The sequence below is a fragment of the Lycorma delicatula genome, chromosome 1, assembly GCF_047948215.1.
Source record: "Lycorma delicatula isolate Av1 chromosome 1, ASM4794821v1, whole genome shotgun sequence".
Classification (NCBI taxonomy): Eukaryota; Metazoa; Arthropoda; class Insecta; order Hemiptera; family Fulgoridae; genus Lycorma; species Lycorma delicatula.
In genome coordinates this window covers 193,884,246-194,028,424 of record NC_134455.1, presented here as the reverse complement: position 1 = coordinate 194,028,424, position 144,179 = coordinate 193,884,246, and the positions used below count along the sequence as shown (strand labels likewise).

The following is a 144,179-nucleotide window of genomic DNA, read 5'->3' as shown; positions in this document are numbered from 1 at the left end:
CTGATTTCAATTCTTAGGATATTAGTCTTTAGTATTACTATATCCAATTAGTGATGAGACAGATTGAAAATAATCCTTTTTTACAAGTACCTTACTTGCTAAAATAAAAATGTCGTAAATGTCTAAACGGTTGTTTACCAGTGGGAACGGTTTTTTCTTAAACATTGCATTTAATAAGCTTCAAAATCATATTTAGAATGATTGCGAAAATGATGTTTAGAATGATTAAAAAATTAAAATTAAAAAAAAAAAAAACATTTTAATTCTCACACGGCTAATCTTCATAATTTTGCCAATGATGAAGAGAGAAAAATATGATTAAAGCAAAGGAAACTTTAAAATATATTTTGTACCTAAATTTGGTTGATAATTTTTTATATTAGTATTTATATTTAAACTCAAGCTCAATGGCATAAAATAAGAACCAATTTTGTATTGAAATAGGTATCGAAAATGTTTAAATCTATGAATCCAACACGTCTCTATGAGAAAAATAAAAGTTACATACGAAATACACGTGTAATTGCATATACCCTACGAGTAGAATTTCATATGTAATATGAAATATGTATTTATTACATAAATTTTATGATCTGTTATCAAAATAACATTAATAGGATGTTTAACAAAACATTAATACATCGATTATTTTTGGGATTTTTGCGGCGATTATCTGATCGACTAATTATACTAATAATTATACTTTTAATTAGTTTTTAAAAGTATAATTATTCTCTACTTAAACTTTAATCTGACTAATGCAGCAATCATATACCAGAAATGTGTGCTTCTAAGGTGGTGAGGGGGAACTAATTAAATTCTTCCAAGTATAGTCCGTTTTTGCAATGTACTATGGTGAGGGTTAAACAAAATTTAGGGTTGATAATATAGAGAGGCCTTCCTGTGGCTTATTTTCCTGTTGGTTAATTTATTCTTTGGCTTAAATTATTTCATTTAGATATTAAATATTCGTAACTTTTGTTATAATTGCTACTTACTAAACCGTTTCCTAGCTACTTTACATTATGTTGCTAGTTCTTTTTTAAAAAGTTTAGTCATATTTAGTATTGTTCATCTTCGAAAAATATCTCCTACAAAAAGAGGCTGAAATATCATAATTCTGCAGTAAATTAACGATTTAATATTGATCGCAATTGTGTATTCGGGATAACAACAACGTACTCGGTTTTTAGCTCATTTGGAAAGTGATTTGTGATTTCAGGATAAAAATGATCACGTCCTCGCACAGTACATTGCAATGTACTATGAGAATAGTGATATTTGGGGATGACCCGTGGAGTTCAGAGGGTGTTATTGCTTAATTAAGCGAGGATGATGACGTCACAGGCACATTGCTTATTGTTGGAGGGAAGAAACAATAGATGTCTGGTTGGGGTGAGTAGGATTTCCAAAATACCCTTCATTGGAGGGCGGCCATATGGTCTTCTTCATCCCTAGGGACAGCTACAATCATCTCTCTCGATTGCATTTTAGTCTCGTTTCATATCGTATGTTATGTTACACTTTTTGATAACAGTTGTAAAATGCACATTACGGCGTGAGCAATTTAGTAAGTATTAGTATTAATAATAATAATAATAATATTATTATTATTATTTGTATGAACAACCAAATTCTTGATAAAAAACTTAGAAATATCTTGAATTTTTTTAAAATTTTTATATAAGACTATTTAAAATTATTTTGGCCGTCGTTACTATAGAAAATATGAAAAAATAGTTATTATTAGTGTAACTTAATTATTAATTATAAGAAATATAAATAATTATAGCTTCAGTGTTTATGATCATGATCCAAAATACGTCATACTAAATTCTTTAGCCGTAATTTCTTTATCTGTCACAGTAAATGAGAACAATTCATATATATATATATATATATATATGTGTGTGTGTGTGTGTGTGTGTGTGTGTGTGTGTGTGTGTGTGTGTGTTAGTATGTGCTCGTACAATTATTAATTACTACGTTTTTATTTTTAATGTTGACATAGAGAATAAACCAATTCCAATTTTTAGAATATTAGTCTTTGGCATTACCAAGCCTAATAAGTGATGAGACAGATTGAAAAATAAATTTATTTTTATAAGTTCATTACTTGCTAAAATAAAAACGTAGTATAATCTACTTGTTCTTGTTTCTTGTGGTGAAAGGCAATTAAAAGAAACGATTACAGAAAAAGAAAATTTAACTGTAAACCAAAATCTGTAATTGTTTGCTCCCCGTAGTATGAGAATAATATTACTAGTTTAAGTGATCTAGAATATTTTTTAATGTAAGTGGTAAGGATAGATCAGTAAATCAGGAGACACATAAGATAAACAGATAGATGTTTAATAAAAATATATATACATATATATATATATATATATAATTCATAAGTTTGTCGAGAAATAAAGATCACAGCAGAAATAACCGTAATCTAAAGGATTACATAAGTTCCCTTAAAGAAGTAGAATTACAAGAATTTTCGATTCTAATATCCTTGACTTATGATGAAGTCTTGAAAAGAAAAATTTATGCAACCTGTTATAAAATCCAGACATCAGCGTTTTAATTTATTTATTACTCCTGGGAAAAACTTCAATTTTCAGCCAGAAAATTAAAATTTATAACCAATAAATAATCACCGGGATTTTTTTATCTGAAAAAAAATAATTAGCTTTTCAAGGCAGAAAGAATAACATTCCAAACGAATTAAACTAATTTTTTTTTTAAATTAAAATATATCAAGTATATCTAAGAATACAATTAATAAAACGTTAGTTTTTTATTTATTATATATATATATATATATATATATATATATATATATATATATATTCTTTTCAACTCCTCTAATCCTGATCAGAATTACAAATAATTCCAGAATTATGTAAGATTTGTATTATAATTTCACAGTCGTTATTAGAACACGATCGGACGAAAAATTATATAAATTTTTAATTCTTGGTTCAACATTAATTTTCAGGAATGCTTAATTTTATCAAAAATTATCAGGCCCACACATTCTACTTGATATAATTTTAACGAAAACCTTAACGCAAAATAATTTAAGATATTGCATAACTCTTTCATGTTACATAAAGTAAACGCGCTAGTTAATCATCAGTCGACTTAAATACATTCCAGCACGTTTTATGCCTACTTGTTTTAACGTTTACGGAATATTACCTAGTAACTTAAATAGTCTACTGACTTTTTCGGTTCTGACAAGAAATCAATAACAGAAATATTTTAAATGATTTTTATAATTAATTATTTGATGGAAAGGTTTTAGCTACATCTTGATAATTGTTTTTACTACATTTAGTATTTGATTTTGAAAAAATGTGCGCACACATATAAAAAAATTCTGCATGTAGTCTAAATTAATCGAAACTGAAATATGATTCGATCATTATAATATAACTATAAAATTAAGAATACCAAACAAAGTATCTTAAGCAGAATTGTATTGCATATTATATTAAGACCCGAGCTGCTTTAATTTACCAGTCTGCAGCTAATAGTTAAAAGGGCATTTAAACGTGTTTTCTTTTCTATGTTAAATATAGGCCTAATAATTTTTCAAATTGTTACTATTACAATCGATATACATTTTTGGATAACCTGCTCGGCAATACACTAAATACATCAGCAACACTTGTAAAAGTCATTGAGAAACGATGATATTTTTAACCTGGGAAATAAAATATTTATAGAGAGATTCTAAAACAATTGCATTTAAATTTACACCTTATAATGATTTTTCGTTAAAAATCATAATATCGTATGGTATTCAGTTTATGAGCTGCTTCCCGAAGAAAATCTTTTTACATATATTTATTTATTTACGAAAATAATGGAAATTACATTTAATATACTGATATAATTATTGAACAAATAGTATTTGTTGGTATAACTTAGACTAGGGATCGCAAAATAAAAACGTTTTCAATGATTTTTGGGCCGATTTAAAAGTAAATGAATTTTAAAGTAGGAATAGTCATTAAGATGTGTAAAACTTAAATTTATACACCGTACATACTATTTTACATTTCATATTATTCATGCACAGAATTTTACCTCTCATTAGTAATTATTGAACAGATAATTTAGAATACTTGGCCTTTAAAAGATTTTTTATATTGAAATCATTCGGATCGAAAGGTATATCATTTGATAATTAGTGATATGGTCAAAGAAAATAATGTTTCGGACTACATTCAAACGAACGAATTATCGCAAAAGTTCATCAATTCAGAAGAATATTAGAACAGCTTCAGAGCCTATCAGAGGGAAATATTATGAAAGATGCGGGAATAAAGTTCGAATGTTGGTAGAAGTGATAAGCGACGGATTCGCGCTCCTCACTTCAAATACCTGATTGTTGTGGTGCGTTAAACATCGGGAATCGAGGTGCGTGTGTGGTTGTAAGTGAAGTGACTAAAAGTAAGTGGACGATGCTTTCGGACTTAACCTAGTATGGAGCGTTTGGCTCGACAAACTGATTCTACTCTCCACAATGAACGAGGTGATGATAAAAATAAAAACAATTTACAAAAAATAAATTATAAAAATAATTTTAAAAAAGTTCCACGTTCTTCCTTTCCAAATAAGTTCATTCAATATATCACAAATTTAAACGTTCTGAAAAGAATGATTATTTTTTATAGCGAATAATATCATTCATTAAAGGAAAAAGTTATTAACGCACCACCAGTCGATATGAATAACAGTTATTGAAGTTTACGTTGACAAAATCTGTAATTTATTCATATATTAGAAATATAAAATTTTTTTTCAGATTATGGCTTTACTTCTCCATGATATTAAAAAAATTTGACATTTTTTAATTTGCGAGTTTTACTTAGTAGATTATGTTTCTCTTTAAAAATTCAAAAACCTTAAAATAATCTGTGACTTTTACATCGGTCTCTCTTAAACAAAACTGTTTGTTGGAGTTTTACAGCACGCATTTATTAAATTGTCTTCATTATTTATAAAATGGTCTTCTCCTTAATTTTGATTTTATCCATCTACTTTTTTTATCTCTTCTGCATATATATTTGAGAATTTTGTTGTATATTGTACATTATCTTTCGGACGGTAACTTTATGTATCTTACATAAGATATCAGATTTTTATTAATAAAATGAAAGGATTAAGTATAAATTAAAGTAAAAAAGCCTGTTTTCATTTGAATATCTTAGCTAAACGAAAAGAAAATAGTGTTGATTACAACTGGAAACTATTTTAAATGCAAAAAAGAAAACGTTTCTCCATGAAAGAAAAAAATGTTTATTCTTAAAAGGAAAATTCAAGCTTGAATGTTTATTACGTACTTGACATCGGGCTATCACCTAAACGATTCATCGCTAAGAAAAGAATATACGATCAGCATCCATCGTATATTGTTTTCATTGAATGAATAATCATTTTCAAATTTTAGTTTGAAACATAACCACATTAAAAATAACTATTGGATTCAGAAATTTTCATAATTTATTAAACACTAAAAACTGACAATAAATGATTAATAAAATCTTAATTTAAATCAAATTTCACTTATATTTTATCGCAGTACATTACGAGAGTTAACCGTAAGAACTTATAGTAGTAAGAAGAAAAGAGATTTTATTAACAAAAGCTATGAAAAGTAAATGTCAGCACGCGTATGATAGGGTTTATATTTTAATCGTGCATCTTTTATTGCTAAAGCTTATTTATTATTGATACGCTAGTACCATAAGTTACAAATTTAAAAGAACTACAAATGTTCTTTTTTGATTTAGGGAAATTAATTTTTTTTGACAAAACTATAATTATACTTTCTGTATGTTCAATTAAGGTTTCTTGAGATAAAATTTTTAATAAAACTGTCTTCTTATGTTTGGGACTGTTTTATTAATCTTTCCTGAATTTTTATTCTTTGTATTCGTCGAAGTAAAAAAATGAATTTATAGAAATTTTTATTTTAATTAATATTTATAAATCCAGAAGGAACGGGATATAAAACAGTATGATTTGATTCAGGGTTGTGGGTAAATTTACATGTTAATCTGAACACAGATTTTCATGATATAAACAACTCTGAAAAGTTTCATAAGCGGAAAAGCGATATTCACACAGAAATAAAGCATAAAATATTTATTTCTTTAAAGATTAAATTAAATTTGACTATTCAAAATCGTCATTTGGTTGTAAATTTTGATTATTTTTATCAGTTACTCCGCTATACTGTCACTTAATACAAGCTGAATTTAATGTTGTTTCAATATATTGTGTAGGTAAGTAGTATTGCGTAGATAACAACGTATAAAGAATCTTCCAAGGTATCAAACTCGTAAAGTTAGTCGTCGAATTATAAAATAGTAGTTAAAAGCATGACATAAAGAAATATTGTTAATACTTATATAACGGATGCGATCTGTTATTTACAAAATAACTTGAAAGAGGTAAACGAATTTCATCGTATTGTACATTTTAAGAATGGCATTTTTTTTTTTGTTATTGACGTTCGGTAAAATTATAGTCCATCGTATCATCTGTGGAACTAAAATCGAAAGTCTTTTTAGCGTATTGGCGCCATCATAATAAATCTTTGATAATTATAATAAAGTGATAATTGTTTTATGATTGCTTTGATTATTTTTCTTATCTTCTTCGAAAAACATGAAAACCTTCATTTTTTATGAAATATTTGTATTTTATTTTTCAATAAATCTTCATTAAAATTTAATCAGATATTGATAATATGTATTCAACAAGGTCTTTGAATGAAAAAGAATTTGGTGAAATAATATCAGGTAGATTTCCCTCTTAAATATAGCATAAATAACAGCTAAATTTGTTACTCAAGCATTTAGTGAACTATCTTACAGGAGTGTAAACCGGTCTCAATTAATATCGTTTTACTCATTAAATGCATAATATAATTCAATAGTCTACGGGATGTATGGTGCAGCTTTATTTACTGTGGACCTTTGATTTGTTTTAATCACAATACGAAAGTAAAATATTGTAAAGTATTTTTAAACATTTGTTAACAGAAAATTACATCAATTTCGTGAATATATCACAATTAAAATTGAAAATAGTTTTTCATTTTTTAATAAAAATAAATAACTTGTATAAGTAATGTTTTTACATTAAATTAATGTTATTTACAGGAATTTTCTTATTTAAAAATTTAAAACGAAAAACATTTGACCGTGAAACAATTTTCCAGTTATTCTTAAAAAATGTATTGTTTACAGTGCCCTTGAGTAATATAACACCGGTTTCAATATACTCGTACGTAACGAGCATTATCGGTAAATTTACGTTGATTCTTCCTACATGTGATATTGAAATCCTTCAGGTTGAAAAGGTCCCTTCCGCTACAAAAATTCTGTCAATTTCCTCTTTCTTCAGAACAGAAAGTAATTGTAAGAAAAATAGGATACCGTTGTTGAATTTAGGATATTAAAAAATTTGTTTTTATGGGAAAATTATTTTTAATCATTAAGTTACGTCCATATTAACAATTTACAATATGATTTCATTAAGAATTTATATTTTTTGGAACGCGTACTAACTGGTCGAATGGACTGTTATCTGCATGTCGTCAATGTTTAATTACCATTATCGGTGGCAATTAATTTATTGATATATATATATATATACATTTTGTATCTCGTAATTTTAATAATTAATAAAATTTATTTTATAATTCTTTCACACCAATTACGGATTAAGTTTCATTGTAATAAAATTCTTTACAATCAATTAAACTTACGTAATTTAAAATAAATCTCACTGGCGATTAAATTTATTTTAATTTCTCTGTTATTCGTATTATTTTACCTTAAAATTACGGACAAAAATCTGTGTTTAAATTGTTATTATTTAGGATTTTCTTGAAATTTTACCCTAAACTTTTTCACAATAATATAGGCGAGTGCAAAACATTAACCTGGTTTTTGAGTGGTGATTAAATGATGGATCCAGAAACTTAAGTCTAATACTGAGGAAAACGCAGTCTAATTATTCCATTTATATATTGTTGTAGGCTAACATAAGACTTTTGTTTACCTAAATAAACAATTTTAATTAAGTTACACGTTCAGTTTATAGTAAATATTACGTAACCTATATTATTATTACAATGCTTGTTTATTCGTTGCACAAAATAGGAATAAGATGAAGAGTTATGCTCAGAATGAATTAATTAATAAACAAGTCGGCAAACATATTTCCTTAATGGTATTTGATCTCTGATCGTAGATAAAAACCGTTCGAAAATTTTTAAGCTAGAAACGAAAGCTCTTTCTTTTTAATTCGTATTTTTTTATTATTTTTTTTAATATTTTGTTTTACTTGTACGTACGAGTAACTTTACTTAGGAAAAGATGAAATAATTTAATTACAAACTTTATTCGTTACTGTTATAACGGGAATGTTTTGCTGTATAATTTTGGAGTCTGTAGTTTACCCGGAAAGAGGAAACAATCGGTGGACTCCATATCATAAATAACGCATATTTTGCATAAACAAGTGAATTATTATCATGGAGTTAAATCGCTTACGTAATCCTTTTGCAGGCATGTTGTATTTATATTCATTTTTAATTTATATTTTCATTTCGTATTTGATTTAAAATATATGTTTAATAAAAAAAATTAAATTCTATTAGATGTGTTTTAATAGATGTTCAACCAAGTGAATATAAATAAGAGTAAAATATCAAAAATACTTAATCACGCTTAGATAATTAATTCATTCCAGAAAGATTCAGTTTTAACGTAATATTTTCATATTCGGATTACAATTTTATTCTATTTATTCTAAATCGATCAAATAAATGTTTTCGTCGTAATGGAAATAGTAATGGAGATACTGTTGTTTTATCGTACCACATAAATTGAATTTAATCGCTTAGACCTATTACTTGAGCGGGTTTGATTTGAGATGCGAATAAATCAGTTTTATTTTATCCATTTTCCAAATAGATCTGAAATTGTTTAGTACGCGTGAATTTTTTTGTACAAATTTAATCTTGATTAATTATAAGAATACAAATAGTGAAGTACTTTCAATTTTGAATCTAGATTAATTTGTTTTTTTGTTATTTAATTTCACGTCTAAAGAAAATCTTCTTCATCGTTTGCCGTTATAATTTCCGCTTAAGTAAACTGTTGTAACGCTGGATTTGAGACTTATGACTCAAAGGAAAATGATTTCGCTAGAAAAGAGTATAACCGGGAACGATAGGTGGTAGGGAGATGGTGTCTCCGTCTCGGTATGGGCAGCAGGGGGCAAAAGCTGAAGCCGAAGCTGAGTTGGGTAATGTCGAGTGAAGAAGGGGTGCTAGCGCAGGCAGGCGCCAGTCCTTTCGGATGACTACACATAGACACATCTGGTCCATTTTCCTTCAAACACACCCTCACAACTCACATCCCCTTATAATATCGATCGGCTACTATTTTCCTATTCTAGCTTACAAACATGACTAATTGGCTGAGGTTTTTGTTCGCTGGAGTTAAAAAAAAGATGTATCGGTACGACGGAAAAAAATTTTTGGTTCAAAGACCTTTTCGTTTAGAAAGGAAATAACTTTTAATAATACATCGTACAAAATAAAATCGTTCAAGAGAAAATATGAACAAGCACTGGTTTTTATTTATTACTTTTAATAGTTTTTCTAAGTTATTGAATCTGAATCCACGAAAAACCTTTAATTAAATCATCCCACTTTTTAAATAATGTATCGAAACACCTTTAAAAATAAAAATGTAATGTTATTCACGAAGACTAAATAACTTTTCAAAAGTCGAATCGTACAGTAAAAGCATGAGAATAAAATTTTAAGTTCTCTATTAAAATTGAGCTTTTACTACTTTTGTGAGAGTGGGTAACGCTATAGAATTAATATGATCATCAAAGGTAAATAATTAATTGAAAAGGCAATGCTTATAAAGTAAATTAAGAACCTTACCGACCGTCAAGTTCCTTCAAACTGTGTTTAACGACTGGAGGTTTTTTTTTAAATTAAAACCGAACCGCACTCATTAATGAACACGATAAAAAGTAAACGAACGCTTCTTTATATCGTTGGATGTTCAGTTTGGTAGTATTATAAGGGACAGCGTGAAGGTCTGTTTAATCAGGTTCGTTCGTTTATTATAAATCGGCGTTAAAACGTCACACAATATACTTCCGATATTAACAAAGTAAAACCTCCCTTATCCACCCACTCATAATGAATTAAATAAATATTTTTTGCGCAAGGGTTGTATTCGGCAGTCTAAATTAAAATAATAAAAACAGGCTAATAAAAACAAGCTAGATCAGTGTAAGCAAGTTCTAGGCTACATAAAACGAACTAAAAAGTTAAACGTTAACGTATGCAATATTAAGCTCTAATTAATCAGTTTATTTTATTACTTAAAGAAACACTAATTTCAGCACATGGAACTTTTAAACTGTTAGATAAAATTAGTCTAACTTTCGAAAATTCAGTACGTAGATTATTAACTGAATTAAAATTAAGATTTTAGTGAAACCGTATTAATGGTACACTGAAAATATAACTATGAAACTAGTCAGTAAATTTTTATTATACGAACGTTTATAAAAAATTAGATTATGTATTTAGAAAATAAAGCTATCATTTAAATTTTAAAATGTTAAAGTTTGTAAAAAATAACACATAATACTGAAATAATTTAGCCATAAAAATACCGTCAGTAATTTAGTTTATGACCTATATTACATAAAATCATTGTCATTTAAAATAGTTCGTCGATCGTGTTTGCTTAGAGTATTATAATTTTTAAATTTTTTTGTAAATTTGGTACCATTATTAATTCGCTTATCATATTTAAACCGTAAATATAATTTTTAAATGTTTAAAATTTTTTTTTTAAATTCTTCTGACGGTTGTAGCGAAAATTGATAATTACTTAAAGTGGGATTATCCTATTTAATCTAGACTTTTTCCTCTCTTTGTTCACTATCTTCGTCAATAGCTGTTTCTGTTACTAAACTGATCAGAACAATTCATCCAACCGCCTGAAGAACAACTATTTCTTTTATCACTAAAGCTTGCTGTTCTGTAGTTTCTCTTATGTTGGATATTAAATCTTTGAAACCGGCTTATGGAATTTACTTTTAAAATTTCTCACGATGCCTTTATCAAGCAGGTAGGATTTAGCAGTAACATAGCTGGGCAACGATTTTAGATGTTCATCAGCTAACCGCGGATGAGAAGCAGAAAATATCGATGAAGAGCAGTAATTAACATTTTTTACGTTGCATTAATCGGCCAAGTTTTTCACGTCTCATAGTACATTAGTTTTTCTTCGTTCATAAATTTTTATTACTCGTCCATTCAGCTGAAAGCTTATTAATATCCAATCCGTTAAAACATAGAGGTCTACTGATTACTAAAGGCATCGGTTATTCTCCAGTCATACTGGCAAACAATAAAATTGTTATTGGTTCTTTGCGACTTTTTCCCCAACATACCTTTTTAAATACATTTTTTTCCGGTAAAGCTCGATACAAAAGATTTGTTTCATTGCATGGAAATTGCTTATATTTGAGTAGACGACAACAATCTTTCCAAGCGATTAACCCATTCATTTACAAGTTTTTGGTCGTTGCATTTGATTTCTCCTGATATCGGTTTTAAAAAAATAAAATATCTGTTTCGAAATTTTCTTATCGAATGTTAGAAGCTTTGAAGTGAAATTCCTAATTCCTTAAAAAAGTCTACAGCAGTCACGTAAATTTCATGTCTTCTAATGTTCTGTACAGTTTGTTATTGTAACATTTCAATAAGTAATCGCTTTTTAATATTCTCTGTTTAGAAATAGATTATTATTGCAATTAGCTTGATTTTTTTTTTTTTTTGTAAAATTTAAATTGCGAAATTTTTGCACGGGTCCGCTTGTAAAATGTACGCATTTATTAGTTATTTAATAAACTTGGTAATCAAATTTTTCTGTTTTACGTAGTTTATCATAAAAACTACGAGAGACACAGTTATGGACCTGTTTTATTAGATTTTCAAATAAAAAAACACAAGAAACCATCAAGTTTATTCCTTATATAACGGTTTAAAAATTTCAGTATGACCTCATTTCATTGGGAGGAACTGAAACCCGGGCGAAATTTTTCGCTAGATTGTAAACCTTTGTCGGATGTAGGTTTGTATAAACTTCTTCTTTACGCGGCTTTCTTCGGCTGCCGCCACTTTTCCGCTCCCAGCCAACATCAAAGTCTTTCCCAGCAATTCTCCACATTCCAACCTCCTGCCACCATCGCCTCGATTATGCCGTCCATCCACGAACGTCTTGGCCATCCTCTTTTTCTTCTGCCATGTAGTATCCATTCCAAAACTTTCTTAGAAAGATTCTTCGCCACCATTTTACTGACATGCTCAAACCTGAGCATGTCTGCGAACATGATCTAAAATATCGTTTCCATTTTTTCTCGTATAGTTCCTCACTATATCCATTAAAGTCCTTTGAAAACTACGCCTCATAAAATCTCTATCTCTATCTCTTTTCTTCGCATTCCCAACCTCTAAACCATACAATATTACACTCTGCATTCAGTCACACTTACACATATTTATATACGAACACAACGTTTTTTCTTATTTCAAGCTCTTTATCCTTATCGTGGTCGCAAACATCTCATTCGATCGTTCCATAAGACTGAATGTAGTGCTTTAATCAGGTTCCTACCCTTATTAACTCTTTTCCGAACTTCATCTGTACTGTTCGCAAACTTATTAAACCGTACCCTCAAATACTTTGCTTTTTCCACACCAGAAATTCTCTCTCAATCCACCAAGAAGTTATTCTGCCTTTCTGTTCCAATAAGTAAATACTCACACTTACGCATATTTATTGCATTAACGTTTTTTCTTATCTCTAGCTAGAATCAGTTCCCAAATTATTTTCCTTTCCTCGTAAATCACTCTGCATAACACAAATACATATTTGTGTTTATATATACATATATATATATATATATATATATATATATATATATATATATATATGCAACAATCCAGATGCAACAATCCTGCATGCATTTTAAACATTTTTTTCGCGGGTGGCCATGGCTCAGACTTAAGGTACATATCGTTTCAAAATATTTTAAAGAACGTTTCTGGCATATTTTTGAAAATGTAGCCTAATGCAAAATATATAAGTGGGGCGGCTTTCCCTCTTATAAATAAACGGTTTTAAAATCTTATCGCTGAAATATTGTTTTAGTAAAGAGTTAACTAGTACAAAATTTAAATTGCATAAAATTTTTAATAATCTATGTAAACTATCTTTTAGCAGTTCCAAATTCTTTTTTGTTATTCTCATTCAGCATAGGACAGAAGAATACATGGAAAAATTCTAGATACCGTTACGGTTACATCAGCAGAACTATGGAAAAATAAAATAAAATATTCCTTAAAAAAGAAGAAAAAGTAAGTTGCTAATAAGCATACAAAAATCCATTCTTACATCCTCCTACGAAAGAGTGATTTGTCTTCCTGCCCTACTTGTAGTTTGTTGCATATTAATGGCACATTCAATTTCTATGAAACGTTCTGTATGAGGTTACTATGGCCTTAATTTAGTTTTCGGCTAAATTTCATTAGAATGATTTGACAAAAACTCTTTGAGAGGCGATATTTCAAAAACCTGGGTGACGCTGGTTACACGACTAGTTGAATAGTTATAATCGTATTAGAATTTATTATTTATTTTAAGTATGCCTAATTTTTTCAACAAAACTCCACCATTTTTGTGAGATATAATGTTACTTCCTTACAACGCTATTTAATGTTATGGCATCTTCAACAGCCATACAAAATAATAGTAATATTAAACGTCTAGCAGACTTACTACCTTAATAGTTCCGCCGGTTACGACACATATTGGCGTAGATAAGGTCCAATTTTTCTAAGGTCCAATTTTTCTACAACTATTTCGATCTTAATAATGCTAAGCATTTAGCAATTATAAAATAAAAAATGAACAGGATGTAATGCATCCTTTATTATTGTGTAAGATTGCTCTAGTTCATAATTGTCTTCAAGCCCAATCACACTTCGGTGGTTTTTTCCCTGTCCTAGCTCGACCAGTTGTGAAATAGTGTTATTAAGTGAACGCTAATCATTTAACTAATTTTAATAGGGTGTAGTGAGAAAATAAATCCCGCATCTAAACTTATTTAGTACATAATTTTTTAAGTCTTTAATCCTACCACTATCTATTAAAAAAAAAACATATATATATATATATTTTTATTTATTTATTTATAATACAGAATATATCCTCTTTTCCTTCATTAGATGTTATGCTTCATTTACAAACCTCTAAGAAAACGTATGAATTTTACAAGGGCATAAAATATTTTTCTTTTATCTCGATCTTGCTTTGTAAGCTGATTTTCCTATGTTACCGCTCATATGATGATAATTAAAATTATGTTCGTACATTAAAACGCATCAATGAGTGTCTTCCTAATTTATTTAATAAACAGCGAAAACTAACCGGTTTGCATTATCGTTATTAGCATGACAAATCTAAGACCATGTTGCGGCGAAACGTGCTTGTAAGATTTCCATTTCTCTTATTTACAATAAAAATATACTCAGTAATTATGTAATGTTATGTATATAACTTTCTTTTTCTCAGGATTAAATGATGTTAAGATTGAGTCTAGTCACAGTATTGGCCAACTTGAAGCCGACCAGTCCTGGGAAAGTAATCTTTTATCCCTATGAATCGAAGAACTCTGGAAATTCATGTGAAATAATCTGAGAAAAAAATAACTCAAATCATTGTCTCCAGAGATCGTAGGACAGTTATAGCTAAATAATGGCTGATCAGTGGCAACGCTAGTTTTGTTTTTGACCTATACCTAAACTCAAATTAGCTGTATTTATAATCATTGGTAAAAGCTGTCCGATCTTGTAATACAATACTCAAGTGAAAAGATTTTCATACCCCAAGTAGTACCGTATTTTCAAACTGTATTTGAATAAAGTTAAGATCCCAGTAATGATGCCTCATATTTATGTAGGTTTTGAAATATATTTTTAATAAATTATCGTTGTATAATTTAATACTAATAAATAATAACAAGTAAACAATTAAAGTCGTCATTTAATAAAATGATAATGTTTTTCATTATTTGATAGTGAAAGTATTAATGAAGTTTTTTTTTAGCTTTTTATTCTTTTTTTCTGTGGTTAAATCAAGTCCTCCGTTAATCACTTTGAACGGTAAAAAAATAAAACTGTCAGCTACTCTTACTGTAAAACCGTAATATCAAAAAATATATATACTACATAAATATTTTGTTTTTAAAGCGTTTGTTTATTATCTTTTACATAAACTTAATAGCTGAAAATTCATTCCAAAACTTAGTGCTTAATGCTACTTTAATGTCTCTTAAAAATTCCTTAGTGTTTGCTTTGTAATTAAATGCGCCATTTAAGAAAATATTTAATTAAATTTTTCGTTTCATTCTGAGAACTAATTTCTTAATAAAGATTGTTTTTTTTTTTAAATTTTAATCGAAAAAAATTTACAAGAAAAATCATATAAATAAATATATATATATATAATTACCTATTTTAAATTAATTATTTTTCATACGCGTAAAAAAGTAATCTAAAACTGTATCAATATATTTTATCTCACTATTTTAAATCACGCTTATTTTATGTATCGATGTGATTATTTTAAACCAATGTTTTATAGGCAGTCCTATATAAAAACCTGAATATGATATACATAGATGAATGATGTCATGCATATAGCAAGAGAACACGCTGCTTCAAATTAATTTCGTAAATACTTCTGTAGATAATGTTTTTGACCTTACTTGTTATTTTAATGAAATTGATAGAAATGTTTAAAGAAAACTTCTTAAAAGGATTAGGTAAATAATTTTTATTAGTCGTTACAAATATTTAATTTGTGTTGTACCAAATATACTATACAAGTTGGCGTTTAAGAAATTTGGGAAACTTACTTCCGTTTATTGTAGAAAAACATTAAAAAAGTTGTCACGGTACAAAGAGTAGTCAAGTCTAACGAGGAGCTCTTCCGTGTTTGGCGGAGTTCAGTTTATACCAATCAAGGGAAACTACGTTCAAATAACCTTGAAATTGGAATCGGTTAATACAATAATATTCTCTCAAGGCGTTTGTTGTTCGGGCTTATTTTCAAATACTATATAACGTTTTAAGCATTTTAAAACTTAATCTAATAACTTTTAGTCGCATGTGGAGTAACAATTCGAGAAAAAAATTACCTAATGATTGAATTTAGTAAAAACATACATGTATTGTTTAAAAAATAACTGATAAAGAATTTATAAATAATAAGTTGAATTTTTTCAAATTTCTATATAAAGCGATAATTAAGAGGAAAATTAATGCCAAATCGTAAAATTCAATGGCGAATAATTCGATAGGTTTCAAAAAAACAAAGAATAAAAACCAAACAAAGAATATTATTACAATTTTCAATTTTTTTTTCGTTTATTTGTCGTTAGGTAATAGACATTGTGACAGTTGTAATACTTGAAATTTCTAGTATTTGAAATAAACCATATCTTATAATAAATTCGAAAATACATTAAAAAAGTTAAACATTTTCTAAATGGGAGTTTATAAAAATCAGACTGAATAGCGTAGCGAATTTTTCGTATATTTAAAATGACTTTGTACTTCCTTTACTGACTGGAATATATTTGTAAATAATCTATCGTTTTCCAGATATATGTACATAAATATTTCACTGTTTTTTAGTGGCTCTAACATTGCTGAAGAAGCCGAGGTACTAGCAATAATATCGATCAGTTTATTTTACGAGTTATTATGTTCATTATATAGCCAGTCACTCCTGAATTCTTTTCTTTCTTTTTCCTATTTAGCCTCGGGGAATTACCGTTCAGGTATTACTTCAGACTAAACTCTGAAGTATTACGTTTCAGGTATTACTTCAGAGTACGTCAGGTATGGGTGTAAATGAAGTATAGTCGTGTCCAGTCTCAGATCGACCGTTCCTGAGATATGTGTTTAATTGAAACCCAACCACCAAAGAACACCGGTATCCACGATATAGTATTCAAATCCGTATAAAAAAAACTGCCTTTACTAGGACTTGAACGCTGAAACTCTTCCAAATTAAACAAGACGCGTTCACCACTAGACCATCCCGGTAGGATAGACAGTCCTGTACTAAACGAGGTAAGGGTCATTTATATTTACGAGGTAAGGGTAACACTTGTATTTTGGTTCTTGGCACGCTAATATGAAACGTTATATTCGGAACAAGTCAGCGAAAACTGTTTCACTCCTCACTTTCCCGGACATGGGCTTTTTCTTCCTAAGATAGCTCTGATATCTTGAGAGGATTGGTGACATCCGATATTTAACTTGGAAATCACTGGAGATATCCGGTGCGTCAATTCAAGTCACTTACAACGGTCGGGTTATGATACCTGACACGCGTACAATTTGTACTACGATAACTGTAATTCACAAAATTATTCAAAGTCAAACCGGATTTATTTAATCGATTTTCGATAGATGTTTGAAATTTTTTTGGCAAATTCGGGAAAAAAATTTTGGACTCGCTCGTAAGATTTCTACAAATATATAAGTATACCGTCCTTTTCATTAATTTATTATACTGTTATTTTTATTTCCTCTAGGTTAGTATCACACACATGTATAACGATTTGATATTACAATCAAAGAAAAAAAATGTTATGTATAATAATTATTGATTCCAGCGTCATTATTATTTTAGAACTTTTGAGGAAGTTGTGTTAAAATTCCGTTACGTTGTTTATATAATGAGAGCGCACTAATTAACTAACAGACAACTTTCTTTACCAAGCAATTTCAAATGTAATTCTGTAATAGCGACTTTTCAAACGATTTTTTACTTTAGGTAGCCTTATTTCTTAATAAAACTGATTCATTTTTTCTTGAGAATTAATACATTTTCTTTATTTAACACATTCAATTTTATTTTAAACAAATTAATTTTTTTTATAAAATGATGTTTATTATGCAGTCAATTCCCATGGTATTATAATAATAATAGACTTGTATAATAATAGAGTAGAGCCTTACGCGTAGATCTGATTTTATCAATATCACATTTCAGTTGACTAGGAACAATAATGTACAGTAGCGTATTTAGTTTAATAAAGAAAGCCGAACAAAATCACATCGCTTATTGCTTTCATCAGTATTCTTGGCATGGCCTGCTTGTCACTCTTGTGAGTATATTTATGCCGCTGTTTAATTGTCCCGTGTATCGCTTCTAGTTAACTTACACTCTTTTTAATAAGATACAATAAAAAAGGAAATATTTTTCTCAATTATATTTACTTTTTATTAAAAAATTATTATAATTTTTTGAAAATATAATTTTATGTATATATATTTTTTTAAGTTATTATTTGATAAATGAATTTATCAAAAAATTCGTTTACGTTTGACACTAATTAATGATCGAATTTGTTTAATATTATCTTAATATTAAATCATTTCAATCGATTACATAACATCCTAAAGTTTGGAACTTTTGTGTCAGTTTTTATTATATTTATAAAAATGTTGATAACAAATTTATTATAGAATTAAACAGTCAGTCTATTATATAAAATTCACTTTTTATTTTTAATTTAGTATCCACACATTTCAGTAAAAAAAAATAAATCGTAATCATAAACAACGGGACAACGCGCGAACGTGTGTTTACTTTAAAATAAATCAATTTTTTATAAATTATAAATTACTTTCATTATCAGAACATGTTCGCGAAGCTCAATGACCTTGGGTACGCGCTTATACTAGTACATTATGTAATAACACGTCCCGATGTTGGATAAAATATTTTGCTAGTCAGCGGGAAAACTTTTAAATTCAATATTTTTTCCGTGTGATAATATTTTTGCATGCATTTCTCGCTATACTTCTTTTTTTATACATGTAACCTTTTAACTATTTGAACGCAGAATAACTCCACTTCAAGAAGATAAACGGTTTCTTTTTTCGGAACACCGTTTATCCCATTAAGGATTTTATGTGTTGTGTGATAAATTAGAAATTTTCATTCCGATATAGAATATTTATTGCTCCTACTAATGGTATTGATATATTTGTAGCTTTATAAATATTTATTACATGGCAAACCGTGAAATATGACGGACTATTTGTATTCAGCAATGGACATCGTCGATGCACAGTTCGTGGTTAACTGTATGATTAAGATAACTCTACTATAAAATAAACATTTCTACTTACAACTTAATTTTTATCATAAAAAAATTAAGTTCAATTGCTGTGTTACTTACTTACTGTATCTTTATTTAATTTACATAGAATATTTGGAACAAAATTTACAATTATAACTACTTAATTTTTCCATTAATTTATTATCGATTAAATGTAATAAACGATTGTTTTAAATAGCACAATTTTTTTTTGTGCAGATAGATAATTATACAATATTTTAATTTTTGTAATATCTAATATTATTAATTGTTGTAATACATAAGTTATTTTATCTGCTGCATATATAAAATTCTTAATTTTATAGGATATACATTTTTTACAAAGTAAATTTATATGTAATTGATATTGCCGTGTGTAGGTTGTTTGAAGTTTAGCAAATATGAAGAGAATTAGATTTGTTGGGAGGGAGTAGAGGTTACAGGAAAGACGAAGAGTGGACGGCCGCCGACTACCAATGCTCAATGTTCTCCTCTTCGTTCGTTCGGCCAGATGGCCGGGACATCAGACCGGTAGGAATGTGCCAGGCGCCACAGTCAGGACACATCTGGCGCCCCCTTCCACACCCCTCCGCCCGACAGACACTCACGCCAAGTGATTTACACCACCGCTGCCATCACCCCACTCCTCTTAGCACAAGCAGAGACCAGGTCGGTTCCAAGATGAAAGGATGAAAGCGATAGTCCGCTAGTTGAACGCTTATTGCTACTGCACCTGCTTGCCTGCCAGCATTTACTTCCTTCACCGATATAATATGATTGACGCATCGCATTTGCACCGAACTAAAACCACAATATTGACAAATTGTAAACGTAATTCATACAATTAAACTTAATTACAGTATCAATAAACTCATAATTAAATATTTTTCAGAAAATAAAAACACTTCTTGAATAAGAGTAATATTAGTTATATTTTGCACTTTATAATGCATTTCTTATTTTTTTACAAAAATTATAATTTTTTTCGGTAAAGAAATAAAATAATGTTCTAGCTTGTTTCATATTTCTTCAGAATTCTTATAACCGAATGTTAAGCATTGCAGTTTAAGAAATGTAGGTAAGAAATTTTTTTATCAAATTCTGTTTACTCAAACGATCTGAATGTGATTTCATTAAATTGTGGTGAAAATAGTTTTCGATCAATTTGTTAATCACTTAAGCCATGTTTATTAAAAAAAAATTGTAATCATAAAGAATAATAGAAAAACTTTTAATTTATGTTTTCAATATTTTAAATTGAGAATTATATTACTGTGTTTAAACACTAAAAGTTAATAACTGATTTTTATTATGAAAAAAAGAAATCCTTAGATTTTAAAGATCCCAACTCTCTTCTTAGTTAAACGTTTTCGGTTAGTATTTTCTATTTAAAAGAAAGAAGGGTGACGTGCTAGTGCATTGTACAAATTGTTTTAAGATTAAAATATTAGCATCGAATTCTGTATTTTAAGTTATAATTTCAAGCTTTACGTTCGAACCTTCCCATTCTGCTTGCGAAGTGAATGGATTAGTAGTTTTATACTCGTCTTATCAAAAGTCAGTTCATATAAACTTTAGTAGAGCCGAAAAAACTGAATCTGATTAGTGGAGTTTGTTTACTCCATTTTAAGCAGCAGCATGTCCCTGATAGGAGCCATAATAATCTGTCACCTCTGAAATAATCATTGTTACGAATAAAAAGTATAATTATTTCTCACTTACTTGGACAAATTAGCGGTGAAGTGGTTTCCCTTCGCTTTCTTTACCGAATCCGGTATACTGTAGTACACCTGTACGCCAAGCCCACCGAAATGCAGGGAAATTGAACCTTGATAGTAACGCCTTCATATTTCTCATCACAAACTCTAAACATCTCTGTACATAAATAAAAAGGTAAAGGGTGTAAAATAGATATAATTTTTGCAGGAAACTACTCTGCCGGTCTTTTGTGACTTAGGTGCTTTACACGCTCTTATTCATAAGAAAGAATGGTAAATATAGTATGAATAAAAATTTAATGTCGGTTTTTTGCGAAACACGCAATGTATACACTCTCTTCTAATCAGTAAAGAACAGCGTACTCATCTCGGTCAAATGATATCAGGGCCCATCATTAACATAAAAACTTAACTTTTTAATATTGTGAAAAACTACTTGAACAGTTAATTTTTCTTTTTTTTTGTTAATTTCTAATTTATTTTACTTTTGCATCATAATATTGAAACACAATTAATGGTGATAATATTTTTTATACAATAACCTGTTATATAATTTTTGTGAAAGTTAAATGTCAGTATTTGAACTTCATAATCTGTTTTGATTTTCTGAAAAACTAGATGGCCAGTAAAAAAATTATTATAGTCATAAGTAATATGATAAATCACCGCGGTTGAACGATGTCACTTGAAATTTTCTAATTAAAGAGAGTACTTCTAGCGATTGTACTCGTATTTCATTTCATTTTATCTACATTGCATCGTGTACCGCAAGTGATTTGTATTACCCGTTACTTTCTTTGTAAATACTGATATATTGGATTGAAACGAGGGCCTTTGAAACCGATACGGTCCAAAACCGAGAAATTAGCTCAAAGAAATATATTTTATGAACGTTTTATAAATGCACGACTTTTGTACTGTTTAATAAACGGTAAACAATTTACAAATAAATAAATAAAAGTGAATTCTTTACTGTATAAAACTATAAATTCGGACTGAATGCATTTTTTTATAACATTTTATACATTTAATAATTTTAAAATTGTAACTTATATCATTTACCGAGTAATTTTTTTAAAATAAAGGTATGATGATTACTAGTCATACTACTATTACTAGTACTTTTCTGATGCATAAATAAACGAAGAAAAGTTAAGTTCTGTTTAATAATAGACTATCACCAGTTACAATGCAAGTTAAGTGTAAGTATGTGTGTGTGTGTGTGTGTGTGTGTGTGTGTGTGTGTGTGTGTGTGTGTGTGTGTGTGTATGTGTGTGTGCGCTCGCGCGTGTATATATATATATATATATATTTTATAAAAAAACATTATATTAGGTTATAAATTTAAATAATCAAAATAAATTTATAATTATTTTATTTTTAAAAATTATTATACAGTAAATGTCCCACAAAGTACTCAAATCTTTCTTCCGAAGATCTTTAGGAGATAATTATCGGTTATCTCCGACGGATAACCAATGGAATATGCAGTAGTACTAGTTTTAAATTGCGTCCTTTTTACAAATATTTGAAAATTTGTTAACTGTAATAGAATAATTTATTTGGTCTACGCTGTTTATATAACAGCGTAAATATTAAAACATATATATTTTAATATATATATATATATATATATATATATATATATATATATATATTAGGTACAAAGTTATAATAGCACGTGAATTAAGCCCAATTAAAAATTAAAGCTAAATATTCATAAAATCAAAATGTAACATATATATCAGAATAAAAAAGATAACGGTATTTTAATTGTAATTAATATCCACAGACTTCATAAACTTATTTTTAAGAACGTAGTGATGTATTAGCTTAAGACAATAATATTTTATTACAAAAATATGTTGAATTCGAACTATGCTTTTTTAATAACGTTATTACAACACCTACAATAACTAAAATTTACTCATACGCTTTTACGTTATTAATTTGTTCTTTTACAACTAACAATGTAAAAGAAAATAGCAGACCGATAAAATTTTCAATGTAAACTAAATGTAAACGATTAAGTAATATAATTCGTTGAACAGCACGTCAGAACGTGAGCTCACTTTAACATAATTAAATATTATAAGGCTTACTTTCGAAATTAGGGAACTTCTTCGTCTTCTTCTTCTTCTAAAGGCCATTTAGCGTTTATTATCGGCTGTTTAATGAATGGAGTGTTCGGTAGCATAATTATTAATCAACGCCGTCTTAAAAGTTTTAGAAAATCTCTTAACTCTGTTGTCTCGTACAATAATATTTTCAACCTATGTTCGTTCGTTCGTTTATTATGTTTATGTATTTGTAATTTTCATATCTTCCAAGAGTATTGAATATGAATACATATTCTAAATACAAAAATAATATTAATCGAACGAAACAGCGTAGACCAAATAAATTATTCTATTACAGTTAACAAATTTTCAAATATTTGTAAAAAGGACGCAATTTAAAACTAGTACTACTGCATATTCCATTGGTTATCTCCGTCGGAGATAACCGATAATTATCTCCTAAAGATCTTCGGAAGAAAGATTTGAGTACTTTGTGGGTCATTTACTGTATAATAATTTTTAAAAATAAAATAATTATAAATTTATTTTGATTATTTAAATTTATAACCTAATATAATGTTTTTTTATATTACTGTTTTTTGCTTTATTATTATTATCATTATTTTACTAATATTTTATTAGTAAGTAAAAGTTCATTACTTTTAAACTATTCGAATACTAAATAATTTGATTTCCTAGCTTTTACTGCTACAGGTGGGATTTTTAGAATTTTACATTTAATTAAATTAACTGATTGTGTTAGAATGTTTTTTTAATCAAACTAATGAAACGTAAAAGAACTTATATCTATCTATATATGCATAGATGAAGAGATTTCTTATATAATGACTTATGCAAATAATAATAATTTATTTGTATATACTGTATGATGTACACAAGTAGATATATTGCAGGCAATGTTACTTTTATTATATTCAGAATGTAAAGGAAATTAAGTTCACTACCGAATTGGTAACTGTTAAACAATTCTTATTGAATTATGTATATATATATATATAAACCCTACGACACGTTATTACTACCAGCCGCTTTCATTACCCAGACGGGCTTCTACACGGGCAGGAGATATACCCGCCGGATGCTACTCCAGCGGCGATAAATACAGCCGTGTTTCTGGACTAGGGCAGTTTCAGGGGTAAACAGCGCGTGATTAGCCGTTTACCCGCAATATATATAATTACATATGAAATTAATATATTAATGTAATATATATTGTATTATAATGTTACATTAGGCCTATTCTTGTAGACTGAAATCAAAATGTATGTGAAATACTTGATGGGATAAAGTATCTAAAAATACTTGTCAACATATGGTACAATGTTAGTAGGGTAGACACCCCAAACCAGTAGAACAAGAGCGACTAGTTCAAATCTCGACTCGAGAATTTCCTGTCAGCTGTTCCGGTTGGACAATAATAGAATGAAGTGAACGTAAAAGAAGAGGAGAGAAGAGTGACGAGCGCAACGAGTGGCGACGGGCCCGCAACTAGAAAAACACTTCATTGTTGTGCCTTGTTCAGGACGTCCCATCTGCAGCTTGTGACAATGAGACAGTTTATTTTTGTAATTGTCACTGCGGTACTAGTGAGCTACCATTTCACAATACAGTACTTCTCACTACCTAACATTTGGTTTCATCTATACATCATAAACATATTACTGCACCTCTTATGTATTACTTTTTATACTGACGCCGTATCTTAATAACAAAACTTTATTGTCATGATAATTAATTTTCAATTATAACCGTTTAAAATTTTTTAAAGTTATTCAAAATGCTCTTAAGTAAAAATAATTGAATATTTTATCTACCTTTGTCCCAGAACAAACTGTTTGGGGCTTTTTTCCGTCGGAGGAGGGGAAAGCTCTACCAGCCGCCGTTTAATCGCTCAGAACGTAAGCATCGGGCTCTCTCCAACTAAAACCCCTTCCTCTCAGTGACACGGGAAGACCGAACCCGCCACAAGATATAACATAGTCTCCGGTGGGACTTGCAGAACCGACAGCCAGAAGGAGACGTTGAGAAGTGGAGTCCCACGGGAACCAAGGGAGTAAGTCCATCCACGGTCGGCCGTGAATAAATGCACCCTCATCATCGCAGGCTATCCTTCCAACCCAAACTGTTCCCTCGCCGCGGAAATCCTCGTCGCCGTGACGCGAGCAGCACGATCGCCAAACAAAAAAAGGCAGCAGGGACCCCGGAGGAGTCCCACGGACATCGACAGAGAACTCACTTCCACGTCGATACGAGGACCGACCACTCCTACCCCCGCAAGCTATCCTTCTTACCAACTCTTCAGCCTCCTTTCCCGCGATCTTAGAAACCGCGTTCCCCCCTCAGCGAGCGTGAAATTAAAAACATTGTCAGCGTCAAGAGAGCCCTTCACCGTGATACATCGCATCCTTTTAATCCGTCTACCAAAATCATCACGAATATCACGTGCTCGATATCATCAAGGGCACCGCAGTACGAACAAATATCGTCTTCGTGATGTCCCTTGGCTTGCAGGTAAGATCTGATACTGCCATGACCCGACAGGAGCTGAGTATGAAAGTAATTCACCTTTCCAAAAGCCCTACGACCCACAACTTAACACGTTTAATCAATCTACATGCCTATCTTCCTCTGTCTGTTTCATCTCACCAGGACTGCCACCGGTTCAGAAGAACATCGTAGGAAGACGCCATTTCCTTGCCCCGGTATCAATCCACCCTGAACTTAGCTAGTAAGTCTATCAGAAGCGTACGAACAATAACGAATGCCGTGTCAAAGGAGATAGTCTTGTTTCTCAACAGACTCGCAGAGACACCTTTCTCTGAATCCGTTCGAGAGTCAGTCTGGCACGTTGTTTATCCAGGGACCTCATCCAAGAAGGAGCTCCATACAACAGAATAGAATTCGTGTCACTAGAGTACATGCGCTTCTAGTTAAAAGTAGAGTAAACTGTTTGGGACAAGCAGTCCCTGAACTGCGTGATAGGTATATTTTATATCGTGTTAAAATATACTCAAATGATTTCCAATACTGATCTACCTGCGAAACTGGGCATCACTTAAATTTAGTCTTATTACATTCTGGAGTATTTTAAATGTCATAATATTGCAATTTTAAAAGTTTTAAGGAAATATATTTTTAAAAAGAGTACGTTACGTATTTTTTTTTAAAGTTATGTTCCTTTCCTTTTCTCTCTAAAAATATTAATAAAATAAATAACAACAGTAAAAATCCATAAAGTATTAGAACAATTTCCTTTTAACTTCTTAGCCTACCGGTTCCAAAATTACGGAATAATAATTTTTTTCTCACTATAATTAATGAATTGTGTATTTAATATACACTAGTTTAATATATTATTTTACGTGTCAAGGCATGATTACGTTTATATTTTATTACAATTAGTATTATTTTATTTTGTTATTTGTTATCTACAACTATCGAAATCCTTTAGTGGTGCTATTAACAGTGTTTATCAGAAGAGATAATCGTGACGAAACTTTAACGTGCATTTTTTTGTACGTGTATCAAGGTATATGAGAGTAAAACGATTAGAATTTATGGAAACTAGTGATTTTTGTCATCCAGTATCTTTTCTTGTGATTTCCTTTGGAATTTATTTTCTTCTCACACGTATTTTGATAAAATAATAAATTTTTTGTTGCGATATCTTCTTCAACGCTGTAATATTTTAACCGAAAGAAATGATATTCAAACCTTCAAATAATTAACGAAACGCTAAAATATGGCATCGAAAATCTTTCTCTTGTTATCCATTATACTATTAGAAATATCATTTCTTCAAACGAATACACATACTCACAAAAACAAGCAAAAAGGTACAACAATTCTGAATTTCCATAGTGCACCTACTGATATTAAGAATAATTTTAATGCAAAATGGTTTTTTGTAATTCTCAACTCAGTAGAAAAGCTGTTTTTTTTTTTTAATTTCCTCTACATAACGTAACTTTTTTCACACTTTCTCAAGTTTGCATTCAAAGCCGAGAAGGAGGTAGTAACAGTAGCAGCTGTGCCTTCATAATTTAGCGGATCGATGTGTGCGGTAGTGTGGTGATGGTATATGTGTTAATTGCCGTTCGCTTATTCTTCTCCATCCCTTTCTAGCAGCCTGCTTTCCCCGAGCTCGTTGTCTGTCTTTTATTACTTTTCCCGTCCCCTTACCACGGTCATCCTTACTTGCTCACTCTATTTGTTCTGTGAAACATTGTTCTAGGTATTAAGTACTTTTAATCCGACTCTAGCTTAATTATTAATTAAGCAAATAATGAATAATTTTTTACACTAGTTAACACAAGGTGATAGTTTTATACATATATATATGAATCAAATATTCTCTAGTTTAGGGACTGTATAAAAAACAGACCTGTAATCAACAATTTCAGATATGTAATTACACGTCTATGCCTTTTATGCACGCAATAAACCAGGAAATACTTTATAGGTTTATGAGTATACGAAAAATTTTTAAGTATTACAAAATAAGTAATATAGATACTTTTTCGCTATTTTGTTATTCTGTAAAGAAGCAAATGGATATTTTTTCCACTTCGCTAAAGAATGAACTGTTGATTTCACGATCAAACTGACTGTTTACAGGTCTAACTAAGAGTAAAAATTACCATTTTTTTTTAGGATCTAAATTTCAACCAAAATGATTGTTGATACATATTTCACTAACAAAGTAACAAAGAAACGGTTGTATATATTTAGACATTCATTCTAAAAAAAAAGCTGTCATCAGAAGAAAAGATTCAAATATCATTGTCATAAAGTAAATGAAATTCAGTGATATTTTTTAAATAGTACGATAACTGAATCGTACGTACGATAGTATCAATCTGTCATGTACTCTATAATATTTACCAACAAATAAGGAATTAGCAGCACACCCGTTTTGGAAAATTAATCGATTTTCAGCTCACAAAATAATAATAATCTACCGCTCTTATTCTTGTGGTATCATAAATTGTGATGTTCTCCAACTTCCAAGCAGAATTTCGTTTGGTAGAAAAATCCTTCAGTATGTCACATTTGAAGACAACTGGTTTTACTGTAAACGATCTATTTCCTGATATAATCTATTATATTTTTTTATTTTCGTTTGAAGTGAAAGAAATGTGTGATTCAGAAAATTTTGATTTTATGTTATGTACTTGCCTCTCGATGTACATGATTTCACCGATTTTAATTATGCTTTAAGTCGGACCGTTTGCGTATTTATTTAAATGTTTTAAACTTGATATTTAACGATTAAGAACGTATTGGAGCTGAAAATTAATCCTGCAAATATTATTACTGTATTTAGGTTGTATGATGTATTGCGCTAATAAATGATACGAACAGTAACTAGACTATACTTTTTCTTTCTTTTTCCTGTTTAGGCTCCGGTAATTACCGTTCAGATAATATTTCAGAGGCTGAATGAGGATTATAAGTATGAGTGTAAATGAAGTGCAGTCTTATACAGTCTCAGTTTGACCGTTCCTGAGATGTGTGGTTAATTGAAATCCAATCATCAAAGAACACCGGTATCCACGATCTAGTATTCAAATCCGTGTAAAAATAACTGACTTTACTAGGTCTTGAACGATGAAACTTTCGACTTCCAAATCAGCCAATTTGGAAAGACGCGTTCACCAGTAGAACAACCCGGTGGGTTAACTAGACTACACTGAAAAAGTATAATTTTACCGACACCCGGTAATAAATTAATTCTGTATTTCAGCATTTCTTGTTCATCGAATCGGATTGTAATATATTTTTAAATTTTATTTTACGGATTTAAACTAATATCCCGTTTTAGTTTTTTCAGCGGTTTAGTTTTTAAAAAGATATTGTCGGACAGTTAAACTTAATGTTAGTAAAACTAAGAAAATAGTTTTGAGCTTTTAAATTATGTTCTTCTTAATTTTCACATAATAAAATATTTAATCTTTAGCGATCAAGAAATGAACATTACGTAAAAAATCACAAAGCAGAAGCTTGGTTTTGGATAATTTTCCATAAGATTTGTGGAGTCTTAAACGAGTGGACATGTTGTAGAAATTTTTCTCGTACCGTAATTTTCGTTATTGTCATTTTCTAAGTCGCTACTGCTAAGGTTGATCATATTGAGAGCTGATTGTATATAAATTTCCAAACTTAGACAGAAATGAATTCATCACCTTCGATGTAGCAGGCGTGCATGCTATCGCCTATCTTACCAAGGACATCAAATCTTTTTCTGAAAATGTTCCTTAAATAACAGTTGTCAACACAATTTAAAATTTTGTTTGTTAAATGAGAGTGAATGGCTGATTCTTATAGTATTTTTTATGCTGATTTCATGTTTATTAATAATGTTTTTCTATCGGGGTCAGTTTTTTTGTAACTGAAATTTCTTTTGAAACGAAAAATATATGGTGAATATAATATGACAATAAAATACATACATTTTGTACTCCCTAAAATCTATTTCTTTTGGATTTTCTGCTGTAATTTGCTGTTGGTAGATTGCTCTTTAGATTTCAGCAGTAATCAGCTAACATTTTTGGGTTCCATTTTCCTTAATATTGTGTTTCCGCTGTAAATATCTCTTGGTGAAAGCGTTCTCCATCTTCATCACTGATAGCGCCGAGATTGTTAGTGAAAAAATCCAAATGTAAATGTAAGAAATGGATTTTTAATGACATATTACACCCAAGTTCTTTGTAGTTTTGAAGGAGTTCACTCACAAGTTTTGTGTAACTTAATGGCCTTATGGTTTCCAAGGAAGTTGTTTACCACATTTTGAAATGATTTCCATGCAGCAATCTCCAAGTCATTCAAACATTCCTCAAATAACGGGTCACTCATTAGTTTTCTTACTATTGGTCTTACAAATATACTTTCCTTTACTTTAGCATCGCTTATATTAGGGAATCTGTTTTTTAGAAACTGAAACCCTCACGCCATTACGATCCATTGCGATCCATTGCTTTAACAAAATATTTGAATAAACCAAGCCTAATGTGTATTGGCAGAAGATAAATGTTTTCTGCTTTTAGTAATGCTCGACTAACAATATTTTTTCTCCAATAGGCAGTACCTCTCTCTTTGGCCATTGCTCTTGTATGTAATATTTCTTCTACCTCTGCTGTACCACTAGCATAAAAAGCAACGGAATTTAGTGTGTCGTAAGTTGCAGTCCAAGTAAAAGCGCTATTACTTTCAGATCTCCACAAATATTTCTCATACTAAATCCTGCTAAATACAACTTTGATATTTTCATGTGAACAGCGTATGCTAATGATGTTGATGGGTATTTATTTCCAATGTCAAGAAGAACGGCTTTCAAACTAAGCTTTGACGAGTCAATAAAAAGTCACCATTCATCAGGATGGTGCATATGTCCCAAAGCTTTCCGTAGAGAGTCCACATCATTACAGCATACTAAGTTTTCGTACTGAGAGAAGAAACGTTCAAATTCATACTTTCTGTCACAGAAAGCAGTTATTTTAGTGTTTAGTTGTAAAAGATGCCATTCTTTTAGGCTTGATGCCAGTATTTCTGCTTCATTTTTTGATAAATTTAGATCACGAACTAGATCATTTAATTCTGACCGATTAATTAAATGGGGTTCAGTATATCTATTTTCTAAAAAGTTTGGATCTCTTTCATCGTCGCCTGATAAGTCAGCAAAAGATTTGACATTTTCATCTTCATCTAATTCCCATGTTTCTGATGGTGCTGAAATTGGAAGCTCTTAGGTATGCGGTACTGGCCGCATGGCAGAGGGAATATCAGAGTATGTAACAGTACGTCTAGTTTTAGCTGTTATCCCAGATATCTTTATTACACAAAACTATCAGTCTGTGGTGTGATCCTTAGGTTCTCTCCAAACCACTGGAATTGCAAATGGCATGTGACGAGATCCATTTAGCCAACCGGTCAACAATGTTACACAAGAAGCACAGCAAATTTGAGGAGCCTAAGATTTGTCCTGATCACCTAATTTACATCCACAATACAGTTCATATGATACTTTTATCAGTGGAGTTATATTTCTTTTCTGAGACTTCAACGTTACCTCACCATAGATCTAGCAGAAATCGTTTGGATGATTAATTAAACTGCAAGGCACTGTTAATACATTAAAATAACTAATATTGTTTAAAAAGAAACGCTTAATAAACACACTAATTTAATAAACATACACACACGTTACTTAACATTGTATACCCGCTAATACGAAAGCCAGCTGAACGTTACACGTACCAGAACTCGCGCTTGAATGAGAATTAAAACTATTTCTCTTGTTTGCACGACAGTTTATAAGTTAATATAATAACGACAGAAATAACTAATGAGTGATGATATGTTTATAATAAGATGAAAATAGGAAGAATGAGTCACAATCTTGTTCATTTTAATTATTTTTTAAATAATACACACGATGACTAACGTCTAACAAATCAATGTAACAACAATTAAGGGACTATAATAAATAAACAAAAGCTATTTAGCTGATAAATAATATAATAAAATACGTTCACAAAATGCTGTGCTTATGGAGTTCATGCATGATACTGCCTAAAAATAAGAATGGTAGTTACAAAAAACTAAGCCTGATAGAAGAATTCTGATTTCATATTTGAAATGAGCATGAAAAATATTATAAGAATCAGTTATTCACCCTCATTTAACAAAATTATTGTTGATCAGTGTAGTTATTCTAAACCTTTTTCTTATTTTTTTTTTTTAGGGATTCATTAGTCACTGAAGAAAATGACTGTTAACAAACACGGCTAATTTCGTAAATAAGGTGTTATCTATTTATCCAAAAATGCATTTATTAAGAAAGAAGTTGCAGATATTGAAGATTTTTTTAGGTAATTAAAAATACTCACAAATTAGAGCTAGTAGAGTTTGAAAGTAATTTTTATATTTATCTACTTACCATATCATCGAGCACTAGTAGTACAGTCAGTACTTGTTGAAATTAAACGTACTCAGATATATAAATATATCTTGCTAAAAATTAATTTCTTAAATTCCATTTGCAATAAATTAGTATGCTCTTCTAATAATTATAAAAAGTTAATACTTCGAACTATTGAAAGATTACAATTTTTAAACTTAAAATTAATATTTTTATATTTTCTTGTTTTTAATAATTAAAAAAAGATAAATTACAATTGCAATTAAAGTATTCTTGCCAATACAGATTATTAAAGGGCAAAAACGTTTTTCATACTAGAAAAAAAAATCGGGAGATAGGTTTGCAGCAGTTGGTAGCTATCGTTCATAAAATATGATAAAATGTATAATAACTTTGTAGGTAATATTCCCAGTTTTGCAGTTTTATTTTACGGTCCTTATTATTTACTACGAATAATATTCTATTTGGATAATAAAACAGTCGTTATCGCATGAAGAAGATTATGTTTGTGACTGTGAAGTATATAAGTGACTAATGAATTTTATTCTTTTAATATTTATAGTAATAATAACATAGTACTGATTTTTTTCCAAAAATAAGTAATTGAAAAATATATGAGATAAACTGACCATTAACGTTAACAATTTAAGCAATCGCTAATGGCGATCCAACCACCTTTTTTTTGCCTGCTGAATTTCTCTAAAACAGGAATGTCATTTTAAATAATTAAAATAACCCATCGTATGAAAAAGCTTAGTTACACTTCATGCAAGTTATTGTGTGTTTTTTTTTTTAAGTAAGTAAGAAAAACTATAAATTCCTTATTTAAACTAAAATAACCAGAAAAAATAATACAATTTAATATTTTATGCTTGAAATCAATTCAACCGATTTTGAATACGAGCAAATCGATTTGCAAGTTAAAAGTTCTTCGTTTTGTTCAGATCCATTTGTATTTTATCTTGTTTTGTTTTCATAAAATCGAAAAGCATTGCAACGGCGAACGCAATGTACTACTACACAGGGCTACCTTGTAAACTAGATGTTAGATACGTATTAACACACTCTAGACGTTTAGTTAAATATTCCTGTTAGTTGTTCACTATTATTTTTTCCCCGTAAAAAACAAAACAAACAGTTATGTGATATGATTCGACAGAAAAAAGCCGGCGATATGAAAAAATTTAATTTAATAATTTCATATTTTTCATCTTCAATACCATTAAACAGAAAATTGTAATCAAGGATTTTAACCTAGACTGTAATACCTCTTGTTACTTTCAGTTACTATTCAATTTGCTGTCCTCTTAATACGGTTATTGAAGAAAAATAAACTTTAAAGCTCTCGTTAACTCTTTGTCGATTTTGGTCACTGTTACTTTATTTCCGTGATTTTTCAGTTTTTCCTTTATCTTTCTTTTTCCTTGATATGCGAAATTTTTAAAGAAATGTTTCTATAATCAACCTTTCTTAGATTGTGTCTTTTTATAACCTGTGAAAGATATTAAAAAAAAAAAAAAACTACTACGTTGATGAGACATTTGTAGTAATATTTTACTTTTTTCGAGACAAAAACAAAATATGCATAAACTGTCTACTTCATTAAAAACATCGTTCCCATTTCTTGTGATAACTGACACGGATGTCTTAAAAGTATTTATACTAAAACCAGTAGAGCGTACAATAATGCTACAATTTAAAAAATCCCTTTCGGCACGCCGGAAGGCGGAGGTAGATTTCAACGGTGTTAAGTAGGGGATAAAAAAAGTTTCCACCTTAAAGTTAAGAAAAACTTCAAATTTACTCAATACGATAATGGTTGCATGTGAAAAAAAGTTTCGCATGTTTAGCATATGACAAGCCCAATTTTCTTACAATTCCAACAACATTTTGGTCGTCATCCCTTGCCGTAAGGGTTGGTCATATCAAAAATTGTTTCAGACGAAAATTTTATGTAATGTTTAGTGGAATAAAGATAACTTTAAACCGATTCTATGCTGTGCCTATTAAGGGAGGTATGAGTTTTTGTCTTCGAAACCCAATTTTTTCCACTCCCTGGGCCAGTGGTTAGTAATATCAAAAAACTTTAGTTAGATAATTTTTAGACCCATTATCCAAAGAATAGTAGGAACTTTAAGCAAATTCGATATTTTACTTAATAGGGAAGTTATAGCGATATTTTGTTTTTTCGAAAAAGCCCTCCTATTTCCACCCCATGGTCCGATTTTCCCATTAACAAACTCAACTAAGATTTTGGGTCTTTATATTTTATGTATAAATTTGAAAGTGATTGGCGAAAAATTACGGCAGTTATCGTGTCACAAGAAAGTGAAACATGTAGATATATATATATATAAAATATACATAATATTCATAATACGTAATATATTTATTTACAAAATATTATTATTATTGTTTATTTAATATTATTATGTATATATTTATATACATAATATAAATAAATATATATATATATATTTACAGAATACATTTGTATATAAATGTATATATAAAACTTTGAACTGACGGTGGTTTTGGGGTCTGGTGGATGTGAAACGGGAAGATATGTCGAAATTTTCCGGAAGTCATGGTACTACTACAATAGGTAGCTTTCTTATGAAATCTACCTAACAATATTTATTAAAACCAAACGAAGTATTAATGAGATATTTAAACTTGAATTTCATATTATAAATATCATTTTATGTTGTCAACAAAACTTTTAATGATTACCGAAAGTAATAAAGTACCGTGGACTAGATTATACTCGGTTAATGCAAAGTGAGACTGAAAGATGAAAGTTTACATCTGCAAATGAAACAGAACTAACCTAGCTAAAGGATTACATATCCTGGATCGTAACAAAAAAAAAACAACATAAAATTACTTGATAAATGTATTATTATTATTTTTATTATAGTCCGGTGAATATTCCAAAGGGTGCTACAGTAAAAGTTGGCCTGATATAGATCGCCTTAAGTTATAAATTAATACTATTCCTCGTTACATACTTAAATAATAATATTTTGTAGTCGATATAGGGAGAAAAATATTCTCAGTGGGGTATTAAATAGCAATTTCTTCTTACATGTATAATATTTCCGTATAATAAATATTTTATTAGGCCCATGGAATTTATAGTTTTATCATTAATAAAAAAATCAGATGGTTTTTGCACCGAAGAACTGAAATCTATTCCTTTAACAATTTGATTTTCACAAAAATATCTCATTTTAGCCCTTAATGAATATTCATCGAGTGGATATTCTTGGCTACATTTATATTAATAACGAATGAACGTAAAGGCCTGCATTTGTTAGATCAACTTAGTTTAAATATAACAAATTTGAAACGTTATTTGTTTATTAATGTACACATTATTGTAGAATGCATTTAACTTTGTTCAGGAGTGAACGTTTAAACAACCGATTTCTTTGAAAAAAAATCGATAACTTCCTGCTGAATCAAAAACTAAGCCTATGTTACCGCTTTACCCGTTTTCAGTTTAAGATCGACCATCAGTAGTTAAAAAGTTCAATCTTTATTTTATCGTATTAGAGATGCTTGTTTGTTAAATTAGAAATAGTTTAAGCAGTTATTTGAATAAAATATATCTCAAGTTAAAAAAGCTTATTCTTATCAGATGAAAAGCTTATCTTCAAATTTTGAGGATAATTATTTTTGTTCTGTAGAGAGTTCTTCTGCTGGTCCTGCATTTAAGATTCTTCCGGATAGGATAATTCTTGCATGATCTACAGAGACGATTTGTTGGTGATTTTATTTAATTTTCCCTTTCCTAGTATGGGATGTTGTAGCAGTGGTTGTCATTTCAATATTCAAATTATTTTTTTTACGGTACTTATACAAAATCGGTAACTGAAGGTAAAATAATAATACTAACTCGTGCACAAACAAAAAAATTGTTTACGTCATTCTTTGCATTAATTTTCATACTGTTATCAATAAATAGGTCCTTTTTTAATGTGAGTAGCGATTTTTTGTTAGCATATCCATATTTTAGATTTAAAAAAATAAATTAAAAAAGTAATTAACTTAAAAAAATAAATTCTTATCCATACTACTTTAATAAACTCACTAAAATGTAAATATAATTAGATTTGAGTTTCTACCTTTTGAAGTCTATTCCGGGTCAATCTATTTGAAGTGACCCAAGGGCGGTTGCTTGACCAGTTCAAAAAAAAAAGAAACTTACTACTTGTTTTCTACATGTTTCAGTACCTTAAAACTATTTTTTTCAATTTTTTATTTAAGCAGTTTACCTGTGGCGGTCATTTTTGTTACAGTGCGCACACCTATTTTTGTGATTGTAAGGGTTTACAGAAAAAATAACTAAAAAACTATTGGTCCTGAAAGGATGAAACTAAAAGCAATTTATTCATATTTTTTCAAGGTAAAAGATTGGTTCATAGTTTTATTCTTTCTATGAGAAAATTACCAATAAAGTTGAAGATTAAAAATGGTGAAATTTCACTTTTGGTAATTTTTTCAAGAGGCAGGAATGGCATACACCGTTTATATTATTTTTTTATTGTAGTTTTACCTTTAATACTTACCCCTACATTTTTATGAATTATTGAAATCGAAATTTTTTTTTAATTAAAATTTTGGCTTCAAATAGTTCTGATAGTGCTGGTGATAAAAATCTAAAATTTTCACAAACTGCAGTGTTTTTTGTTTTAGATGTATGAAAATAAAAAAGTTTCTTGTTTATTTTTCTAATAAAAATGTTGTAACCTCCCAAAAATCATGAAAAACCTGTTAAAAGCGATACCATTTTGACTCGCTAAATAATTGTTCCAATGGGGTTTCTTGTCTTCTTGGCAATTTAATATTTTTTTACTTATTACTGTAGTTGAAATAGACTTGTTTGAACCGTTAAACAACATTGTTCATCTTATAACAGGCGCTTGCAGGCATCTGCAGTCGGTAGGAAAATTCATGTTGCAACATGCTCATTTATTGTTGCATTATTTAGCTTTGCAGTTACAGACTGATCAGTCTGACTTAGTCAGTGACCTGTTCACATCTTTACCGAGTGTGTCAAATTTTGTTCTATGTTTAGAAGTCTTTATTGAATAAATGAGTTTTACTTAATAATATTACATTTGCAAATTTTAAAATCAGTTAAATTTTTATATTACGATTAAGTAATTTCACACAAAACAATGGAAGAACAATGTTCCATAGGAATTGCTGTATGAAAAGTTTCATAAAACAGTGTATGGTACAGTGCCAGAAGAACTCATTAAAATTTGTGAATTTAATAATGAAAACCAATAACTTATTTTTTTACGTGTTAATTCAGATGTCACTGGTGTTTTTAAATATGAAAAAACTGTTTTATTAAAATTCATTCACCTGTATGAATAGTTCTGTTGTGACCCTTTGAGAACTGAAAAAAAAAACAGTTAAGAAAAACATAAGACAAATAAAATTACAGCAAGCTCTTAAAGAACACATTTTTCCAAATTTAAATTTAATTCCTGGAAAGTCTCTTTTGTGTTAACTGTTTCAAAAATAATTTTTCTCAGCAGAACAAAGAACTATATGAATGCGAAGACCAAGAATAATACATTACCCCACATCACAATATTGAACAATTGTATGCTGTTTGTAGCACTTTGGATTATCACCTCCATCAAAACTGAAAAAATTAAAACAAATTCTAGAAATTATCAGAAGTGATATCACATCTGTTGGTTAACCACACTAAATAATAAACTGTCACTGCTACAAAAACAGGCTATTTCATTAAAGAATAATTCAAATTTTACTACAATTTATTTTTTCTTCGATAGTGTTTACAAAAATAAACCAATATAAAATAAAAATGAATTCTTGAAAAAACATTAAAAATTTCATTAAAATCTCAGTTTAAGTGAGTTTTACAAGCATTTTTGAATTAAAATTGTATTAGGTTACTGGTATTGTATATAATTTATCGTTAAATTACGATCCATCATTAATAATTAAAAAAAAAAATATTTTATAAATATTGAAAACGCCAACTTCAACAACATAGGGGATAAATATAAAAAATGTAAAATGCTTGGTCAAGCAACCAGCTTATGTTTTATTGGAACACTACAAATGGATTGATCCTTCCAGTTTAATGGTAAGAAATTTGGTACTTATTTAATTTATATGTGTAAATGAATTTTCCGTTGACTTCAAAAATCGAAGTTTAAAAAAGAATCGATAAAATATACTGTTTTTATTCACTTTTTTTATTAGGTTTTGTTTTAATTCCCATAATTTTATTATTTTCTTAAAAATATGCTTACATTTTTAATTTGAGTTTCTTATATGTCAAACTATCCCTCTCCACTTATAATGGGTTACGTTTTTTTTTCTTCACATAATTTATTTTACAAAGATTATTCAAATTAAAATATACTTTTTTTCTTTGACGAAAAAAAATGTAATCGTAATGAACCTATATTTTGCGTACCTTTATACCACCTATATTCTGCGAATAGGAAAAAATAATCAAAAAATAGAATTTTAAATGAATTCTGAACCCGGTGTTTTAAATTATTTTATCACATCAAGTCTTAGTTAATTTACTAAAATTTCAATTTTATTATATTTTAATTTAATATCTTTCACATTTTGCTTTTCTTATAAAAATATTCGTACTTCTTCATACCATATTTTTCTTTAGTAGATGAAACATGATATTTTATTCTTAACATCGATTCTAAGCAAAGAATTGTGGAACTCTAATTATTTATACAGATTCCGATATTTATATTTCGGCTTCTATCTGGATGATCCCATCAACTCAAGCTTAATGATATACAGATCCATTTTCTACAAACGCGGATCAAATATACAGCCGTACAAAATTTTCAATTATCACACGTCCTCAATGATTTCAGTGAAAAAAAACCACAATTGTAAACAGATACACTAAGATACGTGACACAAAGTACATGGTGACCTAATATATATATATATATATATATATATATATACTAATTTTAAATTTACTTACATGCATGTTAAATAAATTTAAATAAAGTAAAAATAATAATTAGAATAACTAAACATCTTGCTCATAGCAAGAAGAGAAATATGCAGCTCAACAATCTTAAAAAAATTAGATTTAACAGCTAAGTTATTTAAAAATTATAATTAAAATATTCTTATAATTTTGGTTTACTGCACCTTCTAGTTCAGTATTTTGTACTTACGACAAGAAGTATTTTCTTTATCGTTCTGAGAACTGGATGCCCAATTAACGCAGACGGGTTGTTTGTATGTGGTAAAATGTGTACAATAATGTGTGGTTAAATGAAGTAAAAAAAGTAATAATACACGTTCCAATGGCTGGCAGTATACCCTTCTTAATCAACAAAAAAGAGACATACCACAACCGTGTACCGTGCCGGGAAGCAAGGATGATTACCGCTGTTGAGGTGAAATCAGTCGACCGGCAAACTGAAGACAAACACTGGCGATATAATAGCCTGGGTGGTAAGGCACGCGTGATGATCGCCTAATGACAACTCAGGAAGCCCCAAATCGTTGCACCCACCTTCTGTTTTTTAACAGCTGTACACTATCATTTAATAAAAAAAATAAACAAATAAAAGATATACATTTGTTTCATATTTATATATATATATATATATATATATATATTTGTTCACGATGATGACTGTCGACCATCATATCATTTTTTAATATTTATTTGAAATAATATAAACAACAGTACAAGAGAAAATAATGTGATTCATTCTCTAAAATATACTTGTTTATTTGTTAGTTAATTAAGGAAGTTTATTATAAAATTAATCAAATTTTTAATAAATATCTCTGGCATTGTCGTTAGAGTAATACTATCACAATGCGATTTTACTACAAAGTGCTGACTAAATGTACATAAACTAATCACGCTCTTGATGAAGAGTAAGTGTCTCAAACAATCATTGATTCTTCTTTTTTAACTGTAATAGTAATTAAGATTTTGGTTTTAAAAGTTGTTAATTTTTAGAAGCTTTGCTTTGTTAAGAAATTGTTGTTGCGAATAACAGAATATATCAGAGTATATTATATATATATATATATATATATATATATATATATATATATATATATATATATATATATATTTTACGTCAATGTATCTACACGCAAAGCTAGACAATTACATGACCGATTTATACAAACTTGTAATGATAGTATAAGTATAATTACGTAAGAATTATAAAGCTGTAAAAGAAGGTAGAGACAATGAGATTGCAAAACACAACTTGCTATGGTGAATCATGTATGCCTATCTTTAAATCAGCTGACCATAAGGCATTCGTGTTCACTTAGACCTAAGAACTGCTAACAGGCTAAGCTAATAGGATTATGACTTTGGCGAACAGAAAACTTTCTTATTTAAGAATTTAACTTTCCGATTTTCTTTATTTAACCACAAGGTGCTGTATAACTTATTATTTATTGTTGAAACACTCCTTGTGAGTTACTTTGTTATATTATTATTATTATTACTTTTTTTTAAATGAACATACTAATTTGACTTCAAGTCAAAGTTAAGATCAAGTGGTTTCTGGTATTTGAATGCATGTTCACGCATCTATCAGAATAAAATAACTATTAATATTAAATTCATTGAAGTAAATAGAAAACCGATTCAGTTTTACAATGAGAATAAAATTCAGTAATTTTCGAACCTCAATTTTTTTTATAAATCTTTTCTTCGAAAATCCTCAGAAAAATATCCTTCCGGCTCGACATTAAAGTAGCCTATTAAATATTTTGAGTAGTATTCAGCTATTTTTTTTTTTTTTATCCCGAGTCGTGTTGGATAGCTCGGTTGGTGTAGACCATCTTGCTACTGCTCAGCGAATTAATCTCTTTAGTTTGGTTTTTTGATATTTCTTTCGGTTTGTCGGTCTGGAACTGCGGTTTAGATATTGGTTGATGTATTTGTAAATATTCTTGAGTTTTGGTGACGGATTAATTATTTTACTTCGATTTATACATTGTGCCGGTTTTCTTCCATAAGAGGCTTATACTAAACGGCATAACATAATCTCTGATTTCAGAGAGATTTATTCTAAGTCCTACGACAAGACGGTGCAGGACAGTAACGTCACATAGTAGTTGTAAACAAGAACTTATACATTTTTGCAGCGGTGAGTACCTAGGCGTAATAGTCCTCACTGTTAGACAGGGGAACTTTCCTTTTCTATAATTCCTTTACCCTTTAGCCTATATCAAAACACACACTTCTGCGGAGCCGCCGTTCGTCCGTGGTTACACGGATGGGCGATGAAGCACGGACACTCCTGAACAAAGGGATCTCCCGGAGCTGAGAATTGCTTAACTGCTGGATCGCCCCTGGGAGGGAAGGATCGGTGAAATATGAGGTTTAGTTGGTAGGGCGCAGGCATGCATACGCACTTTTAATGGCAATTTGCGGAACCTGTTAGCGAGCCCGACTCTTTACCCGTAAATGAAGTTCCACAGACTCATTGGGGAAAAAAACAAAACAATTTTTATCGTAACTTCCTCATTTAGAAATTACTGTAATTGTGAATTCGAAATTTAATCAAATAAGCAAAAATGAGTGATTTTTTAAATTATTTTTATTAAAGTTGTTATATACAACACATGATATACTCGTAGTTTACATGTAAACTACGGATTTCCATGTAATAATAAGTTAGCTTAATATAAACATCCATTTGATATTTAGTTTCCTTTTTGTATTTTCGTATGTGGAGAAGTTATTACGCATCAACAATAATAAATTGTCGGAATAATACCGCTGAATTCATCCTGTTACCGTTAAATCATGGCGTTTCTGATTTGCATTTCAATAGTAAAATATGTTTGTTATTCTTGCCTGTTACTTGTTATTACATTGCATTTTAACCGACTTCTATAATACATGTGAACAATTTTACGAAGAGAATTTCATCGTTTTAATGTAATTTTGATATTAATCAGTAGGTTATACAAAAAAATGATTTTTTTCTCTAACAAATTAAATATTTAATAATTGTATGTAAAATTTAATTATTTAATCGGTAACAACATATTTTTTTAGTAATTTACAAATAAAGTTATAGTTTCAAAAAAAAAAATTATATATGTTAATAATAAATAACTAATTATTTGTTAATAATCAACAGATGTTTTTTATATTATACATTTAAATTTTAGTAATCTTTTCATTGAGAGTGAAAATGAAATATTTACATCTGGAATAAAGTTAAAACATTTTTTAAAAGGACACTGATTAAAACAATTTGCGCTTATCGGTAATTATTCAACTAATATGATCAATTCATTCTTCTCAATTTAATTAGCAGTTATTTACCACCTCATTAGTAGAATGCAAGCATCCTTATCTTTCATCGAAAAAGTTGTAGGTTCGAATTCATATCAGCTTGACTTTTTCATGCGTTACAAAATATATTTCTCGTCATATTAAAAAGCGAGAAGAAAGTAGCTGTAACCGGCCGTCACATAATACACATAATTGTAATAAATTATGTGTTTACTGTATTAACACGATGCAAATGTCACTGATTAAAATAGAATAACTTTGTATAAATCCTAACTCGCTTCAAATGATAATGAGTAGCTAAATAACTTCTTCAATTTAAAGATTAATAATATTTTTTACACGATTGATTAATGTTTCTTTCGTTAAAAAATCCTAAACTCTAAAATAATTCCCGACTGAATAAGATCAGGCCAGCCATTTAAAACCTCAATATTTTTTTAAATATTTATTTTGACTTAGGATTGATGCATTTTTATCCGTTGCTTGATTATTTCCTGAATTTGTTTTCTACGAATTTTTATACAACTTATCATCATATGATCAAGGAAACTTTACAATTTGCAAAAAGTGAGAAAATTAATGGACTAATAGAGTTAAGAAATTTTGTTTACGCTATTTTTCTCTATGAAAATTCATAGATAGTACGTTAATTTTTACTTCCTTGTACGAAGTAAAGGAAGTATTGTGATCGCGAAAAGTTTCGGTTTTCAGATTTCAGCGGAAATATCCATTTTGATCATCCCTGAATTCATTTTGATTAGTTTCGGCGTAACGTCTATATGTACATATGTATCTCCCATAACCCAAAAACGATTAGCCGTAGGATGTTGAAATTTTGGATTTAGGACTGTCCAAAATCCAAACAATTTGGATTTTTTACTTTTTCTTAACTGCGGTATAAGCCCTCATTGAGAGCTTTTCAACGATATATTTTAAGTGGCACTTATTTTCATCGGTTCCAGAGTTATAACCAAATGAAATTTTAATTAATATTTGGATCTTACAAGGAGAAGGCACATCGGTTCGAATCCGACTTCATATATATATTTTTTTTTCTATTTTTTTTTTAAATTTAAATATATTGATTTATTAATCATTTTTAACCTCTGATTACAAAAAAAATTACAATAAATAATAATTCAATAATAACAATAAAAAAAAAAAATGAAAAAAATCAGAAGTTATTAGTGAAATAAAATTTTATGTACTTTTCATTTTAATTCAGACATTTTTACAGAGATTAATAATTATTAATAAATCAATATATTTAAATAAACAAAACGTTAAAAAAAAATTAATATTTATGAAGTCGGATTCGAACCGGTGTGTCCATGGTTACGGATCCGACACGTTCTCACTTACACCACATAATTAGTTGAGCGAAGTGAAATAAAATTAATATATAAACTAATATAAAATGCTGATACTGACACCACAAAAAAATGTGATGCAATATGATTCCACCACAATGTAATTGCGTAACTGTTCACTTTATTAAAGAATTCGAAGATCGTATCTCACTTTCAAATGAAATAAGTTTAAATGAAGTGCAGCAAAAAATGTGTATATATAATTTAATTGACGTACAAGGAAGTCATCTGGTGTCCACATCAGATTTTTTTTAACGTTGTTCATTTTGTTTTGTTAATATTCTTTCGTGGGGTTAATATCTCTGGGTATAATTAAAATCAAATACCCTCCGTTATTTACTTATACATAACTTATGCATCCCTATATTACCATATATGACTGAAATATTAGACCATTACTGAAAATTTAATACAGAATATCAACGATATTTTGTATATATACTTTTTATATATGTATATATATATATATACATTTTTTACTTGTTTCAGAGTTATCTGGAATACTGGACCGAGATACTGGATTCTGCTCGGCTGCTGAGGACGATCTGGATACAGATTTGCAGTCACCGACCGATGCGAGCGAAGATAGTGTTGAGGTGAAGGTTCGTCCGATCTCTCTTAAAAACAAAAGGAAATGTGTCGAACCGAGAAGAGTGGGGGATGATGCGAAAAAAAGGGTTTTAGAATCAGATAATCCTTTCAGACCGTGGAATCAAGTCAACAATCAGGACCAGCCTCTATCTTTAGTGTTAAGGGACAAATCAGTGATGGGGGACAGACCTCAAGAAGTAGTGAGATTAGAAGATAGAAGGGATTTTTCAGTAGATTCTTTACTGAACAGCGGCCGAAGGCGACAGCAGCAACAACAGCAACAGCATCAACAAAGAAATTACAAAAACATGACTAGGGAACGAAGGATTGAAGCTAACGCAAGAGAACGTACCAGAGTTCATACGATAAGTGCTGCTTTCGATACCCTTCGTCGTGCTGTTCCGGCCTACTCTCATAATCAAAAACTGTCTAAATTGTCCGTCCTCAGGATCGCTTGTTCCTACATTTTAACGCTTTCTCGAGTCGCGGGTCATGATTATTCCGCCGATCAGAGTGCTCCTAGCCTTTCTGATTGTGTCGATAATGTCTCAAAAACTATTCAAATGGAAGGTAAATTAAGAAAGAAAAAAGAAGACTGTTAGCGTCATAAAAACGTTTTACTCCGTTGTACTATATAAAGAATTGTTTCGGTTCGGTGCAATTAATTTAAATTTAGTATTTATTAATATCGACTACCTTATTACTTACTTAAAATTATATATAAACCGTTATCAGCAGAATGATATAGTATTCAAACTTAAGATAAGTTACAATTTTCTTTTTAATTCTGAACCACTTCTACATCATCGAAGAAGATGAACACTGTCACTGTTCAACCAGTCTCTTTGAGACAGATTACAGACTCATTTCTAGGTGTGGCGAAAAAAGTGAAGGCGATTCCTTCGCCGATCTCCGTGGCGGAAGGATGGTGTTTCAGACACTTATCCGGAAATTCCCGTGTCCAAATCCCAGTTAAGCTTGACATCTGCTCGTCGTACTACAAAACTTCATTTCAATTCCTACACATAGGTTTTATTACATACGGTGATTTAATCATAAAAGATAGGCTGAATTTTGGTAGGCTGGCTTAAATTCCCGATCTTCAGTAATATATTGGCTCGATGAAGAAGACAACAAACCTCTTCATTCCTTACTTTCATTAACATGCCTCTCACGGGCTCTACGCACAGATTGTACTAATATTTATGTTTTGTTATTCGTTTTATATTTAGGATTATTGAAAAAAGAAATTTTAGTTATCAAATAAGCAGTCTAATTACCTGAATATCTCTTAAATGTTAGCTGCGTATTTATGTGAAATAAAATATTCGTAAAAATGTGATAATGAAAAAGCAAAAATTATTCCCAAAATAAATTTAAAAGCTACAGAAATTTTAAAGCTTAAAAAAGTTATAATTTAAAATTATTATATATAATTGTACAATGAGAACAACCACACCAGTAGTGAAAGTATAAATAAGTTAGTTTGTATATATTGTAATTATGCTAATCGCGCTATATCTTTGCTGATCAGTTTGAAGCCGGGGATAAAAAACACTGTGTAATTAATTTTGTTTATGTTGTTTCACAACAGCTACACAAAATTCCAGGTGGTCTTGCATTATTTTCCAGTAATATTTTTAATCGATGAGATCTTATGTCATTATTGAAATTTATTTTAAAAATTGAAGAAAACTTAAGTGGCCTTTTTTGGGTACTTTACAACCATATAGAAAGCGCTAAAAATATGCCTTGTTTCTCTCTAGTGACAAATATTTTCAAACTTAAGTGGTTTTTGACCAAAGTTTTCTCGGATAGCAACCGTTTTAAACGGTAAAGAATTTTATGTAATACTAAAATTAACCGTTGTAAAGCTGAGAAGATGTTTATATTTGAAATTACCAATTATTTTAAACGGTTATGCTTCAAAATCATCGCACGGATATAACGTAATTTGTGTAACATTTTCATGATAATAAAAGGAAAAAAAAAACTGTTTATGTAATATGTATGTATGTAGGCTAATACATCTGTATTGCAGAAATTTATGTCAAATACTTATGAATTTTCTTTTCCCCCGTAAAATTCCTGAAAATATAAATCAAACAATTTGTTGTGTATAATTACTAAATATTATTTTAGATTTAAAAATTACAATAAATCAACTCTTAAAACGTTTTCATATTAAAATATAAGCTTTTTTTCATTAAGCATTTTGTTTCTTTCACCTTTTTTTCGTGTTTTCAATTATTTTTTGGTCGTTATTTGAATATAGTTTAGGAAATCACACAAAAAACATAATTTCGTACACTTCAGGTTTATGGACATTTTTATACGACATATGACATTTGTACGTTTATTAATGGATCAATTACCGTCTTTTTTTAAATTAAAAAAGCATTAAAATAAAAACAAAAAAGGTAGAAAGACAAATTAAAGAATCAGTAATTAAATGAATAAAAGGTAATAATAATAGAATAAGCGGTTCTTTTAAAAATATTTTTATAGTATCCCGGTTTTTGTTTGTTTAAATGGATTCGTTTTTTTTTTCATATTACCTGATCTTCCTCATGTTTCGTACTTTCGGTCAATGATCAGCCATCTCAAATTGAGGTTTAATAATAACATAGCCTTTATTATCGCTGAAAATGAACGCTATCGTTCATCGAAAGAATCCGAGTAATAATAATTTCAGAAATGAACTTTTATGCACTAAGTCAACAAAGTAAGTAATATATTACACACATTCAGTTTACTACTGCTAGTTTCTTTACTGAAATAGGTGATACGTGAAATGTAACTTTTATGTTACAACATACCGGATAATTTTTATAGAGATTTGTTTAACGATCTTTAGAAAATAATCATTCATTTTAAGATCGTTCTATACATTTAAATGAATATTTTTTTTAACTGACGCAAAAGTTTTTTGTGACAATCATTTGACTGTTTAATGCTATTCTCCACTGTTTTCTGTTCTGTGCTGATCTTTTAACCTGAACGTCGTAATTACAGTAGAAATATTTTTAAAATCCTACATCCTCAACTATCTTTTTTATAAATCCAATCGTTTTTTTTTTCTATAGTTTTCACGGAATAAACCGAACCTGGATGTCTAAAAAAACGATCCACCGACCTAGTTCGCCTGATTGCAAGATTCTCCATAAAATTCTTTCTTTTCTTATTTGCCTAAGACCCCTCTTTCTGAATTACATAAATTCATCTAATTTTTAACATCTTCCTGTTTTGAAAGATTTTACTTTTGAAAGTAAAGTCTTTGTTTTTAACACAGTATCTGGAAGACTTTTATAGTTTCCCTTTCTGCTTTCTTCTCAAGTCGTTAAACATTATATTCCGATCCGAATGTCTTTTCCAAATCCGCAAGTATAAATTCTATTTAGGTAATTTCATTGTTTTTTATACCGACTTTAAATATCACTCTGAAGGCTGGAATAGCCTCATGCGACCGTGCTCTTTCTAAAACCGAATTAATCTTCATTCAGTACCCTTTCCTCCGTAAATTCTATTCGCCTGTAAGTTATCCTAATGAGTATACTCGATAGACGAGATATTAGTGCGGTAAATCTCACGTACTGAAAACATATAAACAAACGTAAAAATTATTTTAATGAAAAAGGAAATTTAATTAGTAATCTTTTATTAGAAAAAAACTTTAAGACTTTCTTTTAAGTAACACATACCGCACGTTTATTAATATTTCATAACCTATAAATTACAATGGCAGTTGATTAATTATATTGCAAAATCTTTAATCGTTTCTTGTTACTTTGTAAAATATAAAAGATGAATGCAACACACGCGTTAGTTTAAACACTTGTTATGTGGGCAACAAACATTTGTTGTATTAAAAACGAGTACATCTGTTCATTTCCAACAATGCTTTTACAACGTACCAGTTACAGCGATCATCTGTGTTTGTTGTTTGCTTTCTGTCAACCGTATAACATTTTGAAGTCGCATTACACTGTATTGTATTAAGAAATATAGGCCTAATGAGAAAAATTAATTTCCATTTTTACAACTTAAGTTTAAGCGCCCTCTCACAACTTAACGATATCAGTTGATATTTTATGATAAAATGTAGTCCGTTAAAAGAGACATCGCAACAGGATAAATGCTATATATTTCATTCCCCGATTTTACTAAACAAACTTTGAAAATAATTCTCAAATAAATTTTTTTTTGCATAATAAGCCTTTATTAAATTAAAATAATTATGAACTATTTTCAGGAATTTTTATGTTTTTTAAATCTATGTAATAAATAGGAATAATACGATTTAAAGATGTACGATTACATTAATATATGTGATATACGTAATGCAATTTATTAATAGTATTAAATTTCTATGTAAAAAAAGATTTTGGTTAAATCTGAATGCAAAATGTGTTTATTAAAAAAGAGAAAATAGATAGATAAATCTATATTAATATTATTTGTAATCTAATCAAAAGTTATTAACAAATATATCTTAATACTCGGTTATTTAAAGAGCGGGAGAGAAGAATCCGCTTCGGCATTTAATTTAAACAATGAATTAAATAAACGTGGTTTAATTCAAACTTTTTAAATAATATTCTACATGAAAAAAGAAATGGTGTTCTTTTAGCAAACATTTCGTTTAGCGGCTAAAAAAAATGATGCTGATGATCACTGAAAATTTTTTTTAAACGAAAAATTTCACATCGATGTAATCATATCGATTGAACTAAGGTAATAAAATATTTATTGCAAAAGCTTTGTTATATATATTTATATATATAATAATTTTTGGATAAATATGGATTTTAATTAATTTAATAATCTAGCGATATTCAAAAAAAAACAACAGTACTTTTTTAAAAAAAGAATAAATTATTTATTTAGTAGGTGTAAATACTTCCTTATTATTTCTATCCGGCATAATTTATTACTTTTTCTATTAAGAATTTCATTAGCTGAATCGTTCTAATGAATTTCCGCTCGTCATAAATTAAAATGATTTAGTACTGTTACGAAAAGTTATCACTTGCCAAGCTTTATTAAATTAGGTGTAGTTGACTTAAAATACTCTTTGCTTTTTTGTTGTTCTTTTTAACGGTATTTGTCAGTTTCTGAAAAATCGGATTATATGTTCCCGTTATGCGCGATCACAAAGAAAGTTTTACTGTATTATATATTCCGGCTGTTAACGTATATCCAATGAACTATTTTAAGAATTAATAATTTTAAGAACTATAATTTTAAGAAAATTGATCTTGAAATAAGTGATTGGTAACAGATTAATTTAATGTACGTAATACAAATTTAAAAAAATAATAATCTATCCGATCCGCACTGATCCAAACTGAATTCATAATTGATAGATATGCGGTATTTAAATAAATAAGAAATGTATTTTTTAAAAAAAAGGAAAAAAATATTTTAAAGATTTTTAATTATACTAGTTATTTCGGTCTTCACAAATTAACAAAAAAAAAAATAGTTTATTTTCATTCCGTAAAGTAAAAAAAACCCTGAATTTCGCATTTAAAATTTCAATTTTCTTTTTATATAAAATAATATTAATTTATGTTTCATTTTCGATTGAAAAACTATTAGAAATAATATTACTCAGTATTTTTAAAATAATATATTTAAAAGACTTGTTTACTAATGTTAAAACATTAAAAAAATTAATACTGCAATAATATCAATTTTTTATTGTAAAAGCATAACTTAAATTTTTATAGAAATACCATGTATAATTTAGGTAGGAAGTTCTTTAGAAAATAATTTTTTAGGAGAAATGCGTTTTTAAATTATATTTTATATCGTTAAAGCAATTTTTAGTAAATGGCTATTGTAAATAGATTACTGTAATTATATTTTATGTATAGAATTTATTATAAATATATGTTATAAAATATTATATTTTAATGTTCTTGTGATAAATTTTTATGCAGTATTTATGTAAAATTAAAGTTATATTATTGCTTTTTATCTGTTTTTTCTTTTTTTTTTGATTATACTTGCAAAAGTTTAATCTTTAACAGTCAAGCTTAAATAAGCATTCCGAAGGTGGAGAAAAAAAATTGCAGAAAATATTAGTTTACCTCTTATTCCAGGATTATATTAAATTAATAAAAATAATTGCACTTGAATAAAAACGTCTAAAATCTTGGCGAAAACAAGAAATACAAGGAAAGAATTTTGATATTTTACTAAATAAAATAAACAAGAGAGATCGCTTTAATGAACTCTTTACAAAAAACAAATCCTAAAATATATTATCAAAAATGCACTTCTAAAAGCGCATTTTGGTGGCTGAACGGTCGTCGTTGCGGAATATGAAGAATTACAAAAGTAAAGTATTATATATAGCAGTATTATTGCTAGTGATTTACTTTAATATTTTACTTTTGTGCAGGTACACATTTTAATCTCTGAAGAAATATAACATAATAACTGAAAATTACTGGCACGGTAGGTTCACGTTAGGTTTTGTGAAAAAAGTCAACCTCTGTTTGTTTACATTCTTCATCGCTATACATCCCCTAAGATAAGGGTGTACCACGAAGAATCTGAGGAAGTGCAGAACATTTTCTACTGGTGAAAATAATGAAAAAAATTCAGATAAACATAGGTCTAGAATTGCTTTGTTTTCGAGTTACGGTAGCGAAAGTTTTCGCCCAGATATCAGATCTTATAATAAAAAGAAGCCCTATTCTAATTTTTTGGACCAAAATTAAGGAGTAAGATTGACGGTTTCTTATGTAATTTTATCTGGAAAATAGGATAAAACAGGTTCCAGAACTGTAACTCCAGTAGGTTTTAAGATATCCGACGTAAAACACACAATTCGGTATCGAAAAACAAGTTTTTTTTTAGGTTTGTAGTAAAATAATTTTGTAAAATGACTAATAAAAGGAGAAAAGGAGAAAATTTTGAAAACCTTGTAGAAAATTTAATTTTGAGAAAATTAATTTAAATACAGCCAATTAAAAGTAAACAAAAACTTTTAAAAATCGGTTTTGCTGAAGCAAGACAGACGAAAAATAGACAGAAAATCGTATTATTCTGTATCTAATAAACATTCTTTTTAAAAACAAAAACGCTAATTACTGAAAATAATTTAAAAAAAAAAACAAAATTTATAAAACAATATTTTAGCTGTGTAATTGAATAATTTACAGAGGGAAACTAAATAATTACGTAAAAAACTAAATTGAAATGTATGTTATTTCAGAAATATTTAAAAAAACTTATTGTATTGGTTAGCGATACTAACAGCTGATCAGCAATGATAATTGTGTACTTCGTTTGTATCTGTTGTCATAAATTATCATACAGATAAAGAAAGCGTAGTGTTGTCATATCGTTGTGAAATATGCCGTTTCAGTTTTCTAACGAGGAATATGTCGATGTAATTTTTGTTTATAGATTCTGTAACGGAAATTCTGAAGCTGCTCGTAGTGAATATGAGGAGAGATTTCCTGGAAGGCATATTCCAAATACGAAAACTTTTTCTTCGGTTTATAACAATTTACAACAAATGAAAGGGTCATGAAACTGTACAAGACTACACTTCACTTACACTCTTATATATCATCCTCATTCATCCTCTGAAATAATACCTGACGGTGATTACCGTAGGATAAACAATAAAAAATACAACTACGTGATTGATAATCATGAAAAGAAGGTTTTTTCAAATACATAAAACAACGATTAGCTGAATTATTATTTTCCGGCATGTTTATATAATTAAATATATAAATGTTCTCAAATTTTTTTTCTAAAAATGTTAATTTTTATTGTTTTCTTTTCAAAATCCTGTTTTCTTCGTAGTAGAAGTATAAAATTAGAATTTTTTTATAAAATTAGAAACTTTATGTGCGACTACTGGGATTATATTGTAGTATCCATTTCGCATTTTATTGAAGGACAAAGTAGCACGATAAATCTAAGATGCGCACAGGTAGGAGTATAAACAAACATATAACACTCTTACGTACATACGTATTACACTAGCGGTCACCGTCTGTATGGCGCCTTCTCTGGATGAGCCGTTTGATACCACTCGCCTACTCAGCAAATCCTACATATTCCAATCGTACAAGTTTTATTCATCCTTAAAAGAATTACAGTACAGTACCTGCTTTCAATTTACACCTAAGATAAAAATAATTTCACATTAATAATATAATTATACTTAAACGAAAAATGGGCACGATATTAAACATGCATGAAGTACCTTGGTTATAACATATTTAATCTGTTTATATGATAAAGTCTATCTTTGACGAGCATACACACGCACTCAAAGATCCACGGACATAAACATTTACACACAACGGACTTACTTCACGAAGTACACATATAAAAATTGCCGTAGGAAAATTTTTAATGATCTTATTTTCCATAAATATATTTTAATTTAGAAAACCACATGACAGCTGAGTACATGACCAAACATTACCAACGTTAATAAAATATTCTATTTTGTTCAAAAACCTGTCCAAAATAACAAAAACTTGAAACTGTTATAGCAATTGCTGTCGTTTCATATCGGTTTGTAAATCCAATATATTCATTTCTCAGTAGGAAAGAATAGGATTTACAAGGAAAGAGGCTTTCACGGATTTTTAAAGAGGATTTCACGAAAGAGAATTATATAATTTTAATTTGCTTAAATTACATCTGTGATATTTTAAGCGTGTCGTTATTGCACATTAGTTTCGTGACAATTTTTTTGTCTATATGTATGTACTACAGCCGGAAAAAATACTTTCAGTTCGTGCAAAATCTTTCGTGTCGTTTCCGGACAGTTCACAATATTTTGACTTAACCAAGAGAATTGACTTAAAATATTCTCTTATAAGATTCAGTTATACACTTTCAGAAATTGCCTTCACGACTACTTTCTGACATGATATCAATCATTACATAACGATAGGCTTTTTAATAGGAATACCTCAAGACTATAAACTTTTTTTAATTCATACATCAGAGATAATCAACGTTCTTTGCTGACCACTCTTTTGTTATGCCTGACAAAATATGTACTTACTGAAGCAAGTCAGATAAAATGTCTTAGTAACCGGAAATAGTATATATTTTAGTGTACAGCCTACATACAGCTCACCGAATAAGGTGTATTTTTACCAGGTACGTTCACAAAGTGGAAACAACTTTTTTTGTCACCTTAACTTCTCCTTATTGAAAAAAATTGCAGTTTATTTGTAGGAAGAAAACAACAATTTGTGTAGTAAATTCATTCTTTTTTATTACTAAGACGAAACGAGATTGCTGTTTTGGAATGTTTTCCATCTTCAGCCAAAATAGTACTTCGGTTTTTATTTTCGTAATTTTCAGTCCGCTTTTATGTTTATGTAATGTAATATAAATAAAATAAATACAGATCGAGTATTGAAATTGTTTTATTTATTGCTATAAAAGAAATCTTTATTTGTTTCTTACTTTGATTAACTGTGCAATCGTTTTATATGTGACGCATAGGCGTACGTATACTACGTATATCCTGGTGCCCAAATATTAAAATATATTTTTTAATGCGTTTTGTTAAAGATTTACTTATTGTAATCCACAATACTAACATTTACGTTTATACGATCCGTTCACTGGACATTATCGTAACATTCACTGCTACTTATTTTAGAGGTGCTGAGGAAGAGGAGTGAAGATGTCCATAGAAGCTCAACGCGGAGCAGGTAGCGAGAAGAGAAGTGAACCTGCAGTCCAGACGGGGTGGGGTGAAACGAGGCGCCAACATCGGTCGGCCTGTTTTAGTGTTGTCAAGGTGTTTGAGTGCACTTGTTGCAGACACACACCTGCTGTCCTATCCCATACCACCGGCGCCACACCACCGCACCTGCTGCCAGTATCACCCGGTTCACAAACAGAACTCTAAAGAAGTTAGTCCGGTTCACATGCGGAGCATTAAGCTCTTAGTTTACCTTTAAAATAGATATCCGCAATGTAAACCGTTAATTTAAACTCCAAAGGTTTTCCCTTCTTTCGTTTTGAGTAGTAGAAGACTTCATTAAATGCGGCTAACCTAATTTAATAAAAAATATCTGTTAATTTAATACGCATTTCTATAGCGTGCACCTATATATTTTTCTCTTACGACGTTGTACTACAGTAAAGAAGTGCAGTTTAATTTTCTTTTTGTCCGCTAATAAACAAATAAATACATTTTTTATTCTGAAAGTTACATAATAATGAATTATACATAGATCGTGTCAGGAAGGGGTAGATATTTTATTCTACGGTTAAAGAAAGAGACTGCCACAGCATTTGCCTAGATGGGTCAAAAGAAAACCTTGGAAAAACAACGATCACAGAAGCCAAGAAATATTCCATTGTTGACAAATTCCTTAATTAAATTTTTTAAGAGGAACAATAGTACAATAGTAATACTTCTTCATTTAAAATACCGGTAGGAATTTTATCGGTACCCGCTGAATGTCATTCATTAGATTTAAAATAGAAGTTTTAACATTTGGGTATAAATACCGAAGTAAAAATACTGATTCATCGACAAAGCGTTTTGAAAAACATTAAGTTTTTTACAGTTTTCATCAGATAAATACAATTATAATTCATTTAATTATTTAAACGTAAATATACAAAATAATGTTAAGTAAGGTAAATACAACAAAAATATAAAAATAATTAACAATTGAGAAGTCACTGTTGAACAAATTAGTTTGAGCACGTTTATGTACACGTTGAATGTAACGCAAAATAATCGGGTTTTATTAATCTTTAAATTAACATTATTTAGTAATCGACAGAGTAATATTGTTCTGTAAAAAAAAAAATTAATTGTACAAAGCGTCCGGAAAGTTGCTATGCACTGGAATTACGGAAATATAACGACGAAACTTACTTAATTATTCCTTTCTACTTTTATTTCATTATTTTATAGAAACGGATATTAAAACTGGAATAGTTTATAAAAGTTTATGAAAATGACTTCCTCCAACATCGATACAACACTGGAACATATTTTAATTTGTTTTCAAACTCTTTAACCAGCTGGTGTGCTGGAATGTCTCGTACGTAAGCCGTTATTGCGGTTTTCAGTTCGTCAATCGGGCGTAGTCTTTTGCGATACACTACTTGTTTTGCTGCCCCCCATAGAAACTAATCTGGGGAAGTCAGATCGTGCAGGCCACAAACCTCTTGAAATGATTCGTTCACCAAAGACATTTCGTGAAAAAGTGATCGACCTGTTAGCTGTGTGCACTGTGGCCCCGTCTTGTTGGAGCCAACCTGATTGACTTCCTATTTGATTAATCGACTAAAAAATTTAATTTAAAAAAAAAAACAAAATTTAACGTTGTCAAACACGGTAACACAGTAACTAATCAGTATTAACAATATTTAAAAAAAAAATTTGACCCGCGATGTGGGTCTTCCGCTTCAATCAGAGTCTTCAACGGAGTGTGTTTCCCGAAATCTTCCGATAAGTGTTCGAACTGGATTGCGGTGAGGAACAGAAGTATTTGGAAAATTTTCAGGAAACTTGTGCTTCACTAAATCGGTTTACTTCTCCCCTTAGAAAGACGTATTAAACGATAAAAATGCGTTCCTCTACCGAAAGAACCGTAACGTTTCTCGCAACTATTGATTCCAACAATCGAAACAACACGAAACGAAAGGCAGCGCGTTTAATCACAACTGAACTGATGTCATGGTTTATTACTGGACAACACCCAACGAACGCACAGGGCTATCAACCTAACGCCGAAAGAACAGAATGCATCACATAATTCTAAAGCATACTGCACACCGACTTTCCGAACGCACTGTATTTTAAATAGATTGGTGGAAACACTTTCAAAAACTGAATTAATTGCTTCTGTGAATACTCGATAACTTTTAACTTTATCAAAAAGCTTTCTTCAAATACATAATAACACTCCATGTATTTAAAAAAAACAGAACCACCTTCATTGTAAACGTTAAGTCTATCAATATTATTATACGTTTATTGTTTTTAGGCGCAGAATATTAATGTTATTTATTATATTAGAGATAATGTAATGGAATATTGTTATAGGATATATGTGAAAAAGAAGGGAGCTATTTCAAAAATTGAAAAATGACCTGTCATTTATTAAAAGAATTTCTCAGAATTTTCAACAGCAAGGCTTCAAACAAAACTGCTTTGGCATCTAAATTAAAATGAGAAATTTAAATATCGTGTACATATAGCGCGTGAGAGCCGTATTTGGATCCATAAGGTAAAATGAGACGTCGAACCGATATGTCTTTTCATGAGACCGTTAAGTTTCTTTCGAGTTGCTTCAAACAAGTGCCGAACCGGCAAAGAGTTTCATTGTCTAACATCCTTGAATGATCCAACCTTCCGATTTTGGCTGCAAAACAGAACTACGCCGACAGTTTATCAATGGCATTCGAACCTCCGATGAGACAACCCTAGTCTTCGATGTCGTATTGTTCCTCAATGGAGTTAAATGTGGCTATCATGAGCATACATATGCGGTGGCATTATATTTTGCATTTAAATTGGGGTAAAGTTCTAGGTAAAGCTTTCTCGATGGAAATTCTGAAGATTTTTTTTATATAATGACGGGGGGGATCTTTTTCTATCCTTGAAACGGCTGCCGTCTTAATTTTTTTATTTATCTTCGGCGAAAGTATTCCGGCTATCTCTAATATAATAAACAACAATAGAAGATCTGCAACTAAAAAACAATGAATTCTAATAATATTAATGCATATAATGTCTGCAGTCAAGATGAACCTAATCCGAAAATATCACACTAATATTTTCTACCAAAAAAAAAGAAAACAAATTTCACCAATATAAGATTTTCCATACAAATATACAATTCTAAGAAATAAAACTGGAGAAGTTGAAATATTTCTTTCCAATCAATCACTGGATTTTATAAGGTTTTTTCGTTATTTTAGAACGTTGGCTGCCCCAACACATAAGCCATTTTTGAGTTAAGTAACTTCAAGCTTAATGAATCTTTTTATAGAACTGCATATAAAAACGGGGAGTTTTGATTTTTGCTAAGACAGCCTTTTAATTAATGTTTAAAGTTACCTTTATTCGCGGAAGAAATCAATTTTGAATGTTGATGAATCAGTATTTTTATTTCACTTTGCGTTGATACTCAGAAAGATAAAAATTACATTTAAATAAAAATAAAAAAATATTTTGTGGGTATTGATGAAATTCTTGCCAGTATTTTAAAAAAAGTCGAAAATGTATTATCCTCACACAAATTTAATTAAACCGAGCAATTCTCAGCTATCTTATAACTTCTACTGTTATTAACCTCCTTAAAAAAGGTTTGGGACTTAATTTACAAATTTTAGACCAGTTTCGTTATTGTCCGTATTTTCTAAACATTTGAAAAAATTATGAAAACTTGACTTTTAACAATTTTTTGAAAATTATTAACAAACTTTCAAAATGGTTTTTGGAAAAACAACCATTTTCCAGCTTTTTTTGGAAAATTTTATAAATTGTGAAGATAAAAAAATTTAATTTTTAATTTTTACGATGTAAATAAAACAATTCCACAATTTTTACCGATGTAAAAGTCAATAGCTATGATATCAGAGAAGCTGCTTACAACTGGTAAAAGTCAGATCTTACTAACTGTAAGCAAGTAGTTGAAATTTCATCTTTTGATAAGAATACACATGTAAAATTTAAAACTTCACTTCAAGATATAAATCACAGAGTGCTTCAAAGAAGTGTTCTCATTCCTTACTTTTGTTATTGTTTATTAATAACCTGCCTCAAAGCCATGAGTTATTCATTATAACCTTTTGACAGATGACAGAGTTGTATCTGCAGTTGACGATAATTACTTAAAATAAATTGAAAATTCTATAACTGTTCAAACAATTATTGACGGAAAGAATAGAAACCACCTAACTTTAAATATGGATAAAACCATTGCATTTTGTTTCTCAGACAGATGTAACATTGCTGGTCATGTGTATAGAATTCCCATTAATGATAATGATAGTATTTTTATTGCCCATAGAGCAAAATTTCTGCTGTTATATTAAACAGATAAGTTCTTGTAGAATGAGCATATTGATTACATTTGTAACAAAATCAAACCGTACTGTTTTGCTTTGAAATGACATTGAAAAGGTTAAGCTTATCATAATTAAATGTATTCTGATCAGAATAAATATTTGCTTATTTGGATTGGTACATACATGTGATCAGCAATGTTACATCTATCTGAGAAGTAAAATGCAATGTGGTTATATATATGTTTAAAGTTAAGCGGTACAATCCATCCAATGAATAATTTTTTTATAAAAGACTTATTTATCTATCTATTTATAATACTGCGTAATTCAGTGTCTTAGGCTATAATTGATTTTCATGGCATTTACAGATTTTCAGGCTCTTTTGAAATCTTTCCACCTAACCTTTTAAAACTTCTTTATAAATTCAATAATACAGTATGTGGCAATCTTAATGTTAATGTTCTACAATTCTATTCTGGTGATAAATGAAATATTAACTTGGTTTGAGTCAGCAAGATTAGATATTTCTATCTCTGTGCTGTGCAGGCGTTGCCTACCTGCACAATTTTTCACCTCAGCATGTCTCTCCAATATTAAAGCAACTATTCCAGGATTTCTTAATATGTGGCCTATGAGCCTGTCTCTTCTTTTAACTATATTTTTCCAAATGCTTCTTTCTTCATCAATTTGCAGCAACACCTCTTCAGTTGTCACTTTGTCCACCCATCTAATTTTTAAAATTCTCTTACAGCACCATATTTCAAAAGCCTCTAATCTTTTCTTCTCAGGTACTCCGATCGTCCAACTTTCACTTCTATATAAAGCTACACTTCAAACACAAACATATCCAAACATATATGTTGTTAATATTTTCAAATTAATTGTGAGCAAAGGTTTGTGAAAATCAGTAGTTCCAAATGAAACTGATTGTGATTTATCTATAAATCAACTTAACGTTCCGCTTCAGGGAATAACTGCTGACAACACTAAGTGATGGTAATAAACAAGCTGGACAGTATATCTCATCTCCAGATCTACAAGCTTTGAAATATATTGTAATGGTTTGTATGTGGAACATTCTACTGTTTCTTTTTACTTAAAACTCTAGGTAAAAGGAGCATTCATTAAGATGAACATAAACACTGAATCTTACCAGTGTTAAGAAAAATTCATTAACTTTAAATTAATCATACATAACTCCTAAGTTTTTATTTATAAACATGAACAAAACAGTATTATTTAAGGTTGACGCTATTGTTGTGTCTTTTGTAAACATACATGATCACATTTCATAAATTTATAATATTTAAGTTATTTACACATATCAAGAACCAACAAGTGACCAAAAATAGATGAAGAATACCTTTCATTATTCATTCAGAGGAATTAGTACTAGCCATTTATTTTCAATTCGTTATGTAATATTTTAATCAGGTAAGTACAGTGCCTACATTACCATTGAAATGGAGCTTTCTGAGAACCTCATCATTTACACAGTCTAATGTTTTAAATATATCACAAACAGCACCAATTATTGTAAGCTGCCTAAAGTCCTGCATAGTTTTCATTATTAATTTTGATAGTGTCCTAATCTTTTTATGGCTTACCTCAAAAAATAAAAAAGTACTGTTAGTATTAAATAAGCTTTTCTTTTTAAATAATTATAATAATATAGTATTCACATAGCTATAAACTTTTAAAATCACAAAATATTTTTATTTTTTAAAGTTTTATCCTTGTAAAACTGCAACTGATCTGTAGTTGTTGAAATTAATTGAACAGCTTTTTTTTTATTGAACTCAGAAAAGAGTCTGGTGCTAAATAATTGGTTGATTAGATAGATGCCTTACTAGGGGCAATATAAATTATGAACATTGTCAAAAAAAATTTAATTTCATTTCAACCAGAAGTTTCTGAAGGCTTCAATGCAATACTAATAGCTTCATTAACTTTCTACTGATCAAATGTCACAAGAAAATCATTCATGGGATATTGTTTGTTAAGAAATGTAAGCACTTTTTACAGAGTGATTCAAAACTATACTACAATCTCTCAGGAGCTGATTTATAGCTAAAAGTAGGAAAAAATCATATAAACATAGGCCCGAAAATGCTTCGTTAGTGAGTTATGGCTAGAAAAAGATTTCACCCAGATTTCAGCTTCCTCAGTGAAATAAAGACTTCCTAAAATTCTGGGAAGGTAAATTAAAGGCCGAATTTAGTGATTTCTTATGGTTTTTAACTTGAAAATATTTTTAAAATGTGTCCCAAAACTGTACCTCCATTATTTTTAAAAATATCTGATGTAAAACAGAAAAATTGGAGGTAAAAAATAACAAATTATTGGATTTAACATAAGAAAACTATATATTAAATGGTTAAGTTGTATGTATTTTTTTCAATTAGAAATGTAGAAAATTTAATTTTGAAAAGATTATGCAAATTACTTTAAAAAAAATTGAATACAGGATATTGAAATTTAACTTTATTAAAAAAACAAAACAGACTGAATTGTGAAAAAACTTTTAACAGCATGAAATAACTAATTTTGTCCATAGGTTGAAAATAACACCTGATCATTTATTTACTACTTTTTTATCAGAATGAATTAATTTGTTTTCATAGGTTGGCAATATCAACTGATCAACAATTAACTTTTTGAAACATGGTTTGAATAATCTTGTTGGTGGTTTTTGTATTACATTAAGGTATCTGTGAGATTCTGTGCACAATACAGAAAACAGTTATTCAAAAATTTAATGAAATTTTCATTAATACATAATGACAGACAATGCAAATATGTATTCATTTGAAGAGTATATGGGCATGATAATTTACGGTAAAGGAAACAAGAATGGTTTGGCTGCAGTTCAAAAATATCATGATACTTATCTACATTGAACAGCAGCACCTGACTGCAAAACTGTTGAAGCTGTGGAGAGACGACCAAGATAAACTGGCAGTTTCAAATCAAAACAAGTAGATACTGGTTGCAAATGAAGCACGAGAAACCATAATAATGAACAAACAATAATAAATGCTGTACAATTATTACCAACTAAAGTACCAGATGTGTATCACAGCATTTAAATATTTCACAATAAAGCGTATGGCAGGTACTTCATGAGGCACAGTGTACCCGTTCCATGTAACATGGGTACAAGACTTATTACCACAAAACCATAAATTATAATAAACAGAAGATATTCTGCCAGTGGTTAACTAGAAAATGGCTATGAAATCGCAATCTCCTTCGTCATATTCTAGTAACTGATGAATCATGCTTCACAAGAAATGGAATAGTAAATTTTCGTAACACCTATATTTGGTGGGTTGAAAACCCACATGAGACTGCACCAAGACATTTTTCAGCATTCATTCTTTAATTAATATATAGTTTGGTGTTCTAGGTGATAATTTGATTGGTCCATCTTTCTTCGTAAGGAGGCTTACAGGAGAACGTTTTGGAAACAAACCTGCCCACCGTCTTGGAAGATATTTCTTATGAAAACAGGTTAGAGATGCGGTTCATGCGCAGTGAAGCACCTCCTTATCTTTCTAATAATGTAAAGGATCATTTAAATAATACATACAGTAGACAATGGGTTGTTCGAAACAGACCAGTGACATAGTGACTACGATCTCCCAACTTTACGCCATCAGGCTTTTTTCTATGGAGTTGGATGGAGTCATTTGTTTATTCAAAATGGGTTAATACACAAGAACAACTAAGGAATCACATAATACAAGCTGCAGAAACTATCAACAATACTCCTAATGTTATGAGATGGGCTAGAAAAGAATGGATTTGTTGAGCAAAATTATATATTGAACAAAACAGAACCACTTCAAGCAATTTTTAGGTAATTAATAACCCATTCACTAACTTTAATGTCCTTTTTTTGGTTTCAGAGTTAAATTACATTTTATGTTAGAAGCTGTTTTCAACCTATGGACAAAATTTTTATTTCATGATGTTAAAATTTTTTTTCACAATTCACCACAACAGTTGAGTGAATGGATTTGAATGGGCTAGACCTATGTTGTTTAGCTCTGTGTATGTTGCAATTTTTTGTGGTTTTTACAGTGTTGTTTTCATTTTGGAATATTGTAAAAACATCAGTTGGATATACTGGATGTGTCATAATTGTTTGAAATTTGGAGTAACGGATTACTGCGTCTTTTGAGTTTTTTATTTTGATGAACCTTATTACTAGTGATAATAGGCCTCATTATTGAGTGTGACAGTTTTTGTGTGTTGAACTGGGTTTTTTATTTGTATTTTGTTTTTTTTATTATTATTTAATTAGTTTACTTTATTTCAGTTTTTTATTTTAGATGATCCTTATTGCTAGTTGCAATAAGGTTCATACGTATTATAGACTTGGATGTGTTCAAATGGGTAAGTGGATTGTTTACTGGGAACATTGGTTAGTGTTATCTACGGTGATAATAGAAGTATTTAAGAGGTAATTTAATTTTTAATTTTAATTCTATTTTAGCTTGAGTTGATAAGATATCCGATAACAAGACTATTAATATAGCTTTGACAGTAAAGGTATTTATAGTGGTGGTATTATTAAATTTATAATACCAGTAACCATTTTTTGATTTGGGCAACTACATAGATGGCAAACCCTCATGAAATAATGAAAACAGAACAAGTTTTTAAAAAGAGCGATAAGACGGCCAGGTCAGCTAGGGTGACTTCCGCCTCCAGTTTAACTGATGTTTCGACAACTGGGACAGGTGCATCAGGTCCGCGTACGAAGACGACCGCGAAACCTGAGCATAAGAAGCTGAAGCGACCGAGACAGTTGTTTTCGAAAGAAGTGGAACTCCCGCCCGATATTTTGGGAGATCACCAATAAACTAGCGGGGGGTCTTGTTTACTACTTATGCAGAACTACGGTACGAATCTTCTTTCATAAGGTTGAAGAACCTTTTATGTTCTTCAAACATAAGGAGAAACTTACAAAGATACGTAGTGCCTTGAAAGAATTGTCAGAGATGTCACTGCCATTGACGACCGTCACACAGGCGACTTAAACCGATGAGACCGGGTACCAAAATCTGACTGCGATTTTAAAAGAACAATGCCCGATGTCGAGTTGATGAATCTAGTGACAAAGAGATGGCCTGCGGAGGCTACAAGAAATGTAACGCAGATAAAAGAACTGAATGCCGAAATTGTTGCTGCAAAATCTTTACAATTAATACTCAACATTAGGAAACTTACAAAACATTACGGAACTTCATACCTTTATAAATGGAACCTTTCACTTTATAAAAGTAGTTCATTTTCGCGACTTCGCCGATGAACAACGTTCCAAAGGGTCACCGAGCGGTTGTGGCGATATTCGGACTGGAGACATAATTAAAGATCAATCAACAATACATAATGTGTCGAGAGACCCCCGCGGCTGATAGGAGTAAATACATAGTGCATTACAACTCCTCGTAGAGTGAGGAAAAAACACTACCGTAGATTCTCGTGGGCATTCGGAAGATAAGCCAGAAATCACCTGCGCCTACCTACATACTGCTAGCGGACAGACTGGGACCCCTGGCACGAAACTGCTTGCATATACTTTTAGAGATATTACGGAGCTACTACGAACTTTTGTCATATCTACGGATGCTGCACCAAAGAATGATACGAAGCCCGACAGATGGAGGTCCACCCCTGAGGTGCAAGACAGGGGAAATCATACGCCGATCTATTGAGACTGTTAAGAACACAGTGACACAAGAAGAGGCGGGCTAAGTGCTATCCCTTAGAAAGGGAACTAGAGACGAATTGTGTATACATCTAAAAGGCGCGCAAAAAGCCGAAGAATTAAAAAGACCTTGCGTTCTAAAACCGCGAAACTTCAAGTAGACCTGAAAACTAAAAATAGTCGGCGCACTATTGTACATATCAAATACACTGACGTACGGACTACCGAAGAAGAGATCCACGCCGCAGTACTCAAGATAACTGGGGTCATGGAAGAGTTTAAAGTGTCATCAATCCGACCGACCTTTGCCGAAACCCAGAACGCTACGGTGATAACAACTTTGAGAGGGGCAAAGAGATTGACCCTCAATCTCTTTGAGTCTAGCTAGAGACTACTCTAGCTAGAGTAAGGGTCGGCTGAGTTCATTGCAGAGCGGTCATCAGGAACCCCTAAGACAAGTTATAGATGTTGGGCCGCCGGACATGTTGCGACCACTTGCAAAGAGGTGCATAGAACGCAAAATTGTTGCAACTGTGGTAAACTCGGCCATTGGCGCGCAGAATGTAAGAATGCGGTCGCGTGCTTACTGCGTGGAAAGGAGGGCCACATTACCGATAGATATATTCGATCATGAACGTCATGCTACTGAATACAAACAGGAGCGTCACCGCTCACAACTTAGCATGGGCGGCGGCTCTGGATCGAAACATAGATTTCTTAATCACGGTAGAACCTACCCGGAGTAATTGCTTCCCAGGACTGGCTGACGGACCGTGGAGATGTAGCGATCATCAATGTATCTGGTAAATTTGCGTTTACTCGTGCTGATAGAAGAGACGGTTTTTTCGTATTGGAGTTGGTCACTGAGCTGCTCACGGGATGATACAGTTCCCTAACTGCGACCTAGAAACCTCTGAATATATGATAGAAGAACTAGAAAATCTAATTAGATCCTTGGCCAAACCTGTCGTTTGTTCGGTGACCTGAACGAATAGAGTGTTGAGTTAGAGGAGTGAGGTCCACGATAAGAGGCAACATTCTTGCTAAGATGCTGGGGGCCACTAACAAGGCAGTAGTAACCCCCCTCGCCACCATACTTTCACGGGCAGGGGCCGTGGCTCGGTTTTATACATTACCGCTGTTCCTGAGAGATCTATTTCCCGCGTGACGGGTTGGAAAATAATTGATGAAGACTGCGGCAGCGATCACCGAGCTATAACGTTTTATATACACTCTGACCGCCCCACACCACAGATGAAAACCGTCGGCTCACCAGATAAACATTTTCGCCACAGCTGTTGATAACAGATTCGATGTCAACCAATTTTGGACACCTGAAGACCTCTCCTGAATTATGGAAGAAGAATGCTTCCGACTCAAGTTCAGAACAAAATCTAAGAAACGAAGGGTGTACTGGTGATCTGACCATATTGCGATTCTAACGAAGGAAACCACACACGCCAGACAGCTTCTTCAAAGAATGAGAAGGGACTCTTCACAGTTGCGACACGCTGAAGAGCAATATAAGACTGCAAGAAACAACCTGAGCTATGACACTAAAAGGGCTAAAATACAAGCCTGGAACAATCTAGTGGATGGCCTCGATAGTGACCCATGGGGGCTTGCTTTCAGACTTGTAATGAAAAAGTTAGGTCGCCGGCTTCCACCATTACCTCGATCACGTGTATTCGGCTCCGTCCGGGACTTGTTCATCTTAACTGAAGAAGGGATCCCGCAATTCGACTGCATACACGAAGAACGATTCGTGTATCATGTTATATTGGCAGTGGCCAGGTTCAATGCCGATAAAAATCCGGACCCCGACGGCATCGTGGGGTCCTTCCTGAAAGTTTATTTGCAAGATGCTCCGAAAAGATTCTAGATACCTTAAATAGTATTCCTACTGCTTGCCGGTTTCCGAAACTGTGGAAGATGGCACGTTTAGTTTTACTTCCTAAGAAGAACATTGAGACATTCAGACCGATTTACCTGCTAAATACCACTGGACAAAACCTTGGATCACGGAGAGAGTACGAGTAGCGGTAGAAGCTAGAGGCGGTTTTACGCCGAGGCAATTTGGGTTCATTCGTAACAGATCCACAGTGGATGCGATCTCCCACGTTTTAACATGGGCTCGGAACACGGCGGCCGGTACTTGGCAAACCAAGAGTATTCCTTTAATCGTCCTACTTGATGTTAAAAATGCGTTCGGTAGCGTCTCTTGGTCCGCTATCCTAGATGCAATGAGACATAATAACTTGGATGACTATATTATAGCAATACTAAGCGACTACCTCCGTGATAGGGAAGTGCAGGCACTCACAGACGATGGGGTAGTGAATTTTAACATGCACGGCGGAGCCTCACAAGGCTCAGCACTCGGCCCAGTCTTATGGAACCTTGTTTTCGACCCCCTACTGGGGTTTGAACTTCCGGGCGAGGCGACTGCTATCGCCTATGCGGACGATTTCGCGCTATTAGTGGCTGGCTATTCGGAAGATGAAGTAGAAATCAACGCGACGGATGCATTTCCATGACAAGTAACTGGCAACAGAGACGAGGCTTGCAGTTAGCACCCCATAAAACCTCCACTGTTGCTATGGTTGATCGAAGAAGAATACGCGACAGCAAATTCATAATCGACGGTCACGAGATCACCACGTACATGAATACGAAATACCTGGGCGTATGACTGGATAAATCCGGACTTCCCGACACACTATCAAAGCTATGATCGAAAGAACTGAGAACATCATTGGTAGTCTCGGTAGGCCGATGGGACCGAGACGGGGGTCTCGTGCCAGTAAGAAAAGATTGATATTTACTGCCGCCATGTCGGTACTGCTGTATGCAGTGCCAGCACGGACTGATGCCTTCACGAAACAGAGAAATGTTAAGAGAATAACAGCTCTAACAAAACAGATAGCCATATGGATTTCTGCGGCCTACAAAACAATCTCATCGGATGTCGTACACGTGACCGCTGGGTTTCTCCCAGCTCATCTTAAAGCAGCCCAACTCCAACTGGTATACTTCGGTGTTGATCTAGAGGAAACAAGAGCCCCTTTACTTCGAGAATGGCAAACCGAATGCGATAACACCAACCTGGGCAGATAGTCCGAACTAGTGATCCCTCGAATCGAGCACTGGCTCAGGCGGGGGTTTGGTGAGGTAGGTTTTCACCTCACCCAGTTGCTGTCTGGGGACAGGGACTTCTGTACATACCTTCATAGATTCAGAAGAACAGCCTCCCCAAGATGCCTCTATTGTGACGAAGAAGATACCCCTGCCCACACATTCTTTGAGTGGGAGCAGACATGGGGTAAACAGACTAACACCTGAGACTACCGTGAATTATATGCTAACAGAATAACTTAACCCACCGGGTTGGTCTAGTGGTGAACGCGTCTTCGCAAATCAGCTGATTTCGAATTCGAGAGTTCCAAAGTTCAAATCCTAGTAAAGGCAGTTACTTTTATACGGATTTGAATACTGGATCGTGGATACCGGTGATTTTTGGTGGTTGGATTTCAATTAACCACATCTCAGAAATGGCCGACCTGAGACTGTACAAGACTACACTTCACTTACACTCATTCATATCATCCTTTGAAGTAATACCTGACGGCGATTCCCGGAGGTTAAATAAACAGGAAAAAGAACACAGAACTTGGGATGAAATGCGAAGTACGTTGAAGAAATTCTGATGACCAAAGGGACAGACAACAGAGAATGGGGAGCAGATGAATGCGATCCTGAAGACAAGTCATGACGAAATTGCTTATGGGCAAATGGTGACGGACAGCCCCTGCTGAGCTGCAGTCCGTCTGCGATTGAGCGGATGGACGTCGGTGATGAGGCACGAGGACACCTGATCCCCCGAGCCCGAGGCACCCTTCAGGGCGGAATGCTTAATTGCCGGGCCGGGCCGGTCCGGGGGAAGAGGAACGGTGAGATGAGAGTTTTAATTAGTAGGGTGCGGGTACACATAGGCACTTAATTGCATCTTGCCGAACCCATACGAGTCCGCCACTCCACAACTTAGAGGGGGGGGGGGGTACGTAAATGATATTGCTCCGACTCATCGAGAAAAAAGAAAAAGAAGATATATCCCCCTCAGACTAGAAAAATACTGTAGTGAAATGCATTTCCTTGCAGTTTAATGCTCGAGTAAATTCATTCATTCATTTGGGTAGTATATCTAAGTATATACACGAGGTGTGTTCAAAAAGTAACGTGGATTTGTTTTTTTTTGGAAAGAATTTTATTTATTCGTCTACATTAATATTATTCCATTTAAAATAGTCCCCATTACATATTATACACTTACGCCAGTGCTTTTTCCAATTCCTGAAACACTTTTAGAACTCGATCTTTGAAATAGTGTTTAGTTCTTTCGGCTATTCGCTGTTAATCTAATCTACTCTTGTAAAACGACGAAACGTACTCTTTATTTTTTGCAATAGAAAAAAGTGACATGGGGCTACGTCTGGTAAATATGGCGGTTGGGGTACCACAGTGTTGTTTGTGGTAAAAATTGACGAACAAGCAATGAAGTGTGAGCAGGCGCATTATCGTGGTGCAAAAGCCATGAATTGTTTTGCCGCAAATCCTGGCGTTTTTTCGGATTGCTTCACGCAAACGGCGTTGAACTTGTAGGTAATTGATCGTTTGACCTTGTGGCAAGAACTCATGATGCACTATATGCCGTTAAATTCAAAGAACACGGCGAGTATAACCTTCACATTTGACCGTACTTTTCGAGCTTTTTACGGTCTTGGTGATCCAGAATGCCTCCACTGGGTCGATTGAGCCTTAGCTTTCACATCATATCTGTAAACCATGTTTCATCACCAGTTATGACACGTTTCAGTAGTTCTGCATCGTTGTTGACTTCATTTAGCGACTCCTGAGCAATTTTTGTTCGAAATTCAACAATTTTGCTGTCACACGTTTCATACCCAAAACATCCGAAAACATTTCATGGCATGAGGCAATTGGTATCCCAACATCACCAGCTACTTCTCTGATCTGACTGTGATTCGGAGATCATTCATAATCATTTATTTCATTTTCTCCACGTTTTCATCAGTTGTTGATGTACTGTGGCGTTCGGGGCGCTCGATATCTTCAAGGTCTTCACGACCTCCTTGGTAACGCTTGTACCACTCATAAACCCTTCCTTTACTCACAGCAAACTCACCAAAAATAATATTTAACATTTTTAAAAAATTGCTACACTATATTCTATTCGTATAGCAAAATTTAATACAAATTCTCTTATCCATTATTTATACAAATGAAAAATCGCCGATCGTACTAAAACACATGTTATCCTTTGGATATCTGACAACAGACTAAACAGCCATTATAGCTAAAAATGTACAGATACTTTTCAGACATGTTTACCAATACAACAACGAAAAAATCCTGAGATACGGACTAATAAAACCAGCGAAATTTCAAAATTCTCGTTACTTTTTGAACACACCTCGTATATGTTGTAGTGATGAATTAGTATATATATAAAAAATTATTTTTATTTCATTAAAAGTACGATGTCATTTCCATACATAAATAAAAAAGGATATTTATATTATCCTTATTACAAGTAGATTCTTGTTTCACGTTCTTAAAAGTAGCATTTTTCTAATGCTTTTTCCACCACTGACCAAAGTGATACCTTAGGAAAAGAATGATACAGAAATCTATCAGGTGATTAATATTTCAGATTACTACATTAGTTATTTATATCAGTTTATAGACTGTTCTTTTAAACTCTTAAATTATAGTAGTTTAGGAATACATAGCAGCAGAAATTATCTTCTACCTTAACAAGAAAACTTAGCTTCATGAACTATGTAAAGTCTATGCAGTATGCAGCAGAAAATTAAAAATTCCTCAATTTTTCCAAAATGACGGCTGATTACTGGTTTCCAAGTAATTATAAAATTTTGACTGTGATTTTAAAAACAAAATTTTATAATGTTATTAATCCTTAATTATGATAATAGTGAAAGTTTTATTTCATACTTTGAAAAACTGAAACTACTCACTTTTAAATTTCACGAAAATAAAGCAATACAGGCACATTTCCACAATATCATGATTTATATGGTAAGCTGGTTTTTATTTGTGTTGTACACCAAATCTGTTAATGTGGTAAATACACATCTTGAAATTTGTATAAAGCTATAATGCATCTTGTTTCTGCTTTTTCAGACCGCATGAGATCTCTGGAAGATTGCACAAGACATCTCTGGAATATCATGTAAATTGATTAATCAATGAAAACTTGGATGTGGTGAACTGCAAACAATACATTTACTAAAATATTAAATTTTGTAAAAAAACATATATTAAAATCAAAATACAATGGATAAAAAAAGTACTACTCATTCATACACAACAGTTGTTTCCTAACCACTACACGATGGGTGACAATAACAGTACTCCTAGTTCTACAAGACTGGAGCTGCAAAACAGCTTCAAAAGATTATTCTTCCAAAAGAAAATGTTACCATCTATTTATTAAATAGTTGAGTAGATTTAAATAAAATAGATTCATAGTTTTTAACGTATTTAAGTATAAATATTAAGGACAAAATTAATAGTTATTTACTATAACAATAATGTTATAATAAATAATAATCAATAATGTTATAATTAATGTTACTTTTAAACTTAATTTTTAAAAATTCACATATGCCATTTCTAATAATCAATCCTTTATTTACTTTCAGTTAGCATGTGCAGGCTGACACTCAATTACAACACATTTAAGAAATAGTTTTCATAAATGTGAAAAATGCCAAGCCTGATGAGGATTTGAATCCAGGACCTTCTGGTTGAAAGGCTGAGACACTAGCACTCTGGCATTTTATAATTATTAAATATTGCAATTAAAAGTCTTGATATTGTTAACTTTAATTTGAAAGAAAGTAATTAAATATAATCTGAAGTGTTATCAAATTTCATCATGCCATTCAGTGACTGCAGTAATATAGCATAAACTGCCATTAAAATAGTAGCAATGTATTCTTTTTAGGTGTAGCAATATGAATGTTTAAAGTTAAACCTAAAATACCTAATCTCACAAGAGATTATGGGAAACTCTATGAAGCATTTTATTATAGCTTTCACTAATATTAGAGTTCAAACAATTCAAAGACAATAACATGAAAACAAACAATGGCCAAATATTAAAAATAATAGTTGTAACATTCCAAGAAGCATAAATCTTCCAAACAGGTTCAAAATGACTGATTTTATATTATTTGAGAATAATTATTATGTGATTGGATTCCTATTAATTATTGCCAGCAACTAAGATCCAATTTTACATCAAGTACTTAACTGAGAGAAATCAGAGTTAAAGTTTTAGAACTATGAAATCACACAGAAAGACATTTAAAATATGAAATACAAACATAAACTTTGCTGATTCACTATACAAAAAAGATATTATGACATTCAAATTCAAGTGGCAAAGCATTGCCTAGAAATTGAATTGGAAATTCTGAAGAAATTTTAAAATGATGGGGGAACTTTTCCTGCCTTTGACATTCTGCGCATATTTCCAGGGACAACAGTCACATCACTTCTAATATAACAAATAAAAGTAACAACTTTGTCCCAAAAAATAAAATAAATTCTAATATTAACATCCATAATTTCAGCAGTAAAAATTATTCTGATCTTTAATTAATACACTCTTATTCATCCACTCTAAAAGTAACAACTACACTTACATTATGATTTTCCATTTAAATATTCAATGGCTAAGAAATAAAACAGCAAGTTGAAACATTTCTTTCATATGAGTCACCATTTTGTATGTTTTTCAGGACACTGAGAGACCAATACCATTACTGCCAATTTAACTAATCATTTATGAGTTAGATAACTTCAGTTTACTGAAGTTACTTATACAGAATTCTACATAAAAACAACAGCCTCAGTTATTTATAAGACTAATTTTTTAGTAAATTTGAATTTGACTTTTTGTAAAAGAAAATTTTTTTTTAAAGCTATACAATTATATAAACTCTAGATTTAAAGTTATCTTTGATGTTAATTTATGATTCCTTCTATTCTTTTTTTTTATAAACTATCTTTACAATTTCTAAAAACATTCTCAATTATAGTGTGACAAATTTTGTTAGGTTCTAAACAATTCTAGTAAAGAATGAACTACTAACTCTGAATTAGCAGGATTAAATATGTCCATCTCCCAGCCAAGTAAAATTAAACTTCTGCCAACTGTGTTCCTAAAAAAAAAAATTTCAAATTTTTTTATGAGATTACCAATGGAAGGCTGAAGTAGCATCAATTATTACTGAAAACATTTGATGAGCTAATGAATACATTTATTTTTTTAAAGAGTGATCAATAAAGATACAATTGGAAATCAGAGAACCAACCAGAAGCAAATAACAAAATTAGCTCTGATGAAACGTTTAACATTTTTCTGTGTTATTTTTCAGAAGGCTTCTTTCTAATAAAAAAAAAAGTTTAAACATAAAGGAATTGTAAAATTTGGCTCTAAGCTAAGAAGTCTTCATGAAATGATTAAATATTATTTGTCTTATAAATTTTTAAGTTATTAGACAAAAAATTTTTATCATTTGAAAAATTACAAATAAACTTACGCTTAAGTTATTCATAATACTAAATGATTATATTTTGATAATTAATATCCAAATCTAACCATAAAGTTAAAACATGTGAGGATTTGTTAAATGTGAAAGCACATTTGAAAATAAAGCAGGTCATATAATTTCACCAAAAATATAGATGTCAACTTTTGTTATCTCATCCCCTATTTTTATAGCAGAGAAATTTAATATATACCTTTTGGTCGATTCATTTCAAACAAAGCCATTGAACTACAATGGATCAATATTTTAATTTCCTGCTGATCTCCAATAATTAAAACTTTTATTTTGAATGCAAAATAAACATTGAATTGATTATAAATGGTATTGAATGGTCCTGAAGTATTTCAAAAGAAATGGTAGATACGATCATTATCCCTCTTACAAAATTCAATTAATGACTCTTTTAATAGTGGAATATTTCTCAGCTCCCATAAGATGTCCATTGTTACTTCCTCAGCCTTTTTTACGGGGGAGGGGAGTTCTGGATTAATTAACAAAAATATATGCCAATTTTATTACCATTTGTATTTTCAAAGTACATGAAAAAATGATGAAAAATATTTTAAAAATTTCCTGAAAAACATATCATACTGACAAACCTTCAGCAAGTTTTAAGGAAAAAATCTCAACCAGGTTATAGAAAATATTTTCTACAGAGCGAGTCAGAAGTATGGAAATCCCTCAACAACTTTAAAACCATCCCAGATAGAATACTCTAATTTTCATGGTAAGATATCAGTCAACTACTTTACTTTTTGATAAGAAATAAAATTTCAATCACTTTTTGTGGGATGGCCCAAGGGTTTTAACTCAAACATTTTAAATGGTAATACCCTTTGTGTGATGTATCATTTTAAAGGTCTCTTTGAAACATTAAAAATGGTACAAATAAAAAGTTGGTAGGCCTATGTTGTCTGTACCCAAAATTGAAGTTTTGATTTTGAAAATTACTAAATTTATTAAGTACAAATAATAAAAAATTAAACTGGATTAAATTAAAATGTAATCTAAATAAAATTTTTTTTTAACAAAAAATTGTTTTTGTTCCAATTTAATGAGTAAATTAAAATTATTGTTACCTAATCACGCTGATCATTGATGGTCTCTTACTACTGTGGATGAAGCTTACTTCATTGTTTATAATATTCCATTTAGAATGTTTCATTACTACATTGTTAGTAATTCTTATGAGAATTTATTGTGATCGGTTGGCTAATTGATTTTGTCTATCTTTACCACATTTGTTATTTACATCTTTTTTACCTTTTTATAATTGTTTTTTACTGAATTAATTTTTTCTGTGCTACAAGCTAACAAGGCAATCACTTAGTGAACAGGAGAGGGCCACACTTTTAATGATGAGGCTTTGGTGATATAATTAGGCCCTACAATAAAGTTTGTGAATTGTTCATCGCAACCCTAATTCTAAAGGTACAGCATCAAAAAACATCAAACGATTCAAAGAAAGTAGGAGCATTAATAATAATAATAAGGAAAAACCGGGAGGCCTAGATCTGAAACAAATAATAACAAATTGTTAAGAGAATTATGCAAGAATTTATTTAGAATTCTCATTCCTCAACTAGAACAGCAATGCGAGAACATTACAGTCGCCAAAGTTTAGTGATTTGAACAATAAAAATTTCAAACCCTTAAAAATTTGTCTGGTGCAAGAAGTTAATGAAGATGACTACAATCGATGACTTGAGTCCTGTGAAATTATGATAAAAATTTGTGCAGATCCTTATTTATTGAACGACATAGTTTTTAGTTGAGGCCACATTTTTTTTTTTTATATGGCAATGTAAATCACCATAATTGTTGATACTGAACTGATATTAATCTATACTGATATTGTGATGCATATACATTGTATCCAGTCAAAGTAAATATATGGGCAGGTAGTGTTGGTGGACGATTGATAGGGCCTATGTTTACTAATGGAAATGTAAACACAATGAAATACGAGGTTTTGCTTCTCAACCTTATCATTCCAAACATTCAAGATGTTGTTGGCCCAATCTTTTACAAGAATTTGATTTCAACAAGACAGCCGTTCATCTCACTTTGGTCTTCAGATACATGAAATTTTAAATGAATTTTTTTGTAGGAAGATTGACTGGCTGGAGAGGTCACTCAAATAGAATGGCCAGCAAGATCATCCGACTTGTTACCATTTTTTTAATTTCTATGGCGCCACTTACAAAGTATTGTTTATATGGCCCAAGATATCGACGATTTACAAAATATAATTTGAAAATCAGCACAAAATCACTGTGGAATCATTGAATAATGCAGTATCATCCTTACAAACTGGGACACTGTGAAACAGACAGGAGGAAATTTTGAACATTTATTAAAATGAAATGTTAAATAAATAAGCAAACATTATACTTCATAAAACATAAAAATAAAAAATTAATCAAATTTTTTAATAAATTTATTTTTAACTTTTCATTGTCTCTGTAAAGCAGATGATTCAATTCCACACTACAAATTGGACAGATAGAACATTAAGAATAATAGTATTTCTGCCCATAACACCTGATTTTCTTGGAATGACCAAATTTTGTTAACAACAAAATCATTCCGCGGCCTTGTTCTGAAGCAACTTAAAAAGATGCCAAGCTAGTCATCATGTCACCTCTACTTTTTGTCTGTAAGATTTTAGATTCAAATCCTAATTTGTCTTTTTTCACATACTATGAAATTCATTATGAACATTAATAAAAAGATAAATTGTAGAAACTAATTTTCCTATTTATTCCTGTCTTTAAGTATATTTCACAAAGTATAACAAAAAAGTCAGAATGCATTTCTAGTATCAGGAGGTTGTTTGCATCACAATCTTAAAAAATTTGACTCTTCTGATCTCCATTTAACATACACATAAATATATGCTCTAGTAAATGATAATTTACAGAAACACCAGAAAAAGACAAAGTTTCGAGCTGAACAGTTTATAAGTTTTATGTTACTACTGTGTGTTGTAATTTAATAATGAAAATCCAGTGAACACATCCATAATTTGAATTGTTTCAAGAGATATACACAAAAACTCGAGATATTTACAAAAACTTCCAGATAGAAATGAAAAACGTGTAACAAGCGCCATGAATCAAATTCTGTGATTTTTCCATCGGATAGAGAAAATGCAAACAACCCTTGCAATTTAAGATGTAGAAAATGAGGCAAGCTGTTCAATTTATGATTTTCTTCTTACATGTATAATTTCTAGAATAAAATTACAATGGATTTTATAAACTTAATATAAGAAAAACATGCATTTTCATGATCTATGTAACTTTCCGATGTTCACGATAATTACCAAATTTTCAAGAACACATCTGATATTTTTTTACGAATTTTATATCTTCACGAATATAATTATATCTTTAGAAAAATTAACTAATAAAAAATTAATTAATTAACATGCATTTTAATTACTTTATATCTTATTTTACAAGAGGTCTAGTTTGTATACTTCAAGATACTTTGATCAAAGATTATCACAGTTTCCTTTTATCAATTCAGCACTTTGTATTCCATACAGTAGCATATTTACCAAGTTCTTTGTTATTTATACAATTATTATGTACAGATCAAAATAAGATTTATCTGTTTATTTTACATACTTATAAGAAATATTCATAACAGTATATCAGCGAAAACCAAATTATACACAAAAAAAAGACCTAATTAATTTAGAAAAATAAATGTACTAAAAAAAAAAAAAAAGACACTAATAAAATTCCAGTACATATCCAACGTAAAAGCTGTTACTATTATACGGATTTGAATAGTAGATCATGGATACTGGTGTTCTTTGGTGGTTGGGTTTCAAATTAACCATATACTTCTCAGGAATGGTCGAATTGAGACTGTACAAAAATACACTTCATTTACATTTATACATATCATCTGCAGAAGTAATACCTTACCGTGGTTCCGGAGACTAAATATAAAAAAGTGCATATCTTAACCTAAAACTATCGGCACTTTAGATGGTATCACAATTTGAAAAATCTTTTTTGTCTAAAATTGATCGACTCTGGAACAATTTTACATTTTGATTACGAATATCTTATTCTTTTGATCAGCAGATCGATATTTTTTGATGTCGGATGATGTTATTTAACCCAAAAATTTGCTGCTTATAATTATATATATAAATTAACCAAACTTAACCTACGGTCGCCCACCTTGACTAATTAACAGTAATGTTTTGATTACTTAAAAGAGGAATAAACAAAAGCTGAATTTATTATTTAAATTCTCAAAAACTTACTGTTAATCAGTCAAGGTTACCGAGCGTAGGTTAAGTGGCACTGATCAAAAGAATAACAAATTCGTAATCAGCGTGTAAAATAGTTTTAGAATCAATCATTTTTCAAAATGTGGTACCATCTAAGGTATACTAGTGCCAAACTATCCTATCTTGCACATACACAAGATCATTGAAAAATTATTCATAGACGGAAGAATTTTCTTGTCAGTATAAAGAAAGCATATACGAAACAAAATAATTATCTTATGTAAGTAAAATTTTATTTCTAAAATTATGTTCTAAGGAAATATAATTCAAATAAAAATTCACAGGACAACAGGAAACTAATACACCACCACCACCAGTAAGATTAAGATTTGGTACAACTGCTACCAACTATTTCATTGAATGGACAAAGACTTACGAAAAATATTTTTGTTTTTTATTCTTTTGTATTCAAAATTTAACTTCCATTCAGTAAATATATAAACTAAAAAACTTTTGCTTTTAATAGCATTTTATGTAATTATTATTATATTGTCTAATGTGTTTTTTTTTTGTTTTTTTTGTTAGTAAAACATGTGAGTAGTAAATCCAATAAGGGTGGCAATGCAGTATTTTATAAACAAATTTGTTAGGTCCGGAGTTCATGAGGAAGGATATTAATTATTTGTGATTTTCCTTACTGTGATGATTATATGTTTAAGAGTTATGTTACAGAGTTTGTTTCCTTTCATTTAATCGTAATAGTTGGTTAAAATATCTTGAGTAATAATAATATGTGGAGAAAATGTATTTATATATTGTTAATTTTTGGAGGCTACAGTTTATTTTGTTCTTGACTCTTTTTATTAAAATGCACATTAGCGAAAGCGTGGAATATTCTACTTTATCAACTGAATTGTCCACTGAGAAGCCTACTTTATGCCGCAATTATACTACTTCGTGCTCGCATCAGGTAAGGGTTGATAATAAATTATTTGGTTTTGTAACTGTTAAATCACTTGATTTCTTGATTAATAGTTGTGCGTATATTTAAAATGCAATTTTTTGTAATGTAAAAGTATTTTAACATTTTTGTAAGGAATTAATATATACTGACAGTTATGATTATAGGCTGTATGATTACAAAACAAATTTAGCCTTAGCCTAGTTATTTCATACCGATTAAGTTGTTTTTGTTCTCCTTTGTCCACATAGGCTTACAGGCTGGAGGCTTTGTGTTAAAGTATTTTGGAGTTCGTTGTTATAAGTTGTTTAATTCTTTGACTACCTTCTCTTTAATAATGCAACCTTGTTATTTAATGCTACCTTTTTATTTATCTATTTTATTAGGTTTTAGCTATTTTTTTAATTATGTTAATTTTATCAATGCAAGAACTGAAAACTGACTGTGTCAGTTTTTGTGTGACCATCTGCAGAGGTGGTTTAATGCAAAACTAGTTCATTGTTCCCTATAATCATAGCACATACCAAAATTAACTAATTGTACTGTGTTAAATCAACTTTTCTAGATGTATGAAATTATAATTCTGAGCAGCTGCTTAATTAACTTCAACTTTGCTCATACTTAATATACTATAATAGATATGCTTAGGATCAGTAAAACCAGTAGGAAATCAGGTTTGGACAGCGGGTGACCTGTGAAGGTCAAAGTCCCATGCTCTGTTATCAGCATTCTAGTCAATTAGCTATCAATTCTGTTAGTTATCAAGTCCTGTTCAGATGCTTATCTGTTATGTGGGAAGAGATTAGGGATAAATTACCATGGTATGGCAATTCTTAACACCATTTAATGGGACACTTGGCTGAATTTTATGTTTAAATAGAAATTTAGTCGCTACAGAGAGAGTCTACACCCGTGTTCTGTGTATTGTAATTATGTATAATGAATAATCACCTTATCAAGAGCACCGTCAGTCATATTCAGTGGCTGATTCTGGGTCTTGACTGTGACAACTATTAAGGTTAATGTTTGGTTTATTTCTCTCTCCACAGAATGGATTAGCATTTGAAAAGAGCAACATAACACAAAACTGATTGCTACTAGAGTACTGATAACATGGCACAGAGTTTGGCCTTTCACAGGTCACCTGCTTTCTGACAATTAGACTGCGTATTCTTAACCAAAACATATCAACTGTGGTATTCAAGCATGGGAAAATGTTTATTGATCAAGAAATTTCTTAGAATTACCTGTGTATTCTTGTATCAATGTTTGAGTTATAGTTCTCTTTTCATAATGCTGTCAGTGTGCAAGAAGAGTAATTATGGCTGTAAATACAAGCATTCAAATGAATCTTGTGGAGTTCAACAAAATTTGTGGATGAATAAAAATACAGTTTGTTAATATTAATTTGTAGTTAAAATATTTCAATAATAACTTTTTTCGCAAGAAAATTTTGTTTGTGGTTATACGACTTGAAAATTTGAACATTCTATAATTTTATACTGTCTAGCAGTAAAAATTATGCAAGCAGATCGAATTTCAAAAAGCATGCACATATTAAGTTGGAAACTAAATTGCTCATGTTTGTACACTTCATACATGCATGTTCATGCCCATCGCTGTTAATGCCACTAAATAGTTTTAAACAAGTTTAATACTTTGAGGTCGCCAAGTATTCATTATACTTTCTTCTTTTTTTTTTACTTTTTATGACTTGTGGAGCTAAAAAAGTTGAGAATCGCTGGATTAAATTTACAAACAGCCTAGTGGAACTCCATTATGATACGGAACTGCCATATAGAACTGTGCAAAAGGTACATTTATTCTATAGAAGTGGCAATTCATTTTTTAAAGGTATGACATGCACATAAATATATTTGTTTTTAGAATGATCATGCTATCTTAATCCAGAATTTCAGAAAAAAAATTTAATATTTTTCTAAACACAGCTGTGGTCTTCTAGTTCAATTTTTTTTAACCGGCTTTGATTTACTGTGCTTCTTGATTTCTCTGAAAGAGTTTTTCTGTGGATGAATGACTAAGTGTCTTACAAGAGTTAATATTTTTTTATTTTCCTTTTTTTGTTGCACTGTACATGGGTTATTAACCAATTAGGTTATTCCAGTCCACATATTAAAACAATTATAAACACCATAATAATAATAATAGTTAAGTTTGATTAATAACTTATTTTATTAACAAACATACAAAAATGCTAGTGCAAAATAACAAAGAATGAAGTACAAAAATTCTTGTGAATAGCAAGACACTTAGTAACAGCACTAAAGATATTATAAATGGTTCCATTGATTCTTAGGAACCGTAAATGAGGATATGAGAAGCCATCGTTTGTAATTTATATTATATAAGAATAATTTATCAAGCAAGCAAAAATAAAATTAGTTTATTATTTACCTGGCTATAGTGATATATGCTGCTGTTGTAGAACGGGAAAGTATGTATATCAGTCAAAAAAATCTAAAATAATTGGTCTTTTTTTAAGCTTTGTAAGCTTTAAATAATTTAGACATTTTAAGTTTTAAGCCTTAGACATTTAAACAAATTTTTTAACAAAAAAAAGATATATAATTTTAAATAATCTGTGAAACAGTTTTTTGTTCCAATGTTTCCAAGTTCAAAAAATATACTTTTTTTCTGATTGATGTTTACTCATATATCACGTATATATGCAAGTCAGTCTGACAAAAATACATTTTTACTCTGTTGACCTATTTCTTCAAACTTTGTAGACAGTTACTATTTTTATGGCGGGGGGAGGGAGAATATTAAATTTTTGCAAAAATTGGATAAAGGGTGGGAGTGTTTTGGCCGAAATGAAATTTCAATTCTTTACTGGAGCACTTTAGCAAAATATTTCTCTTACAAAAGTAGAAGTTTTTTTAATCAAGATCAGAAAGTACCAGAAAAAAATTATTTAATATTCACCCCCTCCCCAAAAATTATTTTATATATTTTTATTTTTTTAGCTATATCTTGCTTCAGAGAAGAAGCTAGTAGAAGTTTTTTGCTTCTATATTATATAAATCAATAAGTCTTCAAACCACTATCAAAGTTTTTGCCATTCCACTCCAATGGTTTGTGATAACAAAAAAATTGTTTCATTACCCATTGATTTAAATTGTAAAAATCTATTTTTTTTTTATAGCCCATACTCTTTAGTATTTCTTGAAAAAACCATTAACCAAAGGTTTTACCACCTTCCTAGAAAAATACAACATTTATTGTTTAGAATTATGACTGTATTTTTTAAATAATTATAAAAAGTTATTTTAAATTAATAGGTTCCAGTTTAATCTAATAAATTATTTTTTAGTTACCATATGGGATTATTTTTTTAAAAACATTTATCCAAATACTTCCCCTTGATTATGGGAGCCCCAAAATGGAAAAAAACATATTTTTTGCAGTTAAAAATTTTGAATGCTCAAAATGTATTTTGTTAATCAATATGACACCTGATGGGGACTCCCAAATTTAAAAAAAAAAAAAATTAGTTTAATTTAGTTTATTTAACATTTATTTTAGTGAATATTTTAATCACTAAAAAACATCTGATGTATGAATCCCCAAATTTTCAGAAAGGCGAAAACATATTTTTCAAAATTCTGATGCTATTATACCAGTGTTAAAAATTGTGGTTATTGTTTTATTTTGTTGAGCATCTTGGCTTTATAAATTAAAATTAAAAAAATATAATCGAACAAGTAATTCTATATTTTACTAGCCGCTTAGAGCTCTCTTCCCTTGCTTTTCCCATCTAGCCAGAGGGCTCCACCTCCTGGATGCCTGCTGTGTTTTGTATCCTAATGTTTGTGAGAATAATATTGGTAAATAACAATTAAAGTATTCAGACTTTACAGATACCTGAAAAATAACTAAATTACAAATGTTAGAATAGGTTGACACTAAATAGGCAAGACACTGAGCAGCATCGGAATACTTTACGGTGTATCGGTTTTTTTTCATTTCTCAGCATTTTCATAACTCAGGGACCTCCAAAAACAAAAAAGAATGTGGGGGCTAATGTTTGTACATACATATGTACATGTGTTGGGATGATTGAAACTTAATAACTTTTGACTGGATAAACAAGTTTTAATGAAATTTGGCACAGAAGCTCATGTATATGGGAAATTTGTAAAATTTTGGGGTCAGTATCTCCAGGGGGTGAGTTAGATACTATCTTGGGGATAAATTTACTCAAAATTGCAAATGTAAACCCACTTTATTAGGCTCAGTACATGCATATATGCTTATCTTACCATTTTAAAATCATTTTGCCCCCAAACTCTTCCTTTTCCAAAAAAATAATTAATAAAGTTATCTTTTTATTTCTTGTATGTTTTTTATCCAAATTTTTTTTAATATCTTCTCAGGCATATTAGTAGTGCAAATGACCTAAAAAAATACTTCAGTTGCAATAATGAGGATACTGTTAACATGTTGTTGCTTTAACATATTATGAACATGTTAAAGAAAAGACTTCATTCTTGATGTACAGGAATACAAAACTTTTGCTAACATACTGTGTTCAAAGGCAGAATTTGGTTTTGCCAAAGGGGTTACAACATCAGTGTGTTTGTTTTAAATATGATGCCTGGAGTTAGTTCTGATTTTTCTTTTGATTTTTGCCAAATTTGAGTCAAAAATCAAGTTTGACTTCAGGGGCCCCTACTTTGATGCAAAGTGTGTCCATCCTATTTTTAAAAAAAAATCAAGAAACTACTATTTGTATTAATATCCTCATCTAAGCATTATTTTTTACACACCATGAAAGTTTTCTGTTACTAACGATTCCATTAACGTTATACATCGAATGGTTACAGTTGCCATCTTGAATATGATGTCAAATCTCTTTCAGAATAGCCAAGTAAATGGTTGGAGCTGTAACAATCGGTAACGTATGAGTCATCACAAAGTTTGGTGCAGGTGGTGGTCTTCTAATAAAATTATATGTAACTGAAAATGAAACGTATTAGAACATAAGTAAAGCAAAATAAATAATTAATGTTTTCATTGTGTTTAATTCATTGTGAATTAATATTTAAGGTTTTAAATTTTGAGAACTGGTTTCTAATTATTCTTGAACATGCAGAAATAGTTTATATAAATGAAATGGTACTGTACTTATAAATAACAGATGTACACTCTTGACTATGTAGTAATGATGCATATTAACTAAAGAAGTAACATTGATATCACAGATGAATTGTAAGAAAATTTGTCAATTGCTGTAATGTTAATGAAAAATGTGTAACTCATTTCTTTTTCTCAATAAATTTTACTAAGTAATATAAAATGCATGAGCATTAGACATCATAAATAATTATAAAACAAGGAATAACACAATTCATTACTAATTACAAACATATAACATAGAACCAAAAATTAATTTTACTTTTCCTTAACATTATGTTCTAAGAATTTTATAATAATTAAAATTGCTCTTATCATACATTGTATGTACGGCACTTCATTAATATTTGTGATAAGAAAATGAATAATTCTTAACCTTTACTTTTGTACATGAGGTCAATTTCTACTCTGAATGCTGCAAAATTATGGAATAACTGATTGTTAAGTGATAATAACCACTGTTTTTGCCATAAAGTTAAATTCACTTGTTAATTTTTTGGCAATAAAATATAGAAACTGGTATTTAGATGGTAGTTAGGTACTCACTGACTGCATGGAGTAGCAGTGACAAAGTTACATATATGATTCACATTAGTTTTGTAAAATTTCCTTGTTTATTGAATTTATATGTGTAAGTATACTGAGAAGGATATTTATGCAAAATGGTGATGAAATTGCTTATTAAAAAAATTAAGTTCATTATTCATTTAATCTTATCATTTATGGTAATGAAGGTTAAGTGTTATATTAGCAGTATATGTCCATATCAGTTGTATGTAATATAGAACTCCTAATATCAGTAATTTTGAGAAAAGGTAAAATTAATTTTGGGTGCTATGTTACATGTTTGTAATTTGCAAAGATTTGTGTTATTACTTGTAAAAAATAAAAAATAAAATTTCTTCACAGAAATAAATTTTAAAAATTCCAATGCAACTCTTAAACGTAATTTAATGTATTAATGCATATTACCTTTTGAAAAATTAATTAAGGATTAATATTATGTAGGTTAATAATTATTTAAAAAAATAATATCTTAAAATATATATGTACGTTATAAGTATTAAATAAGATGAAAGTGTTACATCTTGATGAATGTAATGATATTCATAAAAAAAAATCACAAAAATATCACACTAAAATAAAAGAAAGAAATATAAAATATTTAAACTACTTCCCTAAATTATAGTTTAGTTTATATAAAATTTGATAGTAGGCTCACTTAATGATTTTGTTTTTAAAAGATTATAAAATAAATCAAAATTATTTTCACTAAAATAAGACTCTCAATGACAAAAATAGAATACATATATTTTAAAATATTGATATATTGTAATATGTATTTATATACTTTTTTTTCTAAAATCGATCCTTTTGGGAATCATATTCATTCCTCTGCACTGTACAAATTATATTAATCCGATCAACCCAAGTACAGAATTAATAAAATAGAATAGGAGGATACTAACCTACCTTATTCCATAATCCAAGCAAGAGTGCTTTCGTGAGTACCACACATCATTAGTTGCTCTTTAATTTTTTAAATCTTTAATTGCACATTAAAATTAAAATTGAGATATAGATTTAAAATTGTTAAAAGATTCTTTTCCAATTAAATCAAAGCAGAAATAGAAATAAACTTATTTTATATTCAAAATTTTTTAAATTGTAAATTAAAATTAAAAATTGCATACATACAGAATATGAAGTCATTAATACAAAAATTTAATTAAAAATAATTAAAAAAAAAATTAATAATAAAAATTAAATTAATATTAAAATTGATAATAAAAATAAAATAGAAATCCAGTAGACTAGCTAGCCAAAGTTAAGTGACTGTACAGAGTTGAAATATTATGAATTATCAATGTCTAAAAGAAGTGCTGCATCTACAGTAGCTTTTGTGATTATGTCATCTGCATATTCTAAATGTAGGTTGATAAAATTAAATTTACTTTTATATTTATAAATATAAAATCTTTCCAAAATCGTCAAAAACCCTATTATTTGTATTTCTTAATTTCCAGTACTTCTAAATTTGTATGAATATCAGATATTGAATGTGTGTTATTAGTAAGATGACCAGAAACATTAGAGAAACCCAATTTTTCTGCTTTTATAATATGTAAAGTGTTCATCAAATCTAGTTTTAAAGGATCCAGTCGTTTTACCTTAATAAATTTGTTCAAATTCATTGCACCTTATTTTATAAATTTTTTTTTTGTCTTCAGTCATTTGACTGGTTTGATGCAGCTCTCCAAGATTCCCTATCTAGTGCTAGTCGTTTCATTTCAGTATACCCTCTACATCCTACATCCCCAACAATTTGTTTTACATACTCCAAACGTGGCCTACCTACACAATTTTTCCCTTCTACCTGTCCTTCCAATATAAAAGCGACTATTCCAGGATGCCTTAGTATGTGGCCTGTAAGTCTGTATCTTCTTTTAACTATATTTTTCCAAATGCTTCTTTCTTCATCTATTTGCCGCAATACCTCTTCATTTGTCACTTTATCCACCCATCTGATTTTTAACATTCTCCTATAGCACCACATTTCAAAAGCTTCTAATCTTTTCTTCTCAGATACTCCGATTGTCCAAGTTTAACTTCCATATAAAGCGACACTCCAAACATACACTTTCAAAAATCTTTTCCTGAGATTTAAATTAATTTTTGATGTAAACAAATTATATTTCTTACTGAAGGCTCGTTTAGCTTGTGCTATTCGGCATTTTATATCGCTCCTGCTTCGTCCATCTTTAGTAATTTTACTTCCCAAATAACAAAATTCTTCTACCTCCATAATCTTTTCACCTCCTATTTTCACATTCAGTGGTCCATCTTTGTTATTTCTACTACATTTCATTACTTTTGTTTTGTTCTGGTTTATTTTCATGCGATAGTTCTTGCGTAGGACTTCATCTATGCCGTTCGTTGTTTCTTCTAAATCCTTTTTACTCTCGGCTAGAATTACTATATCATCAGCAAATCGTAGCATCTTTATCTTTTCACCTTGTACTGTTACTCCGAATCTAAATTGTTCTTTAACATCATTAACTGCTAGTTCCATGTAAAGATTAAAAAGTAACGGAGATAGGGAACATCCTTGTCGGACTCCCTTTCTTATTAGGGCTTCTTTCTTATGTTTTTCAATTGTTATTGTTGCTGTTTGGTTCCTGTACATGTTAGCAATTGTTCTTCTATCTCTGTATTTGAACCCTAATTTTTTTTAAATGCTGAACATTTTATTCCAATATTTTATAAATATCACACAATATGTATAAATCATATGAAGCAGTACATGTATTATTTTTTAAATGTTTTATTAAATGGTTATTTGTCTGTCAAGTAGGTTTAAATAAATTTTTATCATAAACCCTTGTTGTTTTCAACAGTATTATCAGTATATACATATTTTAAATACATTTTGCTCAATTTTCTATGTGCTATTTATTGGTATTAAATATGTACTGTTAATTTTTGTCATTTGCTTTTGTATATTATCTACTAGAAGTTCATTGTAACCATTATATTTTGCAATTTGTTTTATAATATCTATTTCTTTATTTAATTTATTATTATTTCCATTATACTTTATGTAATTGGTTGCTCATATAACCATGTTCTTACATGGTTACATGAGCAATGGTTATATGTATTAATTTTGTGTTAACCATGAATGATTTGAATATCTATGTATGGTGGTTTTTTTATATCTATGTATCGATATCTATGTATTGGTAGTTAGTCAAAAGAGTTTATCATCAGATCTAGTGTATACCCTTCTCTAGCCCTGCTTTCTAGGTTTATTGGCCAGAAGAGAAACCTCATATTTCTTTCTGCATCCTGGCATTGAGTGCACATCTGAACTAAATACACATACCCTTCTGCAGCAGTCTCAAACCTGTAACTGTACAGTTTTTACAATATATGTCGATACTAATTCATGTATCTTGTGCAATATCAGAGAGCAGATTAAAATGGTTTCTTAGAATGTCTAGATAATCTGGACTTCAGCTCATGCCATATTAAGGTAATAATAGTACCCAAGAATCATGTTCCTCTTTCTAAAGGGGTCATGATATGACCTCCTGCACTATGGTGAAACGAAGATTGCAGAACTGCTTTACACTATTGATGGGAGTTTAGCTGTTGCCCAAATGCAAAGAATTTATAATCTTGCAGAAAACAATGGTCCTTTTGTTAATAATTTTTATTGACAAGTAAACGACAGACTGGAAAACAACTATGTAGTATCCATCATGCCATACTACAAGTTCAATCTTCATGTTACAAGCTCAGGTCTGTTGTTGGCTGGAATTGGTAGACCCCCATTATTTAGTCTTTTATTAACAACTGATGTCTCTTTAGCATCATTAAGACATTGCAGCTGTCCCTAGGTAGTAGTGGAATGTTGTTTATAGTGCTAATTCTTATCCTGAAACTTTCATTTAGTACAACTTACCCCATTTAAGAATGCCATTAAATAAATAACTATTGTGAAAGGTTGCCACCCTCAATATTCCCTTTTCAGTGCAGAAACTAAAAAAAAAAGACCATCCCTCTACCAGTTCTGATGGAATTACATATCACATGATTCTTCATTTACTTACTTCTGCTTTGGAATAATTGCTTCGAATTTATACTAACTTATATACAGCTATGTATTCCCTGCAAGTTGGAGTCATTGCCTCAGTTGTACCTATTATAAAACAAAAAAAGGCAAGCATTAGGCAGTCAGCTCCATGGCCAGTCACTGCAGTGGATTGGTAATATCTCTGCCTTTCATTCAGAAGATTCTGGATTCATATCCTAGTCAAGCTTGGAATTTTTCTTGTTACAAAATTCATCAATCATTAAGTGTAATTGGGTGTAAGGGTGTTGCTTAAAAGATAAATAAAATTATTGCCCTGTTTCATTGACCAGTATCTTATGAAAAATAAGTGTATGGATGGTAAACAACCAAGTGACCTGTTCCTTTAGCAGTATAATCTAATATCAGCTGAACAAAGTGGCCTCCAAAAAGGTATATTCACTACAGAAATACCTATTACTCTGTATATTATCTTAGCGTATGCGGACCCCATTAAAGATTTTTTGTATGCAAGACCCCAGTATAGATTTTTTAAAACCATAAACTCATTTGCGCCACTGCAGATTTAAAAAAATAATTTCTTAAATTTAAAATTAGAAAAATTTTTAATTTTTTAATTGCAACAGATATTGAAAAGAGACCCTACATTATGTAAGATTATAAATTATGATTAACAAAGTACGTGATTTGATTGGCCACGAAATATTGGTCACATGACCTAAGGGAACTTTAAAACGTAAAAGTAATCCCTTAAAGACTTGTGTAACCTTAGTATACAATAATGATATTATTAAATTCATTATATTATAAGGACTTAGGTTAAATGTTATAATTTAATGTGTATGTTTTGTACATATACGGGAGATTCCAAATTGCACAACAGTCTCGGGGGAGATGATTCTGCAGCCAAAATGAAAAAAGTTCAAATAGGTCAGAAAACAGTTCATTAGCGAGTTTCGGTTTGCAATACATTTAGCCCTGCTTTCTCCTCCCTCTGTGAAATTAAATCGTACTAGACTTCTTAGGGTACAAATGGAGTTGTAAATTTGTGATGCTTTCTTATGGTTAATGATCTAAGAAATTGAGTGAATGTGGTCCCAAACCTCTACCTCGCTTAGGTTTTAAGAAAAACGAGGTAAAACACAAAGGTTTTGTCGGAAAATACACTTTTTTAGTTTTAAATAAAATAACTTTGTTAATTTTCCAAAAACAAAAAAAATTTCTAGTTGTCTTTGTGGAGAATCTAGTTCTCAGAAAATTGATGTAAATAACGTCTATTAAAATTAAACGCAAATTTTGAGAAATTTAACTTAATTAGAAACAAATCACACAAACTTGATTAAAAAAGTGATACGATTTTAAAGAGAACAATTTTCATCATTGTGTGAACAATATAATGCAAATGAAAACAAATAGAAACGTTATCAATAACTGAAAAAATAAATAAAAAACGATTTAAAGAAATAAAAATCACATTTTGGTTTTTTCTAAAAATTATTGAATGTCAGTATGGTTACTTGATAAAGCTGAAACATTTCTTTGAAGCAGTTGCTCAATGTGGCCATTATTCCGTTCAGTGCATAGTTCAGCTAGGCGAATCCATGCTAGCCTGGCATGTCTAATAGCATCATTATTATTCCTAATATTAGCTCTAGCTTCTATTAAACAATGTCCCGATTCTTTTTGTGTGGCTCCTTAGCCCAGTATAAGAACAAAAAAAAATTTCATAAATTTGTGCTACCATCAAGAAGATTTTGAAATCTTCTTGATGAATGACATTTTTTTTGCCTTATACCATGAAAAAGAACCATGTGATGATATTGGAACTGTAAAAAGAACTGTGACTAAAGGAAGCCTTGAAAGGACAGTTAACAATCACATTGTTACAACTGAAATGTACAATTATTACAAAGACAATATTAAAAATATAACATTTATTTTCTGCTCTAATAAAGTTGTTCAAGAGATTGAAGAATACCTCAGTTCTTGTTTCAGGTAATCACAATAGTCCCAATAACAAGAACCTTTCACAGTTATGTTCTACAAGTCAGAAATGCATTCTGAAAGTCTGGGCGACCTCTGAATCAAAAATATTTATGTTATCAGTTCTACTCATTAAAATAATGGCAGGGGCTCTAAGTTATGTTAAGTTTAATATCAAAAAGTGCAAGATTTATTCATAACTTCCCATTAGGAGGAATAAAATAAGATAAAAGTGAATTGAATAACTTGTTAATGTATTTGAATTGTTTATCATTTTGTAATTATTATTTATCATTCTGTAATTGACTATTTATCATTTTGTAATTGACCATTTATTAATTATCAATTTATTCCTTTTAATGAGTTTAGTTGTAATTTTTATTATCTGAAAAAAATGCGTAACATCATTATTTTTGGGTACGTTTTTTATGGTTATAAGGAGTAGTGTTTTTAACAGTTTTGTTGACTTTACTTGTCAACCCCCTTGAGTAACAAAATAAAAAGTACTTACTGCTGTAAAAATTTCAGATATTTGTCACCTGTCCCACATGTGGTTTTTGGGCCCTAAAAATTAGATATTTTCATTTCGTGGGCAATTTTTTTATTGAAGAACACTGTATCAGTCCAATTTTTATTTTATAATTACTACTAGTACCTAAGAGTTAAAAGGTAAACAACAGGCCTGTTAACCTAAGCCCTTCATTATTTATTTTGGGTCATAAAATTATTATTATTTATTTATTTTATTATTTTAATTATTATTATTTATTTTGGGTCATAAAAAATATCAGTAAACATTACAAGATTTGGTTAGTAACAAAATGAATTTTGAGTGCACTAAGATGAAGTTCCATCTATACTCTTTCCAAAACGCCCTTTCTGACCTTCTGTATGATGTAAAATAACAATGCTACAGCTTATCGAAAAAATGACAAAAATGTCTGTTTTTACCTGTTGCCGAGCTAGATGATATTCCTCAATGATAGTCCTTGATGATAGTACTCAAGAAAAATTTTTTTTTAAATATAAAAAAATTTTTTTTTGCCACTGCAAGGTCGGTAGTTATCATATACCAAATATAAAAATCAAAAAGTGATAGTGATGCACTGATCATTTGTTGAATTAAAATTGAATGCCTTGAAAACGGTATAATGTTCACATTCTCTAATTAATTATACACAGAATTTCATCCGTTTATCAAAATCAGGTGGTAATAACTCTTGTACATGTGTTGTGTGAAATGGCTATAATTGTTGCTCCTGTAACATTCGCCACACACTTGATTGTGAAATGTGAAAGTGATGTGACAACCTTCTGATGCTTGAGGTGAGATATAAGTGTACTGCACTCAATATTGCTTTTTCAGTGTCGGCATTTCTCACAAAACGTTCACTACCACCATTAAATTGTAGTTTAACCATACCTGTTTCTTGAACTTGCCTCTCCAAAGTGTCAAATGTTTTACAGTCTGGGACTGTTCAATGTAGATAATTTTCCTGGTATTCATGCATAGCAACCAATTTATTTTTATTTACTTTACCATAAATTAACATGTCTGTCAACACTCCAAATGAGAACAGTTCTCGCACCGGTAGACCAAGAACTGTTAACAGTTGATGCAGTCATTAGATGTATTGCAGACCACATTCATCGATTTGAAAAGCTGTTATCCAACATGACATCAATTATTTTTCAGTTTAAAAAATTCTTAAAACAAATAAATTTTCTTTCTTATAAGCTACACCTTGTGCAAGAATTTTCAGAAAATAATTTTGACGCCATGTTGAGTATTGTGATATAATGTAAAAATTAGACTTAGACGCAAATTTTTCTAATTCAGTAATATTTATTGTTGAAGCAAATTTTATGTTAAATAGCATTGTGAATAACCAAAACTGTTGATATTGGACCAGTAAACCAAGCTGCATGTTGGAAGCTCATAGACAGCACCCCCAGAAATTGAATGTTTAGGGCGTGAATCATTCATTGTATTGTAGGCCTTTTTATTTTAGATGACAGTCTTAAAAGAGATGCTTACTGCAACTTGTTAGCCAATAGGATTTTACCAAATATGCGGGATAATGTTGGACAAGTATTAAATAATAACGTGTATGGTTTGAGCAAGATGGGGCACCACCTCATTATTATCTGAGGGTACGGAAAATTTTAAAAGAACAGTTTCAAATCGCCGGATAGGCTGAGGAGGAGCCATAGAATGGCCTGCCAGGTCTCCAACTCTGTCTCCTCTGGATTACTTTTTTTGGGGGTATCTGAAACAATGTTTACAAACAAAACAAAACCTGCAGACATTGATGAATTGAAAAGAATAATTGAATAATATGCTCGTATACCACCAGACATATACACGTTATAAACTGATATTACTTGGAAGTTAGCACACTGCCAAACTGTAGGGGAAGCATTTTGAACATTTATTGTAGAATGGTATGCTTTAAAAATTTATTTCGTTAGTAATTTAAGATCAAAAACATGCATTTAAAATTTTAAAATAAATATTGTAATATTTAAAGTAAATAATATCAGTTAATATAGCCGTTTAATTTGATGTTGTTTTGTTAATTATTAGTTATTGTTTATTATTATCAATGTTATAGCACTGTTTAAAATTTGTTATTGTAAAAATTGAAATCGTGTGTCATATGTCCAACTTACTATTTAAAAAAAAAATCTGATATGGTTACCACATGACTTCCTTATACGCCTATTAAATTACATACACATTTCTTTAAAATGAAAATTACATGAAATTTTATTTCATTAATAACTTCTGATATTTTTTCATATATTCTTTTTTACTATTATTATTATTTATTGTAAAACTTTTTTTACAATCAGTAATCAAGTAATCAATAATTATTAATAAATCAATATATTTAAATTAAAAAAAAAGGAGATGGAAGGCGGATTGAACTAATGTGCCTTCCCTTTGTAAGATCCAAATATTTCATTAATTAAAATTTTATTTGGCTATAACTCTGGAACCAATGAAAATAAGTACCACTTATGATATGTTGTTAGAAGCTCTCAATGAGGGCTTATTACTGCAGTTAAGAAAAAGTCCAAAATCTAAATTTTTTGGATTTTAAGCTTTTTTGGACGCCTTTTATCCAGTTGATTGCAATAAAAAGGGGAGATGCACAACTAGATGTTACAACAGTCCTAAATCCAAATTTTCAACATCCTATGGCTAATTGTTTTGAGTTATGTCAAATACATAAGCACGTATGTGTACGTACGTACAGACATCATGCTGAAACTAGTCAAAATTGATTCAGGGATGGTCAAAATGGATATTTCTGTTGAAATCTGAAAACTGAAAATTTTCATGATCACAATACTTCCCTTGTACAAGGAAGTAAAAATTAAGTTTGATTCAATATGACAGATTAAAAATGACAGATAAAATTAAAAACCCACCATAATGTAGATTTTTTTTAACTATGTAGAGCCCATTTCTTTCTGCCTCTAAATACTTCTCAGATATGCAGTACAAAGCTGTTTTCATACTTAATATAATCATCACATGGTAAAATAAATTTAAAAAATTAGAAAAATAAACTACATTCAAAATTGTCACCTGCACACTCTTTAATTATCCTATATTAAAGAGCAATGTTTGTCTGCAATGGATTTTTTTTTTGGCAGTCATGTTTTTAATATTTATCTTTTGTTCTGATAATAAAAAGAGTAGCTTAAAAATAGAAAATTTCAAGAAATAAATGGGTATCCAAAGATTTACTCAGGTTAAGGGAAAGTGTGCTTGGAGAAAGAAAACAAGAACTGTGTAGGGTAAATAAAAATACAAATTATTAAAAGGAAGTACAAAGCTCTAAAAATTGTAAAATACTGTAATTTGAAAGCACATAGTAACTTAACTAAGCAGCATGGGAAGTATTAATGACGGAAGGAAGAGGTGAGTATGTTGTTAACTAGGCAACAGCAACTGTGTTACAGTTGTGAATGAAAATTTTTCATCATACAGTAAACAGGATTAGTTAGTGATTTAATAAATATCCTTAAAAACCAGAAATTAAAATTATTCAGGCGGTAGAAATGATACAGTGTAAATATTCAAGTTTTCATAGGGTTAGTTTCCCAGATTATTCTAATATGATTTTAGAGGTAAGAGGTTGTCTTAATAATAATTACTTCTCTAAAGAAATAATAAATTTTCATGAATGAAATATAATCTCTGGTCCAAAAATGTCACAGGGAATAAGTAACATGCCCATTTTTCTTAATTTTTTCTGTTTAGCCTCTGAAACCATTAGGTATTACTTCAGAGGATGAGTGTGATACATATGAATGTAGAAGATGTGTAATCTTGTAGAGTCTCATGACCTGAGACTCTAAAATCAGCACATTAGAGCCTTGTAATAGGTTAAGTGCCTCACTTGAAGAAGGATTACTGCTTGAACAATTACGAATAACCAAAATTAAACTTTTACATGAACATAATGATAAAATGAGAAAATTACTGACTTGCAAAGGAACCTGAAGGAACTTTTGCATCTTTTTCAAGAATATTTCCAAGTTAAGTTAAAATCTCATCTGAATTAAAATAAAATACAAGGAAAAAAATAGCTTTAGAGAAGGGAAAATCCAAAAAAATACATTAGTAATTTACAGAGGAAAGGGTTGGCAGATGTAATGAATCAGTAGAAAGGGCTGTGTACATTTTTTTAGGTGTAATGCTTTTGACTGAGTTACAGTACATATATTAGGTGGGAAACAATGTGTAATAATAAGAATCAGATGGAGTTGTTAGAAACTCCTCAATCTCGTCTCATCAAATTAAAATATATGTTGATTAAAAATATATTCTTTATATTTTTTTTAAAGGTGGAGTATTGCTGGTTCAGATTGGATGCAGTTTTTTTTTTTGTATTTATTAATGAAGTATCAGCAGTAATTAAAAAGAGTCGAGTTATACTTTACGTAGATAGTGCAAAGCAAAACAATCCAGTGCTTGTATTTCTCCCCTGCAGTGAACTTCGTCCATATGTTCTAAATGATCACTCGGTTTCTTTAGTACATTTTAGGTTTTTATTCAATATTAAAAATATTCAGTTACCTTCTTATGCCTTCATTCAATAATTTATATTGCAACCTACACCCTTTCACTGCTCTGAGAAACCTCATTTCCATTGCCCACTGTTGCTCTTTTTCTCTTCTAGAAAGCACCCACATTTCGCTACCGTACAATACTACTCATACCTCCATAGTTTTATAAAATTTAAGCCTTGTACCCTTCAGAATATTTTAAAGATTTTTCTGTATTGTTCCACAGATATGTCTAAATCTATTAATTTTGTTTGTTATGTTTTTTTTTCAAAGAAAGGTACATCACAACCTAAATATTTAAAGCGGGATAATTTCCCCAAGAATTGTATCTCATCCTGCAGCGTGAAAATTTACCTTTGCTGCTTATTTTCTGTCTCCTGAATCATAACGACATCATATGCATAAGCTAAAACATTAATACATATGTCTGCGCCTAACTGTATCCCTGAGTCGAAACCTTGTCGCCACTTACCAATGACATCGTCCAAATATATACAAGGGTGTTAGAGATAGAGCAGCCTTACCTAACTCCTTTGTCTTAACTTTTTTTGTTAGCTGACTATCTGTGTAAATGTTTATTGTAGTGTCCTTATATAAACTATGGCTCTAACAAAGTGGAAAGGATCCCCTTCTTATTAATATATCCCATAGTTTCTTCCTGTCCAGACTATCAAAGGCTTTTTCAAAATCAACAAAAACTAATTGCATTTCTAAATTGAATTTCTTCTTCTTCTCTAAAATCTGGTCCAGAGTGAAAACCGCATCTGCTACCAAGGAACCTTTACTGAACCCCAACTGCTCCTCTTAGATAACATGCTTGGCTATAGCTTTAAGATCGTAGAGTATATTTTATACATTCCATCCGATAAACTAATGCCGCTTTAATTCTTACACTTTTCTCTATCCTCTTTTTTAAACAAGAAGATAACCTTCGCTCTCTACAAACTCAAAGGGACTTACCTTGTGTCCAGTCATATTGTACAGATGAAACAGTCTTTGGTATAATAGAATACCGCCATGTTTCAAACATTCCACATGAGCCCATTCGCACTAGTAGCTTTCCTAATCTTCAAGGCCTTTACTGCTTCAGTCACTTCCATAATTATAATATTTTCCAAGCCTCTTGTGTCCTTATCAGGCAATTTTTCCTCACAAATCCCTTAAGTAAACTACAATTTTTTTAATGCCTCATCAATTTCTCCTTCCCATTGACATTTAATTTGACAGTCACGTTGTTCATTATATATGGTTTTAATTGCTTTATAAGAATACTCTGTTATCCCCTGAACATCATTTTCAAACTGTGCAGTAAATCTTTCCCAGGAAACTTTATTTTCCTAACCACTTTCTTTGCAATATTTCTTTTTTTTTATATTTGTTTCTTTTTGTAGGATTATATATATAATTCCTGTAAGCAATATTATTTTACCTTTTTTGTTTCCTCTGTCCACATTTTTAGAACTTTCCATTTTGTTTTTTTTTTTTCCCAGAATCTCCACAGAAACTTTATGTATAGTGTCTTCCAAGTTGTTCCCTTCTTCCTCTTTTTCTGACTTTATATCTATATTTCTTGAGTTCCATATTCAGTCTCTGCTGAAACATAATTTTAATACTTTCTTCCTGTAGCGGATACACCTTATAGACTTCTTGATTTTCTTTTATGCTTTTGTTAGATTCGACTTCCATCTTGTATACATATCTATCTTGCTGATTAAGAGAATGGTCTGAACCGATATCAAAAGCACAGTGAACTCTTACATCTACATCCCATCCAACTAATTTCGTATTTGTTATGCAGTAGTCAATTATTGACCTAAAACTTCAAGTTGTCCATTTATATTAATGAACATCTTTTTTTTTTGAAGAAAGTTCTCTAATCTTTAAATCATTAAAACTAACAAAGTCATTCAACAAGTGTTTGTTCTTATTAACCATACCTTCACCAAAACTATCTACTTTTTCAAGAATAGGATAGTTTCCCACTCTATCATTTAAGTCACTACATAACACTATTTGATATGACTTGGTATATTTATCTATTTAAAAATTATTTTTTTTCTTCTTCCTCTTCTGTGGTGCATAAGCTTCATATTTCCTCTTAATATGCTTCAGTTTAATTTGACATTGTTGTATCTTAGATAATATATATCCTGATCCGACTTTCAAACCTTTTTGATATAAACAGTTATCCCTTTACTTGTTGGTTGTGTTGCAGACCACTGTAAAACATGAAATGTACTACATATTTGTTGCCATGTACCTTCTTTTTTGTTTCAGAATGAATGCCAGATCTACTCCTTACGTGTTAATTCTTGTAAATTTTTCCTAGAGTTTTTTTTTTTAACCAATGTTTTCTGTTTCATTCCAAGGCTAATTTGGTTTCTGTGGCTGTGTTATGAGTGTTGTGCAGATTACGTGCAATAATAGGTCTGTACATATCTTGCTGCCTCTGAACTTGCAGGATAATTTATTTGAGTCACCACTCTAGGGTCTTCTACAATCTACACTGTTGGGAATCTAGTTCCTCCTCTGCTGTGAAGACTGTTGACAGTTGTCACCTGAAACCCTAGGCAGATTCCCTATAACTGGGTAACTGAGTGCTCCTCTGGAGCCAGGTGGATCTAGGTTTTTTATTGAGGTTGATACTCCTCCCCCCTCAATACTCCATTATCACTTGCAGGACGAGGACCCCGGCTAGGGATGGACAGTGCTAAATAGCACCATTGGCGGTGTCATAAATACTTATGAGTAATTTCTTATAAAAATTTAAAACCAGTTTTTAAATTTATAGTTTCTTAAATAATGCCGCATAACGCCACTGAAGAAGGTTTTGCTAATTTGTTAAAAAGGTAAAGGGTCCTTTGAAAGTCAAAAATTTGAAACATTTGTAAGTCATTTATATTTTTTTTATTATTAATAAGTAATATTAAATTGTAAATATCATTTTAAAATTGTTATTATTATACAATATTTATGTTTTTATTTTAATAAGGTGTATAATTAATTTTATTCTTCCAGATTCCTTTATCTGATGCCAGTCAAGATAGTTGCATGTTGGTTAGATATGATAGAGAATCTGAAGGTAATGTCATTTAATATCCAATAATTACTTAGCTGTTTTTCATTAGTTATTTTCTAATAATTTTTTAGAATTACACCACATTGTATACACCATATTCTGATAATAATTCTATATTCCATTGTGGCTTCAATCCTTCTGATATCTTCAGAGCTGCAATCATTAAAGTACATTTTATAAAATTATAACAATCACAATTATACTTAAAATTCTTTTAGTAATAAAAATTAATATTAAGGTTATAAAGTTCAGTTTCCAATAATTTTGAGTAGCTGAATATCCTGAAGCATAGTACGCTTTAGCATATATGTTATTCACGTGTATGCATTTAAACATGAATGATTCTCAACTTTCACCTGAGATCAGATAATAGTGATAATACACTGGACTTCCATTCTCACTTCTACTTTCTTACAAAAGATTTCTACAGGCTATTAAAGAAGGTATTCAAAACAGAATCAGGTGATTTTATTTTAAAACTAAGAATTGAAAGTTTTCATGCCTGTAATGAAATTTTATTCATGTACATTCAATTAAGCAAACATTAAATCTCTTATATTTAAAAATAATTAATTTTATATTTAGATTATAATCTGTACAGCATTATCCTAGACCTATAGTAGTCTGGGTTTGTGATTTTTAAGCATAATTATTATGGTATGCTATAGTACAACATAGTTATAGAAAGAAACAAAATAAACTGATTGCTAGTGTTTTGGTTTAGTTCTCTATCATTATTTAAAATATTTTTTTTTTATGATTACAGTACATTAGAATAATTCAGGATATGTGCACTGTTAGTAAATAAATTATTTTTTTTATTTGTTATATGTAGAAAACTGTATTTTGTAAACCTTGAAGTTACTAACACCAGAAATAAGTAAAATAGTGTAATTCTGATATTAATAATTAATTCAATAATAAGAAATAAGTCAGTAGTAAATAAAATAGTTTCATTTATAAATAATAAATTTGTGTTAAGTAAAAGGTAAATTTTCAAAAATAAATAAAGCATTTAAAAATTACAAATAAAAACAAACATATTTTAAGCTGTATTTAAATTATATTTTATTTTTCCATTTTTTTTTAGATGGGTAGTAAAGTATAATACCTTTGCAGTGAATATAGTGGTTGGATAGTTTTGTATTCAAAATTATTTTTTTAGTAGTAATTAAACATAAAAAAAGAGATTATAAAGTTCTCTTAATCCTCAGACTAAATAACAATTTTAAGATGATTATAATAATTTTATATCGAAAACATTGATACAATTTCAATAAATATATATTTTGTTTATTATAAATTATTTTTAACCATATGTTTTTTAGTATGTATATGCTCTGGATATCTATATTTTGTTTGTTTTTATGAGTTCAGTTGACCTCAACCAAATTTGTCAGTGTGTGTGTGTGTGTGTGTGTGTGTGTGTGTGTTCATGGATTGATACAAATTCAGTTTGTATAAATTTGTTTATATACCATCATTTCAACAGTGATGGGCATAGATGATACATTATCTGATTTTACTACTGATCTAATTATGAAAAGATCTGTAGAGATAGATATTGTATAAGTGTTGTTTTTCTACAAAACTGTAATAAAAATTATTTAACTGATATTTTTAATTTATGTTTAAAACTGCAATACACAATGGAGAGTTTCATTAGGAATATGCAGTATGTTGAAAAAAAAACTTTTTAAGGCTTGCTCTTCTCATAAAAAATAATTGAGAATACACTGTAAGAGTACTTTTATCACAAAGATAATAGTAGTAATTCGATGAGTATTTTGAATAACTGAATACATAAGTTTGTAAGATTTTACCTTTTTAAAAATATCTTGTTGGTGAAATAATCCCAGCAAAATAAGTATTGTTTAAATAAACAGTATTTGAATATTTCTAATAAGTACTATCTCTTACAAACACCAATTTCTGATGTTCAGATAATCCTATTGGTGATACTCTAAGGATTAAAATTATGGTGGATTATTTTATAGTTTTTTAACTGTTGTAAGTATATTTATCAAACAACAATGTTTACTACAGTTTTACTTAAGTATGCTGTCTTATTATGCATTAATTTTTTTTATATATTTAGATTTATGTGATGGATAATTCCGCTCAAGTATTTGTAGTGTAATTATTCAATAAACTGAAAATTGTAAGACTTGCAGAAATGATTGTGTGTAACAAATCACTATGTATGTCAGTAAAACTTACTTGTAGATATTTTGAGGTTTTGCTGTTTCCTACATGTAGACATAGTAGTCTTTTTTATATCCTTTTCCCCCAAAAAATGTGAAAAACATAGATGTAAGGAAAAAATTTCTGGAAAATGTTTTTATATATTTATTTATACAAAGTTACGTGTCTGTAATCCAAAATTCATTCATTTTTATAATATGTAATACAATATTTTTAAGTATCTTAGAATATATTATATATGTGTTTATATCAGAAAAATTCTTTGGTGTGCTGTTTACTTTTTAATATATTTTCAGTAACACAGAGAGAACCTGCATGACATACTTTGCACAGCTGCCATTCTTCAGCTTCCTGTGCTTTAATAATTACTAATGTGTATATATATATATATATATATATATATATATATATATACACAAGAAACCATTTGACTTTTTTTGTGTGATTGGTCAATTTAATGTTTTGGTTTTCATTGATTGAAATTTATGTTGTGCTACTTAATCCAGCAGTAATAATAATATTATTACTGTAACAACAATGTTATTGTTGAAAGTATTATTACATTTAATAATAACTGACTGTCAGTGCAGTGCTACTTATGAAAGTTTGTTTTTGGAGTTCAGTAACTGATTTTGGAACTGCTTCACTTAAGATGCAGTAAGAGAACCTTAAATATAATATTATCATGTTTCAGGGTTATTCAGTAATTAGAGACTGGCTGTAGAAAAAGTATTATTTATTCAATGACAATGAAATGAACACTTCTTTTTAATGTAACTGTCAGCTACATTTAGGCACTTCTACCATCTTTCTATAAGTTTTCTTATTCTAATAATAAAGAATTGTTCTCCTTGATCTGAGCCATACTTGTACACTCTTGACCTGTTCATTGTTGCCAAATTTTGTGACATGTAAAAACTCTGAGAGGATCAGACAAAAAATTTAAGCAGGTTTTGGTAATACCTTCCAATCCAACTTTTGAATCACTTCCTGTGTCTTTTGAGCGGTAAGGAATCAGGAATTATCACGCAGAAGAATTACGCCTTTTGAAAGAAAGTCAGGACATTTCCTCCTTATTGTGGGTTTCACTTTACTTTGTAGCACTTTAATAATACTCAACTGTTGGTTGTGCATTATTCTTCCAAACATGTGCGCTAAATTGGACCTTTATACTTACTCAAAAACATCATTTACATCACTTTACCAGCTGACACATAGGTTTTAAATTTTCTCAGAGTGGGTGAACTTCTGAATATTTACATTCCATACTGCGATGTTTGTATTCTGGCTCAAAATTATGAATCCAAGTTTCTTAAGTTATGTAATCTAAAAAAGAATTACCTTCCACTAAAAATCATTGCCTAAGTTCCATACAAATCTGAATTCATGTGTCTCTGATTTTGAGACGACAGTCTTGGACTCACCTCGAACATATTTTGTGGGAATTAAGCTTATCATGGATAATAGAATAGATAGTGTTAATCCTTACATTGTAATTTTAGTAATGTCTAAAATTTTTGTGTCTGTTCTTGCAAATAAGATCATTAATATGATTTTGCAAAACATCAGTTGAATCTTCCACTGATTTTCTGCTATGATGAAAATTGGTGACATTTGTTCAGTTTATTTAAACTGTTCAATCCACTTATAAAAATCTGCATTGTCAATAACTTTTTAAAACAATGATTCAGTATCTTCAAGTGAGATTCAGTTGGTTTTATGCCTTTAGAAAATAAAAATCTTATCAGATCACAGTATTCTTCCATTGTACATGTTTCAAGCAGAACCAATATTTTTAAATATATAAAAGAGGTTGTAATAATGGAAATTCTTCTTCAACAGCTGATATTTTCTGTCAGGGGTGTCAGCTTGAATGTCAGACAGTGTCAGTTTTTCTATTAAATAATAATAATATTTCTGTAACTATTATATGACCCTTGTAATTGTAAATTGTCTTCATGTAGAATTAAAGTCCTGTTAACAAAGTCCTACTTACAGAAATAAGAATATATATCACTTATACACTTTAGACATACATATAAGAGTTATTAGATCTTTCTAGAACTGCTTATTGAGGAAAGATATGCTAAACAGATATTTTCTGTTATTTTCAGATTGTACTTCATCATATTTTAAGGGAGATTTGGATCCTGTTGAAGAATTTGGTAAAGTGGTTTTGTCTGCCTTCATTCATTATAATGGAATATATGCCTATGTTGGATTTAATGTTACATTCACAGACATTAAATGGACAAGTAAGTATGATAAGTTTTTGATATGATTGTTATAGGAGTTAAGATAATTGAAAATTTACATGTTTTTTGGAATTATTAAATAAGTTTTAGTTTTAAAAATGTTAAATTTTTTTAGTATTTGCCTGAAATAAATATAATCTGCTTTATGTGAATAATGTGCTTAATAATGTGTGGGTAAGAATTAGGAATAATACAATCAGCAATTGTAATGATTTTACACAAGCAACCAAAACTTCTAGTTGGTGCATGGAGCCGAGGATGATAAACCATGCTGTTACAATTTTGTCATGGACATTTTTAATAAAGTGAACGTAGATTATGTGTTTTTAGAAAAAGTAATCTTCTCTGACGAAGCTGCCTTCCATGTTTCTGGTTGCGTTAATCGTTGTTATTGTTTAATTTGGGGTAGTGAGAACCCTCATTCCATTTGAGAAACATAACATGTTAGCTTGAAAATTAACATTCTGTGTCGTTGACTGCTTATGAAGTGGTTGGACCATTCTTCTTCGCTGAGTCATTGGTTACTAGTGCTAGTTATCTAGATATGTTACATGAGTTTGCAGTACCACAAATTGAACATCAACAACTCAATATTTACTTCTGACTAGTTGGTGCACCATCATACAGGATTTACATGTTACAAAATACCTACACGATCGATTTTCTCAATCTTGGATTGGCTGTGGACCTATTGGCCACCTTGATCCCCTGATGTTATACCACTTGATTTTTTCTTTGGGGTTTATCAAAGACATAACAAAGGTTGTTAACATCAGTGAACAAAAAGAAGAATCGTTGGTATAATTCTTCAGATATTCTTCATAATGTGTGAAATTGAATGCCATATATACATTTTACAGGCCACAAAAGGTGCTCGCGTGGAACTTGTTAGAAGTTAAAGAATTAAGAATTAATTGTTAGAAGTTAAGTATTGTTAAACTATTTGAAATGCTAACTATTGTCGAAACTGTTTGAAATTCTCTTTTCAACAATAAAATATATGTGTAATTACATTGCTTTTGTTATTCTTTTTTATTAACACCAAAAATATGACTATAAGTTAAGATCATTCTGTATATTCTGTATCGTTTACAAACTTAATCTTCAAATAAGTGGATCGTCTCAAGTAACCAAAGTTATTCTAGGAGAGTTTGTATATTCTCTTGTTTCAGATTTTGCCATCTGTAAGGAAAATTACTTCCTGTTTTTGATTTTTTGGATGAACAATATCTGTTTTGACAAAGCTTTACCATATAATAAAGGAAAATCTCTAATTAATTTAACAGCACTAGTTATCTTGTTACAGGCGCAAGCACTGATTTTTCAGCAGAACATTGGAATTTTGTGAAATCTTGGAAGAAGTATTGGGTAGCAGTTGATTGATCTTATTAATTGCTGAGGGAGATAGGATTTTTCTATGGCCAACTTTAAGAGTAGAATGAATTTAAACCAGCAGAATGTTTTGTTTTTCAAAATTCTGCAGACTATCATATGAAGAAATCTGTTCAGAAAAAATTTTTTTGTGGGAAACACCTGAAAGTGTCGTTTGTGGCTTGATCATCTTAAAAAAAATTACTGTTGGCAATAATTACTACTATGTATTAGTGGTACAGAAAAATGAAATTTTTCTCTTTTTCAATCTTTTAGAATATGACATCTTTGTATCATAGTAGACAGATTTTTTTTTTGTAATGTATAATGAATGAATGGTATTGATCTGCTTAGTTAAACAGAGATTTTTGTATTTCTATATGTTAACATAAGAACTATACCATCTCAGGAGTAGTTGGTATACCATCTCAGGAGTAGTTGGTATACCATCTCAGGAGTAGTTGGTATAGCTATGCACTTTAAATCATTGCTTCTTTTAAATGAATTGCTACAAATTTATTTAAAAAATAAAATTTAAATCATGGTATTTTCTCCAGATCAGTTTAACAAAACTGAAAAGGTAAAATTTCAGAAAAATGTTCATAAATTTTAAATTATATTTTCTCTACTTATCATGAAATAGTTGATCTACAAAATAAAAAAAATTTCCCAGACTTACTCAGATAAGAAGTTTTTATTTTTGAGATTACACTATCTTTCAGTGTTGAGATATCTTCATTTGTATAAGTGTCTGTAAAAGTAAAAGTTATGTTTGCTATGTTCAAGAGGACCAGCATTTATGAACAGAGACAAGTACAAAAAAATATATAGTTTTGAATTGTTGGAATGTATGACTAACAACTTTCATAAAACAAAATATTTTAAAACTGTCTTCATATTGATGGACCCCCTAGACATTATGTACACCTTATTGATTGAATATGACTATATTATAAAATATATCCATTGCATTGGGCTAACCATTTGCCGTAATTCTGTGAATCTTTGAAAATGTTTTACTTACCATAAGAATAACAAACTACTCTTAGAGTTACTTATTTTTAATTGTACAAAATATCTTATTTAGCCTAATATCTTATTAATGTATGTTTGTGTTAATAACTCTTTTCAATTTTGAAGTAGATTTTTATTATTTTTTTTTAGTGATTCAAAATTAATAATTTATTACTGATTCATTTTTATAGAAGCCCGCTTCCGCTTTTATGAGAGTGGATCCAACAGTACTGATATCTGTAGGGAGTTCCAGGTGACACCAGAGATTCCATCCAATACAAGTTTGTTCTACGATTGCCTCTGGAATAAGGAAATTCAATATAAAACATATCATTTCCAATATACTGCTAATCCACGCTCAGGACAACGTGCTGTAGCACATCAGTCTGTCTTCTTTGTACCAAATGTCCTCACTTTAGGTAATTGTTTGTGTATTATTGGTATTAAAGTTCTGTTAGAGAAGTATACAATATTTTATAAACTGTATAGCATAGTAAATAAGTAAATTTTATTTTGGTTATTAAGCACTTGGTTTTTGTTTTAATATTACAGTGAAAAAAAACCTGTTTGTTTTACTGCTATTCTTTATTGGTACTGTAATAACTGAAAAGAAACCTCTTTCTTGTAAAAGCTTCCCACCTAGCAATTAAAAATTGTATCAGACTGGTGCAGATGCACTTGCCTTCCTGTGCAAGAAGTAAGAATATAGGGTCCAGCCAGACCAAATCTATTTTAATGGTAATTGCTTCTTATTAATGTATCCTGGTCACCATTCAGTTATGGATTCTATTTAGAAATGCATCATGCCTTGTGATCTAGGAATGTAACAAACTTCAGAAATACTCCATGCAAAAACAAGGAAAACAGCTGCTGGTCTCTGCTAATTAATAAAACTATTCTTGACACTTGAAAACTGCTAGATCGAACTCGAGAGTTTTAAGGTTCAAATTTTAGTAGGCAGTTACTTTTATATGGATTTGAATACTAGATCGTTGATACCGTGTTCTTTGGTGGTTGGGTTTCAATTAACCACTCATCTCAAAATGGTCGATCTGAGACTGTACAAGGTTACACTTCATTTACATTCATACATATCAACCTCATTCATTCTCTGAAGTAATACTTTACGGTGGTTGTGGAGGATAAACAGAAAAAGAAAGATCGTTGGCTTAATCATTTATATTCTATTGCATTTCTCCAATATTAATCATTACAAAACTCATAAAAAGGAATGTAATCTCATAGCTGTTCCAGCCAAGTTTTTCTTATTTTTAAGTTCTTATTTATTTATTTTTATGTTCCTGTTCTTTCTTTCACACATTATATAATTTGTAATATTGGTTAAGTTGTAAAAAGTCGCGAAATCTTTTGTTTATGGCTTGTCTAATAGATTTATTAGTTATATAACTTACTTAACTCTAGTTCATTAGTTAAACATGTTTGTTGCTGTGCAGTTCTTAGTATATGTTTCCCCTGCACTGAGTCTTATTTATTTATTACACTTTTTTTTGCAATTTCTAGTATGTATAACCCTGTTAGATATGTATACTTTTATTTTTTCTAAAAAAAATTTTGCAGTTGAGAAAATATGTACTCTTACCTAGTGCTTTTGACATATGTTACATAAAATTATATTTATTTATTTACCAGGTATTATTACAATATTCCAATGCACACTTATCTTTTAATATATACATACATAATTACAATATTCCAATAAGCACTTATAAACATCTTCTATTACTCATACGTAAGCCTCGCCCTCATAGTTGGTTTATAAAACATGTGCACGAGCCCATATATAAAATTAAAAACAAAAAAAGAAAATAAAGATCTTACTCTAAAAAAATGATATATATTTCAGTTCATATCAGAGTTCTAATAACTCACAACATAACGTAAAATTAACCTAATAAAAATACTTAATTTGTTAAAAATATAAACAAAATCTTTTTGTGTATTATTTTATTTACTTATTAATAGCAAGCTTTGCAGTTTAGATTTAAGTATATTTGTACTTGTATTTAATAATTTCAAGTTGTTTGGTAAGCTATTAAATATTTTTGTAGCGTTGTACAAGTGTCTTTTTTGCCTTCTTTGCATCTAACCAAATAATGAAGTAATAGGTTTGTTTCTTGTTTTGTTACTAGACAAGATATGCATTAGTTTCAGATTATCATGGTTACACAATAATACTCATAAATTATAAGTTTGATTGTGATTTATTACCATTTTGATGTCATTGTTATCATTTTCCTTATTTATATTGTTTTTAAAATCCTTTTGCTCAAAGTTTAATATGATGCTAACCCATTATTGTAAGCAGGTCCCCCATTCTATAAAGCTATAACTGGCAATACAATTAAAAAGTCTGTAATGTATAGTTAATAAAACATTATTATTTAACAGTTAATAAAATTTTGAAAGATAAACAAAAGATACCTCATTTTTTTCGCAGAATTGCTTACATGTTCTGTGCATTTTAAATACATATTAACCCTAAATATTTGGTGCAGGTAACTCTTTTTATAAGTTTATTTTAAATTCTGATGTCATTCAAAATTGGACATGTATCTAAATGATTTAAAAAAGGAATAGAAAAAAATTTGGTCAATGTTCAGCGTTAATTGATTATTATTTAACCTCTCAGACATATTAGATAATACTCTATTCATAGAAAAATCTGTATCCATCCAATTGTTTTTAGAACATAATGCAACAATATCATCTGCGTAAGAAACGACAACACCTTCACAAAGTAAATCCAATAGATGGTTAATAAATATTAAAATTAGCAATGGCCCAAATGTTGAACTTTGAGGCACTCCAATATGAATTTCTAGAATTACTTTTCATTTTATTTACAAATTGAGATCTGTCATTTAAATAACCTTCTAGTAAATTAATTATAAGCTAAACCTCTCACCCTATATCTGTATAACTTTGCCAATAAAATCCTATGATATACAGTATCAAAAGCCTTGGCCAAGTCAATGAAGATCACGATTACTGGCTTATCCTCATCTAGTTTATTGTAAATTTAGTCAGTTATGTGAGCAACTGCTTCATTACAGTCAACCTCTTTTTGAAAGATGTACTGCGGCGTAGATATTATCATATGTTTATGATAATAAAGCATTATCATAAATAATGCTTTATTATCTTATTAAATGTACATTGATTTGCTTTAAATAAAGATGTTAAGATAAAATGTCAGACCATGACTTCATAAGAAAAAAATATATATGTTGATATATATATATATATATATATATATATATATATATTGAGATAACCTCACCAAGAAAACTGTTAATGCTAGTTTTTATTGGTTTATGTAGTGGACTTTTATTTTTCTTAATGTTGATTTATTGTGATATTTTCTGTTTTAAGGTGTAAAGTGTGATCCATGTCCTCCTTATCGTAAAGAACTTGATATTGAAAAATTAAAATTATTTGTAAGTGTTGATGTATCAGTTCTTCCTGTACTAAGGCTTCATCTTCAGACTGCACATGAAATATTTAATATTACAAGGTATAGAATACAGTTGGTGCGTACTTGGGTTGACCACAAATGGCTTGTATTGAATAAAGTTGTAACTGTACTTCCTAATCAGTCTCATATTTACATTGTTCATAATACAGATTATCGACCTGGCATATACAACTTTTCAGTTATACCTTTGCATGATTTGTGTCATGATGGGACCTGTTCTGCATCTAGGGCTCCTGGAATTCTTATTGGTAAGTTAGTGTTGTCTCTTTCTTTTTATTTTAAATGTTTAATATAAAATTATGCTGAATGTTATTAAAATGGAAAAACCTTATAGACAGATAAAAGTATAATAATTATTAAATAATAATATTTTTGAAACCTAGGAAAACAAGTTGTTGTTACCAACAACTGTTGGTAACAACAAAAAATTGCTGGTAAGTGGAACATTAATTTATACATCTTTTAGCATAATCAGCATTAATTAGTTCAAGGAAACCCTATATTTGATAATGATAACATTTCAACATTTTCCTCACTGCAGAATGGGCTGAAACTCTTGAAATGTTCATTTCCCGGCTTAGTCCCCATGAAGATTTACGAGGTTGGTCATGCAACTGCTGCTTTAATGTCCTGTACAACTTGTGTTGTTAAAACTGACCTGTGCCGAGCACGTTTCTGGTCTAACACTGAACCTGTTTCACAAAATTTTTTAACTAGCTTCTCAATAACATTTTTCACTGGTGCTTCCTTTTCAAATTTCTCCTTGAACTTTCACCAACACACAGCATTAGTTTTTAGTCTCTAAATAAATTTTCATTGAGAATACAAGTTTGTTATTTTTTATGATTCAAACACAAATAGTTGCAAGTGAAGGACTGACTAGTTTTTGTTGAAATAGATTTTGAAATTTTTAAGATAAAATGTATCCTTTTTTTATTCAAGTCCTTTTTTTTAAAAGTCAAGTTTTAACTTTTAAAAACAATTTTTTCTTTTTATTCAGTAGTGTAGTTCAGTATATATTTTGAGAATTCTGAAGCAAATTTATTGAAAAATAGAACTACTACAAACTATAAAAAAAAATAGTGAATATAATAATTAAGGAAATAAAAATAATTCATTTGAACTGTTGAAAAATTACTCTTAAAGTAAAATATTACCAATATTGTGCCAAAGTACGCTTGAAAAAAAATTCATTTGCTTTCTTTGTTGGTGTTAAGGTAGAACTTATTAGTACCTAATAACATTTACCTTCTATTTTGTTCCTCTGTTCGTAACATCTTCTCTGGAGTCTAGTTTGTGGGAATTTGATGCTATGGGATAAATTGATGTATGGGAAGTAATAGTTTATGGCCAAGTTGATACATAAGTTCAGGGAATGGATAGGTTCTTTTAGGAACCCTAAATCTAGCCACCGGGTTGGTCTAGTGGTGAACGCGTCTTCCCAAATCAGCTGATTTGGAAGTCGAGAGTTCCAGCGTTCAAGTCCTAGTACAGCCAGCTATTTTAACACGGATGGATCTGAATACTAGATCATGGATACCGGTGTTCTTTGGTGGTTGGGTTTCAATTAACCACACATCTCAGGTATGGTCGAACTGAGAATGTACAAGACTACACTTCATTCACACTCATACATATCATCCTCATTCATCCTCTGAAGTATTATCTAAACGGTAGTTACCGGAGGCTAAACAGGGGAAAAGAAAAAAGGAACCCTAAATCTATTCTTTGTTAGCATTTTTATTCCAGTTTATATAGCTTATGTTTGATCTGGTCAGCACAGTTTGATCAGTAATGTTCTGCTCCAGCCTGGGTAGAAATTTATTAAACTTCTGTAAGTAAATTTATTACCAAGGTATCCAATGTTGTCATGGCCAGGTGAATGCCTGCTCCCTGAATGGAATCTTTAGCATTACTTGGTTGGGATTTGTTTTTGTACTGCAATATCAGATTTAAACATTATTTCTCAACACTTATCCTTTTTTCATATATCTTCTCTACATTTTGTTTTTTAGTTGACCTATCAAGTCCATGTAGAAGGTGATGGGACCTATAGAACTAGTTCATTCTTCTTATAATTTAATGAGTAAAGAGGACTGCCTATGGGCTTATCTTAGACTTTACATGACAGGAATAGATGAAATGCCTGTCATGTAAAGTTTGATCTCCTAATCCTGCTGAAATACAAATATAATTTGTGATGATGTTAAGTTAAAATTTCATACCCTTTTAGTGTTAAAAGAGTCATTATAAGTATCATTTTTTCTTTTGAGACATTTTTCCTGTTTTAGTTCGTAACAATAACATGAATTATGATTATTAGAGAAAACTGAAGAGGATCTTCCTATTATAGTATCCTATATCACACATTATAGTTCATATAGTATCACATATATATACATATATAGTTCATATAGTTCACACATTCTACATACACATGTACACATTCCATGTACACGTGTAGTTCCTATAGTATCACCACACATTCTGTGTGATAATTAATTGATTGAAAGTACCTAAAAAATTATAATGAATTGTATGTGATGTGAATAAATTTAAGTTACTATTTAAATTTTTTTATATACTCATTTTTATTAATTGTTGTAAATGTCTCATGTTTGCAGTAGCTAGCACTGAAACTCCACTCTTAATTGCCATGGTTGGCACAGTAATCCTTATTCCTGTATTAATAGCTGTGTACTTTATGTGGAGAAGAACATGCATGTCAATATATCCTCCAGGTATGTATTGTATTCTGAATTTTTTCTTTACTCTTTGTTTATAAAGAAGTGCCAGCAAAATACTGACCTTTTATTATTGTTGGCTGCTTGTAAAAGATTAAGTAAACTAAACTTTTCACTTTATGCTTTGGTGGTTCATTGATTTTAAGATTTAACATTTCAATAGAGGAAAGATGTTTATAGTATTTTTTAATTTATTAAGCATTGGTTAAAATACATTTAAAAATTACTCAAAATGTTATGGCCCTTTTAGAAGTTTACTTGAAATTCTGATTATGCCAAAATTGTTAAAATAACCTGAAGTTGTTTGTTTGTCCCTGAAAGTATTACACATAGATCATTAACAGATGTGAATTGTGTTATCTAGTATGTTAGTAATTAAATTTTATTGATTCCTGGATGGTTTTAAATTTTCATTTTCATTTCAACTACCTCATTTTCCTCATTAAGATACTGTTGCATGTTTGAGATTGTAATACTAAATAAAAAGTATTTAGTTGTAATTATTTCTTAATCAGAAAATGTTCAATAAATTTGTGGATTGCTTTTCAGGAACTGAACCATGGCAACCTCCTAAGGTGTTATTAGTTTACAATCCTGACTACAAGAATCATGTTTCAGATATGATCAGATTTAACCATTACTTGAAAGCAAAATGCCGTGTCGATCCCATGTTTGATCTCAACTGTATTCCTATTTCTAATTCAAAGGTAATTAATTGCTCTTTTATTCCTTGTAAAAGCAAGTATTTTTTTACACCAGTGTTAGTTGTTTTTATTCTTCCTATCCAGTATCTTGGGACAAATGCAGGATCATAGATTGCCATCCTGTTTTACCTTTCCACCTCCTTTACACTTTCCTACTTCTATCCTCCTTGACTTTACCAAGCCATCTTTTTTGGACATTCTTTTGTATTCTTCTCAATTATCTTCCAATTCAATAACAATGATAAAAATATTAAATAATGCAGCTCCTAAATTATGTCTACCAGTAATACATTCTACACAAATACATTGACATACATTGTATTGGTGCCACAATTAATCTTGAAGCTTGGACTACGGCGGCTAGTACAGTGTCTGTTATCCAATCTGAAAACATTCAGTTTAGTTTTCACCCACAGAAAATTGGTTTCATGTAAATACAACTTATTATTTTATGTTACTAGATGGTATTATGGACTAGTTTTAAATATATTCTAATACTGCCGCTTATACTTTATAAATGATTAAGTATTTTGTCATTAAATGATATGTTATGGTGTATTTTTAAATTTTATAAAATTTTAGGCCTATTTTCAAACAAGTATTATAATCATGTCAACAGATTAATGATGAATGCCAAATGATAAATAACCTATCATTATAATTGTCTGCCATATATACTTTGTTTATAATCTATCGTGATTTTATTTATCGTAAAAATAAATACGGACCAGCCAAGTATTATAACTCAGGAAATAATTCACCTTTCTTAGAATCAATCAAGAAACAATATAAGCTGTATTTTTGCTATGTGCAGATAGTTTTCTAATACAGCCAAGACAATGTAAAAGTAAATTACAAAACTTGTAAAGAATTTAATTCTGAACAAAATGGTGTAAGATAAATTAAATTTTAGAAAAACATTCAGTCGGTGAAGAAAAGTTATAAAAATTCAAATTCTATTTATAAACAGTATTTAGTAAACTTTTGTTTAAAACTTATATGTTTATCACCCATTTAACAAAGTTATTGTATGACAGACATAAAAACAGGGGTTTTTACCCTAATTTATTGATTTTCACCCCCAGATTTCTCAAAAACCATAAGAAATCAATAATTGTGCTTCTTTTTAACATCTTAGAAATTTCAGTACAACCTTATTTCACTGGGGTAACTGAAATGCAAACGAAATCATTCACTAGCTGTAACTCACAAATGAGCATTTTAGGACAAATGTTTATATGAACTATTTCCATTATTTTCATGATTAGAGTAAGGTGTGAAGGTTCCAGGAGAACTTCATGATATTCTCTGTATAACTTACTTGGCAAATGTAACTAGTATAGTTATATTAAAGAGAAAAGTATGGTGATCATGTCAAAAATGGGGTGTATAGGTTTTTTGTAGTCTTTATATCTTAGGGTCCCACTGGTTCATCTCAAAAAAAAAAAAAAAAAAAAAAATGTGTATGTATATTCATGTGCATCACATTGCTTTTGGCCTTGGGTCTTAGAATAGGCTAAATTGTTTTTTTCTAATGTGACTCAATATTTCTATGTATGGACCATTAATCATATTAATTGTTTTTTTTAATTTAATTAAGGGGGTGGGAGGAATGTTAAATAATCAAAAAACAAAAAAAAGTTCAAAAAATCAACCCTCACCTCTTAAAATTAAAATATATGTTTTTTGTTCTTTTATCTAACTCCCTTCTGTTTAAAGATTTTTCAACAATTTTTTTTAAGTTTATGCAGAGCTATCAAGAAATCACCATTTGTAGACTCTGGACCTAAAATGCAGAAAAGTTTTTTGAAAATTTTATTTTTCTTGTTTTAGCCTTTTTGAAGGGAGTGTTAGATAGGGAGAAAATTTTACTGAAGCATATTTTTAAATTTAACCTACATGAATATTTTTAGAAAAACTTCTTAAAATTTATTCCCCACCACAGAAAAAAAAAAATGTTGTTTTTTGGCTCACTTTTTTTTCTATATTTTTCTTCATCACTTAAAGGAGTATTAAAATTAAATTAACTTTGGCTCCTATATTGTATTTGAGACTCAAAATGAAAAGAGATTATTTTCATTACTTTTATAAAAGAATAAATGGTATACTTTATTTTATAAAAGTTATACTTAATTGGCATAACCAGGAAAGACAAGCAATAGTTTGCCAGACAAAGTATTTTTTTAAATTCTAATAAATATGTGAATTATGTGTTCTACAGCTGTAATGCATATGTTGAATTGCTATTTATAAAAAGGTTCTTTCTGCAAATATTGTTTTTTCATTTTATTTAGCAGTAATGAACTAATTTGACAACTGTGCATGTATTTATGATTGCATTGTATGCATTGTGCATGTACTTCTTGGTTATTTTTTGGTTGGTAAGTGTATTAATGGTTGCATTATACAAGGTGCAGTTCAAAAGTAAGGGTCGATGAGTTATAATAGTGATTGGCAACACTGATTGATTCGCACATGCACAGTAGTTTTAAGTAGTCTGTTGGGTATATAACCACCACATTGCTATCAGTCCATTACTGTTTGCCTTTGTGAGACGGTCTGTTGAAATTAGTGTGATAATAACAAATACCACCAGTTGTGACGTTCGATCAGTGATTATATTTCAAACACAAGAGGACATAATGCTGCTGAAATTCACCTCAGTTGTGTGAAACATATGGGCCTGGCACAATGGGTGAAAAAAGTGTGAAGGTGGTGGTGTCATGAGTTTAAGGAAGGTCATTCAAATGTTCATGACAAACAGAGAAGTGGCAGGCCTCGTGTCTGGACTGATGATCTCAAATGTGTGTTTGCAAAAGTGAGAGAAAATGATCGTTTTAATATTAGCAGACTTTCTCTAGAATTTCCAGAAATTTCAAAGACAAAATTGTTCAGAATTATGACTGACACTAGGCTATATAAACTGGGTGCATGATGTGGGCCAAAAATGTTGACGAGTGCTCATAAAGATCACAAAAATGGCATCTGCATATGCTTTTCTTGACCGCTTTAATCACAAAGGAGACATATTTTTTCCTCATGTTGTCACTGGTAATTAAATATTGTTTTCATATCAGTGCTGAGATAAAACAACAATCCCTGTAGTGGCGTCATTCCAGTTTACCTAAACCAAAAAAATTCAAACAAGCCCAGTCTCAAAGGAAATCATGGCAGCTGTATTTTGGGACCAAAAGGGTGTGCTTTTGATTGATTGATTTCATGGAACCTGGAAGATCCATCACATCACAAGTCTATTGTGAAACACTTTCTAACGTGCATCTTGCCATTTAAAACCAATGACAGGGAATGCTGAGATCAGGAATTGTTCTTCATGATAACATATATCCATACATGGCTGCATGCACAACAGAAACGATTCTAAAATCTGGATGGAAAGTCTTTGGATCATCCTTTTTGCAGTCCTGATCTCGCACCCAGTAACTACCATCTCTTCCTACACCTTAAAAACTGGTTTGTGTCTCAATGATTGAGGAAAATGAAAAGTTGAAAATCTCTGTCCAAAAGTGATTGCAACCATAGCTGGAATTTTATGCAGTGGGTTTGAAGAAGCTTGTTATACAATTTCAAAAGTGTTTCGAAGTAATTTGTGATTATATATGAAACCATTAATTTTTTCAACTGTTCTCATTTTGTTGCAGATTGGCCCTTACTTTGTACTGCACCTAGTATCTTTCTTACACAACATTAATATTTTCTTTTACAATAAGAATAGAAAGAAATATATATATTTTTTCATAATAAATAATTTAAAAATTCAGATAAGGTACTTTAAAAAAAAGATTAAATAAGGCACTTTTTTCTTTTCTTTGCGATTTTTTTTTTTTTTTTTTTTTTTTTAGTATTAATACAAATAAGTTTATGGGTGAAGAAAATATTTTATAAACCGTAAAGAGTGAAATTTATGTGTGAACATCTGCATTATTTACATATTTCTTGAATTGTCTTTGTAAGGTTTGTTTTAAGTGACAGTTTTTTTGTTTTTTTCTGACTAAATTATGAAGGTAAAGTAATCTACAAACAAGTATTGACAAAGAAAACATGCATTTTATAATAGTTTGTGATGTAGTGAAAGATTAAAAATTAAGATGATCATTGACCCTACAAAGTATGAAATTATGAGGTAACCAATATATCTCATAAATATAGTATGACTGTTAACATATTTCAAGGACAAATGGTTACTACTCTGGCTACTACTATTATCTTCACACCACAGACAAATTCAATACTACATACATGTTTCACACAGCACTGAATATATTAAAATGAAAAAAATTGAAAATAGCTTATTGATACTTTTAAATTTAATGAATTTAAAAGTTTATATTATTTTTACGTAATATAAAGTGTAGTAATTTTATATTATGTAAATGATGTGATTATTTTTGTGCTGGTAAAATAATCAATAGAATATAATTCTTATACTGTAAATTTTTCTTCCTGTGTTCTTACGCTGTAAATCCTACAAAGTGTAATAGTAAATTTTCAAATGCATACTGTATACTTTGAAAAAATTGAGATTTATAATAAATATTTTTATAATAAATTATGGCAAGATCTTATTTTCAGGAAGAAAAATATTTCTTTTAAAAATTTGTACCTAATTGGGTTGTAATCATCCTTCAGTTTTGGAAAACAAATGATTATATATAAAAAATTATTTAGGAAAAAAAGTTTCATTGTTATTCTTAAAAGGCTATTATCCAGTAGATTTTGAGTAATTGACTGTCTGTTTACATCCACATAAAAAAGAAAGTAAACGATTAAGTGTTATTGTTAGACTTAATAAAAGTTTTTATAAAAAAACTGTTATATAAAACTTTATCAAATTAATTTCTAAATTACTGACAGTTTTCAATAATAATAATAATAGTCTTTTAAAAAAAAGAACAAAACATAGAAGAATGCATACAAATGTAATAATTCATTTTTACGGCATCCTAGATAGTTAATAGTCTTGAATTGCTGCAACCAATTAGTTTTGTAAATTAATATTTATTTTTTATAAAACTTTATTTTTAACTTTAAAAAATAACAGAAAAGGATACTGAAAATAAACAAAATGACATAATAGAAAGAAAATAAATTAACCATAAAATATTAGAATAGCCAAAATAATCCCTTTCTCATTAAGACAATTACTATAGAATCCTGTTAAAATTGGGAATTTACATACAAAATGAAAATTCTCCTTCTCTCCTCATTACCATTGCATAAAGAACAAAATTTGATATCTTTATAACAAAAACATTTATTTAAATATATTAATTCACTTTACAACTTAAACATCCACTTAATTTAATTTAAGTGGATTTTATAATGAATTTAATTACAGATATGATTTATAATCTATATGATTAATGATATTCTCTATTTTTATTTTAAATTTGTACATTAAATTTTCTAATATTTTCTTTAAAAATACATCTGTTTTAGTATTAAAATTAAGCATATCATGTTAAATCCACTATTTATGCCTGAGCATACCCAATTCTTGTACCAAACCTGTTTTTCCCCATAATAACTGCATAGCTATTATACATTGATCTGGATAGATGAAGTTTTAAAAACTTATTTATTAACTATAATAGAATTTGATTCTCTAAGGACACATTAGTGATTAAAATATCTACCAGATATTTCTAATTACTAACCACTTAACCTTTTTATTTTTGAAAAACTGGGAAAACTGTGCTCAGATTTACAAGCTTCATCATCGATTCTTTTAGAAATGATCCAAATCTTGGATTTGTTCCTCCAAATTCTATTCTAGCAGTACATTTTAGGGTCTTAATCATATACTGCAAAGTAAGCCTACATTGATCCAATGAAATCAAATCATCTATATATGCAAAAACATTTATATTATGTTAAATATAGAAATGTCTCAAACTAGCTTTTTTTTTATATCATTAATAAATGGGGAAATAACACAGGGCCTAAGATAGCCTTGTTTTACCCTTACAGTTTCAAATTGCTCTTGCAATTCCTCCCTGCACTATACAGCACTACAACCACCTACAAACAATTAATTCTCTTATGGTTCACAATTTTACTAGAGTCCTGATTCAAAAATTTTGCATTAGAAACATTTACAATTAATACACTCAAAAGCATCCAGTAAACCAATAAAGAAGACAGAGACTCTGATTTTGATTTTGACTCTGATTTTGAAGGCTTCTTTTGATTTAACTTAATTTTAGACATGTTCATCAATGTGACAGTATTATCAACTGTAAAACTTATTCTGCAGAAACTGACCTGATACTCACCTACAATACCATTTTTCTTTATATATATAAAAGACGACCTATAAAGATTTTACCACTGATGTTTGATAAAGAAATGTCACAATAATTACAAGTTAGATTAGTAGGGCCCTTTTTGTGAATTATATAAATAATGAATTCCTGAAAGGCAAGGAATTTCATTAAAATAAAAAGTAATGATAAAAAAGCGATAACAGTTAGAGCTAATAAAATGGAATTAGCTTTCCACTAATGAAAAACACTTATAACAAATAGTCTATCATGAAACTCAGAATTTTGACACTGTTAAACTGTGACAAAGCTGGAAGCACTCTTTATGGCAGAAACCCTAAGACTGCGCACCAATGGTCTATGAGAAAATAAAAATAAAATTTTAAGAAATATTTTAGGTCCTAAATTTCAAAATAATGTAAAATTAATTCCAAATAACAAACTATACAAAAAATTGAAAAACTGTCAGACATGATAAAGAAAAGATGAATTGCATTTAACTCACGAATAACAGTAGATTGAGAAAAAATTAAAGGCAATGGTTCACAAAAGTCGAGGAAAACCTAAAAGAAATTATAAAAGAAAGAAAAATTTTAAAGAGATAAGAATTTTAAAAGTTGATAATAAAAGGTTCTAAGAAGCGCCAAAACACAAGTACAACAGAGCTGAACTTTTTGAAGAACGAAGAAAAGAAATATCAGAAAGAATGAATAGATACTGGACTGATAGAAAAACAGAAAAAAAAGAAACAGCCACAAATAAATTATCTAATGTGTTCCAAGGTGAACTATTTGGAAAAAATTATTTTTCAGAAAACTAAAGCAGAAATTTTTTAAGAATTCATATGTTTTCTGGACTGATCCAGATGCTGTATGGATGACCTTTGATAGCTTTTAATTATGAAAAGTCTTTCCAAACTTTTATTTACTATAAAGTTTTATGTAAATGTAATTCTGGATTGCAAATTTTAAATTAATCTGCTTGTAGGTATGCCAATATCAGTTACAATTTTTTTGTTTTTAAAGTTGTTAACTAGTTACAAAAATATTTAAAACTATCTTGGAGGCAAATTTATCTGAATATTTTCAGTAATTTTTTATTTTCGTTTTTCAGTCATTTCTAATTGGAATATATTGATTGACTTTAGATCCTATGTTTCTAAATAAATTTAAAAAATTGAACAAATGGGGCTATCATTTTCTCCAATCATTATTGAATCAACTCCCTTTGAAGACATCAGACTCATCCTTGAAAGTCACACCTTATCTGTAAGAAATAATTTGAATTATTTCTAGAAATTGTGTCAAACTTGTCACAGGCCTAATTTAAATACCTTGTCAAATTTAAATACCATTTTAAATTTGGTTAGAGTGGAAATTCTTATTCTCTAAATGGTTACTATATTTAACAGTAATAAGTACGTAATAAGTAAGGTCAGAAAAGACCTGGTGACTGACCTTAAATGATTCCCAAGAAAGTAGTACATATAGTGATACTATGCAAACATCTCTATCAGAACACCATATAGTCCCTATCAAAGTGTATATCTGTAAAATTCACCCATAAAAATACCATTTAACAAAAATAAAACCAAAATCCATGAAAAAGTAAAGCAGCAATTAATTTTCAATTTACAAATAAGCTTTGAACTTCTACCATATCTCAGATTTTCCTCCTTGGTAAGAACTTCATGAATGGTTTAAGAAACATTTATTATGCTGTTAAACTCTTTGATAAGTTTTAAGCTGTCGTATTTATCAGTTCCTTCAATTAATAAAAAATCTTATTACCAAGAATTACATTTTAAATAAAATGGTACCACAAAATTATTACAGGATTTTGATTTCAGTTTAATAATAATCAAAACTCTCAACAAATTTAGAAATTCTTAAGTAATTATTTCTTTTCTCATGTGTAAATCGATCCCTCATTCACCCTTCTAAACATGATTTTTAATTGCTGGAATAAAAAGTACCTCAAATACTGCAAACATTTGTGTAATTTTAATAAAAATTACCTACTTTAGAATAAACATTTCAAACAGCAGAGAAAAATGATTGCAAGAATGCACAATAAACTAATAATACCATAATAATATAGTAAACTATCACAAAATGGTAAGCAACAGTGTTAATAATGATAACCTATATGGTAAAACTAGATTATCCTTCTTTTAGAAGTTCATTTGTCAAATGGGAATAAAATATTAATGATTATAAAAATTTCTTACAGGCATGAAATTTCTGATACAATATTAAATGCAGTTCTGAAGTGTTCTTTTCAAATAAAGTGTTCACAACATTTCATTTCAACACACACACACCATACAATTATCAACTTTTTATCATAATTTGTAATAGGAAATAATTTAATGCATTTATTGTAAAAGTATTTCTGACCAAATTTATATCTGCGTTTTATTTGTTGTCAGTTTCATATGGTGAAATTTTTTCAATTATTATTATTATATGGTGCTATTTTTTGTTTTGAAATAATTGTTTGTTTAACTGAATATTAATCTCAACATTAAAAAGAAGCTGAGTCCAAAGTATGAGAGCAATAAAGAAAAAAGGCTTATTTTTTGTTTTATTTTTTTTATATTTCAGAACTATTCTGTATGATACAGTTCAAACATTTATTTTATTTTATACATTTATTTTTATTTTGTATTATTTATTTTGATGTTTGTTCATTTATTTTAGTGATTAATATTCATTGTGTACTTTTTAATAGGATCAAAAAATTTGGTACAAGATAGCTTTTCAAAGAACAGAATACATTCTGGTTTTTGCTTCTCCACCAGGACCACCTGATCCGTCTGATCCACATCCGTTAAATGTATATCGTCATTTGGGCAAGACTGCTTTGTTTGAATTACGTTTTCTTTTGTTAGAAAATAGATCAGTCTTCCACAAGTTTTTCATTAGATTTGTGGGTAACAAACAAATTTTTGGTGTTTGTCTACCTGGATGTACTTGGGAGAATTTCTGTTCAGAAGCACCTGATTTAAATTTGCACAGATTATTAAAACTTTTCACACTGCCTAGTGACTTTGATAAATTACTAAAGTGCTTAGGTGTTAATCCAATGGAAGATGGTGGTAAAGGTTTAACTGATGCATTATCTATGGATATCAGCCGTTTTTTGTTACCATTGTCTGAGAATGCACCAACTTTAGATTTTCCAGTTGGTGCCCGTTCAAAATGTGAAAATAAATACCCTTCTGATAAGCGATCATTAATTACAGAGATGAAATTGATGGGATCAGAAGTCGTGCAGGCAGAAGAACCTGAAGTAGAGCATAGACCTAACAGTTTGCACCCACTGATTAATATTACTGATTTGAATATTTAGTAATTATAATCCTTATTATAAACATTTGTTTAAAGCCTCATTTAAAATATTAAATAGTGTATGTGAACTTTATGATATTTTATTAGTGTTATATAAATATGAGAGCTTGAAATGTAATTATCAGTTCAGGTTAAGCTATGAAAATTTTTTAAAAAACTTACGACAAAATGCAACTTATTCCAACGTATAATGCTCATTGTTCAGAATCAGATCTCCTTATAACTATGTACATATATATACATGCACATTGGTATATATTTTTTTTAAATATGGAGGCCATCTACTTTACTGAATTTCATCAATTCTTTTACATCAATTCTCTAACAAAAGTATCATGTAGTACTGAATTTATTAAAGGTTTGGCTTAATTTGATGTAAAATTCATTTAATGTTTTATAACTTAATGAATATTGAAAAACTTGTACACAAATTTCACTGAAGTATCTTCTTTTTGGCTAAAAAATTATACAGGTAAGATTAAAAACAGTTAGGTCAGCAAACTAAACAATGTTTTTTGTATAGAAATTTGAAATTATATATTTTTTTAAGTATTTTATTTTATGTTGTAAAATACTACTTTGTAAAACTTAGCAGCATTTATTTATTTTAACAATCCTGTGTCCAAATAGGGTTTAAATTATTTTTATTTGCTGATATGAATACTCTGTTTAGAATTTCAAAATTTATTTAATTAATTAATACCTAAGGTGAAGACTCGAGTTTTGAGAAAAATCTAGATTAAATTATGAAAATATTTATTTAGTTAAAATAAGAAAGTATAGATTAAAATCACCATAATATAAAATATTCTAGTAGTTTTTTTTTTTTCAAGAAACATGTTGAGAATTATATTATCAGAATCCATCAATTTACAGAGCCTCACCTTCTTGGGAATGAGGGTTAAAGGGAAGAATAAGGCTAGAAAAGGCAAAAGTTGCCCTTTAACCCTCTTATCCTATTTTTTTTTAAAATTAATTAAAAATTAATATTTTTTTAAAAAATATTAATTTTGTTGAAGAAAATCATAATTTTTTTTTTTTAATTTTGAATATTAAAACTTTTAAATGTTTTTAAATTTAGTTTAATTTGATTTTATTAATTCTTTATAGTATAAAAACTGACCGAGGCAGATTGCTTTTAATTTTTGATAAATTTGACTTTTTTTTTTTTTTAAGTGAACTTTTTGTATGTTTCTACATAAAAATTAGGCCATATTAATTTAAAGCTGATTTAATTTTCATACAACCTTGTTTTTGTTTTTATCTTTGATGATAAAAATGTATTAATTTTATTAAGACAAGTTGGATTTTTTAAAATCAGCTCAATTTTATATATTTTTTTAATTTTCTAAAGAAACAAAATTTTTAAGAAAAAAATGTAAAACGAAAGTCTAAATTTTGTTCAATTTTCTACATTTTTTTTGTTGTCAATTGTCAACGACAAAAACTGATATTGGTGACTTTTTAAAAAGAGATTTATTTTTCTTCATTTTTATGCATGTTCAATTCATGCATGCTTCTTTTTAAATTTAATTCAAAAATAATTTTTTTTAATGGCCTCTATGAGGTGATGATAATTTTATTCAATTTTTTTTTCTGGCTTATTCAATTATCAAAGTTTTAAAATTGTATTTATTTGCTAATTTAGAGAGCATTTCTAAAATATTTATATAAAATCATATACTATATGACCTTTTTATTTTAATCTGTTTTATGTATTTCATCAAACTCTTTATTGAAGCAAGGACAGTTAGAGGTTGTACATAGTATGTACAATATGTAATTGACAGTAAACATCAGTTTTTTGAAGCTTTTGCTGTCTAAAAATATGTTACCTAGATATTAAATCTTTACCTTATAAAAAACCTAAAATAGACCTTTACCTTATTTCTCCTGTGAAAAGAACCTTGTTTGACCAGTGCATATCAATATAAGCAGGTCCTTGAAATCTCATCTACAGGCTGATGTGATTAAGAATTTTAAATGTAATTTCCAAGACAATTTTCTGTACTTCTAAATTTTAAATACAGTAAAGAAGGAATTGAAGAAAATTTTTAATTTCAAAGCTTCAATTTTTCTCGCAACATTTTCTCTAATGTAAGTAGTTAACAATTAAATCATAAGAAAAGAGAAGGGAAGATGTGAGAAGATAACCAGATTTTTAACAGAGATATTTAGAAATGTAATTTTTAAATTTTATACTACATGTGTTTACAAGCATAATAAAATTTATCATTCCTAGCATCATTTAGCTAAGGTATTGTATTTCTTAGTCGCATTAGATATTCTTTGTTTTTTTAATTTTTTTTTTCAATACTAGAAAAAAATCTTTTTAGTGTACTTTGTACATGAAATGATTATAACATAATTTGTAATTATGGTAATGGATGCAACATTTAATTTTATATGAAATTAATTATTTTTAATCTTTATAATAATTAGCATATAAAATCTTCAAGAAATATTATTTAACAAATTAGCAACAAAACCATTTTCGTTGAAAAAACTTTATTTGTTCAAATAATATTTTCTTAAGATGCATACTCACATGCCAATTTGTCTACCAAATTGCTGCAAAAGAAAAACTTACACATTCTTTGATAGTATGCATTTTAAATTTGTCATGTAATAATATTAATTGATAATTTCTTAATTTTGGAACATCAGTTTTTGAATTTTAGACTTAAAAAAATAAAAACAAAATTTTATAAAATTGACTAAGTGTTCAGTTTTGTCTCGCCTAACTTTCTAAAACTGAGAATTTCATGGAACAAGGTTTTCTTAAAATGAATTGAATACAAAGATTAAATAATTCTACCTTGGTCAATTTTTAGTGTACAGAAATGACTAAAATTTGAAGTTGAAAGCTGTAAAAAGGTACAAATTTTTTTCCTTAAAACTAGTTTTATGCATGTATATATATATATATATATATATATATGTGTGTGTGTGTGTGTGTGTGTGTGTGTGTGTGTGTGTGTGTGTGTATGTGTGCGTGCATAAAACCCATGTTTTTAGTACTAATATTGTTATTTACTAGTATTTTTTTGATGTTAACTACCTTGCCTTTAAATCTGGCTGTCTATTGCTTGTTAGTCAAACTATGGTGGACTTGAATTAATTTTCTTTTGCACTGACTAGAGCACTAATCAGTAGCCCATATTTCTTAGAAGAAAAGGAAATGACCACTACAATATTACTGCTGACTAGATTTCTTCTCTGTTACTTCATATAGTTTATATAATGATCTTGTTATGATCTGTTTTAAAACAATGTACAATCAAAGCTATATTCTGTTTCTAATAGTACTACTTTTAAATTTTGATTAAACTTTTTTAATTTTTATGTTCACTATTTACAGATTGAATAAAAGAATGTTAACCATTAAAAATAAATCTACATACCTGGTTGTAGAATTTACTATTAAATAAATTTGTATTTACTGCATATGCAATATAAAAAAGATCTAAATTTTATACATTTTCCTTAGAATTATATTTTCTGAACTTCCATTTCTCAAAGCACTATAAAAATATCAACCAATCGTTTTTCTTATTCTAATTTTCTACCTGCTTAATTGCATTTTATATTGTTCTTTATTTTCAGCAATAAATAACTTTTACTTTCTTAATAAATATTTAATTTATAATTATCTTAATATCAGATTACTAAAATTAGGCCTTAATTTAATCTGTCTATTTTGTGAAAATATTATAGTGAAGGAAAGACAGGTGGACAACAGTAATAGGATAGCTGTTGTGCCACTATCCCTACTTTTTGATAGTAATTGATGCTGGAAGTAATTGATGCCTTGTGGAAAGTAGCAAAAGTTATTTGCAGTGAGAAAGCAAGTAATGATGAGGAACAGACATTTTATTTAATTAAAATTTTAAAAAATTTTTTAAATTTTTATGTAATTAAAATTGGATAGATCTCACTTAACATGTCTTAAGCAGTTGTAAATACTGAAAATTTTCAGGTTCTCCATTGCGCAGAAGAAACTGTAAAATTTTATCAAATAGCAAACAGATGTTACACATCATTCTCATTTTATTTATAATTTCTCTGTTTCACCAAAAAAACATGCCATAATATTGAATGTGGTCTCCTAATTAGGAAATTAAAGTAAATAGGTTATATTTTAATTTGCATAACCATATCAAAGTAAACATACATTTTAATATCTTCATTGATATTTTCTCAAAAACAAACAATTAGAATTGAATTACAAGAAAATGGGCAGTATTAAATTTTAATAACAATTAAAAGTATGAATTGAAACAATAATTAGTAAGAATACGTTCTTTAAATACCATATAATACAAGGGGCGTTCAGGTCAATGACCTATTAATTTTTAATAAATGTAAAACATACGTATGATAGTAAAAAGTACTTTATTTCTTGATGTAATCCCCTGCTACATTTATCGTAGCATTTCACTAGTGACTGCAGAAACAGAATACCTTTAGGAATTGCACAAAGCCGTTTTTTCTTGAGAGCATTGTGCACATCCTGAAGAACCTTACAGTAATACACACTGTTAATATTACTGCATGGAGTAGAAAATCAACATGAATATGCCATTTTTATTCCAAAAAGCTGAGACCATAACTTTGGTGGCTCCAAACCACCTCAACCAGGATTGTCACTCACTGACGAATGGCTTTCTTTTAAACGTTTGTGCCACTCAGATGTTTTGCTGCTACTAAAAGTCTTATCACCATACTGTACAAGGAGTTGCAAATAAATGTTACCAGGCTTTACACCTTCATTCACAAGAAATTTCATTACAACGCACTGTTCCACATATCCATTCACTATGCTGGATGTCATATTCTTTACGACTGACTGTTGTTGTTTAACGTTGATTCATGCCACTGCACTTTGTGGTAATAGCTGACACTTGTACCTTATGTGTACAACCAACAGAATATGCATCTCCATTTACACTGTAGCCTAACAAAAGTTACACTTCTATTCTAATGAAATATAAGGACATGAACATCTCTTGTATTAAAAAATCACAACACTTGGAAGTTTAAAAGGTTGTTCATTTATACATAAAATAATAATTCTTACAATAAATAACATATACAATAAATTTAACTTTTATAAAAAAAATATATAAAACATTTATTAATGAATAACTAAAATATTCTTACATTAAATTATTACATCACAAACAGTCATTTTTGAAAACAACTACTATGTAAAAATGTCCTCAAGTTTTTATCGTTTATTAAATGTAAGCCACTAAAAATACATAAAAAACAAAAGAAACTCAAGAATTATAAAAGCATTATAGCAAAATAACCAATATATGAGAATTATAATAAAAGAACCATAATAACACTTAAGTTAAATTGCCTTTCACCATTTTCTTTATCTACCCAGTATTATTGTATGCTTTTTAATAATTGTGTTGAATTAATTTTTCTAATTTTATTTAAATGTTTATATAAAATGGTTTATTTAAATGTTTATACAAAAAATGTTAAGCGTTGTATGACAAAGAAAATGACGCCTTATTTATTCAAATCCGCTAATAAATAACAAAGTTATTGTAATAATTTGAATTGAGTCATTTTATTAAAAAACCACTTTTCATTTCCTCCTGAATTAAATTAAATAACTCAGGATGATGTTAACTGAAAAAATGTTATTAATGCTTTCATATAATAAATTATAATATTGAAAATATTATGATAAAATGAAATATTATTGAAATCATGAAAATATAATAATAAATTATATTAATATTGAAAAATAATTTGCATTATACATTTTTCATTTATTGAACAATGGTTATTAAACATACTGCTTTTTTCAATTAAAATGTATTTAACAACAGTGAATTATTACTCGTATATCAGATAAAACACTGCTAATGATGGCCTTCATCTAAAATACATACATACAGGTGTTTTTTCATTAACTGGTAGACTTTCAAAGATGCCAAGTGTCTGAGAAATCCTCTCAATCTCATTTAGAATTGTTATGCGCAATTCTTCTATGGTATCTGTAGGGATGTCATATAAAAGTGTCTTGACATCATAAGAAAAAGTCAAGAAGATTGAGATCAGGAGATCTTGCAGGACATGCTATTGAGCCTCCTTGACCAATCCATCTTTTTTCAAGATATTTAATTTTATTTAGTAGAAAATGGAAACTGATTTTTGATTCATTTCTAGAATTTGTATTGTAACTTAGATATTTATGAATGGATTTGAATAAATAAGATGTTATTTTCTTTGTCATAAACATATCATTTTTCTACATGTTTCAAGAGAAAACTCAAAATCTCTTCTCTTTCTCTCTCTCTCTCTCTCTCTCTCTCTCTCTCTCTCTCTCTCTCTCTCTCTCTCTCTCTCTCTCTCTCTCTCTCTCTCTATATATATATATATATATATATATATATATATTTAGCCTCCTGAGCCACTGTAAGGTATTACTTCAGAGCATGAATGAGGATGATATGTATGGATGTAAATGTGTAGCCTTGTACAGTCTCAGGTCGACTATTCTGAGATGTGGGGTTAATTGAAATCCAACCACCAAAGAACACCAGTATCCACGATTTAGTATTGTACTAGGATTTGAGCCTTAGAATCCTGACTTCAAAATCAGCTGATTTTTGATGACGAGTTCACTACTAGACCAACCCGGTGGGCTAAACCTCAAAACCTGACAACACCCTACTACACTAAAGGAGAATGACAACTAGATCATGTCTTCATGGATAAACAGTATCACGAAGATATCTACAACGTAAAAGTCTTCAGAGTAGTAGACACAAACTTAGATCACTTTGTAGCCAAAATTAAAATTAAATTCCCTTCCCAAAGGAAGCAACAAAACCAATCTGCTAAAACTAAAAGAAAAAATAGACCCTACCCAACTAATAACGAATGAAAATTACCAAAAAAATAACAATCATGGATGAACTTAAAGATCTAGTCAACAATCTTAAACAAATTGCAAAAAAATTGATTGCAATAAAACCCTGTAAAAAAGCATCAGTGATGGAACAGCAAATTCACCAAACAGTGAAGAAGAGACATCAAACATGGCTATTACACCAATCCCAAAAATCAGAAACATCCTTCCAAAATCCAATAAAACAGAAAAGAAACCACCTGAACTCTAAGGAAAATAAAAAGACCATAAAGACACTGAAATCAATAGAAGAAGAATTCAACAAAATGCAGTTGAGAATCTTCACAAAACCTTCAAAAAACAACTCTAAAAATACCTTACTAATGAAGGATGTAAACCATAATCTGGCCCATAACAATGAAGACTGTGAAAATCCTAGCTAAATATTTCAAGAAACTCCTAAATTGTGAAGAATCAATAGAACTCCTGAACTTGAACATCAGCACTCCAATAACAGCATCACTGGATGTTGTTATTTACCCCACCCACAATAAGTAAAGTTATCAAGCACTGGGTGAGATGAAGAATTACAAAGTGGCGGGAGAAGATCAGACCTTTGTAGAGATCTGGAAACATGGAAGACCAGCAAAAATTTCCTTTCATCAACAGGTTTTCAACATCTGGATCAACTACCACAACAGTCTTCATCCATTTGCTGGACAAAACAGACCCCAACAACTACAGGGGAATTTCACTCTTAGATACAACATACAAAATTCATTCAAGAACCATCCTCAACAGGATCGGTTTACAACTTGAGAAAGGACTAGGAGAATATCAGGGAAGTTTCAGACCCTGCAGGAGCTATCAAGATCCAGATGATGAGTTTAAAACTAATAATGGATTACAACAGAAAAATAAGCAGACATGGGTGATATGTTTGAAGACTTCAAGAAAGCAAACAACTGCATCCACAGAAAATCTGTACTAAAAATTCTAACATCTCAGACTACATCCCAAATTAATAAACGTGATTAAACTGACCCTCACAAAAACTAAGTCAGAAGTGAAATTCAGAGGCGAACTCTCAAAATTCTTTGAGATTAAAACAGGACTATGCTAAGCAATGGACTCTCACTGCTGTTATTCAACTGCGCTTTGGAAATATTAATGAGAGAATGGCTCAAAAAATGCTTCCTGCCTTGGTTTCATTGACGACTTGGCACTGCTAGCAAACAACATCGACGAAGCTAAAACACAGATATTAGAACTTCAAAACTTTGCAAATAAAATTTGCTTCAAAATATCATTTGAAAAGACAGAAATTATGGACAAAAACAAACACAATTAAAATTGGTAAACACAAATTTTATTAAGTCAAAATAGTAACCCAATTTAAATATCTCGGAGAAATAATAACAAACAACTTAAACGAAAAAACCTCAATCCAGACAAGAACAAACAAACTAGCTTAACACAAAAACTAACGTTGTACATTTATAGTAAAAAATGTCTATCCATAAACATAAAAATAACAATATAGTTATAAAACCAGGAAGCCGTATATGGAACAGAAACACTCATCCACCTTAACAAACGATCAAAAACCAACAGTCTCCAGAAAAACAAAAGTAGAACTGGAAGAAACTGTATCAAAAAGATAGGCAATGCTGGGTTGTGCTCAACAAAGTCATGTACAACGTTAGAACCCATCACTGATAACATGCGTAAGGAGGAGATTAGGATTCTTTGGTCACATCATGAGGATGCAAGATTTAAAATTTCTGAAACAGCTGGTACAGTACAATCTCGACTTGAAAAACACAAAAATAAGATGCAGATCGATCAGAGAAATAAGAGAGGATCTGAAGGAAATTGGCCTTACACCACAGACAAGATAAAATTAAACGAAAAGATCAAAGTCAAAAACACTAGCTTCACACTTACATGAAAGAAACTCGCAACATGAACATTTTCAACATCAGAAAGGGTATGGAAATTGGAATATATAAAAAAGTACTGGGAAGACTACAAGGCCCCAAACAGTCCCTCCAAAGAGATTTGGATAATCGACTGACTAACGTGATCCTATGTGGTCATAAAAGATGTTTTTAAATAAAAAAGTGGTTGCAAAAGTATTAACAATTAAAAGGTTTAGATAGCTGCCATTTTTAAATGGATTTAGAGGTCAGATTCATTATTTTTATGCAAATAAACCTCTAGATACCCTAGTAGTGTAAAATTTCAGCCACGATTAATGATTCCTGAGAAATAAATTTTTATGTTAAAAATATCAAATAGCTAATAAATGGTAAACTAAGCATTACATATGTGATAAATATTTTTTATTTATTTCAGTTTATTTATATTTTTTTATTTATTTAAATGTAGGGGGCCATTCCCTGAATTCTTGAAATGGTCTTTATAAACATTGTATATAAGATTTTTTTACCTGTTCTACTGAATCAAAATCTTAACTAGTTTTGACGAAACTTGGTGGAGTGTTGTAAACCTATTTGGAATAGAACCCTATTGACTTTCAATCAAATTGATTCACAGCAATCTGATTTAGAGACAAAAAACTGAGTTTTTGGGTAACTGAGTTTTCAAGGTTTTCTTGTTGTAACTTGGAGGATGACATGTTAAAATGCCAAAATTTGATTTTTGTGAGCACCACCAGGTGCAAGCTGGTTTCCCAATGTTCCCAAAACATCAAGTACGAGGGCGGTCCAGAAAGTAACTTACATTTGTGCCTAGCGTGGAGATGAGTGGGGATAGAGCCATCTTGGAGTTAAAACGTTTTTACACTCGTATGCATCAAGCCGTCATAGTGTGTAGACTGTGATTTTTCAATTTTGTTTGTTGTGAATTATTGGAATGTGCACTTTAATAGAAAATCCTGTGAGTTGTGAGGTGCATTCAGTTATTAGGTTTTTACTGACAAAAAAGTCAAACCAATTGAAATTCATCGCCAACTTTGTGAGGTGTATGTAGATGGAATAATGAGTGATGGTGGAGTGGGGCAGTGGTGCATTCAGTTTAAAAGTGGCCCCACCAATGTTCATGATGAGGACCGCAGTTGTTGGCCTAGCCTTGTGACTGATGAACTGATGATGAAAATCAACAATAAAACTTGTGAAAATCACCGCATTATGATTACGGAACTCTCGCTTCATTTTCCCCAAATTTTGTGAAGTTTGCTGCTTGAAATTGTATCTGGGAAGCTTGTTTTGTGCAAGATGAATGCCAAAAATCTAAGGCGGCAGATTTCTACAGAGAAGGAATTGAAAAACTTCTGCATCATTATAAGTGCCTCAGTTTAAATGGTGACTATATAGAAAAACATTTTAAGATATTCAAATGTATATCATAAAATTTATTTTTTTTATTTGGTTGGTTTTTTATTTCAAAATCTAAGTTACTTTCTGGACAGCCCTCGTATGTAGCTGAAATCAAATTTTGCTAGCAGTACCAGGTGCAAGCTAGTTTTATTATAGTATTTTAGTTTTACAATAATCCAAAATGCAATCTGGTATGAAGGAAAGAGATTGGTATCCAAAAAATCAGTTTTGAAGTTTTAATCATTTTGGGTCAATTTGAACTTTTACTTTTTTTGAGCACAGCTCCAAAACACACAAATTATTGGTAACAGTATCAAAGTAGGTTGTTGGCAATTAGCAGTGTTAAGCGATTGCAGTCATAACTCACCAACTACGTAAAAAGGAGGAAAAAACACAAATATAATGTATTATTGGAACAGTACACAGTACCTCGCAGAATTATAAAAAATACATGATACTGACATGAAAATAAAAATTCTAAAAAATAAAAAGCAATATGTAATGGCATTATTTAAAAAGAACTTTTCATTTGAAATTAACACTAACTTATAGAAGTTCTATTTCATAGATGGAATTTTTCATAAGCCTAATGGATAAATTCCATTCCACCTGTTTGCGGATTCCTACTATTTTTTCCTCCCTATATTTTATTTAGCATAAATATATATGAATTTTTAAGAAGGTTGGGTAATGTTTTATAAGTACTCTTAGATTAATCATCCAGTTTATTCCATTCATCATTACTAACCTAACCAGCAAGTGTAATGCCCAGTATGAATAGTAGTTCCATGATGAAACATTACTGTGTTTAGTTTAAATATTTTTGTTTTAAAGTTGAATCTTATCTTTCAAAATATTATTCTTCATGGAAAAATGCCTTTTTTTAATCAGACCGTATTCTAAATTATCATATTCTGGTATTAATTGTACAATAAGTATAGTGCTGTAAGATATAATTTTCTTTTGAGATCTTGTATGTGTGGTTTGTCATCATAACAGACAGTCTAGTATCATTTCCCTATTATTATATTCATTGTTCAGATTTAAAAATTATATCTTTTTATTGTTAAAATTGATTCTATTGGTATGTAACAGGTATTCATTTAGTTTTTCCATTCCACAACATAACATTCTTTAAATATGTTTGTAGAATTATGTAAAATTGGAGATATAACAAAATAGCAATTAAGAATTCTTCAGCATCTTGCTGACAATGTTCTGTAAAACTGAGACCAATTTTTTGATATAATTTTAATGAAGATATGGTTTGTCTGAGTAGAAGAATTAAAAACATTTTCATAAAATATTTCATCTTCATCAGCTCTTCAGTTTTTATTGATTCATCAAGAAATATTATATTATTTAAATTTGTGATATAACATTTGCATAACATTAATATCTATCTAATTTTTTATAAATAATAGACATAAATAATTAGACAAATATGCAACTATAATGTATTTATTGGAAAATACATGCAGTACCTGATAATAATATAAAAGAATTAGTACAACATAACATAAAATACAAACAAAAAAAAAAAAACCAAAAGCAATATTATTTTCAAAAATCATTACAGTAGTGCACCATCCTTTCTTAACTAAAACTGGAAATCTGCCTGTCTGATGCACTTAACTGCGACAAGAGGTTTTTTTTTTTTTAGTATAAAGGTTTTTCTTTTTCAAAATTCTTCATTCTTTACAGGTGGAGCTTTTAAACCACATATCGTATCTAATTTAATAGTTGAAAATGTTTTATTTAAAATTATTATATCTTTTTTGATGCTAAATTCACAGACTACTGTCAGCCAGAATGTCCTTCCATTGAATCTTTTTAACATTTCTTTGCATTGCACCTGAAAACTTGTTTGTGATGTTACTTCCTTTAGATTATTCTCTGTATTTATGACAGTTGAGTCTGAATGTGCTAATATATTGTCATTATCTTTGTCACAGTCTTTTTTTTGCCAATGGAAATAAGATTTTTTATTGTATCCTTATCAAGTGTTAAGTCTAGTATGTTGTCTTAAGTCTGAGCAAGGTGAAGTAATGTTAGATTTATCGTATTTTATATACCAAAGCTGTAACATGCTATGGTACACTTTTGGTGATGGATTTTCATTCCAACTGTCTTATGATAAAAACAATTTTTCTAGAGAATCATGATCAAGTCGAGAAGTTAAGAGTACATTTACATTGTAAGTTTTCCAAAAGCTAAAGAGAGAGCATTTATAGAAATAATAAAGCTCCTAAAACCTTACTGGCCTTTCATGTCTGGCATTTATTTTTTAAATATTTTTAGAAATTCGCAACACTTCCTCCAAAATGCTTGTTCTCTAAAGTGACACCACAGCTGTCTGAATTGTGAGTTTTATACTATCTACTTTTGTAAAGCATCAAAAAGGGAGTTCATTTTTTTCCAAAAATTGTAATATTTGCAGCGACTAATTAACTGACTCTTCCTGGAGCAGTTTTCATTCCAGCTGTTGTATAGCTAAATAAAGATGTGAATGATTCAGATGTTTTTAGAAAAGTGTTTGGCCATATATATGTAGTACTTATGAGCCCCATGAGACATCCAACATTCAGTTTCAATTTAGGTAAAATTTTTTCACTTGCTAGTAAATTGTTCCTTAACAATTTAAAAAAAAAATGAAGATTGTCAAAGAAAGTGTAAATCCTTATCCTGCTATTTATGGTAAGAACAATCTATTTTGTTGATCTAGAGTTTATTTTATGGTTTTACTATGGGTAATGAATGTTTTGATAATTAAATCTGCTGTGATCAATTTCTCTAACAGTCAAAGCAGTAGCTGAAAGCATTTTATTAAATATTAATGTGCAAGTTCTTTCGTTGTTCCATAATACTTAATTGCTTTGTTTTTAATAAAAGAAAATATACAAAATATGTTATTTGTTTTCCACACAATTTATTTAAAAAATCACAACTGTTTTGGTACAAGCAGTAACTTCCACAGGTGTTACAAACAGATTATATATTATATGGCTTTTTTTAAATAAATTTTTTGAAAATAAAATAACATATTTTATTTTCTTTTGTTATAGTGGATTTTCATCAAGTTACAGCTGCATCCATCAGTTATCTGTTTTTAATATCTGTAAGCATTCTTTATTATAACCCGTTTTAATAATTTTTCAGAAGGTAGTTTAAGGCATATATAGAAATTATTTCAGCAATTAGATCAAATTGTACAAATTAATTTTTACCTAAAAAAGGTGTACTTGGAATTATTTACTCATTAAAAAAAAATTCCTTAAGTTATTTATATTGCCCATAGTTAATGATAACAAAAGCATTTTGAAGTTGAACGATAATTAAATTTCTATCCCATCATTAAACTAATAATTGTTCCAGGGCTGTGTTATAGTTATCAGCATGTAATAAGTAATATAATAAAATAAAAATTAAATTAACAAACACTACCAAAAAAAAAAATATATATATATATATATATATATATATGTATATAATTACATAAAACACCTAGTAATCACTTATAGCAATTTGTAAAACTCATACAAGACATCACAGACAAAACATCACAATAGACTGCATACAAGATGAATGCCATTAATTTATATCTTTCCTTTAAAACATTTAATTCACTGATATGTTAAGTAATGTAATTACTTAATTATTTTGTTTAATAAGAGCTACTAACAATCCTTTTGACATCCAGAATAATAAAAATCATAGTTTCTGGCACGACTGAAATACTAGATTGTATAACACTCAGCAGCAAGGTTTCTCTTTGGCACCCCCACATTTTACCCCCTTGCATTGACTATTTTAGGAAGTTGATTCACATTTTATAATTGATAAATTTGATTTATTAATGTATTAAAATGTAAAATACAATATCTCCACAACTTTGCTACAATTTGTACTTGATAATTACAAATGAGTTGTTCAACAACCAAGAACTAATTAAAAGTAGTTAAGTCCAATGTAAGTACAATTAGATTTTAATGGAGATCATATGACATGTTCGTTAATGTATGTAGAATATTTTCATACAAGTACAGATCTCTTTGGCTCAGCTGTCGCATTCACAAATGAAACACAGCATTTTTGTGTAGCTGGATTTTTGACCAAGTAACATACCAACAACTTTTAAATCCCCACAAATTCTCCAAGAATATTTTTCATAGTTCATGTATTTTAGCAGAGCTTTGAGATTTTCATATGTCTTCTTGAGATGTACTGAATGTGCAATGGGCATTTCCAAGCCAAACAAATTTCCATTATGTAAAAATACACCTTTGAGGCTACGTTTTAACAGGTCTATAAATAACCTCCACTAGCATGGATTGTAAGTAACATTAAAAAAACTCAATTAACCCTCAGTATCACAACAAAAACCCATAGAGTCTTCTTTAAAGAATTTTAATTCCTTATCTCTAGTACTATACCAAGAGAACAAAACTAAGGGTAGTAGAAGATTTTTTGCTTTCAGTCTTGACCGAAGCAATTGGGTGGCATCTTTTGTCAGATGCCCTAGTTAAATCATTAAATCCATTTTGACTGAATAATTTTGGTGCAGAATCTTCTTTCGGCTTGTAATCATTAGCATTATTGCATTCATTTTCTGAGCTGCTCTCCTGTGGCACATCTTCACTGGAGGTGGAACTGGGATAGGGAGAGATTCACTATGCATAACAGGTCTTTGGGTGAAGGTGAAGGAATGTTCGGATATTGTGTATCCTTCTTACTTTTTGTTTTATCACCTTGAATGTTTATTATACAAAAATAACAATTGTTAACATGATTTTGTGGCTCCTTCCAAACAATTGGGATTGCAAAAGGCATTGATTTTTTCACACCATTTTTCCACAGTCACAATCCTTCAGCACATGCATGTCATACCTTGTGCGGTACCCAGCTTTTGTGTTCATCACCAAGCTTTATGCTGAAGTATGCGTAATAAACATTTCTCACAAATAAAACTAATGTCTGTCTTTGCTTAGCAATTACATAGCTACCACAAATATAACAGAACATGTTTGGGTTATTCAAACACTTGCAGGAACTCATTTCTAAAGAAACTGCATATGACAGCACAAATATAACTTTCCAGTCCTGTAGCATTTCAACAATGAACTACATTTCCCACCTAACAGCCAGCTGGATGTAACAAGTGTAATTCCTCTTGCCAAAATAAAATTTCCCTTCCTCCCAATAATAGTTCCCTTATGGAATTTACATTTAAATAAAAAATGAGTTCACTTGATTTGTAAAAATACTATGCGTGATAGAAAAAACTAATCAGATCTGAAATCAATGCAAATAAATACTTCAGGAACATGAAAAATGACAGAAACATAGAAAATCATGTTGCATAGTGTTATTTTCAAACGTTTCTAGTACTTTCTTTCATATTCATTTCCTGTTCAAGTGTTAAAATCGTTTTTATTCTGTGGTTTATGAGTTGCAGTTTAGAAGTTCAAGTAAAGAGTAGGCATTTTTAGTTGGTGAGTGAATGATTTGGTGTGTTATACTATTCTCTTTATTAATATACATTTTTTCTTAGAATGAAAATAGTATTTGAATTGAATGAAAGATTCATTTTCAAAAGTGTCCAAAATAGTTGCTACTTTTTTACTAACTTCTTACTAAAGAAATAAGTATTTAATGTTAGCCAGACAATGGAATTTTCAACAGATTTTGACTTTGTTGCATTTAAGGGTTGAAGTTTTCTTAGGGTAAACATTTGTATAATAGTCCATTTCCATCAATATTAAAAATATTTTACTCATAGGCGGTTATTATGACTTGAAGTGTATACCGATATATCAGAAAGTTTCTTTTAGCCTGCCACTTTCTCCTTGCAAATATTTAAAAATAATATTTGTCTACCTGAACTTATTCAGCCAACCCATACTACTTTTGAAACTAATCCAATGTAGATCTTTTTCAAAATATTCAGCCTTTTCACAAAAAATTATTCCATTATTGGATAAATTTGGATGGAATGATTTTAAATAATTACAATTCATAGTTTTAATCAGTATATCAAAGTCTGGGTTTTAATTATTTAATAATATATTCAATTTTAATATCAATTGAAAATAATATATTCAAGTTTTACAAAATATATTCATGATTTTTTGTAAATTGTTATCTGAGTATTAGCAGATACAAATTAGAATTCCTCTACTATAATTTTTATTCCTTCCTGTATAAACTTGTTTATAAGTTGTACTTTAAGATAATTTTTTAATTTTGTTTCCTCCGTTCGTAATAAGATGCAAAACATTTTGAAAAAGATAAAAACTAATGACAATAACACAAAAAAACAACTAGATACAGTAAATTATTTTGCAGAATTTCAGAGAAACACCATTAAAAATTATGATCTATTTATAAATAATGACGAGCAGATTTCTTTAACTTAATAAGTTTGTTCAAATTGAAGAATGTACAAATCAACTGGAAATTATAATTATCTTCAAATAGGCAAAAAATTCTCCTTAAAGTTTGTTTGAGTCCCAGTCTATATGTGCATACATAAATTTCATGTAAACATATTTCCAAAAACACTTAATTTCTGAGTTACACAGGTGAAAACTTTTGCACAGATTTTTATTCTAAAGGTTAATGGTGTATTACATTAAAATTCATGGACACTGGTTATTGGGAAAAAAGTGTTATGATATTTTAAATAACCATTTTTTATGTTTATAAAACTGGATCAACAGCTTCAGAGAAAATTGTAGTTAAGAAAAATTTATGGTCTGACACCCATTACAACCACTAAAGACCACACGCATTTGTTAATACCACTAAAGAAACAATACTTCTTAACAAAATATTAGAGAATTTTAATGCTGATAAAATTTAGCTGGATAAAAATTAAAAACAAATATTTCAAAATTTTTATCTATAAATTAAATTTAGCAAACTAAAAATTGTAACAGATTTAAAAATGAAGATTTCAGGCTTACCTCTTTGGAGAAGTGTAGTGGCTCTGGTTTCAAATCTGTGTTAGAAATACATGCTCCAAAATTTCAGTGTCATACTTCATACAATTTTAATTGATTTATAAAATGAAGATTTCAGGCTTACCTCTGTAGGGAAGTGATAGTGTCTCTGGCTTCATCTAGAAGGTTCTAGCTTCAAATCTAAGTTAAAAATATATGCCACAAAATTCCCATGTCATATTTCCACAATTTTTATCTTGTGTGTTGTGAATCTAAGAAATAGGCTTAAATTTTGCACTGGAGTTTATGTTACATTTATTTTAGTGTAATAACATTTTATATTTGAAGCAGAAATTAGGGGAAAGTTTTTCTGTAACTGCAACTCAAGAGCGAACCATGTTTGCACTTATATGAAAATTTTTTATTTAACTTGATTTATAGAATGCATTCCTGAATTATATCCAGTTTTTCATGGGACTTCTGTGTTTTATATATATGTATATACACACACACATATGATCTTATAAATATTACTGCTTGATTTTGTATAATTAATGAATTCACTGAAGAATTAAAGATTTAAGGGAGATTCTTACATTAGTGATATATTCTTATTTTATTGCAGATTTATTTTAAAAAAATATATATTTACATCACCAGTAATATTATTGAAAAATAAATTTGTAAAAATTAAATGAACTAGTGTGAAAACATAAAAGTTAAAAATTTGAAATAGTTGTGTTGTTTTTCAAAAGTTTAATGTCATTGAATTGGATTAAATTATCAATTCATGACATAATATTAAATAAGAGTGACATTGTTTATAATAATAGGGACATTGCTGATTTAAACAAAATAGCTTCATTATAATCTATCTATGAATTCATTAAAATATGCTTATTTTTAAATCTATGGATGTAATATTTTTTAATTGTTCTGAGTAAACTTATTATATGGAATCAATTGAAAAAGGACTTCTCAAATTTAAAAGCTTATAAAAAATTACTGAGATAACTTACAGATACGGTTGAGGTCTCATTTTATAGAAAGACACATCAAGTTTGTCACCCAACATTCACTTTGGTTCGATATAGCTTCCATTTGCATTGAGACATACATCCCACTGGAAGTCGATTTTATTCCAGATTGTAGCCAGCACTTCCGAGCATTACCTCTGCAGCTGTGGTGTTAATTTGAAGACTTAGTTCAACAAAATCAGCAGACAAAGATGGTGCATAAACCTGATCTTTAATGAAACTGCACAAGAAAAAATCCAGCAGAGTCAAATCTGGGGAGTTAGGTGGCCATGCAATTAGACCAATCCACTGACAACTAATCACTGATCTGAAAATCAGAATTTAAATCTAAATCTCAGAATTTTAGGTGGTAGTGATGTGGTGTCCTGTCTTGCTGATAGTAATGGCATCCATCTTGGTCATCATTGTATAACTGAAGAATTGGAACATTTTGAAGCATGTGCAGAAAAATGATAATATTTACTGTTGCCTCTTGGAAGAATAAAAGCGCTGTACAGTCTTTGTTTGCTTAGAGCACAAAAATACATTGACCTTAGTGCGATCATGAATGTGAAATATAGGATTTTCACTACCCTATATTTGGCAATTATGGGTGTTCACTTTGCCACTGATGCGAAACTTTCACTAATCACTAAAAATTACATTGTCTAAAAATGTATCATTGTCACCAATTATTTCCACAGAAAACAGCAGCTGAGCAACCTTGTCATCATCTGTAATGTGTTGAACTATGGTTAGTTTGTGTGGCCTCAAATACAATTGTTTATGTAATGTGCACCAAACAGTCGTTTGAGAAATTCCAGTCATGACACAAGTTGAGTTGGTTTCTTTAGACTACATGTAAAGCTTTCTCAGAATTGTTCCACAACAGCTTCAGGGACGTGTGGGTATCCTGGTGATTTTGTATGGTTAGCAGAAAATCTGTCTCAGTGAAGGTTTGGTGCCCAGAGTAAATTGAATGCCTACTAGGAGGCTCTCTACCAAACTGTCTATGAAAATTACGTTGAACTGCAGTTGCTGAGTGCAAATCGTGAAACCACAAAACCCAGCAAGCATGTACCACATCAGCAAATGTATCCATTTTTAACAACACTGGTGACTGAATTCAGTACTAATGAACTTCATAAAAATTTGAGCAAAACCTGCAGGAAAACTTTATGTGTTTTGCTGTGAAATGATACCTCAACCGAATCTGTAAGTTATCTTACGTTGTGAAGTTGTGAAGTCCTTTTTGAATCACCCAGCATTTACTCTGAAAATATTTAGGAAAATTTAACAGTCTCTTGTTATATGCATTTAACCTAAAGTTATAAGTATCAGCTACAGTTCATTTTAATGACAGTTTCTCAAGCTGTTATCAGTTCTTGTTTTACCTTCACTTTATTTGTTTTGATAGCATTAATTTAATAATGTAGGGTTATCAGCAGGCCCTTCGTATGTAATTGTGTATTGTGAATTATCTGCTATGTGTTTATTAAACACATAGCATGAACACATGTGTTTATGAAACACATGCTTCTTACCAGTATAAAATCCATGATTTGTTCTGTGTTAAAAGTCCAGCATTTGTGCTACATTGGATTAGTTTCAAAATTAGTTTGGCTTAGCTGAATAAGTTAAGGTACACCAAAAACTTATTTTTAAATATTTGTGTAGAGAAAGTGGCAGGCTAAAAGAAACTTTCTAATATATCATAAACACTTCAAGACATAATAACTGCTTTATATACTTCTTTGTATAACGTAATGTATTTCTTTGCCTAGTTTAAGTAAAAAATTCATATACAAACAAATTTTTTATATCATTGCATTACTTAGGTCCGATGTGGTTTGTTACATAATCTCTAGACCAAGCTCTTCTATCTTGTGAAGTTTCAGTAGACCCCTTAAATTATTGTTTTGAAATTACTGGTTAAGGAAAAATAATTTTAATGTAAAATGACTATATTTCAGTATTTAAAAAAAATATAATTAAAGAGGTCCATATGCCACCAGCATTTTTGTGATATTTGTATATATTACTTTTTAATTATATAAGTAATATATATATATATATATATATATCATATGGTTATAATTATTAAAAAGAAAGCTTTAAAGATACTATCAGTTTAAAAAAAAATAAATTGAAAAAGTGTAAAAATTGTTGAGTTTAAAAAAGTAATTATTTCAGAGTGTGCTTGGTTGCAATATTTTCATGTTTTCCCTAGAATAGCATTAATTTCCTGATATGTGTTTTATAATTTGTCGATTACATTGTATCAATTGCTAATGAGATATTAGTATTTTACTTCAGTTTTTATAAAGTAAGATTGTGTTATATTTATTTTCCAGTATTCTGGAACTATTAAACCACAGAAAATATTTTGTCTTCAAAATACAGTTGTACCTCACCAACATGGTTAACGTGTTTTTTTGAACCAACTGTATGCACAGAACCAGAGACTGAATCTTCAGGCAAATATTAAAATAAATAATATATTTTCTGCACAAAGGAGAATCCTAAGTAACAAAAGTGCTAAAATAATTTTATTTTACAAAAAAGTAAAATTATATAATTTAACTTATTTAATAAATGCAGACGTATGCATTAAAAAAAATAATAATTATAAATTTAATATAAAACTGATTAAAACAAACTTAATGATAAGCTTAAACATTAAGTAGAGTTAAAAAGTGTATAAGAATGTTAATTTTTTTTTTTTTTTAATTGAATTGCTTTGATTTTAATTTTTTTTAATTATGAATAGTTAAAAAAAACAATCTGAACTATATACAAATTAATATTGAAAATTTATCACATACATAGCATTCTTGAGCAACATTAGATGAATACAGAAAGCATATTCATTTGAAACAAATCATAGATATGGACAATAAAAAATTATTATTTGAGAATAATAAATATAGAACATTAAGTCACAAAAACCCCCAGTTGTTAGGGGTTCACTGACAATGACAACTTATTAGTTGTTTAGCTTTCTGTTCAATTTTTACTTTATAATATACAGTAGTGATTCATTTTTGTTTTTTAAGGCAGTAATGCATTAGTTATTGATAAACATCATTAATAAATAATATGTTTTCAAAACAAAAAAGTCTTAAGTAACGAAAGTGCTAAATAATTTCATTTTACAAGGGGTTAAGTTAAGGGGGGGGGGGGTTAAGTTCTAGTGTGGATATATAGGTCCACATAAATCAGTCCTCAGCCAGCAAAACCAAGGATGGTGAGGTACAACTGAATTGAGAAATTTCTATCTGTATGTAAAATTATTGAATTTTTACATTTTTGATAGGATCCAACAAAGTGGTACAGAGAAGCGTTCAGGCAGGCAGATTTCATCTTGGTGTTTGCATCTCCAGCTGGTCCAAAATCTGCTGAACCTCACAAATGTAATCCATATTTACATTTGGATAGAATTGCTCTAAATCAATTGCGCTTGATGTTAGCTGTGCCAGGTCCTTCATGTCGTGTCGTGTCTGTTCTTTTACCTGGATGCTCTTGGGAAACATTACCAACAGAGGCTACAAGATTACGTCAATTCACACTCCCAAGAGATCTTGACCCTTTACTGGTGTGTCTTGGTGCTGCTCCCCAGTGTGATGGAGGTGAGGGCTTAAGAGAAGCTCTTGCTAATGATATTCGTCCAGATCCGCAACCACTGCCTCGTCCTGAACCCCTTCTAAATGTTTCCAAGAAGTGCATTGCTAATCATCAAGTTGAACTTCAGCATCGGCCTTCTGAAATTTCCAGGATGAATCTAATGGGAACTCAAAATAAAGATTTAGAACCAGAAGTGCAGCACAGACCTCGCCGAGATGATACGCTGCTTGACATAGGAGACCTGAATCTATCAGGGGGGTGCTGATTCAGTGATTTGCATAGTGCCTCATATTAGGCAAAATCCATAGTGCTAGCATGAATAGAAATTATGAAGTAATATAAAGTGTTTTAACATTTGGCTGCTATCAATCATAAGGCTCATGGTGTATATATATCCATTTTAATGGTTAAAAAAATGAAAGAGAACTTTTGTCTAGTTTAAATTGGGTTAATTATCATTTTTGTTTTATTGACTTGTTACGAGATGTTAGACTTGATATTATTTTCTCTTAGTAGAGAATTCTTAGAGACTTTTCTCTTTTTCGTAGAGAATTATTTTAGAAAATTTATATGATGTATACTGATTTCAAGATGAAACATAAATATCCTCATCTTCTAGGCCTTTTGTAGGTGAAAAATAATAAAAATATAATGTATCATTAGTGTTAATAATAGTTGTTAAATTTTTAGAAAAAAATTGCTGTTTTTTAAGCGCGGTTAAGATATTTTTTAATTGGAGTGTAACATAACCATTATTTAGAAAAAAAAATTTTTATTTTAATTTTAATATTTAATAATAATTTGATGAAAAATATGTATTGATAGTGGTAACTGATATTTTCAACTATAATTCTTTTCATCTTCCAAGTAACATCTCAAAGCGGTTCATCAAATAAATATGATTTCTATTTGTATTACATATCCAAAAATCCTTATAGGTTAGTTTTAAAATGCTATGAGAAATTGTGAAAATATTATTTTTTTTATGTTGAAATATAGTAGTTTTGTTTTTTGTGTTGGTTTCATATAATATAACAGGTGTTACACAAAAGTAACAAGTATTTAACATTTTTTATTTTCTTGAACGTTTAACCATTCAT

At 29.8% G+C, this 144,179-nt stretch overlaps 2 protein-coding genes and 1 long non-coding RNA gene across 5 annotated transcripts; 2 read left to right on the top strand and 1 right to left on the bottom strand.

Annotated features, from left to right (window-relative positions):
• The first annotated feature begins 4,388 nt into the window (after positions 1-4,388).
• net (atonal bHLH transcription factor 8-like protein net) lies at positions 4,389-50,272 on the top strand. Of its 2 annotated transcripts, XM_075369445.1 has the most exons (3): positions 4,401-4,534; positions 31,848-31,974; positions 44,217-50,272. In XM_075369445.1, exons 2-3 carry the CDS (start codon positions 31,929-31,931, stop codon positions 44,918-44,920), a joined length of 750 nt encoding a protein of 249 aa, XP_075225560.1. In that variant the 5' UTR covers positions 4,401-4,534; positions 31,848-31,928; the 3' UTR covers positions 44,921-50,272. The 2 variants fall into 2 exon arrangements, with proteins under 2 accessions (XP_075225554.1, XP_075225560.1); XM_075369439.1 differs by lacking the exon at positions 31,848-31,974 and having other exon boundaries at positions 4,389-4,534.
• A 9,542-nt stretch (positions 50,273-59,814) lies between these two features.
• LOC142326762 (uncharacterized) lies at positions 59,815-77,072 on the bottom strand. Of its 2 annotated transcripts, none has more exons than XR_012756859.1 (4): positions 76,682-77,072; positions 72,282-72,350; positions 70,137-70,389; positions 59,815-59,968 (listed from the first exon to the last, which is right to left on the bottom strand). It is a non-coding gene; the product is annotated as an uncharacterized LOC142326762 (long non-coding RNA). The 2 variants fall into 2 exon arrangements; XR_012756858.1 differs by having other exon boundaries at positions 70,137-70,339.
• A 516-nt stretch (positions 77,073-77,588) lies between these two features.
• On the top strand, positions 77,589-143,359 carry LOC142317737 (uncharacterized). Its single transcript, XM_075354285.1, has 11 exons — positions 77,589-77,965; positions 97,797-97,860; positions 102,177-102,317; positions 104,894-105,121; positions 108,096-108,446; positions 110,823-110,939; positions 111,492-111,649; positions 120,661-121,280; positions 122,391-122,407; positions 134,564-134,616; positions 142,772-143,359. Exons 1-11 carry the CDS (start codon positions 77,798-77,800, stop codon positions 143,342-143,344), a joined length of 2,490 nt encoding a protein of 829 aa, XP_075210400.1. The 5' UTR covers positions 77,589-77,797; the 3' UTR covers positions 143,345-143,359.
• Positions 143,360-144,179: the final 820 nt, after the last annotated feature.

Bases quoted from the DNA above. Each gene is read 5' to 3' on its own strand.
- net (XM_075369439.1), top strand. From the start codon at position 4,486: ATGGAGCGTTTGGCTCGACAAACTGATTCTACTCTCCACAATGAACGA. The intron at 4,535-44,216 runs GTGATGATAAAA...TACTTGTTTCAG, and splicing joins TACTCTCCACAATGAACGAG to AGTTATCTGGAATACTGGAC.
- LOC142317737 (XM_075354285.1), top strand. From the start codon at position 77,798: ATGTATTTATATATTGTTAATTTTTGGAGGCTACAGTTTATTTTGTTC. The intron at 110,940-111,491 runs GTATGTATTGTA...ATTGCTTTTCAG, and splicing joins CATGTCAATATATCCTCCAG to GAACTGAACCATGGCAACCT. The intron at 134,617-142,771 runs GTAAGCATTCTT...CATTTTTGATAG, and splicing joins GTTATCTGTTTTTAATATCT to GATCCAACAAAGTGGTACAG.